General features: G+C 38.9%; 6 protein-coding genes across 14 annotated transcripts; 5 read left to right on the forward strand and 1 right to left on the reverse strand.

The window, feature by feature from the left end:
• Positions 1-4,250: 4,250 nt before the first annotated feature.
• Positions 4,251-7,433, forward strand: cyp3a65 (cytochrome P450, family 3, subfamily A, polypeptide 65). The gene is made up of 13 exons (XM_077732107.1): positions 4,251-4,417; positions 4,700-4,793; positions 4,913-4,965; positions 5,048-5,147; positions 5,230-5,343; positions 5,438-5,526; positions 5,614-5,762; positions 5,843-5,970; positions 6,086-6,164; positions 6,360-6,520; positions 6,618-6,844; positions 6,929-7,091; positions 7,184-7,433. The coding sequence occupies exons 1-13, from the start codon at positions 4,353-4,355 to the stop codon at positions 7,271-7,273; spliced, it is 1,512 nt and encodes a 503-aa protein (XP_077588233.1). The 5' UTR covers positions 4,251-4,352; the 3' UTR covers positions 7,274-7,433.
• Positions 7,434-7,569: 136 nt separating this feature from the next.
• On the forward strand, positions 7,570-18,383 carry cttnbp2nlb (CTTNBP2 N-terminal like b). Its single transcript, XM_077731989.1, has 5 exons — positions 7,570-8,514; positions 10,268-10,375; positions 13,607-13,858; positions 13,986-14,093; positions 15,249-18,383. The coding sequence occupies exons 1-5, from the start codon at positions 8,509-8,511 to the stop codon at positions 16,542-16,544; spliced, it is 1,770 nt and encodes a 589-aa protein (XP_077588115.1). The 5' UTR covers positions 7,570-8,508; the 3' UTR covers positions 16,545-18,383.
• Positions 17,480-21,826, reverse strand: capza1b (capping actin protein of muscle Z-line subunit alpha 1b). The gene is made up of 10 exons (XM_077732171.1): positions 21,562-21,826; positions 20,669-20,732; positions 20,302-20,353; positions 20,112-20,175; positions 19,815-20,021; positions 19,204-19,283; positions 19,008-19,086; positions 18,848-18,919; positions 18,676-18,738; positions 17,480-18,566 (listed from the first exon to the last, which is right to left on the reverse strand). The coding sequence occupies exons 1-10, from the start codon at positions 21,598-21,600 to the stop codon at positions 18,426-18,428; spliced, it is 861 nt and encodes a 286-aa protein (XP_077588297.1). The 5' UTR covers positions 21,601-21,826; the 3' UTR covers positions 17,480-18,425.
• Positions 21,827-22,043: 217 nt separating this feature from the next.
• On the forward strand, positions 22,044-28,108 carry LOC144196395 (acylamino-acid-releasing enzyme-like). The gene is made up of 23 exons (XM_077716529.1): positions 22,044-22,106; positions 22,398-22,527; positions 22,598-22,724; positions 22,807-22,894; positions 23,013-23,088; positions 23,209-23,300; positions 23,494-23,568; positions 23,651-23,788; positions 24,026-24,117; positions 24,226-24,266; positions 24,399-24,520; positions 24,657-24,717; positions 24,801-24,898; positions 24,973-25,024; positions 25,109-25,197; positions 25,410-25,548; positions 26,121-26,204; positions 26,445-26,525; positions 26,850-26,938; positions 27,087-27,277; positions 27,402-27,504; positions 27,593-27,699; positions 27,786-28,108. The coding sequence occupies exons 1-23, from the start codon at positions 22,095-22,097 to the stop codon at positions 27,889-27,891; spliced, it is 2,193 nt and encodes a 730-aa protein (XP_077572655.1). The 5' UTR covers positions 22,044-22,094; the 3' UTR covers positions 27,892-28,108.
• Positions 28,109-28,682: 574 nt separating this feature from the next.
• LOC144201440 (ERC protein 2-like) lies at positions 28,683-116,731 on the forward strand. 8 transcript variants are annotated; one of them, XR_013327343.1, is made up of 17 exons: positions 28,683-29,172; positions 30,713-31,788; positions 32,005-32,727; positions 40,909-41,076; positions 46,774-46,941; positions 55,981-56,118; positions 57,611-57,799; positions 60,031-60,072; positions 60,178-60,371; positions 63,800-63,893; positions 66,235-66,387; positions 70,396-70,556; positions 87,559-87,706; positions 90,895-91,056; positions 93,689-93,738; positions 110,421-110,658; positions 115,476-116,731. XR_013327343.1 is itself a non-coding variant. In XM_077724094.1 (16 exons), the coding sequence occupies exons 2-15, from the start codon at positions 30,964-30,966 to the stop codon at positions 93,713-93,715; spliced, it is 3,192 nt and encodes a 1,063-aa protein (XP_077580220.1). In that variant the 5' UTR covers positions 28,683-29,172; positions 30,713-30,963; the 3' UTR covers positions 93,716-93,738; positions 115,476-116,731. The 8 variants fall into 8 exon arrangements, 7 of the variants coding, with proteins under 7 accessions (XP_077580220.1, XP_077580200.1, XP_077580244.1 ...); XM_077724094.1 differs by lacking the exon at positions 110,421-110,658; XM_077724074.1 differs by lacking the exons at positions 93,689-93,738; positions 110,421-110,658 and having other exon boundaries at positions 28,683-28,869; positions 29,036-29,172.
• Positions 116,732-118,432: 1,701 nt separating this feature from the next.
• LOC144196461 (protein Wnt-5a-like) lies at positions 118,433-127,511 on the forward strand. 2 transcript variants are annotated; one of them, XM_077716665.1, is made up of 6 exons: positions 118,433-118,759; positions 119,018-119,198; positions 120,865-121,013; positions 122,800-123,047; positions 124,924-125,216; positions 125,669-127,511. In XM_077716665.1, the coding sequence occupies exons 3-6, from the start codon at positions 120,877-120,879 to the stop codon at positions 126,125-126,127; spliced, it is 1,137 nt and encodes a 378-aa protein (XP_077572791.1). In that variant the 5' UTR covers positions 118,433-118,759; positions 119,018-119,198; positions 120,865-120,876; the 3' UTR covers positions 126,128-127,511. The 2 variants fall into 2 exon arrangements, with proteins under 2 accessions (XP_077572791.1, XP_077572783.1); XM_077716657.1 differs by having other exon boundaries at positions 118,433-119,198.
• Positions 127,512-137,633: the final 10,122 nt, after the last annotated feature.

The raw sequence follows: 137,633 nt of genomic DNA on the forward strand, positions 1-137,633 counted from the left end.
AAAAAAGTCAGGAAAGATGCCTGATAGTTGACTAACAGACGTATAGCAGAGATTGCCTTCACTACGGAAAGAGGACTCTCGAAGCAAAGACAAGGACACTGGTGGCTGGAGGGTGAACAACCGCCTCCCATAAATAATCGAGGTATCTGGCAACAAAATGTAAAAAATAAAATCACTCTTTTGTTTTGGCATGGGTGGTAACAAAAAAAAAATAATAATAATAAAAAAATTGGAGTAACTTCTGTAATTTGTGCCATGCCATAATCCAGTGGCTAACACATCCAACTCACTGTTCTCAGATCAAGGGTTCAATCCCAGTTGGGTTCTTTGACCTTCCTCTCTGGGGTTTTTTCCCGATACTTTGGTTTCCTACCACATCACAAAAACAGAGATGGTAGATTGGTTGAACATTCTAAATTTTTCTTAGGTATGAGTGTGAATGTAAATGGTTGTTTTTCTCAGTTTGCCCTGTGATTGGCTGGGAACCAACTCAGGGTATCCCAAGGCTACTGCCCATAGTGGGCCGGGATAGGCTCGAGCACCCCCTGATCCCTTGTGCTATCAAAAATGAATGAATGTTTCCCATGGTTATTTTAAGTATAGGAGAAAATATTTTATTTAATTACTGAAGTACTTCAATGCTTTTGGGTTCAGTAGTACAGTGGGAAAATGGTAGACCCATTGGCCACACACACACAAACGTCACTTTGGGATTAAACTGTCAAGTTTGTTATGTTGCAATTTACAAAGGTACTAAGCTCCCATTATGTTGCTTTAACGTCGAACAATGGCATAGAAATTTAATCAGCTGTTTGTGGTCATCCATATATGGGTCCCTTATTGTTGACTTAATACCTGGAAAGTGACCTCCTCAAGGGGATGGTTGTAAATGTTTTGCCAAATAGTGATTTTTAGGACATGATGAGTTAAAGTAATGCATTTTAAGTGCGCGCATGTTTGTTTGCTTGTATTAATCCCAGCCCTCTAGTGAGCAGTCAATGTGACATACGTAGTGAACCAGGGCGGTTATCCAAAACAACAGCAAAACCCTTTTAAAATTTTCAAGGATGGATTACAAGATTAAGGATCCCAAGCAGCTTTAACACATTGCAAAATGGTGCCATCATAGAGGAGTAACGTTTGCTTGTATACAACAGCTTCGCCAGTCGTCCAAACACATGCTTTTTTTTTTGTTTGTCAGGCTGTGCCGCTGATTAAATCTGATGTGATCAGCCACAAATATTCCACGTGCTCTTTTGAGATAAGCATGAATCTGGATTCACATGTTAATCTATATATCTTGCCTTGTTTGGGTTTCTAACCATGAGGAATGTCTCTGATGCAAATTTAATCTGCACATACTATACTGTCATTTCCAAAACAGGGGTATATTCGTAAATGACATTATATTGTTTTTTTTTCAGTTTTTAATTCCTTTATTTAAGTTACCTAATCATATCTTTCATATTCTTGAACAGTATGGTCGAATCATGATTATTGATTTAACTTGTATTATTTCATTGTAACTTTCAAGGAAATGGTAGATCTACCCATTCAGATCCCCTAAAGATGAGATCAGAAAACGATTTTGTTCAATCATATTCAACATCATCTTCACAGGAAAGTGAGCTGGGATTTAAAAGGGCCCCCCAAAATAATTTGGAAGGCAAATGAAGCAAGTGGATTTGGTAGATTCAACAATTTAGCACGCACTACCGATGACACTGATGGTCTTCACGGTCTTTAAACTGGAGATCTATGAAGGCTGTGCTGCAGTGTTTCCTTACTCTCTACCCTACAAAATTGCACTGTAATGGATTCCCAAGAAGTGTGTGAAATCAAATGCACGTGAGGGGGGCATGTGACAGGCAATTTAAGTATGATTACAGTTACGTCACTGTGCTTGTATGCATATGTGCACCTTGAGCTATTTTCTTTGAAATACTACTTTTCATCAAAACAGCCTGTTCATTTCCGTTATAATTCTCTCAAAAACTCCCGAGACAGAGAACATGATTTCTTCTCTAACGTAATGAGAAGGATTGGACTACAGACTTGGCATTGAACAAAAAAACCTTATATGTACACACATGTTGACAGAATCCACTTATTTTTATACTATCTATAGATGTATTTCTAGTCCCTCATTTTTGGTCTCTTTTTTGGGATTTTGCTCCTGAACAGAAAAATAACTTTTTGGAAATTATTGAGTTATAGGAAACCTTTTAAAGTGTAGCATCACATTGATTATGAGTTGTGACTTTGCAGTATCACAGTTAGGACAAAGTCACATTACTCAGCTCCCCAGAGTCATGGTTGGTACAAAGGTACATTGCACCAGCCTTACAGCCATTATTTGTCTACTTAACTGCTGTGATGAGTAAATCGATGTTTAAAAAAAGACTATATCAACATTGATATTGAAACAAGTTCAATGAGAAAGATATCGTTTTTGTTTGTCAATTGTATGGACAATTATGAATGTAAAGAATCAGTATTTGCTTGAATCAATACTTGGGTGCTTTTTGTAGGTGTATTTGAGCTTCTGTACTTTTCCTATTTTTATTTTTGACATTTCATTGAAGGGCAGAAGCAGTCCGGCAAATCTCATTGACATATAATACCTTAAGTAGATTTGTTTAAAGTGTAAACTGGTTAGATCTAAAAACACCTGACCATTTTTGGAAAATAGAAAGGACTGCAAAATATACAAGTTGATGCAAAACACACACCACAATTTCATTTGATTCGTTAATTTTTGTTTAATGTGTGACGATTTAGATTATAGATGTGCCGTGAATCTAATTTCACAGTGCAATGGATGACCTTTAAAAAAGGAAAGATTCTCTTGGGAAACCAGTTCAATTTAAGGCTTCTAGCTACAACAACCTGCTGCATTATGTACAACAACACTGCCCCCTATCGGTGTTTAAATACTCACCCATTCCACCGTAGGGAATCATGTTTACTGAAAATGTATTTAATGAAACAAGTGACTATTTTATTAGTTAAGAGCTACGATACCTATTGTAGATAACTTTATTTTCTACAATATCCTCTGGCTGGTAGCCCTGAAAACAACATTTTTTTTAAAAACTATAACTAACTATATGTTTTCTTATTCATTATAATCCCTCAAATTTCCCACCTACCCAGTATAAATGATTTTCTCAGCATAATCTTAAATCTGAAGTTGACATTCTGTTAGATTAGGGGGTAGGAGGGTCAAAACAGGAGCCTGTTTAATTTAAAAAAACAAGTTAAAATATAAATGAATATATTAACAAATGTACAGGGATATATAAACCTCTTTTAGAGGAGCAGATGTGCTCATAGAGTTTACAAGTTGTCTAGCAATAGACAGGTGTCTCTTCTAATCTCATTAAATCCTGTGATGAATGGATTCGGACCAAATCTTCATTAGAACGGTTAATTATTGTTTACCAGCAAACACCTGAAGGACACAGCGGCAATCCAGATGGTGTTTCACATCTTTGTGTCCTCTCGTCTTTACACACCATCAATAACTATATGATGTGTCACTGTAGAAAATTGCACTTATTATGACCAATATTCACCGTCTTGTATTATATGTCTGATTATTTTCAACCCCTATATATTTTTCATTTTTCATATTTACAGATGTTTTGAGTCATTCTTGATCAAGCCCAAGAGAATTCTCCACTCTGCTCTGCCTAGAACAGGGATAATGAAGCAGGTGTATTTTTTCTGCACTGCTGATCCAACAACAGATGGCAAAAGTTACCTTTGAACTCAGGTCAAAATAACAGTGCGGAACAAAAAAAGATTGACAGGGATTACTGTTTGACTTTATCTCCTTTTTACAAGGTAAACAACAATCTTAATCAAAATGACTGCTTGGTCAAAGTTCAGTCAGGCATACAATTCATGTCTTCATACACAGGTACAGTTAATCAACCTCTTAAGTTATACCTTTAAAGTTGAAACTATTCATTTGTTGATTTATTATTTGAGCCATTTATTCTCACATGAGTTGTGGGGGTGCTGGAGCCTATCCCAGCCACCAACAAGCAGGAGGCAAATTACACTTGACTGACTTTGGCAGAGCAATTGCGTGTTCGGCAGTCCAAAATACAAAACTCATACAAAGTAAGAAAAGAAAAACATTTTAAAAACACTTATATGGACGACTTTTACTCCAGAAAAGGGTGTTACGCAAGTTTGGCCTCACCCTTTTTCGGCTCTTGTCCAGCTGATGGTAATGTGTTATATAACACTGTTTTGTAACTCAAATGATAAAAAAAAAACCTGTAGGTGCTTTACTAAACCCTACTTGAACAGACATTGTAGACAGCACGAACTGTGACAAAATGGGATTTTATTTTTCCCTCGAGACATGGACTCTAATAGTCATTTTCATCGCTCTGCTCGCACTGTAAGTAAAGTTTATATGTTTACTTTAGATTTTAAAAGTTTCACATTTGATGCTGAGAGTAGTTTTTGACTTATCTGCAATACTTTCCCGTAACTACACACAAATTTATACAGTATAAGATTGTGAATGCACCATTGAAATGTCATTCTTACTACTGTGAATCATCTGCCGGAGAAAAGAAAATAGAATCGGAAACAGAAAAGAAATGTCTATTACTTCATGGTAGTGTTAATATTATTTTGGTGTTTTTTATTTATTTATTTATGTTTTTTTCATCTCCAGCTATGGAACTGCCCCATACGGCTTTTTCAAGAAACTAGGAATCAAAGGTCCCAAACCATTTCCCTTTATTGGCACATTTCTAGAGTACCGGCAGGTAAGATATATATTTATATATCTATATTCAACCACTCTGCACAAAAGTAATAGTTTAAGATTTGAATATATTTGAAATCTAGTGACTGTTTTTTTGTTTTTGTTTTTTGTTTTTGTCAGGGAGTTCATAATTTTGACCTTGAATGTTTCCGAAAGTATGGAAAAGTCTGGGGGTGAGTGTACTTATTGTATGAAGAGCATTTTTGTGTTTATTTTGTTAATACTTGGTTATTTAACTTTTTTTTTTGCTGTAAGGTTATATGATGGCAGGCAGCCTGTTTTGGCCATTGTGGACACAGCTATGATCAAAACAATTTTGGTTAAGGAGTGTTACTCTGTCTTCACCAACAGACGGGTAAAAAGAGTACAATCACGTCAGATATGAATTGTGATTAAATAATTACAAAAACAACTCATTCATTCACTGTATTTTATAGGACTTTGGCATAAATGGGCCTTTGAAAGATGCCGTCTCACTAGTAGAAGATGAAGATTGGAAGAGGATTCGCAGTGTCCTCTCTCCCTCATTCACAAGTGGAAGACTTAAAGAGGTAAAAAAAAACAGAATGGGGACTTTAATTTGAATGGGAACTGTTTATTTTTCTACCAAAGTAATTGTTTATCGAATGTCGTATGTCTCTACAGATGTATTCAATAATGCTGCACCATTCTAATAATCTACTCAAATGTCTTCAACGGAAAGTTGATGCTGATGAGGTCATTCATCTCAAAGAGTGAGTAGGAATCTATGTATGTGCAGTGTAATGGATTCAGAATGGATTTCTTCGGACAGTGACATACAAAGCCATGCTATTTTACAGTGTATTTGGACCTTATAGTATGGATGTTGTGGCCAGCACTGCTTTCAGTGTAGATATCGACTCCATTAACCGGCCCGCTGATCCATTTGTGGCAAACATTAAGAAAATGACCATGTTCAACTTCATGAGTCCTTTGATTGTGCTTGTTGGTAAGTTTCATAGTCTGTAAAGTGTTTGGTGACTTTGCAAAGCCCCTTTTTAACGGTAAATATATTCTTTCTAATCTCAGTTCTCTTTCCATTTCTGCGGCCACTGATTGAGAAGATGGAAATATCCCTCTTCCCCGCTGATGTGTTGACTTTCTTCTTTAACTTCCTAAAGAACATCAAATCTGATCGCGACAAAAACAATTACAAAGTAAATGAGTCAAGAGACAATATCGATGAAGCTGGCTGGTGGTTGTACATTTGTGTCATGGTCAAGGATTTCTATTATTTTCAGTGAAACTAAAATGATTTTCCTTGTTTTGCAGAGCCGAGTAGATTTCATGCAGTTAATGGTGGACGCTCAGATGTCCAAATCCAGCAAAGAAGATATAAACAACCAGAAAGGTCGTTTCAAAGAAAAAAAAATCATAAACACAAGAAATTATACCATATAACATATTACAACTTACTAGTATACTACTGTAATTTGTGTTCATTTCGCTTGATATTTACTGTAATACATTGAGGTAACCTGAGATCTGAAGTCAATAACAAAATCAAATTGTATACTGGCTTACTGAGAAAATATTTGTGTTACAGGTCTGACTGATCACGAAATCCTTTCTCAAGCTATGATATTCATATTTGCTGGGTATGAAACAAGCAGCAGCTCTATGTGCTTCTTTGGCTACAACCTAGCAACACACCCTTCCATTCAGGAGACCCTACAAAAGGAGATTGATGAAACATTTCCAAATAAGGTCCCTTTTTTTTTTGACAGTCTCATTATCAACAAGTTATTATCAGTCTTATTATCAACATGTTAAGTGCCCTGGAACATCATTTTTGGTGAATTAGGTTCGGCCAAACTATGACGACCTGATGCAGATGGAATACCTTGATATGGTAATGAATGAGTCGGCGAGGCTTTACCCTATCGTAAACCGACTTGAAAGAGTTGGAAAGGCATCGGTTGAAGTCTGTGGTCTTACTATTCCTAAGAATAGTGTTGTTATGATACCAATTTACACACTTCACCGGGATCCTTCTTTGTGGCCTGAACCAGAGTCCTTCAAACCCGAAAGGTATGATGACATTGAATGGCAGTTTTGTTGCTGCCTGATGGTTGACAGTTGACTAGAATGGGTGTTTCTTGTGTCCTATTTTAGGTTCAGTAAAGAAAATAAAGACAACATAGATCCTTATGCCTTCTTGCCATTTGGAGCAGGGCCAAGGAACTGCATTGGCATGCGATTTGCTGTCTTAATGATGAAATTGGCCTTGGTGGAGATATTGCAGCACTACAGCTTTGTCACCTGCAAAGAAACAGAGGTGTGTCAACAGTTTTAGTCATTTTGAAGCTATGATGAATTTCTGATATGTAGTAGTCACCTTTTATAAAAACAATATTATTATTCTCCTAGATCCCATTGGTGCTGTCAGCTGACGGATTTACTTCACCCAAGAATCCAATAAAAATTAAACTAATGCCAAGAACAATCACATCCAATTGAACTTCCAGATTAATATGATTATTTGGCCATTATTTCACCCATTTAAATGCCTATCAACTTCTCCTATATTGAGAAATTTGTAAACATTGTACAGTTTGGACAATAACTCTGTTTCTATGTAAAAACAAATCTCCACCTGAATAAAGATCAAATACAAGAATTCGATTTTCTACATTAATATGTAATGTAAATAAGGTCTGAAAACAAATAAGTAAAAATGCACTCAATTTGGTAGAAAAACACAAAAAGACTTGCTTGCCCCGAGGTGCAGTTTGTCCTTTTAAATCAGCCTCCATTTACCGCTAGAGGGAGCTGTCATACCTTACCTACAAATTCACTCAATATATTAAAGCTGTGCAAGTGTATTTCCTGGAGATGTATTTCAAATGCCCAGCATTTATAAAATGTTGGTCATCATAATATTTCAGAATATTTTTTCTTAATTTACTTTAAATTAGCCAATGTCATCCAAATATATACAAAATAATATGGAGCCTGTAAAACACAGGTGTCCATTTATGGGTTCCAAATAATAGATAGTCGACTTTAGACTATCGGAGATGATGATTGAAAAATTGTGTTAATACGATGACTGATTTTGGTCATGTTATAACCGATCGTAAATGTTATTCGCAGACTTAGCAGGTGCACATGTCCAGTATGATTTAATTAATTAAATTGTGCCGTTTTTTGTTGTTGTTGGTTTTCTTTTTAATCACTAAGATGCGTTAAGGACGACCTGCTATAATGGCTAGGCATTAGAACTGTTATAATGATGATTGTGATGATTTATTTAAAAGTTTAGCGTTGTCTGAGCAAATGTTGTTGTCGAAAATGCGTCACAGTTGTCGTCAGGCATACGACACAAAAGGTAATACAGACGGGAATATTCACGTCTACCAACTTGCATTATTTTACATTTTGTTATGTGAAAAATCATCATAAGAGATTAACACCGGCTGCGAGGGAGAATCTCCAGAAGCCCGAAACAAAGAACTTCAATTCAACCAAACAGGGCGCGTTTGTCCCGCCCTCGTCACAAGTAACTTGGCTGCCATTGGTCGGAGTACAAAGAAGCTTGTCGACTATTGGCTGAAGGTGGTTTTACCGTTGAGCGTCTGTTGTTCTGGTGGAAGAGGGGGCGCGTCTTTGACAGCGAACTGCTTCCAGCGGACCCTTTCGGAAGCAACAAATTTTGCATTTGGATGTAATTGACGCGTGGAGACTTTAAGTGTATGAAGGTATGTTCAGCTTATATTGAAATTAATATTTTCCATGTTCTTTGCCAGGGATCTTAAACGAGAATGGAATAAAATATGTGACCCGTTAATTCTCATTGCATTTCATTTAGGATTTGCACTATAAGGTATTAGATGTCTGCAAAAAAATGCTGTAATTTCATGTAAAACTGTTTATTTACCGGTTATTGGCCGCAAAATTGAAGCACTGTGGTTTTTGCTGTCATCGTTCACTCTAATTTGATGTTACTGATGTTTTTTCCACCTTTCTACCTGAATGTTGCTTTCATGAAAAATAATTGCAGGTGTCTGTGTTACACAAGTGCTAAAACTAAATCATTTGCTGTTCCTGAGCAACCATGCTAATCCTTTTATTGTATTGAACCCATCATGGAAAAATATGCAACAAGCACATGTGCTGTAAAACAATTTGAGGCTGTATTTTGCCGATTTAACAGGGTCGCTTAAAGGTAAATCCCTCCAAGCTTTTGGGTGGGATTCATATTTGCTCTTGAGTGTTGAATCCCATAGTTTGAGCATCCTTGGAATGTTGGAATGGTTCTTCATAAAAACCCAACTCCAAGTATCAAGTGACCTGGCAAAGTTGGTCCACTCTGACCAGAGCCACCTCAAACAGCAATATTTGGTGCTTCAGTGAAAAAGTAACAGTTGAGTAAGACTTTTTCAGGGATTAGGTCGCGTTTTATATAATGTTATCCGTTTTAGAGTAATCTCAAAATAAAGACCTGTAGTTTTTCTCCAAATAATTTCAGTACTTCTGACATTCCACTTAGAGGAGCCGAGGAATTTGACAGTTCGCAGGGCATCTACAGTCCAAGAAACAATAATATTCACACCAATATTTAATTAAAGTATTGAATCCTTTTCACAGCATGTTTTTAAAATGTGAGAGGAAGTCAGATGTTGAAAAGGATCCAGCGTATGAAGAGAACCTGCAATCTCTGCAAAGAATGGAAACAAACAAAATCAATGTTGCCCAATTTCTTGTTTTTATATTCTTCCGTTTGATGGTTTTGCCTTCATCTGCCTGTTTTGCAATGTTGAAATATAACCTACTCATACTTGTGTGTTTCTACGTAATTGGAATACATGGTGGAAGCAAGAATAAAACAGTTTATCGTGTGGTAGTTAAAAAGGCAAACGAGACACCAGAGCTTTTCTTGATGTCAGGGCAACGATGATTTAAACTATGCATGCCAAAACTCACACTGTGCCCTTAAATTCTTGGAATGTTTGATGCAGTGGAAATGAGCTTCTTTGCATCTTATCTAGGTAACATGTCCATTACTACAGCAAATAATAGCATTACCACTGCTATGCAGGAAGACAGAAAACAGTTACGTACTACTCTTTCATACAAGACTTTCAAATATGCAAACTTTTTTAATGGGATGATTTGGGCTCAAGAGTATATTTAGCTGGGTTGAACCTTGCAGGTCCTGACCTCACAGCTTTCCTGCCTTTTAACTGCTAGACACAAATCATTCCTAATTGTGTGTCTTAATTAGGAACTGAACATATCTTAAATCAAAGTACTTAAGAAGTTATTTACTCTTAATTTGGACTTCTGACAATTATACACTGATCGCAGGTAATACAACTAAAACAAAAAAAATGTTATAAAAGAATGTAATGCTACAAATCGGTTAAGCTGTCTTTATGTGCAAACAACCGCAATCTCGAGTTTAGGTGCAATATTTTACACCCACTATGTCCCCTACCTCCCTTTCTTTAGGAGGAGAAAATGAATGTGGAGGCTCTAAGCAGAGCAGAGCTACTAACACTCCTCAGTATCTTGGAGGGAGAACTTGAGGCCCAGGAGGTGGTCATTCATGCCTTTCGAGTAAGTACAATCAGCACTAAAGCTTTCTCTAGACACTGGCAGTGAAGATTGGAATTAACCTGTTTCAGCATTACACTTTCGAAAAGAATGCGACTCAACCAAGAGGGGATACGTGAACAGGAAACTAAGGAAACAGCAGGAGTAATAGACAATAGGGCAGGATTTTGGCTCCACCAATGTCAACATTATTGCTGTTTGCTCAGTGAAGTGATTTTTTTTTCTCTCTCACACTGTGAATTGGAAGAATGACATCTTTGAATTTGGAAATTGTACTTTAAACCAAAACTGTAGTTGAAGAGAACACTGTTTGATTGCAGACTGCAATCATTTCCCTCTTATCAATCAACCAATAAAATCCTATCTGAATAGCTGTTTTCATATACTGATTCATATGTCACTATTATAGAGCAAACACATAGATTGAAAACATCTTACGAGACATAATAAAAATTACAAAACATCTGTACAAATATTGTATGAGTGAGCTTGAATAAAGAAAAACATAGGTAAAAAATCAGTTAAACATCAGATTTATTGTCCTAATATGTAATATAACAGAGCAGACTGCAAATGCAGAATCACAAGTTCTAGTAGGATTGTGAAAATACACTATACATCATCAGACCGCCTTTTTAAAAAGAAAATACTTTTTTTACATAAATTGAGGATAGCAGGGCAGTTTGTGGAACATGCCAAAATAACAAAGAGCCAATGAAAAGCCACCAAAGGCACTTAATTACATTAACTCAAGGGGGTCAGGTTTATTCCCCTCCCAAGCCAACCTTGTCAGTCCTAGTTGTACTCGTCATTCATCCATGCCAGAGCAAGAAAGCACAGTTGGCCCACAGCTACATTGCTTTGCATTGTTTGAGGGTACTCTTAGCCCATTATGCTCTCTCAAACTCAGAAGACAGCAGCTGCTCCTTGCTAGGATGGAGCCACTAAATGCTGCTGAGTGCCTTGATAGATGGGACTGGGGTTACAATGAAAAAAGCTACTGCAATTATTTATCTTGAGGCATTTTGATCTTGGCTATTTTTGTTTCAAAGGCCAGCACTCCAAAGTGAATGCATGTATGGCAGAAAGCAAAACTGTAAATAAGCACCCAGTAGTCATCTGTATTGGGGGAACAATCTGTCACCTCATTGTTCATCCTCTCTTTGTATTGCGAGCTTTGGTGCCTTCCTTTCAGCATCTCCCTGCAATCGTGTTTCACACCGATATTACAAGGCAGCTTTGATAATTAACCATGACTCTTGTCCCATCTGCCCAATCACACACAACCATTCGCACGTACACCCGTGCACACACATGCTAGTGGTCCCTTGTGAGCTGTTAAGAGGTTGGGTGTTGGTTCTTTGGCGGATGTACAATCACTGACTTCCGTCCTTTCCTCTGTGGCACAGTGTTCTAATAAAAAAACAGGTCTGTATATGTATATATGTATTATATTGTTTAAAAAAACTACTAGAAAAGCTTTTTAAGACATAACTATACAACAAGTACTTTGGACAATAAGTATTGATGAGTTGTGACTTGTTTCTCATGATTAATCACTGTATTTCCACATTGCAAAATGGCTTACTTGTAACAATAGAGGAGTTATAAGTAGAGGGAAATGACACCGCAAAAAGGTCATATTCCAGTGGGAGCAGCCTGTCTTTTGACTTGTCTTTATCTAAAGGGGAAAGCAAATATATCTGTCTGTCAGGCATTAATGGAACATAAGGTTGGGTGCCTCAAAGGAATGCCAGTTTAAGACATGCAAGTGGGAGCGGAGTCTCTTTTTTGTCAGCTATAAGAACACTGTTACAAAATATTTTTCAGATTGGAGTTGCAGGTTTTTGTGGATATCAGCCAATGGAATTAACAGTGTTCAGCATTGCTAAGAACTTAGATATGTTTGATTTGAATCTTAAGTGATTTTTGAAAGTAAAACTTCAGGTTTTCAAATGTCCTTTTTGATTACACAACAATCAGTTTCAGTCAACAGATGAAACAAATCAAATAAATAAAATTAATGGAAGCTTTTTAAAGTAGGGAACTAGAAATATGACTATACTTTTACTTATTTAAAAAACAACTTGCTCACAGGTAGACTAAAAATCCATGGAGTGTACACACCCACAAGAATGTTAAAGACAGACTTTGTGCACTCGCCCTGTCATTGAAGCCTAGTGGGTCGGACATGGAAACAAAGGTGGGGACTGAAGCCATTGAAACTGTGTCCCTATGCAGTTGTCTAATCTCTTTTGAGGGGCACATTCTTTGTTCAGAGAAAGACAGAGACTCGCATTTAGCGTCAGTACTCATGATGCCTGCAGGGTTTGTGAGCGTGTGTTTACATACTAGTTGTAGCTTATGAGTACGAAGAGGAAAAAGTGACATTTTTGAGTGATGAAGAATTATTTGCTATACATTGTATACAGGCGGATAAAGTGGTCCTGTTCGTGGGTTTTCTTCGGTTAATCCGGTTTCCTTCCACATCCCAAAAGCATGCTTGTTTGGTTGACTCGAAATTGTCCTTAGGTATGATTGTGAGTGTGAATGGTTGTTCTTCTCATTGTACCATGTGATTGGCTGGCAACGTATTCAGGGTGTCCCTCAACTACTACCATAATTTGTTGGGATAGAATCCGGCACCCCCACGGTTCTTTATGATAAGTAAAAAGAAAAATAAATGAATGAATTTTAAGTACAATAAATATCCGATTAATTTCATGGTCTAGTCATTCACTTATGTGTCTTTGGGGAGGTATTATCACCTGGTTTTGGAAAGGGGGCGCAATGTCTCGCCCCTTTTTGTTTTGCTTCTATGACCATTTGCCTTTGCACACTGACAATAACATCCCCGCATTGATTTCTTACACTTATGTACGTGTAAGGACATGCAGACAGGCACTCTAAACCCTTGGTTGCTGAAGTGTATGTCTATCCTCTGACATCGTATCATAAAGGTTCTTTGTGTGACCATGGCGCCACTAAAGTATAGTGTTATTTAATGTTCAACACAGTAGATGGAAGTGGCTTTCCTATTGTAATAGTGTCTGCCTATTACACAATACACAATTCTATACACAAATGATATATGTATAGTGGTGGTGGAAAGTTGGGATGATGTAAACATGTTTTCTCTTTCTGGGGGAAGTCCAGGACATAAATTAAATGTGGCACTGTGTTAGTGTTTTGGTGTAACAAATTTCACAGGATTCTATTTTTCTTTTCTTTTAGGCTCAACACAAAGATGCTTTTATCCAAGAGCGTTATGGCCAGTACAACCTCAGCGATCCGTTTCTGGCTTTGCAGCGAGACAGCAAAGTAGCAGAGAATCAACAAAGATTTACTCCAAGTCATGCAGGCTTACAGGAGCAAGGAGTGGGTCCTAACCCTCTGGCTGTACTAAAACTGGTCATGGCCCACTGCAAGAGGATGCAGGAAAGGATGATGAGACAGTTGGCAGCAACTGAGAGCAGACACAGAAGGGTAATTGAAAGCTGATTTTTCCCCCCTTACGTAGAATCAAAACACTTTCGTATTGTTGTGATTTATTTTTTGCTGTAATGAAACAGGTGTTCTTCCACTGTGATTCTTTTTTGTGTGTGTGTGGCAGATGATAGCTGATCTCGCGGAAGACAAACTACGGCACGCCCATGAATCTGCACAGAGTGACAACTTTGCTTTGATTCTGCAAACAGAAAGAGATGAACTCTTGCAACAGGTGCTGACCCATATAAAACTCCAGATGTGTGACAAAGTAATCAACTTGGTCAGGAATGATCTAAAAGAGTGGAGGAGATTGTATTGCTTTTATTTTTTCCCCCCTTCGCTTTTTTGTGGTTTCCTTTTTACACTGAATGCTGTGATTTACTGGAAAAAGCAGGGAGATCACAGGAAAGCATCAGTGGGGCTCCATTGTCTGACACGAGAGGGTGGGCAGGGCTTTTATAGTTCAAGAACATACAGTACACAGGCTCCATTATGTGGACACACATGGCTCTTATAGAGGAAACAGATGAGGAAGAGACGATTGTTTAGTTGTCCTGCCCAGGGGTTTATGGTCTCCGGAAACTTGAGCTCATAGTTCTACATGTCTGGTCAGCTCATGCACACGTGCTTGAGGGAAGAATCTGACTCTACTTCATGGTCTAAGATAGCATAAAATAATTCTCTTTATCCCTGGGTCAATGTTATAGCTTGGATTTTACAATGTGATTAAGGTTTTGAAACAGCGCAGTTAGCCTTTAAATATCTATTAACTGAGGTATTTATATTTAAAAAAAAAAAAACTACAATATATGCATTGGAAAGTTTTTCCTTTAAGATTTGTTTATATCGGAAATCTTTTGTATTTCCTATAAAATATTCCCACAAGTGTGGATAATAGAATGAGATTCTTGAATGCATACATACAAAAAGGACATTACCCACATCAATTTCAGCTTGTAAAAATTGAAATCTAAATTGTATGTATCTGATACTTGGATGCATTTAAGTGGACACAACATCTAGAGAAACATCGAGTTCAGTATCTTGCTCAAAGATAGTTTTACATGGCCACCGGGGTGGGGAATCAACCTGGTTGAGAGACTTCTGACTGCAGAAGGGGAGGAACTACTATCATGATTTCCATAAAGCTTGTGCCAGTTAAATGACAAGCATTTATTAAAACATGTACAAACAGATTGGGCTTTGTATACAAAAGGCGTCTGGTTTTCTGATATGAATCTGCTAATTGTAGACGTCTGCATCAGATTAACCAATGCAATGCCGCAATTCAACCATGTGAGGTTATTGTGTGCCCCCTTGTGGTAACGATAATAATAGGCGTCTTGATTTACTCACCGACTATGTTTATATGCCCTTGTCTATCCAGCTTGAAATTGAGCGAGCAGCAGTGCGGCGACTGGAGATAGCGCAGGATGAGGCCGTGATCCAGGCAGAGGACTCACTGACACAGCACCAGCAGCTTTCTTCTACTCTCAGCCTGGAGCTTCAAAAAGCCACCAGCCGAGCAGAGGAGGAGGCTCACAAGGTCTTAGAGCTCCGTAATATGTTGCAAGAGGAGACGGGAGCAATGGAAAAGCTCCAGAAGCTCCTTGAGGAGGAAAAAAAGCGGTCAGCAGAGTACCAAGCTCAAAGTAAGAGGAAGCTTGCTGAATTTACCACTGAGCATGAGGAATTGAAAGCTAGGCTCATCAGTGAAGAATTAAAGAGTGTGGAACTGAAGAGACAAGTTGAGCATCTGAAAAAGAGATTGTCTGAAACTAGTGAGCCCAAAGAGTGCCCAAAGGAGGTATCAACAGTGATAAAAGAGTCGCCTTCCAAAGTGGAGGTTGCATCCACCGTCATTCAGACAGAGCCTGATGGGAAAGTCGTTGTCCCTCCAAAAATATCATCATTGACAAAAGTCAATGGCCATCACACTGTCAAAGAGACAGAGCTAACTCAGGATGGAAGACAAACAGAAAATATAGGGACACAGGAAAGTGGCACGGGAGCAAACTTCCCTTCTCCTCTCGCTCCCCATCCTCAAAACATACCTCAATCTCCTTCAAGCACCGCCTCCTCTTCTCTCTCCTCCTCTCCTATTTCCTCGCCAGTTTTGGTCAAACATCTTAACAGCCCAGGATTTCATCAGTCCTCCTACCAGGCTGGAATCAATCAACGCTTCCAAGCTGCCCGACACAAGTTTCAAACCCAGGCGGAGCTGGAGCAGCAACAGCATGGTGGCCCTCTTTCCCCCAGGGACCTCTCACCCACCACCTCCTCCATCTCTCCGCCACCAGAACACACTGCAGCCAAGCAGCTGGCCCGCAACACGGTCACGCAGGTGCTGTCCCGGTTCACTAGCCAGCAGGCCGGTGTCAAACTGGTGCCAATGAGCAACTCTCCATTTGGTACGGACTACCGTAATGTAACTGCATCACCTCCTGGCGGGAGGTCACCTTCTGGGCATCTATCTCCAGGTGTTCGATCTCCTCTAACTCCGCGATCAGAGAGGACTCATCCTCCTCCAATTCCTCCTAAGAAACCAGCTATTAGTCAGACTCCAGGCTCCCCAAGTCATTCCACCCGAAGCAACCTGTTCCCAGAGCTTTCGGGCAACTGTGGACCAAACAGCTGCGGACAAGATGGAACATCAGAGGCAGTCTTATCTCCTACCAGTTAATTTTTCCATTACACGGACAAACCTTTTAAAGAGCACACAATTTTCCGTGTGTCACATTAAACACTTTTTTTGCAGTTGCCCCTCTGGTGGTCTAGTCACAAAATATAAGATACCCTTGGCATGTTTAGACTACTACAGTACAATGAACGGCACTGTAATATAAATAAGATGCAACATTTAAAACTGGTCAGAGATGATTAGTGATGATGTCCCTCACTCTGTGCATTCCTGAGATTATAATATAGTAAATCTATAAATTTGACAGCATTAGACACACTGACAGCATCTCTCACATTAATACCAAGAAATGATGAAACTACCAGCACTGTAAGTTAATGCAGAACTGTTTAAAAGTATAGATGGTTTTTTTTAAAGCCCTAGATCTTAGAATGCATGTCGTAGTTGCCACTCATCCACAACTAGTAAACTTTATTTAGAAGGCTGTTAAAAGACTATTGCACTGTAAATCAGATACGGTCAAGTAAATAACTGCACTTTCTCTATTACAGAGACTGCACTGAACTACTGATGTCTGTTGATCAAAGACCTCTACTTTAACCAAATCTAATCAAATATTTCATATTTGTTCCTAAGAAAATTGCAACCATTTGTAGGCTGTCAAATTCATCGTTTTAATAAATTTTTCAAATGCTTTGGAAAATGTTTGCACATATAGTACCTTTTACTTAGATTTACTACTAAGAACCAAACACCTCCATTGGCCTCTATTGATTCACTATCATCCCCGGACATTTGTCACAAAATAGGATTAGAAAGTCAAGAAAGAACTTCTGAAATAGAACAGTTTAACATGTAGAGAAAGGAGGAATCCAAGGAGAAACTACCATGTTGTGCTCACTGTTTATAAAATCTACCTTTTTACATTCCTTGTTGCCAACCATGTTTCTTGTGAATGTGCAATCATAGCAACCCAGCAAGTTATTCTCTCCTTTAATTCACAAAACAGAATGAGGCAGTACAGGCAACACATAACTGTTCAGCACAAAGTTGGTAACAGAGGGTTGAACATAGCATCCATCCAAAAGTGTCTACATTTTAATATTGGGATACAGTAAGTTTGAAGTTAACAGCTTGCGTGTGTGCATGGGCACATGGCATTGACCAACACAATGTTTTATAGTACAATATGTCATTCGTCCAAAAGAAAACAGTATATTAAAATAGAAATGTGCATTTGTGAGTGGGAGAATGGAGTTCTTTACCATAGGAAAGAGATTTTGGCAAATGAATTAAGTGCTGCCAACGCAAAACCACATTATAGCTTTGAGAAGAATGCATGTCATATTTCAGTCACAATGGCTTGCATGGGTAAAGACACACATGGAGGACACTTAACAACGTTCCCTTACTTGTCAGATAAACAGTACGTGAAGGTTTACATTGCAGGAGCAGAGCTATGCCAAGGTTTCTGTTACTTTCAACTGCCAAATTTGCCAAACTTCCCTTCATCATGTCTCATTAAATACATAAATGCCGATCATCTAACTTATTCCCCAAATTGAGCCAACCTAAATGAAATACTTATACATGATGTGCTTTGTTTCACATAATAATTTAGTGCAGACTGTGAGTCTTTGATAATATGCTGTTCTGAAAGAATTGAACAAACTCTTTCTGGGATAACTGACCTAACAAGTCTTGCACATCACACAACCAAATGTAACCACTTACTGCCAACTGGTTTCCCTTATTTCTCACTAGATCAGACATGCATATGTATTGCAGTCTACAAATCCTCTAATTTGATGAGTTGTTTCAATTTATTCTTTGCCCCAAACTGAAATCATTTTGCTTTGGTAAGTCCATGGGTACGATTGGGTCGGACCAGTGGATTATCCCTGGCCTGCACCTGATCTCCCACTAGACATTCTGCATCTCTTTTCCAATTTTGTAACTGAGTATTTTATTCCAATCGATCTTGGTACGCGTGACAGGAAGCTGACGACGGAGAGCCTTGAATGTTGTATCAGACATGGCCTGGTAGTTCTCACTGATTGCACTCTGGTGGCAAAGGTAAAGGAACAAGTTACCTTCATACATTATATTTTAAATTCTCATTAAAAATATTGGCTACCCTAAGATAGTATATATGCATGAAAGAGAAACATACCTGGTAGTCATTTTCAGCCTCTTCAATAATGTCAACAAAATTCTTAGCTGTCTCAATTTCACTCTGTTGAAAATACAACATTCCATTTTATATATATAACCACCCACCCCCCAAATAAAGAAATGGATAAAGCAATTACAATTCTGAACGAAGCAAGGAATGTATTACTTACAGTCACTGGTATTGATTGCTCTATCTCCTTATGACTAACTAGCTGCACATTCCCATCTTCATAGTAGTGTACCTGGAGATGAATGAATCAAGATGCAGCTTTATCTTTTAATACACTCTTCCCAATTTCTTAACAAATATGAAAACCTAGTTCAACCCACCTGGATCTTCAAGACTCCCACAACCTGTGCAGAGGACTGGCCAAGTGTAAGTTTCCACTCGGACCTGCAGCGACCATTCCTGTTTTACAATCAAAGACAATTATAGTTTTGAAACAAGAATGTAACCTATATATCCATTAATTTCTTAGCATATGCTAAGCTATTAGATCTCATATTGTATAAAAGGGTACCATACCAGAAGTTTTTGGGTTGAAACTGATGTCCCTCAATGCAGGCTATGATAGTTTGTTGACCATCTACAGTTTTCTCATATACCTGTGATACACAATAAGGAGAGAAACTTGATTTTTGAAATAGTATGTATAAATACTACAATGATGCTTTGCCTCACAAGTTTTATATATTGGACGGCCACTCAATGACTAAAAAACCTTTTAACATCTTGTTAATTCTAATTCTCTGGTCCATTTCAACATTTGGGGTGCGCCCTTTGGCTAACAGACGACAGTATGAAAGACCTCCAGACAAAATAAGTTTAAGCAACTGTTGCCACACTCATTCTTCAAAGTCTCAGGTATTATTTGGTATCTTCAAACAGTCAGTTGGGTTATTTTCATTGTTTGTACAATTCAGCCAAATGTTAACTTTGACGATAAATGTCAACTGGTATGATCTACTAAAATACTTTCTGTTATGAAATGAATTGAGTTTAATACCACCATCTTGAAATATTTTTGTTTTCATGCTGGTCAAAGCAACAAAAATAGTTGTATCACAAAATACCCAAGTCAGGTCACTCACAAATAAGGACCACTGTTTGTTTTGGAATGCTTGTGTGAGACTCACTGTGCAGACTCCAGTAGGGTAATGCTCTTTGACATAGGCACTAAGGGCATTGTCGCAGCAATCTCTCCAAGTTTTGAGAGATGGGTCTCCTTCGTATGTCTGTACATCGCTCACTTCTTTCCTCAGGTGGTCAAAGCGGAACGACAAGTTGTTGCGAGGGTCCAGGAAGCGTCCTTGACCTAGGTCACCATGCTCTGTAATCAGTACCTATGAGTTGTTTAAAAAAACAGGAAGGTTAAAAATGATTCCAAGACTGTCTTTGCGGAATAAGGAAGGAGCAATTATGGTGATCCATACCGGGTCTTCAGAGCCTTCAAGTCGAGCAGGTATGAACTGATCCATGTTGTACTGTGCAAAGGAGCTGGAAAAAATTGTATACGCAAAACAGTTAAGGATTTATCACGTTATGAGGTTAGGCTTGTTTAATATTAACATAGAGGTTTAATACATCCCTGCTGAAATTAATATTGAACTAAACAGTACTTACTGTGATGCTCCTTCCCTGAGAAGGGTATCATTGTTGAGAAGAAGTCGTACATCTGTAATAGAAAAAATAAATTATGGTTTAATAATCTCACCCTTCTAACTGCAGTTATAGACGTCCAATGACAGATTGAATGCTTAGGATAATATTATGTTCAATGAGTTTAAAAAATGTTTTCTTGTATCTGTATCTTGATTCCACAAACAAAATCTAATAATTTCTTTGAGGTTTGCTGTAGCTTAATTGCATTTGACTATTAGAGTGGTTCTATTAAGAAGGGCATTTCTGTTTAATGTACCCTAAACAATAGTGATCTAAATGTTTCCAAACTTCCCAATAATCCCCCAAAACCTTCTGAGAGACCGCTTACCATTGAAGACCTCGTTGAACTCGCCTGGGGGTGCGCGGGTCACAAAGTTAGCTGCAATGCGAACCTTTGAGACCAAAAATAGATGGACAGCATGAACATTAAATTGAGCTGTCAGGCCAATAAAGACAAGACTCATATTATTTGGGACTGTTACCGGTCACGATATCCGGAATAATACTTGGGTACATGCACATTTAATTTCTTATTTTTTTGTAGTTTTACAACTTTTGAAAATAAGTAGATCTGGCCAAAATTTGACGCCTTGTCTCTCTATTCAGTAAAAAATAAGTATATATAGGAGTGCCAAATGGGATTCATGAGTTCAGATTCACATAAAAGGTATTCGGATCAAGGAGAATCAGTTTGCAACACAATAACGTTAATGACAACAGCATCAGCAAAAGATAAATACAAATAAAACATCAGGTGGCTCTTTTTAGATGATTGGGGGTCCTGACTGTCGCCTTGATTTTATGTTCCGTCCGGGCTTCAGCTAAACTAAACGGCTTGGAATGTCATGTGAGGCGAGCAAATACTTGAACTGCAACTGTATCACTCTGACCCAAGCACAACCATTCCATTAACGGATATGAATACGGATCTCAAATTCAACACATTTTCCCATTAGCAATTGTGCATTTTATTCCGATGCACGTCGTTCGAAAATTAAAGCACATATCACACTATTTCAATTACTTGGCAAAATTCAGCTAGCCTCTGGCATATCGAAGCCTTTACAGGCACAGGCTAATTGCTAAGCTAAAGCTACTTAGGGAAATACAGCTTTTCTGACATTACAACATCACGCTCAACCCTCCAATTTCTTTCGGTTGTGTGAAATGTACTAACAAATACTATATCAAATGAATCAAAGAAGTTTACAAGACTCAAACCTTATCCTCGTCTGATAACGGTTCCTCAAAGTCAGCCATCTTGGCTCTTGTGACCCCACCTACCCAGACTCAAGGAAGGGACAAATATTGTTATTGTTATTACAAGTTATAGTTTCGTTTTTACCTAAAAACTAAAATAATAACTAGTCACGTGCCACAGTGACACATATACACATTGAGAAAGATCAAGCACCAAAATTTAACAGGCAATTAAAACACAAAAGTGGGTTTCATGGGCTAACCCTTTCTCACTTTAATACCATTATTTTTCCGTTGTTACACGAAGTACACGACTCTACAAAATAAAAGTGTAAGCATAACGCGCTTAACATATTTTTAACCATCAACACACGTTAAAATGTTTAATAATGCAATTGTATTAGATTTCAACCACTTTAAAACTCTTCTATACCGATAATTTATGATTTTTTTGTGCATTACGGTTAAAATGTCTTTTATTGTGAATGACAGCAAAGGAGACAGTTTAACTCATTTCAATGGTAATTCCGGTCTCAGCCACCTAAAATCCAAACATGGAGTCACAGGTACTTAAGTTATTTTATTTTCACCTACAAATGTCACGTTAGTTTATGTAGACGTATATCGGCATATGTAGTTACACATTCTGCTATAAAACTTGCTTCACTCTTAATGAGTATTCAAGTCAAAATAGATCGCGAATCGTAATGGCTTGGTTTTTATTTCGACTTCCAGCTGCTAAAATACAAAAAGTTCTATGTTGGGAAAAATACGAGAAAATAAAGAAGGCATTGTCCTCCTGGCGACAGTCAATGCCAAAAGTGAGTAGTTTTAGCAGTTCTGTTGCGTGTTGTCAGGTGGTGACCAACCCAGAAGAAATCGCCAGACTGTACAGACAGCTCAGCCTCTTCCCCTCACTAAACAGGGCAGACGTGGGACCTGTTATCACCTCTCAGTATGGAGGCAAATACAGCAACATATACACAGGTTTGTGTCCATTTTAAGGATTTCAGATCCCACTGTGGTCAATGACATTGATTTTTATTATTGTTTGCAGAATGGAGCCAGCGTGATCTGGAGAGGAATGAGAATGTCAAGTATTGTAAGCAGTACATTGTCTTCCATGATGACAAGTCAGTGGTATTTTCTGCTCCATCGGGGAACTGCACAGAAGTCCAAGGAGTGTAAGGAGAAATTTTGCACCTGCAGTTGTGTGTGAGGGAATGTGAATCGGTTCTAATAGACAATGCCTACCACCCATGACAGGTTGCAAAGTAAAGATGCCCCTTCCGGAGAAATGAAGGCTGTTATTAGAAAAAGCACTGTAAAGGGAGAGGAAAACCAGTTTTTGGAGGTTTGAGAATTTATTTATTTACTTAGACCATGCAGGACGCTGAACTCCATATTGCTCCTGATGCCCGATCACCAGTTGAGGAATATTGAGACTGTGTCAAAATTGCTTTGTTTTACAGATCTGGAGTAAAAACATTAAAATAAAATGCGTGAATCTCACAGCTCTAAAGAAGCATGGAAACGTTTATGAAGATGGTGAGTTACCCCAACATTTCTCTAGAATTTGGAGCTCCTAATGACTTCCTTATTTAGAAAAAATACAGAATTATAATGCAGATGTGCTCAATGTTTTGTTTGTTTTGTTTTTATCCTCAGAACATTTTGGTTGCTTGGTCTGGTCCCATTCTGAGACCCACCTACTATACGTAGCTGAGAAAAAGCGACCCAAGTCAGAGTCTTTCTTTCAGGTGGGTTAGCAAGTCGTAAATTATCATCATTATCTGGTCATTAGGTATATGAAAATTCATGTCTATGAATTTTATGCAGCGAGCATGTATAAAACAACAAATGATGGCCATTTTATATTCTATGAAATCAGCATTAAAATGGTGAAAATAGGTATTAGACAGCATCCTGTAATTCTAACATTTCTTATTGTAGACAGACTCTTTAACATTACCTTCTTCTGTGGATGAAGATGAGACTTTGAGATCTGAGAAAAAAGAAGTTGTTAAGGTAATGTCAAATAGGTGTTTTTTGTTTTTGTGTTTGTGGCTAATGTTGTATTTTGTGTTTCACCCCTGCGGTTGACCTGAAGGGAGAGCAGTTTGTCTTCCATGAAGACTGGGGAGAGACGCTGGTCCAAAAAAGCAGCCCAGTGCTTTGTGTTTTGGACATTGAGGGTGACAATGTTTCTGTTTTGGAAGGAGTGCCTGAGAACATCTCACCAGGACAGGTTGATACACATGCGCCATGACATGCATATTTATATTACTTTTAACTACTCTAAAAGAGAAATTCCAGTTTTAATAGACGTTCTAATATGTTAGATGTGTTTAAAATGTCATTATCTCAAAGGAACTTGACAAATTTAATGTCAAAAGAAGAAAATATATACAATTTGTGTATGAAGCGTTCAATCTGATTCCCTTAATTCAAACACTGAGAAATTGACCTTTCTTGGTTTTTGCAGGCCTTTTGGGCTCCAGGTGACACAGGAGTGGTGTTTGTTGGTTGGACTCATGAGCCTTTTAGACTCGGAATCAAGTTCTCCCCCAACAGGCGGTGATTGTTCTACCATTCTCCAGAGTGCATTGTTTAAGTTTGTTTACTATGTTTGAAATAATATAATTTAGTATGTTGACAACATTTTGTCTCTCCTATCTTTCTTAGGTCATCTTTATACTATGTGGATCTGACTGGGGGGAAATGTGGTGAGTAGCTAGTTCAGCCCAAATGTTTTGTACGCAAGATAAACTGGAATCAGCAGATAGATATTTTATTATTGGTATTTTGGCGTTCTCGTTTTTACTGACGTATTTCATTTCTCAATTTGTGGCTCTCAGAACAGTTGTCATCTGGAGCGAATGCAGTCTCTTCTCCTAGGCTGAGCCCAGACCAATGCCGGATTATATACCAAGAAAATAGTCTCTATGGGCCACACATGCAGTGTAGCCAACTTTGTATGGTAAGCCTGTTCCACATTATTGATCTCTTTTCTTCTGTCAGACGTCGACTGCATGATGTTTTTTACAGGTTGTTTTAAAATATTGTGAATAAACTTTATCCTAAAAAGATGATGACTTTCTGGATGCTCTTTCTAGTATGATTGGTATACTAAGAAGACGTCAGTCGTGGTAGATGTAGTGAAGAGACCAGGAGAGGGTAAGTGTCATTTACTTAGTTGTTTATTTATTGCTTTAAATAATATGAATATTTAATATTTGCATTTATTTGTTGTTATACAGATGGCTTCACTGGCATCTATTGCACTCAGCTCCCTCCTAAATGTTGGTCAGCTGATAGTCAGCGAATTATTGTTGATTGTCCTCAGCGCAGCCGCAAGGTGTTTCTCATTTTTTTGTTAGTTTTTTACTCACTTTACATGTTTCTGATTAGTTTGTATTAATATTTTTGAAGGAGCTGTTGATGGTGGATATAAACACAGGGAGTGTTACCTCTCTCACATCCAGTAAGTCACTTGATAACTAAGGCTCATTAATGCATCAGTCATCAAACTAGTATTTATATTTGAATGTATTCATGCGTGCTGAAGAATCTGGCATGGGCGCTTGGTGTCTGCTGACTGTCGAAAGAGATCTGATAGTGGCTAGCTGCTCCTCACCAAACTGTCCACCAAGTCTGGTAAGATCATCACCTGTTTACTTAATATTTGTTTTTTTCGCCTAACAAAAGGGAAAAATGCATATTGTATCAGGATAGATTAAGGGTTCTTGTTGAGAATATAGAAATCTAAATTTGCAACCGTAAAATTGTATAGATCAGAGCTCTAATGCACAAAGGGTGCTACATTTAATTGTAACTAAACTCGACATTTTTTTTTCTTAACTGTCCAGAGAGTGGGTTTTCTTCCAAGCAGGGATTCTGAAGAGGAGGTGGTTTGGATCACACTGGAGGAATCTCAGACATTGCCAGCAATTGACTGGCAAATCTTGACATTCACCCCTCCCACAGAACAAGACAACAGTCAATACCGTAAGATTAAAATGCTGATTTTAGTTATTTTCCTTTCCTTGACTTTGATTTAGTTAGTGTTTGGTTTTCTGGTGTTTACAAGAAAGAAAGGGACATTTCCAATAGTCGTCAAAAAACTGATTTGAGTATTTTTTGTGATCTCAGAAATCTATAGTCAAATACTCACTTGGATGTTTAAATTACATTAACATTATTATAAGGTTAAATAATGTAATATTACAGAAATAAAATGACTTCTACTATAATTTACCGTTATTTTACTATATGTCACAGTGAATTATAAGCCATAGCATTAAATATCAAGTTTATCTTTATTCTTATAGTACAATGTACCACTTTTTCAGTTCTATATCTTTTAACATTTTAATTATTATTTCATTTGTTCATTGTCTACGATATTGATTCATGTGTTTTAAACTGTAAGGTGCATTGTCAATTTGGTGGAAAGATAAAGGATTTTAAATGTGCCATATAGTCTGAAAAACATAGGACTCATTTTTAGAATAATAGTCAAAAGTTAAAATTTGATTCAATGTATTCAGTGAGCCTAACTGTGTTGACTTTTTTTTCAGCTGGCCTTGACTTTGAATCTTTACTGATTAAACCAAAGGAAGTAAAGGATGGAGTGAAGCTGCCTCTTATTGTGTTTCCTCATGGTTGGTACTTAACTTAATTATTTTTTGGGGGTTCTTAAGATTAATTGCAGCGTTCATCCTTCACATTTGCATTGCCAAATTTCATGCAGCCACATATAGATCACTCCAACGGTGCCTCAAGTGTATTAATAACATTAATTTATAGTGAAACGATAATCCATGAAATGAAAATGCTTCACTAGGTACACCAATCAGCTATAACCTTTCACAGCTATTATTTGCCTTTTTTTGTTTTCATAGGGGGTCCACATTCTGTGATTGTTGCTAACTGGCTTCTGTCTCCTGCTGTGCTATGCAGGGTGGGTTTTGCCGTGTTATTAGGTAAGTTTAAAAGCAAAGGTAAAGCGATACGATGTTGCACCTTGTGTGTAGCAAACAATTTTGAAAGAGCCCACACTTTGAGCAAATGTATATATACTCATGTAGTGTTTTACTCAATTGATAGGCTGTTAGCGAGATTAGGACTTTTTGAGTGGAGATGCCCCATATGATACTTTTGTTTTTGCTGAGTGATTTTGTTTCCTCTACTAAGAGCCTCTCGTGCTGTACATGATATAGACTGTGCTGAAACAATTCTAATTTTACATTGTTTATGAAGGTATGATGTGGATATCTACTCTAATTCTTCATTTTGCTTAATTTCAGTGAACTATCGTGGATCACTTGGCTTTGGACAGGACAATATCCTCTCATTGCCTGGCAATGTTGGCACACAGGACGTCAAAGATGTTCAAGTAATATTAATACTTTATATGTTTTTCATTAAATCAATATTGGAAATGCATGTTTCATTTTGTTCCTGTGGTAGAATAATACTTATGTTACTGTTGCTACAGTAGATTTTGCATTAATACAAGTATTTATGTGGATGCTTTTTGGCAGTTTGCTGTTGAAAGTGTTCTCAAAGGGGATGAGTTTGACAAGCAGAAGTTGGCAGTCTATGGAGGTTCTCATGGTGGTTTCTTAGCCTGCCACCTCATTGGTCAATATCCCAGTTACTACAAGGCTTGTGTGGCCGTCAACCCAGTTGTCAATCTGGCATCTATGGTTTGCAGCACGGATATCCCCGATTGGTAATATCTCTGTCTTACTGTCCTTGTTGTGTAACAAAGCATCGCTACAGTTTTCAGAAATATAAATGCTCTCGGCAAGGGAAATTGCAGTTATTCCACTCATTATTCCCTCTGATTTTTACAGGTGCATGTATGAGGCTGGCCGGGACTATCTTACCGATAGTCTTTATGAACCCGCTATTTGGGAACAAATGTTGAACAAGTCTCCAATCAAATTTACGACACATGTAAAATCAGTATTTATATATTAATGAGTTGAGTGTGAACGTTTGCTGGTGATAATTCTTCTGTGAACTTGTCTCAACTCTGATCTAGGTAAAGACTCCGGTCTTACTCATACTCGGAGAAGAGGATAAGCGTGTGCCACATAAGCAAGGAATTGAATATTATAGGGCTTTAAAATCGAAACAAGTGCCTGTCCGGTAAGCCAACTTTTATAACAAGTCTTTTTTTACTGCATTTTTCATCGAGCTTGACAGTCACTGATGTGCTGAAATTTGCTATGTAGTCTGCTGATGTATCCAGGGAACAACCACTCCTTGTCCAAAGTGGATGCTGAGTCTGATGCCTTCATGAACACTGTCTTATGGATAATAGAGCACTTGGGCGAATGATGGTACTGTATTGAAGACTTTTGCTCTAGGATCTAAATATATTAAAATACTAACACTTTTCTTGCTTTTGGGATCATGTGAATACAAAGCTAATAAGTGCTCTCTGTACTGAAAATACCTTTTGATTCTGTCAATGGTGATCAAGTCTACAAAATGTATGGTTAATTTTAGTGTCTTAATCCCAAGTAAAACTTGAATAAAGCTTGTTTTAAATAATTATCATTGTCATGTCCTGCTGTCAAATCATATCTCTAGTATTGTCATGGTTTTTGAGATTCAGTTGTTTTTTTTTCAAGAAAACACAGAATTTTAAAATATTTTTTTAATCATTGTTACCCCATTTATCATGTTTTTTCATATCTGCCTTTTTCGTAAAAAGCGTGAACTGTGAGGTGGACTCGCTAGCCACTGCCGTCTAAGATTTTTTTGATTCAACAAATGTGGTGGTAATGAGGTCCGAATGTGGCAAGTGAAACTGAATTAAACTTTGCCAAATATGTAGTTACTAACAGTCATTTTGCAATTTAATAGGAAGAGGAGGACCATTGAGCAATGGGTAAGTAAATTATTTGGACATTGCATTCATTTCATGTTTCTTTTGATTATCTCTGTCTGATTTTAAAATGTGTTTAATGATTAATATGCAAAAACAACAACACATAAATCAAGAAGTGATAAAAGCACATAGCAATGTACCTGCAATTGGAATGTTAACAATCTGGAAGAGTTATTTATGACAAGTTGCGATGACGATGATAATATGAAGCGCTCCAATTCTTGTATGTGGTTGGAGCAGCCGTCCTGCCGCGCACGCGCCAACAGTTGGGAGCGCGCCCACGCGATCTGTACGAGTGATGGCCGTAGAGGTCAAACACTCACTCAAGAGTGCTGATCTGATGATACCCGTGATGGAGGAGTACATTGTGAGGAGATCCACTCCCTGCACAGGTGGAGGAGTCACCGCTTCGTGGGAGACAGGTGCGTGCTCTCCACAATAGTTTGACACTTGATAACTACGCGGTTTGAGATTATTTATTATATAAGGCATCTGACTCGTGTAGCATGTAGCCATTCGCATATGAGCAGGAAACTAATCCCCTCATGCAGTTGTAGTAGGTTTGTGCAGCAGCATTTTTGTGTTCAGACCCAAGCGCCCTTTTACGCTTGCACGCAATTAACATGGTTGATGGCAAGGTGTCCAGACGTCTTTTTGGGACTTCACTCAGCAAGGAGTTTTCCTTCTGGCAACAGCTGGTCATCACGAGATTTGGACAACCAAAGGCAAGTATAATTGCAAAGTGCTGTTTTATGTGTTTACTTTTTTTTATTTTTTTCTGATTCAGTTGCTAAATTTGATTTTGCATGTTTTTTTTTAAAAATAATTTTTAGTTGTTTTCACATTGTGTGTGGTAGTATTGTGCATTTAATTTCTTTGCATTTTAGCAATTAACCAGGCACTGTCAACTAAAAGGTCATCATTTGGATGGAGCTGATGATTTTACGCAAAGGAGGCAGAATATCATTTTTATAATGTGCAACAATGACGACTGAGGGATTGACATCTGTAATATGAGTGACGAGCAGGTTTAACCAATCACTCGGTAGTATGTGATGCAGGGACTACCAACATCCAATCCTTTTGGATTAGAGGAGGGATTATGGTTTGGATTTGACATATTAAGGCTATTTCAATATTTTCCTGTCAAAGACAGTTTTTGTGGTTTTGGGATTCTTCATGGGTGGAACACAATGAACACTTGTTTTAACAGTAGTCCATCATATTTTTCATATTGGCAGTGACTCCGTTGGCCTACCATGGACAGGTCGGGCATGGTGGTCTAAAGCAGGGGTTGGGTGATTGCCCACTGCACACTGGGGTATTCGAGCACCCCGCTCAGTAGCAGTGCAGTCTCACTCACTTCAGTCCAAGGTTGGGCAAACTATTCCAAAAAGGGCCACAGTGGGTGCAGGTTTTCATTCCAACCCATAAAGAGGACACCTTTTTTTACCAGTCTGGTGTCCTACAAGTGCAATCAGTGGATTGCAGTCAGATGCATGTTGTTTTCTGCAGAAACCTCATTGGTAAAAGTGCCTTTGCTGAATCAGTTACAACAAAAACCTACACCCACAGCAGCCATCGGTTTGCTCACCCCTGCTTTAGACTATCCTTATAGGTGGAACAACAGGTGTTTCTGTTGGCTGATGAAGATAAAGTCCCAAGATATTTTAGTCCTGACTTGGAAGCTGCGATGGTCATAGAAACAGCCGTCCTATTACCTAATTAAAAGCAGTACCGTCAGATCGTTGGAAGCTAGTTCGTGATATGAGGATAACAGCAACAAGGAAGACGTTGAAGATTAACAGAGCTAGAAGCCAAGCCATGGCAGCCCGAGCATACATTCCAGTGTGGAAATTAATGAAATGATCTGTTATCTGGGGATAATTTAATTAGGCTCTATTAAAGCGTATTCTTAGTGTTCATCTGAAAAACGGCTATAGACCGTTCCTGGAGCAATATTTTCCAATTTGGTGAATATGTAGTTTTATTATAGTACATGTGTTTCTTTGTCAAGATTACCTTCTTTTCTTGTGCGCTGTTACACTACAAATGGATGTGATGTCAAGCTGTTGTTTGGGCTTCCCTTGAAACCATTTGCTCTCATGTAGTACCCTGGTTCCTATTTATTGTCATATTAAATTAATCATCACCCTCTTTCTCTACCCCAGTAGCATGAATGATTTATTTCCCATTAATTGTGACTCTAATTTAATTTATTGCTTCTATCCATTTATTTTTATTCCTTCTTTGTTTGATGGCCAGGATCCAAGATGTCTGGCCCTGTACCTGAAACCAAGTCATGTTGGGTTGCTGAATTGTCGGAGCCCTGCTGCCAACAGCAAGCTTTTTCTGTTGTAAGGACTAAGTACTCAAAATCACAGCCTCAAGCCGTATCAAATCAACAATGGCCAGGTGGAAACTAAGAGGCCAGAAATTGTCCATTTAAATCTTCTTATCCACAGTATATCCATAAAGGAGTACAAAAATAATCGACCTTAAGAGAATCATCTCAAATGCAAATAAAAATGCCTATAAATGTTAGAGGCAAGCCAATGCAGACTAAGCTGTCTGCTGTCTCAAAGAGCAGCACCCACGCAGATGGCAATGCATCTCATTCACGCGTTTCAAGGTCTGCAAAACAGGGCAAAGGTAAACAAACCAAGACCAGTTCAATACCAGGCTGCCGCTCAGGACTCGAACCTGGCTCAGTGTCTTCACCTGTTTCAAAAGTATCTGGAGGTCAAGCATCACTGTCAAGGCTCGATCTGAAGAAACCCACTATAGTAAATACTAAACAGACCTGTGGTTCGGCGACAGCTCCGGGCGGTAAAACCTTATCAATGGAAAACCTGCAGTCTTTAAATGCAGCTTATGGCACTTCAGGAATGTATTCATGTGAGCGGGATACTTTTGAACCCTCTGGCAGTTACCCCAAAGGCACCATGACTCTTGGAAGGAACACCAGTCGCTCCTCGTACAGTGGTCGTGGTATTGGTGTGGCAAGCAACCCAAATATCAACAATGCTGACCTGAACCACCATTATGGGACTTCCAGTCTAAAGGGCCAGTCTGGGAGATATTCACACGCACTGGATTCCACTGGCCACGAAGAACCTCCTTCATCGGATGTCCAAGCTCAGCTGAGAGATCTTCTGAGGGAAAACGACAGCTTAAGAAGAGAACTTAATGGAGGGAAGGATGGAAGGAAAGGCTACAGTTTTAAGGATGTCAACTTCTGGAGTTCAGATATCAAGAGAGACAAAGGCATCAGGCGAGAGGATGGAACTCGAACCTCTGCCCTTAAGCACTATCACAGGGCAGACCAAGACAATATTCAGGTAAGTTAGTCAGTGTTTTTTATGTGGTGGAAATTCATCTTTTGACTCACACAATTGCCAACTTCTGTACTGTGTAAATCTCAAACACTTGTATTGAAAATCCCCTGGTGTTTTTAATGTGCAATGTCGCCCCCCACGAGGACAAACATACCCAGTTAAACACTAACACAGAGGAGACCCAAGTCTATTTTGTTGACTGTTTTCATTTTTTACAAGGTTCCATTGACGGTGCAGGAGCTCCAGGAGGAACTGAGGGCTCACAGGGAGATGAACAGCCACCTACAGAAATCCCATCAATCAGGGACACCTAGTTCCTGTCGTGACATCTATATTGGCCATGACCAAAGAGGAGGGCTCAGTCCTACTCACATTATCCGAGAAAGTCCCAGCAATCTCCATAGTCCTGGACCCAAGAACAGCCTAAAAGCAAGCCCCTCCAACACATACAATCCTAGGCATCAGGAAGCTGATGTCATTGTTCACAGCTCTGGATATGGTGTTACCAGTCCAATAGCCACACAGCGACTAAGTCCAGTCGGGACTCTTCATCCTGGGCCAAAGCACAGCCCAAATCAAGCCACTGTCCCCATCCCTACTTTGGTCCGGCGTTGCAGTCCTTGCCAGGTGCCCGGGTGTGATGGCATCTCTTCACCACCACCACAGCCACCACATGACAATTTCATCCACCTGCAGTCAGAGCATGAACGGCAGGCTAAGGAACTCTTTCACCTGAAGAAGACATTGGAAGAAATGGAGCTAAGAATTGACTCTCAGAAACAGACACTGGGTGCCAGAGATGAGAGCATCCAGAGACTCATGGAGATGCTTCAGGGCAAAGGTCCATTTCACGGACAGTGGGCCCATGGGCAGAGAACAGGCATTTTAGCCATGGCTGCACAGGAGGCTGAAGCACAACTCGAAAGCATGCACATAAGAGAGGTAAGACTCTGAATTTTGAATTTGTACAAAAACGTATTTACTACTGTTATGTCTTACTGAATTCTGGTAGCATATTTATAAGGTTATAACTAAAGATACAATGTTTGGGGTCGCTTCTAAAGCATCAACATTCTACTTTCTACATTTAATTAGCGCTATTGTTTCACGGTTGTGCCATGATTACATTTCATTTTAAATATCTAAAGGATGCAAAAAGTGTATACACCCATGTCTAGATGCAAGTTTAAGCAAAAAATAAGACAAATATATTTCTCCACCCTTATTAAAAACTAATCTCCAAACATCCATTTGAAAAAAATATGTTTATTGGAAATAAAATTAAAGCACATGACAAAAAAATCTCCTCAAGTATATGTGCTGTTACATTGGTTAATTAATTAAAAGTAAGTGCTCTTGTGAATATATACTCAAAGTAAATACCGGTTGTAGCGCATCTAAAACGTCCTTAAAGAAATAAATAATTAGTTTTATGTGTGCCAGTAAAATATCACCAAGAATCACGTACTTATAGTAAACTGTGTGTGTGTGTGTTTGGTGGGGTTGACTTTGTCTTTTGCACTTTTCTATTAGAGGTCATTATTCACAAGACTGCTCTTTTAATTAGTGCTTTATGTAGTTTCATGTGCGCAACAGATGATTTATAATCTTTTTTAATAATCAAGGGTGCCCAAACCTTTTCATACCACTGTATGTGAGTTACATAATCTCCTTTTTAAAGAGCACCAACAATTGATTTATAAATGGCAATGCATTGTTGCACAGGTGTGTGTATATATAGTAATCCAAGGTGGCCAGGTGGATTGACTGCATGGCGCCTTGGCTTCCTGGCTCCTGCTTTGGTTATTTTTAACTTTTAAATCTTCTTAGCTCTTAATTTCACTACCTGTAAGTGAGTATGTGTGTCCGCATGCTCCATGTTGTGCCTCTCTCTCTGAATCAGCTGCACCGAGTGACTGTGTGCGTGAGTGAACATTAGTGCACATCTGGAGCTTGTCGATTTAGCGTTTATACCAAGAGCCCACCCACTCAGGATTTGGGGAAGCAATATTCACTCTTTTTGGGTGTCTCTGGCTACTGCTGGTCTTTAATTGCAATGTTTTCTTTGCATGTGTGTGGAATAGGTGAGTACTTGTTTGTGCATACACAGAATATACAGTAGTATTCAATTTTTTAATGTTTGGCATCTTGTTATTCATGTGCTTTTAGATGGATGGCTTGTGCACAGATTGTATCAATAAGGGAAAGTAAAAATTATTGTGTATAGGGATTTCTTTTTCAAAGATAAGGTGAAGTAGTTTGTGTGTGTGTGTCTGTTCGAACATTACACACACACACGTGGTCAAGAAATGACTTGCCTGCTTAATACATATTTTTACAGTTTATGCCACTTGTCACTGCAAAATGTTATTGTCATTTTAACTGTATTCATCGCAATAGTTCACTGATCACATTCTTTGGCACTTTTAATAATATATGATGTGACATTGTGTCCTAAAAGTCTTGTTTTTTCTGTAAATAATAATAATAATTGTATTTGGAATTGAAAAAATATCCATACTTCAAAACATAATCACAAACTACAGCACACGTTGAAAATAAGGATTGGCGTAAAAGATGTTATTGACCAAAACATCCGTTTTCAAATCAGTTTTACACAAAGCATAATGGTGCAAAATCAGTTAGGTTGTCTGATTCTTCAGTTAGCTAACACTTTAATCAGTTTGTGGTCTACAAAGAATTCACAAAGTCAAATGCCTGGGTTAACCGCTAATTAATCAAATGATTTCTTTTCACGCATTTAACTATGCGGTAACCTTTTTCCTGTCAAGACCTCCTGCTTATGTTGACTTGTCAGAGTGGTAATTTGGCCTCACACTTTGAAGAGACTTTGAAGGCTGCTTTGGTAGTGCTGCAAAACTCAAGCATATTTTGATTAGCTCCAGAGGAAGTCAGCAAAACCACCTTCCATTACCATGTTCATTATGCTCTTTGGAAATGACCCTGCTCCTCTAACTTTAGCTAGGATAAAAACATATGTTTTGCTCTAGTTTTTGTTACTGTCATTGTTGGAACAAAGATCAATTCTTATTTTATTGAGCTTGGACTAATCCCAATTTCCATGTTTTTTTACGGCTTGTTGATGGGCACAAACTGATCATTTTAAAGGAAGGGCAATTTTTTGGGGAATTTATTTGAAAATGAACCCACTAGGTAATGGTTTAAACAAACTAGTAATCTCTTATAATACCATTCCAGTTGGTAGTCTGAAGGTTTTGGGAATCTTCACCAGATGTAAATTCACTTGAACCATCAGTCTGTGTTTATGTCTGGATGGTATGCTCATGAGGAGTTTGTGTGGATAGAGTGCATGCCATCATTCACCTGCCTGTGCCTGCTCTCAGGGGACGTGCTGTGTAATAATGCACTTTTTCTCCTACTTTGTGTTCACATTGCCCAGCTGTCAGACTTTCTGAAATCTGGAAATAGGTTGTATTTGCTTTGTAAAATTGAGGAGCTATATATTACGGACAGATAAATCTGGTCAGCTGACTCCACAAATACATTAATTAGGTATGTATAGAGATACAGATTATATACACACTGCACTACTTAACGAGAATATCACAAAAAGTAGGAGCACTGAAATAACGAAATAACAGAATAATGTCTAGGGCCACCCAATGTTCTTGTGGTTCCATGGGCTGACTTCGGTGCTGGGTGCGCGGGATCGATTTCTACTCTACCGATGTGATTGTGAGTGTAAATGCTCGTCTATTTGAATGTGTGCCCTATGACTAACTGACGACCAGTCTTGGCTGTATTTCACCTTTAGCCCGAAGACAGCTGGGATAGGTTCTAGCACCCAGCGACCTTAATGGGGTCAAGCGATGTTGAAAATAAATTAAAGAATCTGTTGTATGTCTGTTGGAATACTCTCAGTAGCCACAAAGAGGCAGTGTTCTATTAGGATTTGATACAACCTTGTTTGCAGTAAACCCTGATAGACTACTCTGTAGTGTGCATGCTCTACCTTCAGAGTGTTCTTTTCTCCTTTCTCTCACACCCATAATTAACTCTCCAAGTCGCTTGTCCTACTAGACATAATAAAAACAGCAACACCATTGCTCTTTTCCAGAATAGCCCTGACCTGTTGCTAAGGGCTTGCTTGGTCTCATGCACATACTCACATTTTTTACTTGAAGATCTATTCTGTTGTGATCTGTAGGACAGTTCTAGTTCACGATGCATTGATTATTGCCTTGAACAGTAACTAAAACTCCCATGACCACTTTTTGATGTCTACCTGGAGTCCATGTTTAAAAAAAAAAACATCTATTTTGATACTATTTTCAATTTTTTTGTCTGTTTTAATTTTTGCGATGCTTAGTCTTGGTAAAAAAAAGTTTTGTTTCGATGGTAATCAGCATCATATGCTTTCTTTGGCTTTTTACGACTCCCGGTCTTTGAGCTCAATGTGAACACAATTGTAGCCAATAGTTCGAAAAAGCCCCAAATTCCCCTTGAATAAATTTCCATGTACCATCAAAAGTGAAACTTCAGCAATCCCCGAAACCCACCACAACCTGGGGAACCACATGGTTGCTATGCTCTGTTGATATCCCAGAATGTTTCAGCAGGACAAAATTACACCCCTGACAATCTCACAAACAAACCCACTGCCTCACTCAGCAAGCTTGAGACTTTACCGCTCTTTTGTTTATTTTATTTTTTAAAATTTTAAAATCCTCTAATTTGTCTATGACACTAATTCTATCAGGCTCGAATTGAACTTTTTTTTTTGCATATTTCTCTCAGTATGGCAGCATTCAATGCTATTCTGTTTCCTTTTTTAATTTCATATGTTCGCTGTTTTGGAACTGAGGGGATCGGACAATGTTGACGATGAACTCAAATCCTTCAATAGGGAATGCTGTCAATGAGAAGTTCACTTGGAAATCGTGTAAGGCCACAGTAATTCGAAAATGTGAGTCAAGACACAGTCACAATAATGCACACATGGTCAGTGGGCACCAACAGACCTTCTCTGAAAGGGGTAATCCCTACTTATCCCTTATCCACAAGTGAATTGACAAGAGGATAAGGCTCACCTCATCTAATTTCATTGAAGAACTTTATAAGATTTTCGTTTTACTCAGTTGCTCTCCACATAGGGGTTTCCATTTACAGTTTGACTTGATTTTTTTTCTAACAGTGAATGAGTCTCTGTTTAGAAAAGAAGTATTGTGCCTTTCATTGCCTTTTGACTTTGAATGACATCATGTCAATATGACTGTCAAAGTCAAAGGTCTGAATTTGCATATTCCCAATCTGCCACAATTTAAAGTTTGGCATCAAATTTCGTATGGAGTCCTGGGGGATTATTTTCTGATATCATTTTAGATTAAACATCCATCAGATATTCTCTCCTTAGTCAGAATCTTTCATTGACTTTCATATCAAACCCAGATTCCTGTTGGCTTGGAAAATATTCAATCCCAGATGCTCGAAGTAATTAGAGTGAAACATAATACGAGTTAATGTTTTGTGTCTGAAATCTGTCAAATGTAATTTTCAGACTATCCCTATAGTATTGCTTGCACAAACTACATATAGTCTTCTCAGGGTTGAATATCTTTTGCAAAATTGATAGTGTTGGAATACCGTGTGACGAGGGTGAAGGGTGTAATTTAATGTGCAGTAATGCTTCACACTTTTGAACTGTGCTGCGTTGGATGTATACTACAAATGTGCTCTTAAGGAAGAAAAAGGGGAAAGAGGCATTGCGTGGCGTTATACTCGGATTTCCCACGATCTTGATCAAGATAAGGTGAATTTGGAGATGAATAACCTATGAATGCATTGACTCACATTAACCAGTTTTGTATTTTAAAAAATTAACAAGGCTTTTTCTGTTGTACTTTAAGTAGGTATTGTTTACCCAAAAAAGTAGGTTGATGTATTCAATACTGTTTTACAAGGAATTCCATTCCGTCTGGACCTCAGAAATGGTTTAACTAATTCCTCTTCATCATTATCACAAGTAGTAATTAAATGAATGGATGTACAAATGTAGTTATGAGTAAAATTCATCATTAATTATTGATAGGAGAAGGTAAGCGCATGCGTTGACAGACTGTCGCTCCCACAGTGTTAACATTCAAGAGTGGGAACAACTGAGAAGAGACTGAGGTAAAAGAAAAAAAAAGAGTAGGAATATCATACAGTGCTTTGGTTGTACGAACATCTGACGAATTTTTGGAAGGATTGCGTTGGTGAGATCATTGTGGAGAGGTAAGACTACCTGCTCTTAGAAACACAATATATATTAAGGGGGTCACCAAAACAGGAAGTTGCTTAAATATAAAAACAACACTCCCTTTCATGGTCAGAAGTTGAATAGCTTCATAATAATTACCTGTCGCTATAGACATTCAAGAAGACTAAAGATGATGAGCCGCCAAGCATATTTCTATCGGGTTCCCCCTCAAGAGCTCCATCGGCGGAGTCAGCAAGTAGACCCAGCAAAGTCAAGGGCTCTGCAGACTGTAATTGATATGAAGGTACGACTTTACAGAATATGATACTTGAAGTGAAGACTTGCAATATTTCTTCATGTGATCATTTCAGTTCATACATAAACTAACTTATATAATATGGAAACGTTTATTTCAGCAACATTTAATCACCTAATTTAGATATCATTTGTAACAGTAATATAATTTATTGATGAGCCCTGCTGTAATGTGAGCTGAATTAGCCACTGTCATCGGACAACTAGTAATTATAGTTTGAATTTATAATTCACACATGGAGAGTAATGTACTTGATGAATTAGTTTTGAATGCCACATATGGAAGCTTTCATTCGCACCTCACGCTTTTGAAGTCATTAGCGTGGAAATAAAATTGCAGTCACCTTTCCATATGTGCAGGTGTGCACAACCATTAGTTCATTTAACATATGGCATATATTGTAGGCAAGACTGGCATCCTAATAATATACATTTTAAAAGGTAAAACAAACAGTTAAAATTACCAGGTAATAGGTATACTGAGTTTCTGAAAACATTCATTGCATTTGTAATGCGTACTGGGAATTTCCCTTTTGTCCTTCCAGAACACCACACCACCTTTCTGTTTTGATCCTGACATTATCTGGCAGGTATGGTGATGAGTGCTAGTTTCTTTCTGTTTCCATCTTCAGCTTAAGTCTTCAAAGAATTTCTTGCATTCTTTATTTCGGGTGTCTTGTGTTCTTTCCTTTAAGCTGCTTTACAGAAATACAGATCACATTTAAAATATTTTAATACAACATTGTTGTATCTGTTTTTATTGCTTTTTTCAACAGCAGCAACAGAAAATCCATTATTAATAAACAAAATGTACAGGAAAAGTGCTATCCTTGTCCTTCAGGGTACAGAGATTTTCATTGTCTCAATGTCTTTTTAAAAAGAATTTGCAGGACCATGTTCTGGACAGCATTGACGTCAGAGATAGTAATGGAGGTCAGATGCTTCCATGTTACTTCTGGCATGTGCTGATGGCATCATGCAATCTGCTTCCATTTATTCAATTCTCATTCTTTTGTCGTCCAAGGTTTAGCATTCAATGTATGTATGAACACATTCACAGGACCTGTCCACAGCGTCAAGTACACTGGCTTGCCAGCCTTAACTTGCTCAGTACCTTACTCAAATAACAGGATTTGGAGAGAAATTTGGCATTTCTTTTACAATATTTTGTATTAAATCTCAAATCTTCCGTGCCTGTTTTGGTCATTGTGACACAGGTTAGATTTTCCGAATGTTCGATTGGTAGCCGTTGGGTTTCTATTAGTTTCTTGAGAGGACGACCCTTCTCTGTTCAATAGTCTTCAGTTTGCTTGCAGCAAGTAGCATTACATCAAGATCAATACAATAGCACGTAACAGTAACTTCGTTTTGTGTTCGAGTGAATAATGAATTGATGGCTTAAAAGAAATATAGTAGCTTAAGTGCAAACGTGGGGCAGAAAATCTCTTATAAAAATGAAATCTGCCTGCCGTTGCTGGTGCAGGACACCAAGATCTCTTCATTGGAGAGGAACATACGAGACCTAGAAGATGAGGTCCAGATGTTAAAGACCAATGGTTTGCTACATCCTGATGACAGGCACGATGAGTTCAAACAGGTGGAGGTTTATCAAAGCCATTCGAAATTCCTGAAGAACAAGGTACAATATTTTAGAAAGACACCTGCATGTTGAGAGTGATGCATGCTACAACCATGATGTTATTAACTTTCTTAAAAATTGAGCACGACTCCAGTGTATCCTAATGTGTTTGGCATAATAACACTCCCACTCCTTTTCCTAGTGGCTTTTTATTCAGGCCTGGCCTTTGGAAGCATGCCCAAATAGCCTCACAAACTCTTCACTTCTCATTATGACAATTTGAACCTTTAGGTACATCCATTTTCATTTAGGGTTTTCAGGGGGCTGGAATGGGAATGGACAGTCCATGCCAATGTCCTGTAGAGATATCATTTCATTCTCTTGCCCCAATCTCTGTCTCCTCTGTCACATGGTTGCTTAGTCTCCAGCGGTGGCCTGCTGGCTGCCTCTGGTAGAGAGGATTAGGGCTGTCATTTTCCTCTAGTGGGGCGCCATTCTTGTGCTCGGCCATGGGGTCCCCTCTGCACTCCCGATTGGGTGGGTGGGGGAGTTCTTGGGTACCCTGTACGTTGTGTGGACTTGTTGTTGATGGTGGGTTTGTGGGTCAGGGTCGATCGTGCGCTCCCCCGTCCTAATACCAAATGTGAGTTGTTGGCCACTCGGGTGGGCCCGGGTGACCTTCCTGGGTCTGGGGACATGGATGGTCCTCCATCGATATGTCCTACAGCTGAAGTGCGGCAATTAGGTTTGGTGCCAGAATTAGTGATCATATAAAAAGTAGGATGTTGATTCATTAATATTGAGTTCCCCACTAGCAAAAAAAATACTTTTTAAAAATGAACATTTCAGCATCTTTGCATAAGACTCTGTATTGAATCTTGCATTCAGTTGCTTGTGCAAAAAATGCATGCACAATTCACTTACGCTTATAAGAATGTGCTTGCTTTTTGCATTTTGCACCAGTCCTCTTAAGAATGACTAACAAATGTGTTTTGTATGCCATTGCCAGATAGAGCAGCAGAAGCAAGAGCTGAACAGGAAAGAGTCTGAGATGCAGGCTCTGCAGACCAAACTGGAAACACTGACCAATCAAAATTCAGACTGCAAACAACACATTGAGGTGCTTAAGGAATCTCTCAACGCCAAGGAGCAACGTTCCAATACTCTACAGACAGAGGTTAGTGCACATATAAGCACAGGTGCAAATAATGATGGAAAAAAAACCCTTCTAAAGACACATTCTCACAATGTGACACTGATTAAGTTTCCAAATCGCTACAATAGGCCACCTTTGAAGTTTGTAAACTTTATGGCCGTAATGATTTTATCTGTGCTATGAGCGATGGAGTCCTGTTGTATGTTTAGCAATGGTGTGTATGTGTCTGCATGGAGCATTTAACATTTTTCTCCATCACTCTTTCTCCATCAAGACTTGGAACTGATACCTTAGATCTCTCTGTGTTCCCAAGTTGAGAGTGGCCTGCTAACTTTGTCCACTCATCATTACAGGAAGCAATTTGGCTCAAAATGAGGCGTAATTGTCCATACATGCGAAAGGAATTTTGGCTCTTGCCGTGAATACATCATACTTATGGGGACTGGTTTCAGTGGGTGGTTTTGATTTCAGTGGGTGGTTTTGTGAGAGCATTTATTAACCTCCACCACCCCATCGCCACCCGCTAACAGTGGGGCGGAGGGGGCAGTGACGGTCTCAAAAATTGAAATTCTCACTCGAATTTGTTACTAATTCATGCAGTACGACCATATTTTAAGAAATTTCGATCAATTCTCACTTCCGATGCAAGTGTTGGGCTACTTTAAGTTTATGTTGGGAGTACTATGCGTGTTTGTTGGGTTATACATCAAGTTGCATTGGTCAATAACGTTGCCCAAAAACACTCGTGTGAGGACAGAATAGAGCCATTCTCAAACGGTTCTTCCAAAGTAAGAGCATTTCTACTTGTTTTAATGACTGATGGAGAAGGAATAACAAATTAAATCCCTTGTGCATACTACCAGTTATTTAAATAAGGTCTGCTAATCGGAATAAGTAGCTTTTTTCTAATCACCATACGAGTCATTATATTCAATGTTGATGTGTGAATGTTGTTAATGATATTGTAGGTTCATACTGAGGTAGTGAAATTAAATCCATGATGGTTGATGCTTAGACTCGTGACATGTAATTGGATCTGATAGTATTACCAAACATGCATACTATTAAGCACAAACATACAAAACACACCCACTCTTAGGGCTGATTGCATGCCTCTCATCTCTACCCGGTCTCAGGAGGTCACTAGTGAAGTAGCAGTTTCCCTGCTTGAGAAGGTCTTTGGTTTTTTGGGAAAACCTCTGGATGAGTAAAGCTTTTTGGGATTTTTTCAGGCCAAGCAAGTGCTGCCCTGCATTTATCTGTTACCTGTCGATCACTCAACCTTTGCAGAGAGCCATTCTCACAGGACTTCCCTTTTAACTCCATCTGATCATTTTATCATATTTATTCATCTCTGCTTTTTCACATTTCTTTTTTGTCCCAGTCGATATTCCTGCCAAAGCTATCAGATCCACACCAGTGCACTGCTTATGCGTTAGTAACTTTGCCAATTGTGGTTCATTTGACTGACAGTAATTGGCAGACAATTTCTCATGGGAGCAACACTTAAAGAGGCAATCCAAGAAGTAACACTGTCTCTAAAAGCAGTGGATGTATTTGTCAGTCAATGTTGAGGACAGCTTCCACATGGCCCTGTTTGAATTTGAATTCATCTGCAGATAAGTGTTATTGCCTGTCTGTCTTGAAAACCAAAGCATAATGCAGGTGTGCATGTCCTTCCTGCACACATTATGGCCATGCATGGGTGAAACTATAATCCCGCAGATCAGGTGACCTGACAGAAAGCCTTTTCCTTATTTAAATAACACAAAAAAAGTTGTGACTGTAAAAAAAATGTGTTTCCACATGTTAAAATGATGATCATGCGTTAAAAACAAAAGAGCCCTTAGATGTTTTCACACACTATGACTCTTATGAACTTTTCCCATTATCTATTAATTTCCCAATTTATAGGATTCTGTATCACAAAACAATGTCATATATGCATGCAGTCATTCTAAGTGTACTATATTGGCAACAGGCAATATTTCAGCTCACAAGTAGATACGACTATGACTTAATATAACCTCATATGAACATAACCAACCATGGTTACTATTCTCAGCCCCTGGTTCTGTTAGTTTGTGAGGTTTGGGATTTAGTATATAAGATGCAATGCTTTTGTGCTCCCCAGAACAAACATGGTTATGTCCAAAATAAACCCCCTGTAGAGGCCACGTGGAAAAAACATATAAACCGGAGTTATAGAGGTCATGATTTGGAAGAGATGTTTAATTTGATTAAATACTGATTATATTTAAGGGAGTGTTAATATACATGTACATATCCACAAAATCTGTTTAGCGCAAATGGAATGCCGTTTCAGCTTTACACTGTCCCCTTTCCGATGATGTATCGCACATGTGTCCTTTTGTGGAACATTTTCAGTGTTTAAACACACTGAAGATCAATAAAAAACACATGCACACTGGCTGGGTCTGCTATCAAATTGAGGCTGCCGATCCAGCCGGAAAAAAAAAAAACACATGGTGTTCTTTTCTCTCAAAATTTCTCATTTCAGGCTCACAATGTTGTACTTTTATTTGCAGATTTTAATGCATATCCAAACCCTACAACAGTACAGCACCTCAAATTAGTAATTTTGAATTGTTTTCTTCTTAGCAGTGAAAACACACACGGTCTGACATAAAACAGTTATTTGGAAGAATGGCTGACTTGCTTTTTAGTGTTTTTGGGGTGTTCACATGAATATGCTGGCTATGGAGTATGTTTTTAGCCATTCTTAGGCTTGTTTCAATCCATGTGCTGACCTTATTGTACATTGAATCACGTCTACTTGGATAAACCTGCATTTAACTACATTGGGTACTGATTAGGATGAATGTTGAAAATGAGGACTCCATAGGAACTACCAATTGATTTTCCGAAACTGTGATGATCAAGATTAGTATTGAAAGAAGGAACACAGTTTGTAAATGAATGCAAAATTGTATGCTTATGTTCCATTGAGTCAGTGGAGTATGTTTTATATGATAATAGATTGAGAGTGCATATACGGTGACAGCATGGTACCACTTGTTTCCTCTACTTTATGCAATAATTTCATCTACTTTTATAATACATCAAGCCTTAAAAAAAGAAATCTAAGTTACTGTATTTTCAAATTATCACATTTCTCTTGGTGGGTGTGCTTGTGTGTGCGGGATGTCGTTCCATCTGTGTTTTTTTGTTGTTACTTCTGTAGCCTGTGGGCAAACAGCTGCGTTGCCATGATTTTAAATGACACAACAAACTTTAGGGTGGCCTAGGATCCCCCTTACTCCACCCTGTCTGACTGAACATGTGGCCCTTGCAGGCAATCTGTTTTGGTTTACTGGCTTACTAAAGTATGGTATAAATGCAGTGTGCAACAGCATTTGTGAAGTTTTGTGGGAATAAAAAAGGAGGATACTATTTAGTCATATGTTTTAATAGATGGAGACAAATTCCAGCACTGGATTATCTGAATCAAAAAGAATTTACGTGCCATAAATAAGATTAAAATTGAGGAATCATCCTGCTATAGTTTATATAATTCAAAACGGTTCAGTGAGTCAGATATTGCAGTTTAACCGATATATTTTTTAGCTCCTTAATTCATAGATTTAATGTCGCACTGCAATTAAAAAGAAGAAAAAAAGATTTATACAGAGATACTTTTCTTCTTCCTCAATTTTCTCCCCTAAAGGATTCCAGTTTATTTGAATAGGCCTGTTTTCACAATGATGTGGAAAAAGTAATGAAACATTTTATCTTGAGGCCATTTTTTTGGATATTAATACATGAAAATTTACAGAGGGTATTGCCATTTCATATCCAGTGTAGATATTATGTTGTATCAATTTACACTGATTTTTAAGGTCGCAGACAATTAAAATATTACATCAGGATATTTGTGGTCCATGAGGAATGTTTTTCATCTCAGTGGCCTAACTAAATTCCCACAGTGAGTTCGTATCCTCAAGGGAATGCAACAGTTACTATGTAAACTTGTCTAAGTGTCCACGGGACTCAGTCTGCCGTGATATTCTCATCGTCTCTGATTCTGCCGTCCTAACTGTGGTCGACTAATATTGTCCCTGGGTTGTTTATTGCGGTCCAGAGCTCGCTTTGGGCCTGATACCTTTGCCGATTTTGCTGCCAAAAAAACTTTTATGATGAAATGTGAGGCAGGAAAAAGGGAGGTGAGGACAAACAGAGAAGATGTTTTCCTGAAGCCTCTGTTTCACTTTGCTAACCAGCGTCCAGAATACACATTTGGCGATTTTGAAAGAAATAGGAAGTCAGCTCAAATGGATGTGTTTTTATTTAGTGTGCTTGTGTGTGTGGGGATTTTGTTTTCATTGAGAAAGTTACCTAGAATTGTTCACTACAGATAGCGAAGATTACAATTTGAATGAATATTCAAAAATGAATCTTTTAACTATCTGAATGCATTTCATGGTTTTTCCAGTCAGTGCTGTTTAGGTGTGTAAATAAAGTCAATGAAAAGAACATCTTTCTCCTGGAAACGGTCTAATGGAGTGAGTGATTGATACAGCTGATGTTTCACATATTTTTCTTGAACTTTCCTTCAGTTTCTATGGGATCCTTAAAGCTCCTTCCTCGTCCCCCCGTTTTCTGTCTGGCCGCACTCGGTGCTTTTAGAGGGTATTAGCTGGGTGTCCTTATTGTACTATCCCAGCTTAGTGGGCCTGTGCAGGTGAGAGTAGGGATTTCCTGCTCAGCCTCTCCAGGACATTCTTGCTAAATTGCTCCTTTCCAGGTGGAATTGGAGGGTAGCTGTGCTCTTTGTACTCACGTTGCAGAACCCGAACTTCATCTTGTGTTGATGTGAACACACTAACATACCAAAGGTGCAAGGATTAGTTGGTGTCACCTGGTTTATGTGAGTGGTTTGTGTGTGTGTGAGAGTATTGCAGGGGCAGGACAGAACTTGGCTCAGTTGTCTGACTCTGGTTGTCTGCCAGCAGAGCAATATAAAACAAGTTGCGCCATCTTACACCGGGGGGTCTTAGCCTGCTTATAATGCAACTCCTTGAGAGGAAACCTTTGTGTGCTTTTGACATGTTTGCTGCCTTCTGCACATCCAGAAACTCAAATGCAAAAGAGATATATTAATAAAAAAAATCTGGCATTATCATTCCTGTCAAAATACTGAAAAAAACCAAGTGTGTTTATAAGAATATACCGTATATATGTATGTCTATATAGGTTCTAGGGAGAGTGAGTAATGTATATTTGATTAATGGACAAGGGTGTAGTTTTATCCCAGGGAGATGCATATAATACCATGACAGCCAGATACATTTTATGTGTGTTTGTGTGGGATCCTCTCAGCAGGCAGTCAAGCAGAACATTGATATATGTCTAAGGGAGACTTTAATGTGTGTTTCTCGACTGGAAGATATTTGGCAGCTGTGGCCACGATCATATTTTGCATACTTAGACACACTTTTACTTTACTAGCGCAAAGCTGAACGTGTCCGACTTCCAAAAGCCAAAAATTAGATCTAAGTGAAACATTAGTTTCACCACAAATTCCACGTGAGCAACGTGGGGTTAAAAATATCGCACTCCCATTTTATACTGCAAGTCTATTTTTTTTTGTCTTTTCAATATTTAACGTGGTTACTTATTTGTTACTATTAGCATACTACCTGTGAAATGTTTGATCTTCCACAATCTACTTAGTTTTTGTGATTTTGACTACTTTAGGTAGATGCCCTAAGGGTGCGTTTGGAAGAAAAAGAGCAGTTCCTGACGAAGAAAAACAAGCAGCTTCAGGATCTGACTGATGAAAAAAGCACTCTAACAGGAGAAATCAGAGACATGAAGGATATGTTGGATGTCAAAGAAAGAAAGGTCAATGTCCTCCAGAAGAAGGTATGTGTATTTACTGTATTTAAATTATCAAAGAATCACTTAGCAACTAGTCTTCTGTCACATGTTCACCTTTTAATTCAGGCAGGTTTTAGTAGTCTAGCTCCATAATTATGTTAAACACCAATTAGTGGCATTCAGTGTCCTCAATTCAAATGCGTATGAACGGTTTGGTTTGCTCGTTCATCCCGGGCTTGCGTGGGTTTTCTCTGGGTACTCCAGCTTCCTCCCACATCCCCAAATCATGCAGGGTAGGCTGGTTCAATACTCTAAATTGCCCCTAGGTATGAGTGTGAGTGTGAATGTTTGTCCTACTCCTTGTGCTCTGCGATTGGCTGGCCACCAACTCGGGGTGTCCCCCGCTTGGTGCCCAAAGTCAGCTGGTGTAGGCTCCAGCACCCCTGCAACCCTTGCGAGAAAACGCGGTACAGAAAATGAATGAATGTTCAACTCTAACTCAACTCCCGTCTCCAGAAGTTTGATGTGAAGACAGATCAAGAGATGATAATTTGTGTGTATAGTAGTTATTTTAATTGCCGTTTCTGTGTGCCCCCTTACTCTTTCAAGCATTTGTGGATATTTCTCTCGTCCTCTTTTAAAAATCTCATTGCTATATTTGGGGTGCGTTGCTTTGTGCTCTTGGTTCTCTTTCATTTTGTGTCTGTGACAGACAATTACAGTTTGTATGATGGTTGATATAAGAGGAGAACTAACAAAATGTCAACCAGCAATAGTAATTAGTAGAGTTTGTCTTTAATTATTTGTCATATTTAAGTTGCAGCATTTGATTTGTATACTACCAGTGTAGGATTTTTCTATTCATTAAGCTGATCTAGACTGTACTCTTTAATTTTCAAAGACCCAATTTTACTCAGTAAGTAAGCATTCATTGACAGTGAGTGTGCTGTTATGTACTTTATAAGAACGATATGGGTGCTTCTGGGTAAGATATAGTCAAATATAAATTTTAAACGACCCCAAAATTATTAGAGCGTCAAGGATAACGGGAGGTTTATCTTGGTCAGTCACCCCACAGCAATAACAGTCCTATTTCAAAAGAAAATGTTCTTTTAATCTAAAACACCAACAACAATATTGAACAAAAGTTACCCACAAGAGATTATTCATTCAATTTATTTTGCTTTGATTCAAACAGTCACTTCAGCCGTGTTTTTTTTTTTTCTACTTCCATTTTTTTTTTTTGGACCTGATATAGTCGTCTTGAGCCAGCTTAAAACCCACACCAAATCAAATATGCAACCTGTAGCTATTCTTGTTTGTTGACCAAACCAACAAAAAAGCATGCTGCAACTTCTAAAGAAAACATTTTAACCAAAAGCAGTATGCGGATAGACATCTGTAGAAATAAAAGCAGTTGGAACATTTATATAGCTATAAAAGTCATGGGCGAATGGATATAGATCTAAAAAGAAAAAAAAGTTTAAAAAAGTTTGTTTTGCCCTCTTTTTTTTCCCCAGGCAGTTTACCATTATATGTTAGCATTGATCGATGGCGCTCCAAAAATTGCTATGTGACAATGTGTAACTTTATTTACGTGTCTCGCTTTACAGTTTACCTTAGATAATGTAATAATTCATCTTTCAATGAATGTTTAACATAAGGCTAGTTGTCTTTAATTTCCATCTCCATGTGTTGTTGATAAATTTGACATGCTTGATCACTGATTTGAAAGTGTTTTTATGTTCTTGATATAGAACAGGGGCAGGCCAACCGTGGGTACAGATTTTTATTCTGACCGATCTAGCACAGACAGTTCAACCAATGAGGTTCCTACTGAAACAAGAAGCACTGATTGCACCAGATTGGCGAAAAGGTGTTCTTTTGTTGGGTTGGGATAAAAAACCCGCAGCCACTGTGGCCATTTGTGGAAAAGTTTGCCCACCGCTGATCTAGAAGTTGTCTAGCCCAGCAGATAAACATAGGCAACTCAAAGTATACTAATTACTGATTTTCTGGGACAGTGGTTCATGTTAAAAAAAAATGGCAGTGTTGTTTGTTTGGTACTAAATCATACTTGCTGCTTTTTGGCTACCTCTTCTAACTATAGTTGACCAGCATTTTGAGTACCTCACTTCATCTGTTAAAACTTGAGTTCTAAAGATCTTTGACATGTGGAACATTAGAGTGGTAAGGACCTCTACTTTAACCCCTCATTTGTGCTGTACCAGTTCTTTAATTGAGAAAACGATACTTGACTTACTTGTATGTATTTCTTGTCTCAGATGATGATTACCAATGTTTCTCCCAGGCCTCTCCAGGGCCAGTCTGACTTATAGCGTGGCACCATGTTGTCACTGATGTATTATCCTGAGGTCGATTCTAATAGTTATAGGCAAAATGTAATGAAGAGTAATGAGCAACTGCTATTTAGTGAACAAACCAATGCGACTGCAAGCTTTTTACATTTTTCCTTTTTCTTTTTTTTGGCTTCCCATATTGCAGTGTGGAACAGTTGGCGCTCTGTTTAAAATTTGCTTCGTCCTTGCGACCATGACCAATGCATAAAGATGAATTTATTTATTTATTTACTTTCATTTTTTTTCTTTCCCTTTCCACTCTTTTTCACTAGGAGTGGGTTTGTGGAAGTCACAGAGGCAGAAACGTTTGTGGTGCAGTTTTGGCATGCATGTGTTATTCATGATCAAACATTGTGGTCATCCCAATCCATATTCATGCTTTTAAAAAAGCCAAGCTTTGTGTATGGAAGTATAGTATCCACTATCATGTTCTCTCTTTATGGAAACCACAGACGAGCAGTTTTAGTTACCTCTGCCTGAGCTCCACAAACAACAATGTACTGCCTACACATCCCCAAATGTGTATGTGTATATATGTATATAGCTCAGGGTAAAAAAAATACAAGCATTAGGTATTTTAAAAAATTAAATAAAGAATAAACTGAAAAAAAGTTCCATTTTGCAAATGGCCAAGTATTGAATCTCATTGAAATGCTGTGGCATGACCTTAAAAAAGCTAGTTATGCACAAAAGTTTTACAGTATCGCTGAATTAAAACAATCTTGAAAAGAAAACTGGGTCAAAATCTCCCAAGTGAGATGTGAACTATTCAATGCAAATATTAGAAAGCACTTGATTTCTGTTGTTGCCGCTGCGGGTGGTCCAACCAGCTACTCGGTTTTGGGAGTAATCAGTTTAGTACTTGTTCACAGAGCCAAAGGTAGCTTTGAATTCTATGGAATTCACCCTCTACATCATAATTCACTAAAATAACACTTTAATAGCTGCATTTTATATTTGATAAGGTCATAATGACTGGTTATTTAGACGTACCAGCAAGGCTGTCTCTTATCATACTATTCCACACTCTTTCAGACTCTTATGGCACGGCTTAAGCTTGTGTAACACACAAAAAGAAATGCTTTCTTTTTCACACTTTTCTTTGCTCTATTTAAAACTACACATTGTCTTTTGGCCAATTCTCTTAACCTATGAGTTGTTGCACTAAAAGGTTTTTTTGTCGCTTGTTGAATATATGGATGCAGTGTCATAGGTCATAGGCATTTTTTTTTACAAATTTGTGGGATGTACTGTACCCTTACTTTCCTGAAGCAACTCACTTTGACCCTCTACCCCCATTTCTTCTGCTTGTTTTACACACTGGGTTGAAACAACAGTGACCCTGTTGAATGAGATGCGTATGGATATTGAGTGAAGGTGCTGCATTTTGATCAAAATGAAAATATTAGTCCAACATTGGCACTGTGTTTATTAAGAGTTGAATATACATACACTGAGACTGAGTCAATGCATCTCTTGCTGTGATGTGATGCTTTGTTTGAGTGGAGACGGGAATCTTAGCTAAATGGGTTTATTTTGCGTATTTTCTGAAACAAATAGGCATTGAGGAGTAACGCTTGATTCTGACTAGCTACACCATTTTTCTTGGTCTTTTCCCGACAATAGCAGTGTTATACTACGGCGTTTGGTAATGTTGTCACAGAGTTTGTTGGAACAGACAAGTTGTCACACTACAAAAAAAGCCTGCCCGGTGTCCTGCCTGTCAGAAGGTGGGACAAGCAGACTTCAATCTGTAGTAGCGATGGAGGCAAGTATACATTGTTTGTGATATGTATTGAGCTTTTGCAAAGGACATGCACAGAAAGGGGGGCTATCCACAGAGCTAGATATATGGTGGGCTGCCCTGGAGGTATTCCAGCTTACTGATTGAATGTGTATATCAGCTGTACTTCTTAGATCATCTTAGATAATTCTGAAATATACGCATACATTCCTGCTGCTGTGAAGTCCACCAATGTCTTTCATCTTAATAGATTCCATCTGACCAATCAGAGCATGAACACATGGCTGGAGATAAGCTCATTGGAGTTGGATGTTCGGGTAAAAAAGCCAGTGTTAGATCACTGCTTTCTTGTAACCCTCCACTGCTCCTATCAGCAATCAAACAGGGTTAATGTTAAGAGCTTGACTGATTGGAGACATGCTGGCTACACATCAATCAGGACAAACCTATTGTTAGAACATGCTTTTCAAACCCATCTTCGGTTTGAGCACAACACCTGCACTTCAGTCCAGTCACATTCATTTGAAGACTTCTTCTGGTGACCTCAACATACACGTTAATGAACTTATCCTGATAATGACAAACCTCATATCAAGCTTAGCAGCCACGTCCCAACTGGCCACACATTTTGAACTTCATATCAGACTCAGACAGTTTCTTGGGAGGAGACCCTTTGACCTGGATTATCCCAGATCTAGCAAAACATGAAGTTGAGAAGCTAAAACTGTCGTGGCCCATTGGTGGGTAAATTTTTCTGGTTTCCATCCTCTCACAAACTAAACGAAAAAAATACTAATGGACTGGGAGCAGTAGAATCAAGCAACAAGGTAATTACACAGCAATTACCATAGCATTCTGCAGCTGAAGGGGTGGGGGGCGCTCGAGATATGGTCTTGAGCCTAAAGAGCAGAGACGTGACTCAACTTAGCCAAAACACACGGACACACGCGGTCAGGTAGAGCTTGTCTCGCACAAGTACAATCTGTCTTTATTCAAAAGCTGAAGCTTTACCTCCCTGATCGTTTTTCTCAACAGAAGAAATTCCCTCCATGTCTAACTGTTATTCTGTGTGTGTATGTGTGTGTGTGTGTTACTCAACATGTGTCTCAGTTGGTAATTAGTATGTATGGATACAGCAGCGTGCCTGAAGAGGAGGAGCATGACATTCACTATGTACAGTAGTTGTGCTGGGTATATCACATCTTTTTGACCAAAAGACAAACATTAATCACAGCTTCACTTGTTTTCACCAAGGACTATATACATCCCTCCCTATCCGTCAGACTGGATGTACAGTAGTTATATGGTAGGAGTATATTATAGTCTAAAGTTTTTGACATAATGTAGTTGAGGCTGTCAGTGGTTCTTTTATTCTTGAAAGTCAAATTATATGATTTTAATGTCTGTTTTACATTTAACCACATCTAAACAAACTTTGAGAAGTTTTGAGGTTGTCAAGAAATAAAAAATATATATTTTGGTGCAGTCACCTGACTTCAAAACAAATAGCACTTCATTCCTTATTAAGTGATGGTGTAAATGTGAGTGAGATTGGTTGGCTCAATCAATATTTACTCTGTGATTGACTGGTGACCAGTCCAGGGTGTACCCTCTATTAGGTTACTTTTTAACTCGGGTAGGCACCACTGAAACTTGTGATGCAGTTTTTTTTTGTGTGGACAGCATTCCTCAAACATTACAAAGCATCTATAAAAGAAGAAAACTAAATGTATTATTTTGTGCAAGGTAATGAATGTTCAATACGAGAGTTTTTTTTTATCAGATATTGGCCACAAGGGGGCATCCATTTACATAATATCACAGGCTCAATAATCGGCCATTCCTTGGTTAAATATTCCAGACACACTAGCAGTTAAATGAGATGGAGGGACATCGCTGAATTAAGTCTATCCTGAAAAGATTTTCTCTGAGTGTCATGAGTCCACTCTTAATCCCTTAAACTCACACTTTTTTTTTCCTGCATTTCTTGCCGGAAGACATTTGTCATCAGTGATTTATTAAAGTAAGTGAGAATTAAGAAGAAATGTGGACATTTTGCCTCTCAAAAATTAATGTGTCTATTGTTTGCTTTAATTTTATCACAACATGTCGGATTATTTTTCACTGTGTTGTCTCCAAATTAACATGCTTGATTCTGATCTATATTTTTTTTTATCCCCATAAACTACAGAATATTTAATTTTTTAGTCATTTATTTGTATGTGATAGTTTGTGTAACTGTGTTCATGACAATAAATGCAGCCTTCGACGTTTTTACAAAAGGAAAATATATTGATACACAATTAAAACTGAAGAAAAAGCAAAATAAAAAAGGAAGGTTGACTTTTACTCAGACAAAGTGAGAAATTTGAGCATTTTAATAGTTCAAAAGTCTTTCAAAAATACTGCACAAACAATTGTAATGCTGTAGTCGTCACAATCCATGCAGGGCTCTTCAATGTTCTACAGAAAGTATTCTTGCGAGGCCACTGAGTTCTTGTTTCTTTGAATGGAAGACATATGGGTCAACCGAGTTTGTGGTTCTTCTCTGGAGTATTTTGCTTTTTACTGTGTTTTAGCCAGAAACATATTTTCGACAGCTTTTCACTCATCACATCAAACTGAGCTCTAATATAATTATAACTAACAAACTGTAACCACATTGCAATAGCAAACCAACTGGTGATCAGATTTGTAGATTACCTTTTGGTTAATGTTAATTTTGTATTAAGAGATAAGTAAATACTATTTATTTTTTAAGGCTCCGCCTATGCATAGCATTTTTTGCATTCCATATTTTTCTAGTTAACCTGACCTTTATTTTTTTTAAACCAATCTATAGAACTCTTGGAATCTGTGTCGTACTGATGTTACACCAACACTCCATATTTCAAGTGTAGTCTAGCCTGGTCCTATCCTCTTGTAGATAAAGTTATCAGTAACACCATAAACATTTGAGGGTTGTAAGTTTTGGGGAGTGAGGAAGATGTCAAGCTTTCTGAAAATAAAGTGTAAGACACATACAGGGAGTTATACACAATTGTCTTGTCTGAAAGACCATGACAGCAACACAATTTAGGCATTCTGTTTCACAAGCATATGTGCATGGTTTAAGGAAGGGGCCATCCACAGCCATTTGATAATAACATTCTGTGACTTGACTCAGTAATGGCTTGGCTGCTGTGCTCATCTTCAACACGCAGACACATAAAGGAAGGCTCTACATCCCAGAAAGGCATAAAGCCAAATCCATTTTAGCCATAGCCACAAAAGCTTCTCTCCTCAACAATTCCGGGCATCTGACATTTTGGGCAAAATGTCACATTTTCCTTTTGACAAATGTGACTCCAGTGACACGTTCTTTAGAGCCGAGACCTCAGTTGGGTTTTACGAGAACGTTCCACAGTAGGCTGAATGTCAAGGTCAATATTTCTCTGACTAGTGGTTATTTTATGTTAAGAGGCCAAAGCAAACATCAGCCTCATGAAGAGCCTAATGATTTATCTAAGGGCAGGGGTGATATGCTCAATTTGAAATGAAATAGTGCTCTGTGCTGTCTATAGGAGCCAAGAGCAATGCTATGCATGGTTATGCATGACAGTGTTTTGGACACAGTATTTTGAAGGGTGGTGGTGGGGGGTGGGGGGGGTTACATTATAATGTTTTCTTGATATTCCAAATTATTTCTGGAAGCATTTTTTTTTTTATTTATGGAAACAAATAGCAGCTATCTTTTGACATCTGTAAGCCTTTTTGATTTCCCGCATCTTAAAGTCCCTTCAAATGTGGGAATTCTATCAGTGGTAGTGTGAAATGTTCTCATCATTTACTGAAGGGTTTACTGCCCCCACTACTTCTGTGCTGGCCAATCTACATACTTAACTTGAAGTGCCATTACCGATCAAGATTTTACTGTAAGTACAAGCCTGTTTGTTTTCCCTATTTCCTCTTGCTACTTTCCGAACGTCGATTTGCTAAACTCAAAATGACCCCATAAAAGCTTGCTACTTATCCTGTAGACTAAAGAGAAAAGAAACTTAAAAGCCTTGCAGTGTTGTTGGATTCAATTCTGCAAGAACTGTGGAGATTTCAACATAATCTAAATACTATTGAGCACAATGTGGCTTCCTATTTGATTTCTGTGTGGTTCTCTCCCTGGCAGTTTTTTATTATTATCATTTTTTGGAGTGTTTTCTTTATATGTACATAGTAAAAAAAATATGGACAAATTAAAAATAACATTTCTAAAGAAAAAAAAATCAAACTAGGTTTTCATAAGAACCTAAGTAATACTTTGTATTACTGAGGATAACCAGCGAAAGAGCCAGAGATGGAAAAAGAAACCCACATTCAACTTGGATTGATATTATTATTCTTATTTTTTGTCTCAGAGAAGCAGTCAGGATAAGTAAGTAAGATTTGGTTTCAATCTGCCAAGTTTCTAGTCTTTTTATTATTATTTTTTTCCCTCCAGCGCTTTGTTAGTTGACTACAAACGTTAAGAGCTTGCTGATGATTTTTTTTGTCATATCTGGGTCAATTAACGGGAACATTCCTTTTTGCATATATGTTGTTGTTCAAAATGAACAAAATATATTAAACTCATCCTCACAGGGACACATTTCAGTCTTAATTAAAATTTATTATTGTTTTGCATGCTGTCAACTGTAAAAAATAAAAAATAAAAGCCAAAACACAATGTACACATGATTCAATCTTTCATTAAGGAAAGTAAAACTGGCTTTTGTTAGTTGAACATTTTTTAAGCAAAGCTCTCTCAAATAATAATTTTGGGATTGTTTAAAATAAAAAAGTATTTTTTTATGTACTAAAAAACTTATTTTAATCACAAAAAATAGTTTTTCCCGTCCTTGTTGTCGTTAAACTTATATAAAATTAGTCGTGCGGAAATATAGCAAAGCCTCTGCTGGATCTTTAGCAGTCTCAGTTTACTTTTTCTGATCTTTTTTTCTCCCCCAGATTGAGAACCTCTTGGATCAGTTAAAGGACAAGGACAAACAGCTGACTGGCTTGAGGGATCGGGTCCAAGGTCTTCAGACAGATTCTGGCAACACAGAGACAGCCCTAGCCACACTGGAGGAAGCACTGTCTGACAAGGTATAAGGATTCAGTGTATACATATTAGTAATTGGAAAACTCTCAATGCAGACATTTGTGACAATTTGTGAATATAAAAAAACTTTTTCCACATCATCCAATCTCAATTGTATTTTTCTATCCAGGTCTACAATAAAATAAAATAAAAAAATCAAATGATAAACTATAAGAAAAAAAATCTTCCAAATGCAAGAATGTGAACGAAAAAGTGGCTCACAAATAGCGACATTTTTCAAGTTGTGCTATAAATGTAATTTTAATTACTAGTTTTCAGTGTTTTTCAGCACTTTAAATGTTCAATGTTATGTTAAAAAGATAGTACAACAAGGGGACAGACCATTTGTACAAATAAGGGAAAATAACCATCAATTGTACCATATTTGGACCAAAAGGTTTTGTGATGAAATGTGCCATTAGCCCATCTGTTTCATCAAACCGTCTTCGAAATTCACCTGTGTTGACTAGAGCATTGGCATTTTGCTCTTTGTGGCTAACAACATGTGTGGAATGTGTTTACAAGAGTGAACATGTGTATTGCTAATCACAAACTTGCTTACCGCAGTACTGTAGCTCTAATTTACATGCTGACTTTTGTAGCCCTACCAAAACTCTTGACCCTGTGCCTGACTCTGTCGTGCATTTAATGTAGCAATTGAGTGCCTCACATTCTATCTCATTTTTTTCCTTTTCCCACATCCTTGTCTCCATCCCAAAATACTCAATATCCTTGAGATAGGTCAATATATATAGGAAAACACCCAGGACTCATTAACTATTTTCAGGCATCTTTTCCCCTCTTGTGCCTCTAAAAGCTACTCTGCATGCATTTCTGTGCCAGGTGTAGTGAGAGGATGTATTTGTCCAATTTACCCGTGGGTTTAAAGCTGCCAATCAAGCGGCAGTGCCACATCGTAAAGCTCCAATTTTCAGCTGCACTGTGTGCCTAAATAAACACCTGAATAAACACCTTGATAATCGCTTCAATCCACACACCTACTATACACACCTTGTATGCACTCCCACCCATGCCCTGGACATGCTTTTGGGCCAATGCCCAAAGCCTTTCTGGTGTGATTAGAGAACAGGAAGAATTATGATATAAACATTCCTACTTGGTTTATCGAGAGTCAGTGTGGAGTTGTAAGGAAGTGATCTCCAGTACTGTATTATCCATTTTCAATAAATCTGTCTCTATACTCCATCTAACTCTGATCTCCCTGTTTCCACGCTAATATTTATGGTGGTCTTATTTAAGACTTGTATTTATGAGTTTGGCTGCCCTTTGCAAAACAGGCTGCTGGGTCCATTCACTAAGACGCTATGATTCAATAATGATAGATAGTATAAAGATAATTAGACACCCAAGACGTTTGGTCAACCATTTGGAAGTGGCTCCATTTGCAACTTTAATGGGAATGAGTACAACTAGATAATAGTTTTGAAGTCTTTACCACATTTAGTTTCATGCCTCTCAATTTTCCCCACTTCTCAGGAGCGAGTTATTGAGAACCTACGAGAGCAAAAGGAGCAGGCGGACAGGGTTCACCTGGAGGAGTTGGAGCGATTAAGGAAGGACAACCAGGAATTGAAGGACAAGCTCTATGTCCTCCAACCACAGAAACAGTCCCCCAGCCAACCTGCTATCGTGGGCCCAATCCAAGTCCAGAGACCCGATGGAGAGGTTTGTACAGAGTGAGCACTGGGAGGAGGGAGGTTCAAAAGTGGAAACGTGAGCATGCATGTGTTTAACAAATTTCTATCCTCAACAGCACCCGAGAGGAGCAATTGAAACAAATAATTTGGGGAAAGATCACACTATAAAGTGTCAATCTCAGGGCTGTTTAACTTTTTGTTGTTTTTCTATTCATTTCTTACCAAGATACAAATATCCAAATAATTCCACACTAACAAAACAAATTGTCCAACGACTTGCTAGTTTATTCAAGCACTGTTCCCCCCCTGTGAATTGTTTGTGATTATTTATGCACATTGCAGACACTGTGGCATCAAGTTTCAGTGTACAAATGTTGAGTCTCATATCTTGTACAATAGCAAAAATACCCCCGCGCACCCACTCCCGCAAAAAAATCCCACTTTGGCACTACATCAGAAATGACATTTTATGTTTAGTTAAATTGAAATTTAAATGTGTTGTAAATTTATTCCATTGAAATTATTTGCATTATTCAAAAGAAATTATATTCTGAAAAATTTCACATTTGTTTAAATTTTGCACTGACTTGTAATAAATAAAATCTAGAATGTTCAGATGAGTAGCTTTACATGGAGATCCTTCATGTTGAAACTCTGCCAACAATCCAAACGTAACTTAAGTCAGCTTATCACCAAATATGTGTTTGATGTTTAATCACCACAATGGCTTAAAAGACCACACAGTTTACCACTCTGAAGGAACCGGTAAATCCAAATATTCCTTGCTTCTGACTTCATCCAAAAATGCATCATTAATTCTTCTGTGCTACCTCCCTGTGAGCATCGGCAATAATTTTAATAACTCTCTATTAAGGAGACAGCCTGTATCAGATATAAAAAGAGTATGCGGCAGTGATGTCAAAATGATATAGTTTTATAGATAAATTAAAATCCTTTCTCTCCCATATGGGGCGCCAAATTTGCACACCAGCATGTCTAGTATGTATCCTCTGGCCGGGATCTACATGACACCTTTTTTCAATAGTCATAAAAAGTATAAAGAAGTCTCGTCTCCTCTAAAATGGTATCATATTGAGTCTTGGGTCACACAAAAAATGACAGCAGCTTCATGACTGTTGGAGCCAGCAAAATTACAATCTCACAGAAGTGTTGCCAATTATCCATTATTTAGTATCATTGGCAGCAGACAAAGTTGTTGTGCAAACTTGCAAATTCTTCACAGCGTCTTATGATGTCTGTTTTTTTTTTTTTTTTGAGCGGGCATGTGTTCCTCGATATGTTGATGAGCTTGTGTGATGAACACAAAACATTTTTACACAGGCTCCACCGTAAGCGTTTACACTTACAATCCATGTTTTTTGAGTAGAATGATGCCCAATCTGACAAGCTAGGATTATTTATTACACCTTAAATGCAAGGAAAACCACACTTTTGTGCTTTTGTAAATGAACATTCACTCTTTTATGTGCATAGTTACCACGTGATCATGTCATATCAATACAAACAGTGCAACGTGAAATGATGTCTACAAAGATCGAAACATGACGTGACTCTATATTCAAGACACTTCATTGAAGTGCTTCATTTGTCAGTAATAATTAAAATTTAAAAAGTCTATTATAATATTTGTTTTGAGCTATTGTAAGACTAATTCTCCTTCAATCTCTTGCAGTTACTGTCCACATTCAAATGCTGTAGACACATTCACCGCAGATGTTAGGTATCCCTTTTAGTGTAGATGTTAGATGAGCCTTTTCATCTCTAAGTTGTTTAAAACACCACATCCGACTCCCATGAAGCCGTATTTACTCATTCGAGGAAGTAAATGCTTGGTTTTTATAGAGCTAAATATTGAAAGAAGCTCTTGGAAGAAAGGCTGATCTTCTTATAAATGGCTGACTGCTTAGCATGACACCTCATACTTCTGAGATCAAAGGTTCAATTGTGGGTTCCGGCCTTCCTGTCTGGGTCTGAATGTCTTCCACATCCCAGTGTCGCTTTTCTTTGGTAGGTGGGTTAAATACTCTAAATTTCCCATAGGTCAGCCTGGGAATTCTTTGACTATGGGTTGGCTGACGAGGAGTTCAAGGTGCACTCCTCCAGTTAAACCTTAGGTTTGGTGGGATAAGCGTTTATGGAAAGTGAGACTCAGATGTGACAACTATGCTGCATTGTGTATTATAGTACTACCTTCCTGTCGTAGACTGACACAGTAATCTTCTCCTACTCATCTTCTAGATGCCAGCCAAAATAAGTGCACAATCAGCTGTAAACTCCACGGTATGCTCCTTTATTTTTTTTCCTTATCTTAAATATTATAGAAAAAATCTCAATAAGATTATTTTCAAAAACTAATCTCTGAATTTTTTTTTTTCCACCCACAAGGCACAAAACCCAGAGGACATAAAACGTAATTATCCAGACATTGGAGATCGTCTGAAGCTTCTAGAACAGGAAGTGGCTCGCTACAGAGAGGAATCTGGAAAGTCACAAGCGGAGGTCACAAGGTTAATGGTGGCACTGAGAGACGCTGAGGTGGACAAATCTGGCAGAGAGAAAAAAATAAATGATCTTGAGAGGTGAGCGAGTGTTGTAAAAATAAAAGCATGATTTTTTGCTGTGTTTTATGCAAATCCAATATGCATGTACATATACATATATACAAGAACTGTATTTTTGCTATAGTGTGAGTTTGAATATGCATTTCTAGGTGTGAAGTTGCAGTGAAAATTACATCTATTCATAGACTCTTTGCCAAAAGCTGGCCATCACAGCTGGGCATTAGAGTTCATATATATAGATATCTTATTTTTTTGCTTTTGGGGAATAATATATTGAAGTGCACTGCAATGTGAGCTTTTCTATTCCCAGTTTCACCAGTTGTACTGTACACGACAAGGCAGCGGTCTTGTATTTTTTTTTTTTTTTACTACGATAGGATGCGTTAGCATCATAAAGAATCTATAAATAATAAACACTCTTGTCCTGTTTGGATCTTTCAGCTCTGCAGAAAGACTAATGTCTAAGATAAAACTTCAGTGTTGACCTAACTGACTAACTCTAAACTCTCTGAGGTCCTATTTCCTCCCCCTTCTCCTCACTGGTTGTGTAGTTTTTTATTTCTTCCCTTCAGAATTAAAACTGTACATAATTTAAATGTCATCTTTCTCTTTTTCCTCAAACTTCATAAACTTAAGGTTAAGTGAACACTGCAGGTCAATTCCTATTTCATTGCCAAACACATTTTTTTTCAAATCTATCCTGAAATCATTTGTATAGGAATGTGGATAATGATTTGGCATTCTTTCGACAAATGTACACTATGAACGCATATCCACACGAATACAACACGTGCATCATTAAAATGAGAAACACTTTGGACCTGTTTTCTATGGGTGACCCTTTTGCGGTCACAAAGCCCAGACAGCATAACTTCTGGGGTCACCGGGATACACAAATTCCTCTACCATGATAAGGCAACAGCATAAAGAGGGCCCTTCAATTATATCATTATTATGTACTTTTTGCACTACCATGTTTTGCGAGGAAAAAGTTTTTTATTTTATTTTTCAACTTCTATAATTAGTTTCGGACTTCCAAATTGTAGACTTTCAGGAAACAAAATTACTTTGAACGTCTTTTCTGGTATCCCAAATCTGTTGCCACATAATGGAACTCATAAAACTTTTGGAACTCAAAAGCTTAGTCATTTTATTAGTTGGTAATGATTTCAAGATTTGTATTTTTTTATTTTTCTCTTTGTATTTGACAACTAAAAAGAAGTTCAGATCAACCAAACAAAAACTGTAATAGATAATATTGATGGGATAATATGCCTAAAGGAAGTTAAAAAGACAGCTGCTATCCAGGCCAGGAATAAATTGGAGCTGCTTATGTTGGAGCATGGATATTTCGAGGGTTCCAGGTGGAAGAAGCATAGGGACATGTGAAAAATGACTTACAAATATATCATGTTTCATAAACACTACTTTCTTTCAATCTCCTATCATTTTATTCCAGTCTTAGAAATCTTGCTGCACTAAATTATTATTCTCAATGATAATGCAGTTCTAATACTGCCATACACCCTTTTATACGCCATCAACTATACCGAGATAGTTAAATGGAACTATGTTAGCTAAATCATGGCCAAGCCAGGATGTCTGCTAGTTTACACACCTGTGCGGGTAGCAGTATGAGAGCCCTCATGGCCTGTTAGTTTTCAGTGGACATGCTTCTGAGCTTATACAAACACACAAAGGGACACAGCAGTTTAAACAGATTCTGTCCCTCATGCACTGCAAATGTGTATAAGGGTTTAAAAACACAGAATTAAAAGAGATACAGTGGAAAGATAAACGAGTGACCCCACTCTAAAGTTTTCCGTAATGTGAGCTACCGTTTGGTCTTTTTCTGCCTTGACTACCGTGCAAAATATGTCGAGATACCAAAGCTGTATGGAACCAATAAACTCAAGCCATTTCAAAGTTCCTTGGTGAACAATTTCCACATAGTAATTTTCATGATGCATATTAGGACTTCCAATTGAGCTTTACTGTAAAATAATTTCAAACGGGGGAATAAATGGTCTGTTTAATTAAAGATAATATGGAGGGGGCATAGTTTAAGTTTTATAATCATAAAATCATATAAGTTTCAAATCATATAAGTTTAAGTTTTATAATCATATAATCAAGAATTATAATCAAATTCATTTCTCATATTTTATATTTTCTTAAACATTTTTTTAGTTTATGAAAAGTGGGAGGGGCTGCAAAAGATTAAGATTTAATGGTAACATATGTTTTTCCATTTAATGTTTTGAGTTATGAGCACGGCTTCATTAAACACCTGGCACACCAGTGCATATTCTGTATAAGGAGAGACAATAGATATCAGGGAAATCTTAAGACATTGTATCTGTTCTTTAAGCTGTTGCTGTATGTTAGTGTTTTTCTTTTCTGCATCCAACAAAATGTTGCGTTCAGAGGCCATGACTTGAGGTCGCTTTTCTTGTTTATCCAAAGGTGTTTGATGGGAATGAGGTCAGAGCTCTCAAGTTCTTGCATGTGAAACTCATTCAACTATTGCGTGGCTAATGATAGACCTGCAATGAATTAGAAAAGGGACTTCCCAACAAACCACCAAGCTCCAACCACCAGAATTTATCATTCCACCGGTCAATCATATAAATATGCTTTGGGTCCACGTGCAATGAATTTGTGTAGTTTTTGTGTCTGTGCCTGGTGAATCTGTGTATAATATGTCTATCTTTTTTTTTTTTTTTTAAACCTGTTTAAATGGTATTGCTCACCAACATAACTTACATGTCCGGCACACACAAACAACATTTTGAGAGAAATGTGACAGCAAATATTTGCCCACATGTGAGTGCAGCTTGTAGCACTGACCCAAAATAAACACACCGCCATGGAGGTGGAATAATAATGTGGCACGTTTTACCAGCTGCTTGCACACAGGTTGTTTACAGTACCAGAAAGTTCTCTTTTGCTAATTTGTCACTGTCAGCTTACTTGCATTTTCACATTTTATGCTTTAAAATTGTGCGACGACCAAAATTGTTATACGACATCAGTTTGGCATGTGTACTTTTTGTCTGGCTGTATTATATCAGTAGATTTACAAGGGCACCTTAACACAAATTGATTACTTTTAAGTAACATGGCACATTGTTCATGTCATTACACATCTAACAGTAGTTTTATATATAAATATATTGTGCTTCAGCTGAAACATGTTAAGGAATACACTAGCAACTCTTGATAAGTAATGAGCTAATGAGCTATTAGTAACTCCTTGGCAGCCAGTTATGGCGATAGATTTCAAGTACATTGTGAGGTCCCAGTCTGAATAGATTGGACATCTGTTACTGTCATAGACACTGTAGCATGGTTGTCCAATGACAGTTAATATGTATGTGATGTCACTTGCTCCCAATTGCACTAAATCAGTTAATCTTATGTACTGTTGTTGTTTTTCCTCCAAGGGAAGTCAAGTCCCCTCATATTCAAAAACAGATGGTGCCTAATGAAATAAGGAAAGATGCCCAGCCTGATGGACATGCACACTCTTTATCGCAGGTTTGTAATAATTTTAATTTTAATTATGAACCAGGGTGGTTAGCGCGTCGGTCTCACAGTGGGGTGCCTGGGATCAAATCCAGGTCAGTCCACCTGTGTGGAGTATCCATCTTCTCCCATTTTATATCTTAAAATTGGGCCTGCGTGGGTTTTCTCCGGAAATTCCGGTTTCCTCCCACATCCCAAAGACATGCATGGTAAGATGATTGGTCACTCTAAATTTCCCCTAGGTATGAGTGAGTGTGAATTGGTTGTCTGTCTCCTTGTATCCTCCAATCTGATGGCCATCAATTCAGGGTGTCCCCCGCCTCTGGCCCTAAATTAGCTGGGATTGGTCTCCAGCACCCCTTGCAACCCTAGTGAGTATAAAGTGATTCAGAAAATGAGATTAGAGGTGAGATGAGATTGAGCCCTAGCCTAGACTAAAAACTTACATCCACTGTGGCCCTATGTGGGCTCCTTGCTCATTCCTGCTTTACACTATTGCATTTTATTTTGCTATTCTTTTTTACTTTCTCTTCCTTTTTTGCATTAAATTGTGTGTACTGGGTAGTGTTTTATTTTTTTTTATTTTTTATTTTTACAAACCCGTCTCGCTCTCTATTCACTCCTGCCCGTCTACATTTATCTCTGCATTCATGGGGAACAAAACATGCCCCAGGGATAAACACAAACAAAAAAGACTGCACTTCCACATTCCCATACTCCATCCTTGGAAGAAAGTTTATGTGGGATCAAGAGATAGCATCTCTTCACTTCATCATCTCCATCGCACCGTGTTGCACAGTTCAGTAACATAAAGGGAACACACTTTCGGAAATGTCCACATTATGTTCTCAAAGTGGCTTATTAATATTATTATTTCTTTACCGTAACAGATAACACACATCAACCACCCCCTCCTTACAGTTGTGAATCCGGCTATGTTTTTGTGAATCCTTGCTTGCATTTCAGATAGTTTTCTTACAAAAATGCACCAATAAGTGAACATAAATAACTATTTGATGTGTTTGAGTGTGTCTGTGTGTGTGCGGGGGAGTGTTATCATGGTACACAGCTGCTCTAACTTTGCTTTTCTCTTTCCCTGTTAGTTATAATCCCTCCACCCTACCAGGAAGGGTCAGACTGCAGAATGACCTTTCCTTGGGGAGAAGGGTGATGACTGTTTCTATAGAGCCAATTATCCCTCCATATACTCTGACTTAGTTTCTTGGTCTCATTCACACACTTTTATGTGATTTGGCATTTCTGTGAAATGTCCATAAAAGTCACGCAATACACATAGGATGTATGTACATAGTACGTATGTTCACATTGCTATCCGATCAATTTTCAGTTAGAATCCCAACAGCAGCAACATCGTAGGGGGTGAGCAGGTAGGGTCATTTCATATGTGTAAATGCGTGTGCACATGCATATATCTCTGTTGGGCGGGGTCACAGCAGTACTTGTTGATTCTGGTGCATCGAATTACTGGCCGTCTGTCACATCCAATTACAGCGCTGGAAAGCTGATGCACACAGCCTTCCTCTGTGAGTGTGCACGGGGGTTTGCAGCTCACCTCCAGCTGTGTGGTGCTGACGTGACGAGCAACAAGTTTCCGCTTGTGATTTGCACCGCTTGGCACTGTTCTCATCACCCGCGGGGAGAATCTCATTGCTGCTGTCAGTATCACTGTATGACTTATTTGCTTCATGTCCTACCATTTGAATCTTAAGAATCTCAATATTGCAAAGGAGTGTCTTCAAGTCGATATATTGACTGTGACCTCTTACTACATCAGTCAAATTCTGCTATTGGGTTGCGATCGCACACATTTTGCAGCAAGCTTTAAAGCTGAAGTTCGGCACAGCAGTGTCTTCATGCGCCGTTTGACCCAAAAATGACTACGCAGCTAATCTGCAGTGTGAACGTGTGAACTTGAGTCTGAGTCCCCCACCAACCCCAGAATGAAAGAGGCCAAGAGAAGCGGTGGGTTTATTATTTCTGCTCAGTGTTTTCTTTCACAGTTCCATCAGCCAATGTGGAGAGTGATCCCTTTCCGACTCAACACGGGTGCTGTAGAGGCCACACGCATGAACAACATACACACCTGCGCTGCTTTTGAATACGCACATTTACATTTTCACCCAAACCCACCACACAGAAAAACATTTTCTACTCTTTTAACCTAATTCTTTTTTAAGATATGGCTTGAAGTCGCCAGTCTAGCCCTGCATGAACTCAATCCTTTAAACTTCATTTCTTTCATCCATCTGTCCACTAACTAAAATAGTGTGAAATGTTTAAAAGTAAAACTCTCTCCCTAAACCCTTGAAATTAAAATGCTATTGCTCCTCAGCTTCCTCTCACAGCTTCCCAGGATGCCATGCAGGAGACAGCTGAACGGATAGGGGTGATGGAGAAGGCCTTGAGGGAGAGCTTGAATACTTCTGCACGTAGGGAGGTGCTCTGGGCTCAAGACGAGATGACCCGTGCTCAGGCCCAGAAACAGGTGTAAATAGCACCTTGTGCACACACATTCAAATGTTCAAGACTGTGTAAATAGTAGGGCAACTCCTTTCTAGGAAGCCCAAGGAGTATGGGATACACCCTCGTGTGGCTAAAGTGCTAAACTGCAGACTGGTTGGAGTTAAACCTAATCACGAGTCCAATAATACTAAGATGCAAACTCAGAAATCAGTAAATAATTATAATAACTAAAAAAGTTGGATGCATACACCTTTTCAAAAGAGCTTGGGATGAAGAAACGATCTCAAACTCAGTAAATCATTTCTTTAACACAAATGTCCGAAGACTTTTGCCTTTGTGACAAAGTTTCGATTTTAAGATCCTGTGTTCTTTAGTCTTTGTGATTGATGGTTGGTTGCTTGGTAAGTGCCTAAAGTGTGTTTTGCAGATGTGTCTGCATTGCTGCGTCTGCTGGGAAGTTAAAAAATTGGTTGAATGAGTGTTTCCCCTTAGTGTGTGTTTGGGTGTGTGCGCGTATGGGTTTGTGTGAGTGCATTTGAATGAGAATGACCTCCCATTAGTTATAAGTGCCATGAGAAGATGGGAGCCACCAGTGGTTTTAACTACTAACATTTCTGTGGTAGAGTAGAATACCATTTCACTCACACACAAAGAAAGACAAACATTGACAAGAGGAATCTAAAAGTCTGGGTGGTTTGAAAAGAAGAAAAGAGGATCAAATTTGGTTTACTAAACCCCAAAGTAATTGATACTCCTTTCATGCTTCATTTTTACTCAGTATTTGTGACACCAGTCCAATAAGTACACTAATAATATAAGACAATATAAGCTTATTCACATGTCAACAAGCAGTGTAATTGTACACAAATCAGCACCAGAGCATACCAAAGTATCTATACCCCAACAAATGGGGAAAATAGGCTGAAACCGTAAAAATAGAAAATGAATGTCTTCTCAGTTTGCCACCACGTGAAAGACTGTTAATAACAGCCCTGGAAATTTTGCATGATCAGAAATTTAGCGGAAGAAAAAAAGGGTAATTAAAAATCAAGACTACTGCTTTGTGTATCCACTGAATTACAAATGCCCCTTATTTGAATTTGTAGTACCTACAGTATGATGATAGTGATGGAATTTATATGTCAACTTAATATGTAAGGTCTTGGAAAGTTGCAAATCTAATATTAGAAATAAACTAACATGTAATAACAATATACCATTCTGTCATAATATAAAAATAAACATATTTTCCATCTGGATGAAACAAGGACTTGATCAACCGCAAGCAAACTTAGTTTTGGCAGTCGTTGTCAAAGAGAAAATGCAGATTGATTAATCACAGTGCATGCCCAAGCATGGAAACAGATATCAAACTTCTAAAAAACGTCATTGATTTGGCAATATCACCGATTTTAATGTGGTGTAATTCGGAACCTTTCCTCATGTTTATTCCTGTAAAGCAATTAGTAGCAAACATTCGTAATATATGAATTCAGGCTAAACTGGGTCTTGAAAAGCTTCCAGATCAAAAATAAATCGGACATTAATCTAGGTCAATAGTCTGAATTACTTGTTGCCATGTGTATTTGTTACAATACATAAACTTGTATATAATGTCGCGAACAAAACCCAGAACTATACTAGTAACTTCAAAGCTTTTTCAACTTGAGTTGAGCTTAGTGTTTGGGATTTTTTTTATTGTTTACTGTACAGTCTTGCTGATAAATATTGAGGTTGTATCTTTCTGTTAGCATTTCCCAACTTTAATTAATAAAAGTGTGGCTGTGAAGCTTTTTACACGCAAAAAAAAAGCATGAACTGAAGAACGCCTCCAAAACAGTCGGGCCCCCACGTGCATTGAAAGTACTGAGCCATTGTGCTGTCATGCTAATGAATGGACATGGTGCATACTGTGCCAGAATCTAGTAGTCATGCTGTCTCCCCAACAAAAGATAACCATTTGGCTCTGTGTGCTCATGATGCTCACCGCTTGCTCCTGTCAACGCATTGAACTGTGAGCCAACATGACATCATACATGCACGATGGAAGCTACATGTGAGGCATGCCGTTTCACCGTTGTCAACTTGCCTGCCACCCATGGCCTAGGCTTTGGAAGGAAAAAAAGTCAAAGAAACATCACCTGATCTTGGCACCATTCCCAGCATTCTTACATATGCCCTCCTCCTCTTAAAAAAAGCTTTTTCTTCTCCCCCTGTCTCAAAGTAATCAGTCTCATGATGTATAATGCGCTGAAACTCTTCCATCAGCTTGACTGGCTGAAATGGTCTTCCATCAACTTGACTGTCTGAAATGGAGCATGGGTAATGTTCCTGGTCACTTTTCTTCACACCCACTGTGTTGGTTCCTCTCTGTGTCTTGAGCTCCCTTGTGAACCATCTGTCTTCTTAACTTATTTTGTCCAATGATTTCCACAGGTTTTCTACCTTTGTCCCACTATCTGTCCAAATCTCTTGCACCCCACCACCCCCTTGGCATTTGAACTAGGCCTTTGAACCAGCAACACCGACGCAAATGGACAAGGGGGATTTGGCCCTTACCTCTGAGCCCGCAATCAGCTTAGCCAGTCTTAATAAGCCTTAGGCAGGCTGTGAGGCTTTCCCTTGAAGTTGAGCTAAATTAGCACGCACAGGCTCGTTGCTAAGATGATTAGTCCCCTAATTTCACTAAAATGCATTGTATTCCTTATTAATGATGTGATTGTGACACAAGGGCTAGTCTGGGTGGTGGACCAATATTTGGCTGACAGATCCATATGTGATGTAGGTGACCCCTGACTTTCTAAATGGAGGGATTAGCTTTTCAAACAAAACATCAAACATTGAAAAATAATTCCAAGCCATCCATTTATCAGCACGCCTAAGTATCACGTGCAGGGAGACTTTGATGTGATTTGAGACGTTCTCATGTATTGTTTCTGGGTGAATTAGCAATGGGATTGATCGTGGTTGCCAGGGATGTTGGAGCCGTTCAGTTTTATAGCGATGTTTCCCCCTCCTTTTCCTGGTATCCATGAATCAAAATGGCATTTCAAAGTTTTGTACGCTGCATTGATAACCCCACTGCCTCTCACTTGTGTGAGCGGAATCTGTAAGAACAGCGAGCAGACTGTCTGACATCTGTGAAACACACCTTCTAAAAAGGCGGAGATTGAGAGCGTCCTGAAAATGTGCGAACGATTTGGCCCCATCATAAAAGAGGCCAGCTCCTTCTTTTATGTCGTACCCCATGGAGTGCTTTCCACTTTGTCTTCCATTTCAATTTCCCCTTTACGTTAGATCCAACAATAATTTGTCCATTTTAATCTTATCTCTAAAATCAAACATTTTTAAATTTGACCAGAGCTGAATTGTTTGTTGCAGTTTTCCAGTTACGTCACCGTAACGAGCCACTACAATGCTGCATCCTTTTGTAAAGTGCTTGCTGTTAGACAATTACATACTTCCTGTGTTCGAATAATGATCCCCTAAGGTCACATCCTGTCTGTCAGACGCTCAGGTGGAACAAGCGGGCTGAATGGTTGGAGGGCATGTGTTTTCATTGATCTCACCTGTTCTCAAGTAGACAAACACTCCAGCGTGTAAAAAGAATTAGCAAGCCAAAGGAAGAGGAGGAGAAAAGAGACTTTCTTCTACCACAGCAGACTGGTCATTTGACCTGACCCTAGCTTTCAAGCAGCCGTACATTCCATTCATTCATTTAGCCTAATTTCAACCATTTCATACATATTATACTGATTATTTATACCCTCACAAAGTAACAAAAACTGCCCTTTATTCGAAAAGTAAGATTTCGTTTTTTACATTTTTTTGGATACAATCACCATTAGCGAATCACATGGGAAAAATTATGGTGGCAAACCTAGCTACACTGTGTCATTCAAAGAGGTTAATAAATGTACTTATAAATGTGTGCAAGCATACACTACAAATAATCTGAAACAATCATTGTCTTTTATGATGTATGATTTATTTTCTGTTTATATTAAAAGTTGTGTCTCCCCTATACTAGCTGGAAGAGCTGATGGTGGCCCTAGAGAAGACACGCCATGAACTGGATACGACAAAGATGCATTTATCCTCCACTCAGCAGACTTTACATGAACGAGATGGACATCTCAGCAACCTGCGTCAGGAAAAATGTAAACAGCTGGAAGAGATTCTGGAAATGAAGTTAGTTTCCCTCTACCTACAAATTCCTTCCGTAACTACCTTTTTTTTCTTCATTCCTCTACTTACCTACCGTAAGTGTTCCTTCAGATGCAATTTTTACTCAACTGCTATACATTTAAACAACTACATATATTAAGCTGCATTAAAACAAGAGTTATTTAATTAATTATTATGATCGGTATTCTGGAAATGTTGTAAGGTCACACTAGGTGAAAAGCCCAGCAGCTGTTCGTAACACAATGGTGGACTCCAATTCGGTATCACAAATGAATAGATGTTTCTTGCAATGCATGGTACTTTTTGGAGGAAATTTGTTTGAACGACGTTACGAAAGATATTGTGGAGGAGCAGCGAGAGGAATGTGTTTGTCAGCCCCCAGTGTTAAACAAAAGTATCACAGAAGAGAATTGGAACCATCTAATTCCATGATGTCTTCTAAAGAGAATGTGTGGATGTACGCATGTGGATCTGTTTGATGCACTATGTTTATAAACAACTCGGAAAAAGAGTTCTCGGCCTGTGACAAACATGGCAAAAACTATCATACTTTGTGTTCTGTTTTCCCCATCTAAGCAGTGGTTTCCAGCAATACAAATGTGTTACACATCAGACAGTCACAAACCATGTCTCTTTTTAAGATGCAAAATTGCAAACACTCACAGAACATTTGCTTGGCACAGTGAATTATTCTTGTAAAGTCTGCTAATGCTAGTCTTAAATCATTATTATATTACCATTACAGTGACATTTGGGAAGAATGTCAGTGTGATGGTTGGCTGGCATAAACATCAAAATTACACTACATGTGTTGTATGTGTGCAATTCCTTGAAATGCATGCAGCTCTATAGTGACACCACCGAATGACAGGAGGGGGGCTCACAATGTGGTGTGTGTGGTCTGCTGTGTATCCAATGCATGAGGTCACAAGCATGGGTTTGGGGTCACAGACGATGAGGATTAAAGGACTGTTGAACTGAGTGGGGCGAAGCTCTGTGAGAAATCACTTGCATCTTTACAAGCCTTGGAGATGTATCCAAATGTGCACACACTTTCATGTGATCGCTCTCTTCTGGAGATACTGTATACACACAAGCACAGACCATATTCCCAAAGCTCAGCTCTGGTTCAACTTAGATCAGACACAAGCAAATAGGACAGGTAGGTTAGAGAATGTGAAGTAATGGGAGAATGTGAGAGGCAAGGAGCAGAGTAGGCTGCATTCAGATTTGGTCTGCACACATTGAACCATTTAAATCCTAGAAATCAGCAGAGAACTTTGGGTGTGTGCCAAGTTTCTTTTTCATTCAACGGGTTTTTGGCATTTGTAAGCCCCCCACCCCAAGAAAAAGAAAGAAAAAAGGGGCGGCTGCTCTACAAAACTATGTAAAAATGCCTCTAAATGTGCAAGTCAGTGCCAGAAAAACAGACTTCTGGTAATTCTGTGTTGTCAGTGAAAGCTAATAACAGCATAGCATTCATCTTTGTCGCGGCGGACAGAAAAAAATACTTATACAACAATTAGACAAGGGTATACTTGTATTGCGCTCAAGATAGGATCAACACTTACTAAAAACCAGAAATACGAAACCGGGTTGATGTTAAAGCTATTGGGAGTCAGGTCTGCAAAGAACACCATGTGTTTCGAAAGTCGATTCTGAGACCCATCCAAGATCCAAAATTTGACTGGTCTAGAATTTAGAACACAAACATAGTAGTTGAATATGTCGAGAGTCTGAGTATTTGAGAACATGAAGATAAAAAAGAAATGATTTAATTTATAGTCATCACATCTGCAGACTATTTTATTTTAAGAAGCTGACCACCTCCTTCCATTGTCTTTCTGCACCCACTTGTTTCTTTAAAGAGGAGCAGGAGAGGTTTGAAGCGTGATACAATGTACTGCACATGAAAGTAAACCATTTTTCAGAAGTAGAGCTGTTGTTTGAATCTTTGAAAGATGAGCCATCAATCACACTTACATTAGTCAACAGACAGAGTAATTACAAGAGAGGCAAAAGCAGATTTCGGGAGAGAATTGGAAATGATGGAAGAAAGATGACAGATGACAGAGTGTTGGATGACGATGGTGGTTGATGAGGAATATGAGTAAGGGAATGATGGAAGGAGTGAAACAAGAAAGACCAAAGAAAGGAGTAGAGCTGCAAATATACATGTCGGAAAATAGCTTTTGGTGCGTCTGTAAGCCCTCTGTGTACCACAATGTCAACAAAGATTCACTACATCAATGTTTTGGAACATCACTTCTATGGTATGTTACAAACTCATTCATAGCTAAAACGCTTTGTGTGACAAGTCACTTTGGGAAGGTATAACAGCTCTTAAGACACCTGTGGAAATATTTGTACAATGAAAAAAATATGCTTTTGTAATTTCCATCCAACTTTGTGGCAGAGTTTCCCAAAAATGTGTGCCACTAAAGATACCTTGCCTTCATTTTCAGTCTCATTCATTCTAGCTTGATGAGATTTAAATCTGAAAATGATTCCAAATTATATATTGTTGTTGTTTTTAGTTTTACCTTAGCCTTTCTTGTTTGGTGGTGTTATTTACTGAAACCTAAATTTAGACTACCAGTTGACTTGAGGGTGATGTTGTTTATTTTAACAATAGTGTATTCATACATTCATTCATTCATTCATTCCTCTTAATGTCTGAATTACATTTCATTCGGCTATTTCAGTAAATACAATTTTTATGCCTTAGGTTTTAGATTTGCTTGAATTCCCATATCACATATAGTATAGTAATTTCAAGTTGGAGCTTTTTGTGGCATAACTCAGAGCGACATCATAAGTTTCAAATCCCTGATGGAGACATCCTCTCTCTGTAGAGCCTTTACCGTGGTTAATCTGCCAAAACACTAAAGAGTCCAGCCGTAGAGGCAAGGTTTTGTCCCGCACATATCTGTCTGTCTAGCAAGCTGAGACACACTCAAGAACATAATTAATGAATGGAAAGTACACGTACTTGACAATGGTCACGCAGACCATTGGTGTTTTGCTGTTGTTCTTATACTGCTAGTGTAGACAAGTTATTGTAAAATTGGTCACTTCTGCAAAACCTTATGTACAGTACACAGACAAGAACATGCACAGTCGATGCTTTGTGTGAGCGGATTGACACACATTTCAATTCAAGCGGGCACAAGTGCGGTGTTCAAGTGCGATCGTTGTGTTAAGGCAACGATGAGACATTGATGGTGGCTGAAAGGGATTCTCTGTGTTGCAGTGATGAGGTGGAGCTGACCACACATCACCTTCCTCTTCCTGAGCAGGTTTGTGTGTGTGCCGCCTCGTGGGAACTCGTGGCCATTCATCATGTCTGTCTGTGCTCCTGTGCCCTCTGACACCCGTGTTTACCTTCAGCATGTGTGTCGGCTGTCAGCTTGGTCGGTGTGTTATTATGTCAGGGCGCAGATCCGCCCTACTTCACTACCTCCTCCATTTGGTCAGTGGGAGGCCACATCACTAAAGGAATTTTAGAGATAAATGGAAGGTCAAAACAGTCTTGGACTGAAATAAGAACACCTCTGTTTTGGAAACAATAAAGTATACGTATATGAGTGTGTAACAAATTTTACCTGCGTGATACCCAACGTATACGCTTTGGTCGCTTGACCCCAAAGCAGTTGTACAACATGCAGTAGCTTTGACAGTTTTTATTTGAAAACTCTGAAATGACAATAATAAATCAAACTAAATGAGAGAAGATGAAAAAGGGGAACTAAAGGAGCTAGGGAACAGTCAAGAAAGGGCCTACAAACGGGTGTACTTTGACAACATTATCCACCAGTAATGGAGACATAATGCATTGTAGCAGAGCAAAAAGAATGGACCAAGAAGAACTGAAAATAGGAGGTCTTTCTATAACAGACTGTGAATTTTAGACCTTAGAAATGTTCATCTTGCTTGAGTTAGATTTTATGACCAAGCCGTTTTTTACAGGAGATATTTGTGAGTTGTTATTACTTTAGTACTGTAATAGCTCTACAGTGCCAGAACCACTTGGCTTCTTTAATGACCAATGTATTTAAAACTCCAAAACTGCATGTTTTGTAATAATATACCCCATGAGTTATGCTTTCTGATTGTATAAATACAGGTTATGCGATATTCCAACAGAGATAAACAAAGGAAGCCTTCTAATATAAATATATATTTATTTTTGAAATCATTCCAAAGTATGCACATCCAGTAAATATGAACTATGTTGGAAAAAGCATTTATTGCTATTTTGAGTCCAGCATGGCGGCTGAGGTAAAGAAAGAGTGTAACACAAAAAAACCCTGAGTAACAAACAAATCGAATGATGGAAAGGGCCACAATAAATATAGTGTTAGATACTGCATTGCAAACAAAAAACTAACTCTAATTAAGTACTGTCCATTGTTTCGACACTCTTTTACTTCCTATTCTCAGGAATTCAGCTTTGATCATGTATGTATTAAATCCTTGGCTATTTATACCCCACTCTCTCACTCTCCTGCTCTAGCTATCTCTTGAAGAGGGAGAGAAGGCCTGGAATTTATCACATGTACCTAATAATTACTATCCCAGGAAATGGTCTTGAGGAAGTAGGGAAGTATGTGCACTAGCCCTGCTAATTAGTATTCCTCACAAATGCGCAGACACACACAAACACACACCCTTACCCTCACACAAAAAGCTAATTAGTGTCATTTGGCATGAGTACAAGTCTAGGTTTAATCTGATTGGCTTTCGGGAGACTAACACCCCCAAGTTTGCATGCTTGTATAAATCTCAGGGCTAATTACCTGAAAGCCTTGTGTTTGTGTGTGCACATAAGTACGCGATTGATTAGGCAAATCCCCCGCAGCCATAAAGATCCAGCGTAGGACACGGCACCAAAAGGTGACCAGTGATCGCCTCCTAAACTACAGACCAGCCCTCGGGGTCAGTGATAGAATGAGGAGAAGGGAGTTGAGAGTAATTTTAGAAGTTGGTGTAGTCAAAGGGGGTTGATCTGATCTGTCACTTGGTTTCTGTAATGCTTTCAAAACTTTTTAAAGGCTACATAGTAGTGCCAATGCCTTTGTAAGACTTACACAGCTGGGTGTGTAATCTTGTAGAATGTGCTGAGTTGTAAAACAGCACTTTAAAATGGTGGGTTACTGAAATGCCCTCTTGGTTTACCATAATGGAAGGATAAAATGTTTCTATGCCAATCCAAAGGGAGCCAGTAGAGCTTACTGGCACATATTCACACACTGTAAACACCTCTTGGGCTCTGTGGTTTGTACGTACACTTGCACACGCACACGCCTGTGCGCAAACCACACATACACATACACCTGATTTCCAACTTAGTTTTCTCTAAGATTTGACTAACTTCATGTCTGCTTTTATCATCTAGTCTCTGACCCATTCTATCTGTGTTTTTCTTACCATATATTTGTCTTCACCCCCTAAACAAGTATCTAATTAACTCCTCATCAGCTTTGCTATTATATGTTCTCACCCTGCTGTTGAGGTTTTTTCCAATGTCTCTACTGTGAATCTCACTTTCAAGTTGTGTTTGTTTATAAAGTGGGTGATTTTATCTTAATCAATCGATTCCTCTGATCCTAAAGTAACAATGTCGAAGTACATTTACTATGAGATGAGTTAGTGGCATGGTATTCAGAACCCTTTTTTTAACCTCTATCTCATGAGTGCTGGCAAATTATTTGGTTAATTTATGGACGCTGTTCCAAACTGTAATTTTCATTATTCGCTTCTCGGCAAAGGTAGGACAAGGCCCAAGCAAGTTCAGATGAGTGTAGATATTCTTTGATGTACATTAAATGTTTATTTCCGCATGAAACAAGTGCGGACATGTGGTTATTTTTCTGTGTAGACATGTCAGGGTGAAGGAACACAAAAGCACAATGTGAAGAGTTTGATAATATTTGCAATAGTGAGATGTGTGTCACCATTCGTAATATCATTCTTTTACCTTATTGTGTTTCTGTTAAAAAAAGTAATTTAAAAAAAATTGAACCATGTTCACGATATATTTAATGTGCGGGTGGCCTGGCGGACGACTGGTTATCGTGTCGGCCTCACAACTTTGTCTTTTCATCTTAAAACTATAATTGGAATGCACTTTTTTTTCTTAGTAGATACACATACACAAATTCAAATTCACTGAATTTGACGATATGTATTAGATTACAACACAACGCTCCCTGGCACTCATTGCCCCATTCTATACACAGACACAGGTCCCTGAGTTCAGCATTGACAAAAGTCAAATGTGTGTATTTGGCTTTGGGTTACACATGATTAAATTAGAAGAAATGGTACACACATGTCCATGGACATGCACACACACTCACAGCAGCTCTCACAAAATACAACCTCAAAAAGCACACTGATTTCTATTAAGTTAAAAAAAAAGTTGAGTGTCTTCTTCCATTGCAAGGGCTTTTATGTGATAAGATCGGGTCAGAGTACTCTCCTATGCTGGATTCCTGAGCACATCAAACAACAGTAAACCACATCACAGGGGCAGGACGAGCATAACTCCATTAGCTAGCCCATAAAGAACACGTGTGTATGTGCATGCTTGTACGTGTGTGTAGTGCGAGAGCTACAAAAGGTTTATAGATACTACAAACATATTGAGGTATGCAGACCTGACATATTTACAAATTGCAAGTTCCTATAATTGAATGTGCAACAAGGCTGTTGTCTGTAATTTGATGCAATTGGTTACCGTACACTTGCTGTCAGCACTACCATCTGGGTCCATTCTATAATCCATTTCAGCTTTGATTGTAGTTTAGCACAATGGTCTGGTCTCAGAAGTATCATGACAGAATAACTAAGTACCACAAAAAAAAAAAACAAGAAAGAAATAAGAAATCTGTTTGTTGGCCAGATGGCTATTGTTAACGTTAATCGTATACAAGTGATACAGGCCTACACTCAGACAACAGACTTTCCAACTCCATATCCAAAAGTGGCCTTTAAGTCTCAGTCATGTCTTTAATGTCTTGCACACCTCCAAAATGGCGCTGTCATAGGTGTTGGGGAACATTCTAAATTAATCGAGAGATATGGAGGGAACAAGAGTGAACGGAGTTAAATGTGGGACTCAGTTTGGTTTTACAAGTTTTAATTTTTTAAAAATTTTTTCTGTGTCTGATTTAGAGGCCAAGCAACATGTACTGAAATACTGTCTCGTCATTTGGCCTTGGGATGTAGCATATATAAACTAGATTTCCATCCATGTAGACAGGAGACATAAGAAAAACATCCACTGATTTTAAGCAACTAAAAAACTTAAGCCAATTACTGAACAAGGAGGCTAATGAAAGAAATGTGGATGCAGACAAATTTATTTGTAGCTCTATACTATTTTTTTCCAATTAATTTGTATTCAATAGTGTAGAATACCTAGGTAAGATTTCAACGTTTTTGGCGTGTTTTCGTGTTATGCAAATGATGCATGCAAAGAAAAACCAACAGCGACCCCCTTAAATGGTCAAAACTGTGGAAGAGAGGGACGCAAACTTGATGTTGATACAGTCATAAACGATGGTAGACCTTAATTACTACTTGCTTTTCCTGGCTTTGTTTGAGCATGTCCAATCTAACCAGTCACAAGGGAGCCTCTGCCAGAGCAAACACACATTCAGTGTTGGTAAAGTCTTTTATGACGCTGTCGTCTCCAGTAACTTGACACCTAGGGGAAACACTATGTAATAAAGTAAATTAAGGACATTGTTTAGGTCATCCTCCTGGCACGGTTTGTTTTTAAGACTCTCGGGGCCTTAGTATCCCAATATCTGTCTCGACAAGTAAGTCACTGAGCCAGATTAGTACACATTAAACACAAACTGAGAGGCATGCAAACAGACAATTAGCTGAAATGTAAATACAAACACAAATACGTAATATTTTGATAACATCCAACGGATGTCTTACCTAAAAACTATTTATTAAAGTGTGCTTTAATTTTGAGTGGCTTAACTTTGTAAAAAAAGTATAACGAAAACCTAAGTAGGAGTCATTGTTATAATAACTATTACATAACCCACCCAGGGAGATAGCTTGACTGTGCATGAGTGTGTTATCTAGTTGAAAATCAACGGTTCTGTCAGTAGCGTGTTACTGCAAACTACCTGTCTCTCTACTAAAAACCAGACATGGGCCGCAACAACTGTTTGGGTGTCTGAGGACTTAATAGTTGAGTCACCCCTGTATTTTAGCCGTTTATGGCTACCAAAGGTCTATCGTGGACATTGTGGTATCATGAAATGAAGGTTCAAACAGTCAAATAGCTTAAGTCATTTTAACTCCAGTGATTGGAAGGCCTATCATCTTGCTCTTGAATGCTGTAGTGCACAAATACACATTGCTTTAGATGTAAATTTTTATTTGCTGGTATAATATATTAAGAAAAATACTACACCATCATCCAGCAACTAAAGATTTAAGTCTTGAATGAATAAATCATACTTATTATAACTGTACTTAAAACTACCATTATGTCTCTCTTGGGAATTCATACCAAATCAGTAAAATGCAATTACAAGACCGAGTGCACCAGAGGCAAGATCTTTCTGCACTACCTACAATTACCCAGATTATAGAGCAGTGTGTGCTGTATGTTTCCGTAAATTAGATTTTGTTGTTGTTGTTCATATTCTTTATGTAGTTATGCCGATACTAGCGCTTTCAGTTGTCCCTCTCCAAGTGTGATTCAGATAGCTGTAATGTTGAAATCAGTCATTTTCGTTACAAGACCAAGCGCTAGTCATGTTACTCTTTTATCCTCTCTGATCTGTTTAGATATACAACAGAGCTGTCCAAACCTGGTTAGCTCCTTTAATCATCACACTGATCTCATCCTCTGTCTATCTGTAAGCGTGTGTGGGCATGTGTGAGACCTTCCTTCGAACTTTTCACATCTGTATATTTATTGCAACATTTTTTTTTTGGAGGGGCGGTTTAAATGTTCATGCTGTGAAGCTGATTTAATTAAGTCTATCCAAGTCAGTATGTGGTCAGAGTTTTTTTTTTTTATCTCACTCTATAAAGCTGTTGAGTTGTTCTTACTGTCTGATCTGAAAGCAGAACAGGTGAAGATATTTTTCCATTGTAAACATTTAACTCCATATCGTTAAATTTAGTAAACAATTCCATTTGTGTAATGAGAAATACCATCTATGTAATTAAATACTGAACACAATTTATTTTAAGCACATAATAAGCACATTTTTTTGTGGGCTCAAGAATGTGTTTTATGTTCAGAAAAGCATAGTTTTAGATGTAAATTCGCAATTATCTTATCGCTAAACCATATTTTTTTTTCTGTAACTTCATTCAAGCGCTTGTTACTAGAACAAAAATAGGTAGTTATAATAGGAGTTTTCAATTATCGCAGCCCTGTCTGGTCTGCACTAACCGCGATACACGCGGGATTACTGTATTCTCTTTTTCTAGTTAGATACATTTCTTTAAGGGCACTTTTGCAATGCATAAAATGTATTTATACTATATTATCATACTATTTTTTTTCCTTGAAATCATTCTTTATAGGCTATTGAACACCACTTGTGTATTTATTTTAGTATGCATGTTGAATTGAGAAAACTTTATTTAACATTAGAGATAACCAATAATACAGGCCAAATTTGACTTGTAGGTTCTCCGGGGTTAAACTCTTAAAATATGTCTGACCTCGAAAGAAAATAATTATTGTTTGTATTAAAGGGATTTCTGCTGGTCAGTTGTGAGGAGTAACTGTAAGGAGAAAAAACGCCAAATGGCCGTGACTGCGATTGACAGACTGTGGGTTGAACATTAGTGCAAATTTGGTTATCCTTTACTCTCTGACGGGAAAGTTGCTATTCCCACCTCCAAGGAAAACACTCAGACTGAGGTTTATTTGGGCCAAAAGACTGTGCACAGATGTTGTCTCAAGCAAGCATCTATTCCATTTAGACTGAGCAAAGAACTAGCCTGTGTTCTGGTGACCACAGTTGTAGGTTACATAATTGTCTGAGATGTTTGTCATACTGTGGGACACAGATACTGATCTGTCCTTGTTTCTCAAACCACATTTTCAACTAAACAAGCATCACATCCAAAGGACAGTGTTATGTAGGAAATTGGTGAACATGCGGCTATAACTTAGAACCCATGTTATTTTCTGTGTCACTAAGGCTGCTGGAAATAAGTGTGGTGGCCTCTCATTCCATCACATGTCGGTTGTGGCTGTACTGTGGTCCACTGCCAGGTCCTACAATTGGACCTCAGACAACACACTGAATCAGTCTTTCATCATCTTTGTGCAAATGAGGTTTTTTTAGTCTACGAAGGTCTGCATTCTTCTACATTAGCACCACAGCAGCTTGTACTCTTTCTGCATGATATTTTTGGGCTTTCTGGACCCATGTCAAGATTTTTCTGCATACTTCTCAGTTGCAGTTAAATGAACAATATGAGCCTTACAGTTAAGCGGACAGGAAAGGCTAGAGGAATGAGGAGAGAGAAAAGCAAGGAGGGTAATTGAAGGGTTCAGGGTAATACTTAGACCAAGGGTTTCTGTTTCAACGTGTTTGCATAACCTCTGTGAACGTAATATTTTACCCCACTCAAATATATGTACTATGGATCTGTGTGGGAGAAGAGGGGGTGAAGCAAAGCCCGAAAGACAGATGACGCTATTCCTTTGTTTGTTGGTTCTTTCCATCAATACCATAGTTGTGTACAGAGATTTGATTGGATGGTGATTGAGACTGATCTGAATAGTCTCATAGCACTGGGTGTACTTTTTTTTCTTATCATTTGAATCAGGAATGGGGGTGATCTAGTATCGGGTGCTACTCCTAATTTAACTCGCAGATTATATTGATCCAACCAGTAAAAATTTCTGAGCCATCCATCAATGCTTGGTAGGCTGATTGAAAATTCTAAATTGTCCAATAGTATGAGTGTGACCATCAAAGCTTTTTCTCAGTTTGTTGTAGTCTTCTTAATTCCCTGTATTGTGATTTTCAATATCTTAAATTCAAATGGGGTTTTCCCCTCATCTACCTATAAAATAATGACAAAAATGTCTTGCTTCTTTCTTGTGTGTTTTCACAATAGTCTGCTATCCATGTTATTCATTTTGTGTGTCTGGTTGGAGGCTCCCCACTACATGTGTGGTTCTTTGGGAAGAAAACCTGGGAGACACTAAAGATGGAAAAGAAACCCCTCTTTAAGAAATTACAAACTGCTGTTTTTCCAAGCCTTTGGGTCCGATTTCATCTTTGAACTTGTGTTAGGGGCCTGTACCAGTACATGTCAGACACTTTCACAAACCTATTTTGGCATGTGTTATGATTGAGTTGATGTGCAGTGTTTCCACAGGAAGTTTTGGGAGGGAGTGGAACTGCCAATCACATCACAAGTTTCACTTTCCAAGTACTTTATCAAGGTATCTTTATTTTTTGTAGGCTTACAGCACAGATCCACCCGAGCCTTTGGTGATCCCATAAGGGTGATACAATGGACATGGAAGCGATAATGCTCGTATTTTAAAAGCACCAGAGGTTTTATGCTTATTTACTTTTCAAGATTTGCTGTTTCAGTCTTGGTGCTGCAGGATGTGTTCAACATAAAAACAAGAAACCATATTGCTTTGTGCTCAATGTAAAAGTAAACGTACCAACACATTTGCACTTTAATACTTGACAACTTAATTTTCATTACCCGTTAGAAACGAGATTCCTTACTTTCCTTCCTTTTTCAAAATTCTTACTTGGATGGGAAGTTTTTTTTTTTTTTGTCTCATTTTCATTTTACTTTTCTTCAGCTTCAATAATTCGAACAAAAATAATTATATATTGTGGAATTTGGGTGTGAAGGCTTTTAGCCAATTAATCACATGCAAGGGTTAAAATGCTTCTTTTAGTACATCTGTATATCTTGTTGTGCATGATAAATATTGTCAATACTTGAACCCAATAGTTTAATTTAGTACAAATGTTAGACCGCTGAGCCTGCCTCGTTAATCTACATTGATACACACAAAGCCACCTGGTCCTGCTCTGTGTTTGTGCCTCTCTATCTTGCTTCCTGTCCGGAATGCACCAGTGGCCCGTCTGGTCTTGCTCATCTCTGAGAGTAGTCAGCCACCTCTCTTCGTCCCTGCTCCCACTCTAAACATTTGGCTACTTTTGGCAGATTTGTTGTTTTTTTGTCCCCTCATGTTTTCCCTCTTGTTGCTGTAAAACTGATACATACCCTTTCAATTAGACTAGTCGGCTGGGGCACCGGTGAGGGAGTGGGAGTGAGCAGAGTAAGTGGGTTGTATATTTTTTTTACTGAAGTGAAAACACACACAAACTGGCCTAGTTCTGGGAGAAACAGCTGTTCAATTCTTGGGATCTAACGCTCGTGCAATTTTGCCTGAGACGAATGATTACAATATATTGATGTAATAATTTATCCTGCACAATATTTACTGTATAATTGGAAGACACCCGTCCAGATTGAATCATGCCTTGCGACCTTAGCCAATAGGATAGGCTTTGGGAGGACTACAACCTGCTGGGATGAGCGGTATCAATAATGTATGCATGGCTGTACTTGTATTTTTATTTGTTTGGATTTGTATCACTGTTTAGTGTTTTTATTTTATTATATTTGTATGACATTAATATTATCGTGATTATTTGGTTTTAATTGTAATTATTATAGTGGAATATAGGAACAGGAATATCATAAAAACCCTTAACATATTTCAATATATACATTTATCTTCATTTTAAATTCCACAAGGGGTGCTGGAGCTTTTCCCAGCCAACTTTACTCCGAGTTGGTTGCCAGCCAATTAGAGAGCACAATGAGCTTGCCCCTGGCTGCTTGAATGAATTCCAGAAGGCGTTCTTAGTTCTTTCTTTCTTCAATTTGATTAAATTTGGGTTATGTTGTTTTCTAGACTTATTTCTATATCTATGTGTAGTAATTATACATTTTCACTACCTCCTTTGACTTTCTCGTGTCCTCTACTTGCTCTCAAAACAGGAAAACTGACTAGTTAGCCCCCCCCCTACGCAATCGGAACATTATACCACCAGCAGCCCTTTGTGCAGCGTCACACTTGTAATCAAGGAATGGCTATAAAATCTCCATAGAATGTCTCTGCAGATCTGGACTTTTAAACAGAGAGGTCTTGATCACAAACTAACGGAACTTGTAATAAATGTCCTGGGAACCGGTATTAACAGGCTCCCCCTTATATAGCTCCAGAAGTACTATATCAGGCTTTCATTGAAGACATGAAAGTGCAAACGTGCACACATTCAGGCAAAAGTGTGCTGTTCTACGGTTCAGTATTGATGGTTCCCTGGGGCATCCTCATGTACGCATCTGTTTCTGTCCGGCTGACTTTCCACTCTCATAATTTCAAGTAAGTCATAACACAAATTATAAACACATCTTGCTCAATGGTGACACCAAGGAATAACAATGTTAAGTGTGCTGAACTGATTTAAGAGTCAGACTCTTAAATCTTTATTTTTTTCTTTTCCTCCTCTAATTTTCCCCCTTTAATTTCTCTGGTGTAGTTCAGCTATTTTTCTTTTCATTACCTTTCCTTTTTTTGCATGTGTTTATGTCCAATTAGCTATGTCTTGACTCTCTCAATATCCTATTCTGTCAACTTTAGTTCCATTGCTAGGGTGTCTTCAGCCTGTCTTTGTCCTATCTCCTCATTTGTCATCCTTTTCTTCTTAATACCACCCCGATGAACATCCCCCCCTGACCCTTTTGTGTCGTCTTTTTTTTCTCCCCCATTTCTGACCAATCTGACTGCTTTTACTTTCACCTCCTATCACACGGTCATGTACTCTAACCATCAATCTCCCAGCTATGTAAAGGCAAGGGTCTCAATATGTCCTGGGTCCATGAAGGTTCAATTGGAATCACATGTTGTACTTGAGCTAATATATCCAACCCTCTATAAATAAGATGTCAGTCCAGGCTACAGTATATACTCACCCTTTTTGAGGCTTAACAATCTTAAAGCCAATTGTTATATGTCCATGGAGAGTAAGCTATTTCTTATGTATACTGCAGTATAATGTTAAGCTGTTATCTAGTAGATGAAAAGCGTTCTGTAGTTCTGGAAACAATAGGATTTATCTACTCACTTATTACAAAGCCTTTTGACTTTTAAGTGCACAGGGTCTGACTTTTATGAAGATCAATCACACATTTGTCATGAAATCAATATTTCATTGTCACCCTCACGACCGGACAGGAAATGAAGATAATACTTTGGTCAACAATACGCCAAGTATAAGATAAGCGATGTGTGAGACCAGAGGGTAGGAAAGCAAAATTCTTCACTTTTATGAAAAAAAAATGCATATTTTTCTTGTCTCTGCCGGTCCCGAGATGAATAATTGTTTTACATTAAAAGCCAAACAATCATTCAAATTAGTCTGATTACCGAGAACAAATCATCACATGCAGACACATACTATGCAACTATTGGCACAATGTCTTTGAGAATGTGACAGGGATTATTGGCTGTCTAAACATCACAACAATTATTTTAATTGTTTTAGGAAGACATCTGTACAAATTGCAGTACAGCATGACTGCAAATGTACCCCATAGGAAGAAAGTACTGTAATCTGTTGAGTTCATTCACAAACTGAATGGGGACATGGCAGTTGTGGCTTCTGGCTTTCGTCTGAGCTGGTGTTAAGTGTCAATCAATAACAGAAATGCTGAGATATAAGAGTTATGTATGTTAAAATATAAGGGGTAGGAACTTGTCACGATAAATCTCCACAGGCTCCAGATGTGTGACATCAAAGCTTTAACACACCAAGTATGACATCATGATTATTTTATTTTTTGAATGAATCAATCTTCTACAGGTGCCAAAGAAATATTTCATTTTAGTTTTTACAAGAGATAGAAAACACATCTTGAGTTATGGGTGTGTAGCAGCATTTGATAAAGTGACTGTGGAGGTCAAGAAGATGGAGCTCTGTTTTCCAGATGAGTTTTTAGATAAACTTTTCTTTCAAAAATGCTACCTTGACCTCACTTTTTTTCTCCCGCCGTACATGACATGAATCTCTTCACAGGATTGCTGATTGGGTCTGGAAAGATGTCCTCCCAATTGTTAAGTTTTTTTTTATATATATTCACAGATAAGCCTTTTAAATTATATATTTGAATGTAGATAATACAGACAGCAACAAGTTGTATGGAAATACTTGGGTGGGAATTTATGCTTGGAAAATCTGATGGGTTGCTGTAAATTTGGCTTTGTTGAAGCTGGATTCAAATGAAGTTGGGACTTTAACTTAGAAACAGTATACAAAGATTTTCAAATCATGTTCTACTTATGTTTCAGTATATCCACAACAAGGACAAGATATTCAAATTTTGCCAAAGACAATCCTATTGTGAGCGCATATAAAACTAGTTTTACACATTGCACTTCAGCATTACATCTAGTGTCTACTTTCTTCACTATTGGATTGTTAGTTGTATATTTTTAGAGATTTTCAGAATGTAAAAAGTTTAATGACACCACACTGAAATGTGGGCTGGTGCTGTCTAGATTCATTTTAAAGCACATACTCTGGGTCTGTGTGGTTCTGGTTGTGCATGTGTTTGTATGCGTTCCCATTACAGTGAGCATTAAAATAAATAACAGCGGAGGTGTGTGGAGACGAAAAGTGTCATGTCAGACCCACTGCGTGATTAATGGTGTGATTAGCTGCTTCGATCCACTTGTCAGAACACACACCCAAGCACACACAAATACCGACACGAATGGGAGTTACCATGTGAGCGCACAAACACACAGCGGCCTATTAATGGTCTTGAATGGGAGAATCCAGATGCGGTGCAAGGATAATTGTACTAAAAACACTAAATGTAAAGTCCCAGGCCAGCGAGACTTTAGTCGGGCCTCAGTGTGTTTATTTTTGCAATTGAGTTATTACTGCAGGGACTTGAATCATGGAATAAAAACACTCCAATGCAGGTCAATTTTTAATTGAGCCCAAAGTGCAATTTCACTGTGCCCTCTCTCTTCCTTTTCCACTAAACTCAACCAACACATTACCTTGCACTGACATGCTCCTGATGACTTCCGCCAACGAGGTTATGGCTTCATCATCAACAGATGCTGTTTTTTTCTCTTTTAGCATATATAATTTAGAACTATTACATGAGTGTTGGATTGCAGGAAAAGCCACAATTTACCTCCTTGAAATGCAAGTGAAATAAAAAAAAACAATTGACACACACTTGCAGCAGCAATAACATGGATCAGTCCGATGCCCTTGTCAGCTCCCGCAATAACATTTTTACAATGATAGCATTTGTTTCTAACACTTAATTAAACTAGGCAGAGTCCCTCCTGAATTTTAAAAGATTGTCTTAGTTTAATAATTTAGTGTAACATTATCATATTATACGATCATTGTTTTCTTAAGTCATCCGTTCCCACTAGTACACTAATCTATTCAATTCAGTCCTCATCGTTATGCAGTCATGCATTTCCATTAGTGTACATTACTGATGTGTTTGTTACTCCTGCATTTACTACATTCTGTTTAGTCATCACCGATTTGATAAGGATATTGTTTAGCCTGGCTAGTGGGGGCCAATTCGGATGTCTGAGTGTGTGTATGACTAAGTTTGTTACCTCTGCACCTGTAGCCACTTACAGTATTTTTACAAAGTTAGCGGTGACCAGCAGTGACACAGGAAAGATGTCATTGCCCCCTTAGGCTACTCTATTACACTTCATTACATTATTACGTGACCATGAGTCACTCTGTGGTATTAGACCACTTAGCACACCACTTGAATAACATGTCTGGAATGGAAAAGTGGAAAAATGCCTGTGACATCGGTGGATGTTCATCATGTTATTTCAACCGTGAAAATAAATTCTGAGGCCATTTATTTTTTATTTTTTACTAATTCTGAATGTCTTCCTCAGACAGCAAGCTTTACTAGCAGCTATCAGTGAGAAGGATGCAAACATAGCCCTTCTGGAGTTGTCTCCTTCAAAGCGAAGAAACCCCCAAGCGGAGGTTATGGCTTTAAAGCGGGAGAAGGACCGGCTTATGCACCAACTCAAACAACAGGTACATCCAGCCCACTAAGCCCACCGGGCTCTAAAGAATGTATTGGACATACAATGATTTGGAGTTTTGCCTTGTGGTCACAATTCACGACATTGTGACTTTGTGAATCAAAGCAAGATGACAAATTCAAACCTGCTGCAGATTGCCAGCCCTTGCCGGCAACACAGCCCCATGGGAAAAGGTTGTACTTTAAAACTAAGTAAAGGCAGAAGGTAATAATTTCTTGTAAATAGAATTGGCTTCCTTGCCTCAGACTGCATTTTGTGCTCAGTTTTCATCCAGCAAACCCATTAAGCATGGCCTGTGGTTCACAAAAAAAATAAAATAAAATCTATTAAGTTGATATTTGTGTAAGTGTCTCTCCCACTAGTTCTTTGTAAGGCAGATGTACATTTGACTCATGGGTGAGTCAATAGGAGGCTGTCCTGTCTCATATCTTCTGTTCTTACAGTTCTCAAAAGTCATCAACTATTTCCCAAATTTTAGTTTTTTGTTTGATGTAACCAAATACCAACTAAGGTATGCCATTTATTAGGTACTCTTCAGACCATATAACTGACAGAACCAAAATGAAACCTTACGATAATGATTCAACAGCAGGGAGTCTGCCTGTATTTTGAATCAGAGCAGGTTCTGGGAAACTTGCATTTTAAAGTCAAAGATGCAGCGGTAAATGTCCACCTACCTGCATGCTTGTATCTGCCTCATAAACATTTCCCAGGCGCTGTAGTTGTTTTAAAAGGATTTCAGGGAAAACTTATTATCTGTCTCCAATGAATTCATAATGTTTTCCAGTTGGACAACCAATGTTTACTGTAATAACTGACTATTTCATGGATGCTAATTGTGACAATGCCAATATGAGAAAACGTGACATAAGGGATACATATGCATCCTTTGAAAAATCACATTTAAGGACTTAATATTACCAAGCAATGCTTTAAGCGCCTATCAACAAGGCCCTAAAACCATAAGACATTGCTAAATAAAGTTTTAGAAGTACAGTGGGTGACTCCTGAAAGTACAGCTTACAATGCTTTTTGCCTTCCTGATCTCTCATCATTTCTCCCAACATGACCCACATTTTCATCTACTGTCTTCAGACCCACTGAGATCTTTAAAGGATTGCTCACCTCATATTGTCAACAGTCACCAGTAGAAAAAAAATCACCAGGAAATGCCAAAGAATTATGGGAGTTGCGGACTCTGAGGAGAAAATGATCTGGCGAAGCAGATAGATTTACAGATAGCAGCGCCCTGTCTGACCTCTCCATTAACCACTTTCAGTGTGTCTTTGTGTGTGCGAGAGTCTGTGTGAGTAAGGTTCAAAGATCAACCATGCTTTCTTACACTTCCAGATAGCCTTTGATGTTCAAAGACATTAACACACTCCAAAAAGTTTCATTTCTAGGCTTTGTCAGGAAATTCAAAACAAATATACCCATCCGAATGGTTTCTCACCTATGTCCAAACCTACAACTAGATGATACGGCTGCGTTCTAGATGCTTCTCTGATGAGGTGTTTCAGCCATGTTCCACTGGGAGGTGGACCCGGGGACAGCGCAGGAAATGCTCTTGACTGGCCTGGGAACACCACAGGGTTTCCGCAGAAGAGCTGAACAAAACAGCTTGTGGAAAGGGAAGTTCACACTTCTTTACTGAAGCTGATGCCCCCATGACCCAACCTCAGAGAAATGAATGAAGCTGGCTGGATGGATGGGTTTCAGCATGGTGAAAGATGGCCAAGCATCAGGAAATCACATGATAAATGTAGTTCCCATTTTGGGTTCAAGAGACTTAAGACTCATTCCCAAGAAATGCCCCTCTTGACTGTGAGAGATACATTTTGTGTTTTCAGAGGTGTGCAATATGCACGGATCCATGTAATACAATCAGTTTGCTGGGTCACTACATCTTACTCATTCATACCAGAAAGTAAATGTGTAATGCTGGACAAGAATGCATGCTCACACAGACTGCTGAATCAAGCAGTGGCAGACTGCATTCAACTGATTACATTTAGCTGATCGGTAAAAAAAAAAAAAAGATGTAAAATGTAGGATTGTTCAGCCTTTGCAAAGTTACATTCCCATCTTAACAAGGATAGACACTGCATGATCTTCAATGTTTTTGGAGGTGCAGGGGTGCTTTAGAACGGTAAAGTGCCTGGTATGGAATTGTCCCCATCTCAATGACAGGTGTCTTCTATGTAACAGTTGCTCCACCTAGACACACCTGGGAGTGTCAGTGCCTGAGGTTATGAAATTGGGCAATTTCAATGTACTCTTTAACTGCTCTGGTGTCTGTCTGAGCACTCCTACCTCTAACCATAGTGTCAAGGTTGTTACCTTATCTAAGTAGCCCTTTCCAGTTGAATACCTCAGCTCTTTAATATGAACCACATCCTCTCTTGTTATCCTTCCCTCTTATTTCCTCAATCATTAGGCCGTTGCTGCTTATTTCAGTGGCTGTTTCCCCGGGCTGTATCTATCTTGTCTCTATTGATGCTGACCATAACATAGTGTGGTCTCGTCATGCCAAGCTGAGTAAACAAATGTCACATGGTAATGGATGAATCAAATCATACCCAAATATCAAACCTTTGGTGTTTGAAATGCACAGCATATTAGGGTATGGTACAGAAATGTTATACCATCTTATGCAAACCATACCAGTCCACGCAGTGGAAACGTGGTTTACGTCTATCTTCTAGACAGCTGGCCTCACACAAGTCAGCCTAATGTCCATTTTTGTGGGCTGTTATCGCTATTCTATGAAAAAAAATGTTAGCAGTATGACAGCCTATTTTACATACACACTCTTACGCAAACACACAAGGAATGCCATTTTTGGGCATCTTGGACGACCGATATTTGAGCATAACTTTAGTCTAGGGAATTAAAATGCAAGTGTGAGAACGTCTGAAGCCTCAGGCATCACGCAACACTTACTAACCTTTCTTACTGCCATTTGTCTTATTCTTTTAAGTGGAGCTCCGTGAATTGGATAATATTTGACAGACTTATGGCGTTTCCATCAGACACTCTGACTTACCCAATTTATCACCTGTCAAATGGTGTCAGCACTGCTGCTTTGAACATCGCTGATGGCTTTCAACATGTTTTACCCCGTGAGAAAGGCCATCGGCTCTCTAATAAACCTTTGTTTTGTTGTTGGTTTTTTTTCAGACTCAGAGCAGAATGAAAATGATGTCTGATAACTATGAAGAAGATTGCATTTACCCTCAAAACAATCCCCACCATTCCCACCACTTGCCCTCAGCAAATGTACATCACCGAAGCCTCCCTAGAGGACACATCCATGCCAACCACAGACGCCCTATGGACCAGGTCGGTTTGAATATTTACTCAAACACATATTAGTGGCTGGCTCAGGTTTATATCCTATACGGAAATATGATGGGCTTTTACATCTTTAAAGATGCATTTTTTTTAGTTATGCTGTTTATCCGGGCTGCACAATACCTGCTAATGGTAGCTTACACGACAAAATGATCCAGTCTGTTGCTTTTCTTAGCGAGACTGTTATGAACTTGGCTTGATTTCAATCACTCATGCCGTAAAGGCCTCTTATTAGTGGTTTTGTTGGTCGTCCTGCCAATCTTAGTAATTTAAATAATTACAAGAGTGTATGAACGTGTCATTTTGTGGGTTTTTTTTAAACCCAGGTTAATGGGTGTTACATATATATGTAATACATAACCCTGTTTCAATTCTTGACGATATCTTGGCAATAGATCTTAAAAATTGGTTATGCCCTATTGAAAACTTGTTTATATCCTGTATCTTTTGAAAAAGTACAAGTCACTTGGAATCAGCTCTGTGTCTTGTCATCAGGTTTTAATGTTCATTGGCTGTTGGTTACCACTTATTCTTATTCCTAGCAGAATTTAAAAAGTGTTTAAAAAAAACGAATAACTAATTATACACCATTGAACAATTTTTCTACCATAATAATCCTGTGGAATTAGGAGTGTATTGATTGATATTTCTACTTTAGTCATAAAGGATCTTAATTTATTCAACCTCACTTAATGTAGGCAATTTGTAATATTCAAAATAGATGGAAGCAAAGTGTCCTGACATTTGGTACTGTATATTTCTTTGATAATGTCATCGTGTTTGTAGTCATTGTCCTCTACTCCTAACTCGGGGTCACACAGCTTGTCATTTAGGCAAGTTGTTATCATTGAGCACTTCCTATTTTCTAAAGCACACATGTTAAAAACAAAAGCATGTTTTGACAGAGGTCAGCCTATCACTACATGACTTTTACTTATAACTGCTCTCTGAACACCCCCCAAGGTTACAACAAAGCCCCCAAGGAGTAACAGTTGTGTGTGTGTTTGTGTGTGTGTCTATGTGTGTGTGCGTGTGTCTGTGTGTGTTATGTAGTTAGTGTGGATGTCAATATAGACAGTGCTGATGGGGTATGTCAGGTCACACAGTCTGAATGTCACAGAAATCCCCTCACTGGGACTGTTTTCCCTTCAAACAAACGACTCCACACCTCTTTCTATTTTTCTCTTTCATCTAACGATGATTAATCACTCTGTTTTTCTTTCATATGATCTCCTCTCTCTCTTCCTATGATTCATTCCTGTTCCCAGCATCAGTTTATTTTGTGACGTAAACACATTTATTGATGTGTTCATTAAGGAATTATATGTCTACTGTATATCTAGGCCTGTTGTTTACACATTTGCTATAAACTAAATCATGGTGAAAACTGCCTCCCCCATTTGTTGTGAGTAATAAATGTCTCTGCAAAAGGTTGTCTCCAAAGGTCCTGTCAGTAGTCAGTATACTGCAATCATACCCTGAATTTTTTTAAAGATATAAGTTAAATATAATTGAATGAGACAGGTACTGGAAGTTCTTTTATCCTCCTGAGATGTACCCCAACTTTGTGGCTCAGCATGAAGTATGTGCAATTTGACAGTCGTATTTGTATCCATGTTGTTCTCATTTAGCAATGCCAGCTACAGTACAAGACATTTGGCAGAATGCCCAAATGAAGTGGAAAACATCCATATTGTGTTTATCAAAATTGGACAACCTTTTATTTTAGATATGTGCTGTTTTTGTAGGTCCTAACAGATTGGTTTCCTTAGATCTGTGAGAAATTGCACTTGACACTCGTGATTGTTTTTCTATGCGTATGTGTCTGGCTGTGTGTATTACCTGGCAAAATGAGGATTTATGGGTCTGTTTCTGTTTAAAGGATATGTCACAGCCAGTTGCTGCATGCAAACGCTTAGTATCATGACTAGCTAGCATGTCGCATACAAAAGAGTATTTTAGTCAATGCCAAGTTGCGGTCCAATGAGATTACCAAGGTCAAGGTCACAAACAATGTCACGAACAAGGGCGTAGTCTTAAATTTGAGATTGGTGGGATAATTTAAGTGACCCATAGCAACAACTTGCACACATTCAGGGAAAAATATTGAGGACAGAGGTGTGAGGTATGTGCAGAGAACCACGTTTGGTTTACAGTTTTATGACTAAAGACAACAGTTATACAGGCAAAGACTATATATACATTAGTAGCCAAATATTGGAAGGGGTGTTTAATCTGCATTCTTCACCTGTTGTCAAAATTTGGACAAGGGACTTTTTAAAATGTCTGTATTTTTCTTTACCCTTTTTGCTTTGAACATTCATTCATTCATTTTCTGTAATGCTTATCCTGACACGGGCCGTTGAGGGGTGCTGGAGACTATCCCTGCTAACTACAGCCACCAGGCGGGGGACATCTTGAATCGGTGGTTAGCCAATCTCAGGGCACAAGGAGATGGACAACCATTCACCATCACACTCATACCCAGGAGCAATTTAGAGTGTTCAACCAGCCTACTCTGCACGTTTTTGGGATCTGCCCGCTAGACAGCATTACATTGAACATACGCTTTCAAAATGCTAAAGTGACAGAGGTCTTTCTTTCTTGTTTTGTGTCTTAGGAAGATGAAGAAGGGATTTGGGCATGATTCGACATCATCATTGGAACGTTGTGAGTACCTGTGCTTGAGTGTAATCACTTTCCAGAAAAACCGAGCACCATTACCCAACTCTGACAAAAGCAATATAACAGCGCCTTTCCCATTGCTTATGAATTTCCGGTGACTAAATGGCATCCAGTGCTTTATTGCTACCTTTATGGTTAAAATACATGTGCTGGTTCTTTAAAGTGCTTTCCATTCACTGTCTGCATGGGTGTATATAGTCGACTTTGCACTATTAGATCTAAACGCACCGAGCAGTCTAATGTGGGTCTACCAGGGTCGAATGGCGATAAAAACGACACATTGACACAAACCAGAGATGGACAAGTCAGTCTCCCCAAGCCTTTTATTTAAATTACGTATATAGTAAAATTTTACCATAGTCCCCTACCCTGTTATGTTTCTTGTGTGGGGTAATTATAATACAAGACTGAATAGTCAAGATGTTTTTTAAGACTGCAAGCTGAAAAAGCATAAAATGAAGAATGTAGTCATAAAGTGTAATTCCTGTTGTGGGAGTTTTATATTAAAGCAACCCCCCCATAGACTCAACAACATGACTTCCAACACAGACGTGATGAAAGAGGCCTGTGCTATGATTTGCTTGGCGTTAATACATGTGTGTTTAAAATAAAAAGTCAGGCGCAAAGGAAACATGGATGAAGAGATACAGGGCTGAGTGGCCCTAAAAAGAAGGGTGCCTGTGTTTTTATGTGGCAAGTAAAGTGAATAGCAGGCGGCATTGTATGCTCATACTTTCCAATGAATCTCATTAATTCCCCCCAATAATCCACAGGTGGACCATCACAAGCGGATTGTATTTCTAGCCTCAGTGACTTAGTCATTATGCACTTTGCCATGACTGTGCTTTAAGGATTACAGTTATGTTGGTGTATTGGAGCAAATGGTTTGTCTTTCCACTGTGGAGCCATGATAAGTTTAGTTTTGTGTCTGTGAGTGCACATGAGCATTACCATGCACGGTGTACAATATTGGAGCAGTGTGCATAGTCTGTAATGTAGTCCATGTGTGCTGTGAAGACAGCAGTGTCAAGATTCACCGTCATGAACAACCACACTACTCCAATTCTACTGTTCCATCTTTGTTTTTCCATCATGTTCTTTCCACCTCAATTCTTTATTCATATATATTCATATATATTCATATATATATATATATATATATATATATATATATATATATATATATATATATATATATATATATATATATATATATATATATATATATATATATATATATATATATATATATATATATATATATATATATATATATATATATATATATATATATATATATATATATATATATATATATATATATATATATATATATATATGTACATACATACATACATACATTCATATATTTATATTTTTCCTTCTTCAAGGTAAAAACCCAAGACTCAGAGTCTTGACTGCTCCTACGCTATTTTCAATCAGATATGCCCATGGTGTGTCTATGCGTGCATTAACGTATGTGTATTGGTTCTTCTTATCCCAATCTAATACAATAAGCCAGCCACATTAGCCTTTAGCGCAGAGTGGTGTTGTGGCTACCAATATCAGTGGAGTTCATCTATCCACTGCAGTTGTTCTGGCAGTGTGCAATGCGAGCACAGCTAACGTGAGTTAACCACCCTTTATGGAAGAACAGATGGGAGCTATTTAGTGGTGTGTAGCTACAGCGCAATAAGGCCAGATCTAATCCCCATATCCTGTCCCTGAGTGAGCGCTCCCTAATATGAACAAACAGAGATGACAGCACAGATAGCCAAATAGACAGAAGAATAGCCGGAGATCTGTGAACATCAAAGTGTTTACTGCAAGCAAAAATGCTTTTTTTGACTGATGCTTGCTTGACTCCCAATGTGACTCCACGCTTTATACTCTTTGTTGAAAATCAAGGTCTGACCTGAGCGTCATAATCCCAAATGTGGCCCCAGGAACTCATGTTAATTTTACCCTCTTAAAATTAACTTTATTTCCTCTGATTGGAAGATAAAAATGCAGTGATGAAGACCTCATTCACAGATTGCAATTTCTCCCGATTATATTCGTTTGGAGAGTTATTGAAAAAGCACAAAACAGGTTTGGACTGATATGGGCTGGATCAGTATTGTTTCTAAGCCAAATGAAAATGTATAAACTTCATTGGCGTGACATTTCAAATGTCAATTATCAAACGCAAAGATTCATCTTACGCGGTGTCGTAATGACCCATTCAGCCATTTTTCGATGTCCATATCAGGCTGTCACGTTCCTTCGTCGGTTCCAGTTGACATGATGATCAACTAACTAAGCTTTTGTTACTGCTGACAATTGATGTTTGCAAAAACAACACATTTTTGCATTCTTCTCCGTTCAGATATGTTCTCCTACGCATTGGCCCAAGGACCCCTCTGACTGTCTGAAATCTTCTTGTTGTATGATCCTGTTGGTAATATGCAAGGACACATTTTGTAGACTGTCTTACATGTGCTGAATGAACGGTTATGCTGAAGTTATTCTTAATGCTTTCGCCAGAAATATGCACTTCATTAATTTTTTTAGTATTCCACTCAATTCATAACCAAGAAATGAACTTTTTTTTTCTTCATAATTGAGTTTGGAAATTGTATTTGGCAAAGTTGGTTTGAGCAATTCAGGTATAGACGTGAACGTTTGTTAGAACGCTGGATGTTGATTGGCTTGTCCGTTGCATATATCTTGCTTAGTGATTGCAGAGGTTTTGTTTACCTTTTTGGCCTCTAAGACACCCCCAACTTTAATGAAATAAGAATGCCCTTTTCGGCAGAGAGCACACTAAAGGAGGGGGTTGGAGGAGAACTTGGGGCCACAAAATGAAGCAGTATGGGGGGAAGACGTTCTTTGGAAAATTGTGTCTTTTATTACACCGTGAAGTTGTTTGTACTGAATGGGGAGAAAAGAAGCTCTGGGGCATTCCTCACGTTGTTCCAGCCAAAACAAGTCAAAAAGATAATGCATGTTTGTCCATGCTGTTCGTTTTTGTTGATGTTGGTTTTTTTTTAATTTTTATTCCCCAACTGAATGCTCTATTTGTGTCCACATTATGTACATCTGTAAGTATTTCACTCGGGTGAATGTGTGTGTGTGTTTAAGGAGGCCAGGAAGCACATTCATTACAAAAGTGACTGTCAGTGCTGTTTAATATTCTGGAATGCACTCACTGTAAATTGATGTCAAGGAAATAGTTTTGCCTGTCTCAAGCCTGAATCCGATTGGCTCGACCCAAGGCCAAGCGTTCTTATTTATCAAAACTGGTGTGAAGGGGTGCTAAACTAGTCAACACATCCTGAAAGATGTTCATAATCAAGCTCATCATTGTCTCTTATTACAATTGTAAAATGACTTGACAAATGAATGACACTGCTTATTCTACCACTGACTCTTAATTTGGATTTGGAAACAGATGTCTTTGATTCTATTGTTTAAGCTTATGAGGTAATTGGGTGTTTTAAAGCATTGAAGACAGAAAATACATTTAGCAGGATTGGTAAGATGCTAGAATAAACAAAAAAGTTAGTCAGTTCTTCACATTACTGCATTACTGGTCTCTGAAGATGTCATGTGGCCTTGTATTCAGAAATGTAGTCCTTAAAAAAGGGTTGGATCTTTTTTGTTCATTGTGTGGGGGGTGAGTTTGCGTGTGTGTATGTAAGAAATCTCAAGGAAGAGAGGAAGATAGAGAAATCCTGACTGGATTACAAATGTATTTTGTAAGCTTATGGAGATGGCAGCACACAAAAGCTCTCCCCTGAGGAGATCCTCACACCTGTGGAGGCACTACAAGGAAGCCAGTGTTGGTGTGCGTATGTGTGTGTGCGCGTGTAAATGGTGGGATGAGGTAGGGAGGGAAATATTTTTTTAAATTTCCAAAGAAGAATATAATTCTGGGCGGTCTCATGGGCTTACTTATTAAATTGTTTTATTCTTTCATCTTCTGAGTAGCTTAAAAACACAATGGTCGCAAGGATGTTGGAGCCTCTCCTTTAAGTTTGAAAGAGAAACTATATTGACTTAAGGACGACTGATTAATTGAGGATTTAGGGTAATTTAGGGGAATTTTCTTTCTCTTTTCCCACAAAAGTCAGTGATGCTATTCAATTGTCGTTGTAGTATTAAAATGCAAAGTCATCAGGATCACCTATAGTCATCTTAGTCCAAAGTATAGTTAGAGGTGCTCACAGATTAGGCTACTGTACTCTAATAAAAAGAGCAACCTGGACTTCCATTCATTTTTGTCTGATTTCACTTGCTACAAAGTATGAAGTTGCAGTCTAGTCACAATACTACAATATCCCCCAAAAGCTATGTACAAAAGTTAAAGAGCATAAATATGACAAATGGCGATATGTGATACCTTCCAATCTTGCCCTATATCTATATCTCAGGTGGACAGAGGTGGGTATGGCTGATTCAAATCTTAAAGCACTTATCAATAGGTACCATTGTGCCCCATTTTCTACTTCAATGTTCTAACAGGCTGAGGTCTTGCCTGTCAGAGTGCATCCGCTGCAAAGCTTCATCCCTGCAGCAAAACTGAATTCACTGCTGGGTGGTCTTCCACCTCCTCCTCACAAAACTCACTTTAGAACAGCATCATTCATTGTGGGTATCAGGCTTTGGGATGGTGTCTAATGGCCCTAGTCAGTTGGAGCTTAGAACCAGGATTTATTAATATTTCATTAATCGTAAGAAAGAGATTTTTTCAACGCTGACTTTTTTACAAAACAGGTGGAGTGTCAAGCAGGATGCAGGACAATTTCAAAATAAAATAACGTATACAGGAAAAGTGTTTACATTTTGGGGGATGTCGTAACTTGGACCTCGCTTTCGTATATCGAAGCGGTCATTTGCAAAGGAAAGTGTTTTGTAAACTGAAAATCTTGTCTATAGAGGCACTCACGAGTAGATGTACTAATCTATATATCATTATATCATACAGCACTAACAACTTTATTTACCACATAAGACAAGGTAGTATATAAATCAATATATAATAATGTTTTCTACTTAGTCCCATCTTATTTTTACTGCAAAGCATATTGTTTGAAAAAAAATGCGAAATACATTTCAAAAGAAATGACACAACAAACTTAATACTATTTTTTTGTCACAGCAATCAGTGATTGCCTAGTAGTTTTTATTATATTTATTTTTTCCAAATTGTAGTAGAAGCTGTCAGAGGCCCGGTGTGCTCCCGTTCTGATGGGATGGGAATGGAAGACAATGTAAACATTCTGTCACACATATAAACAAGGCCCCACTCAAGTTTCACTGCACAGTTAGGGAATGCTTAGCTACTCTTTTACAGAGAAAGTATTTTTGTAATTTGTTTATGTGAGATTCCAGAGACCTAATGTAGGGAATGGCTTTGTCGGCATTTCACTACACCTGAGTCTAATTTTAAGAGGTTTCTCATAGACAGATTGTCAAAATGCCTTAACAAAAGTGTGTGTGTATATATTGTGTATATGTGTATGTATGTGTATATATATACATAAATGTATTCACTGAAATCTCTCCTCTTTTAGGAAATTAAAACTAAAATGTCATTGTAAACAAATATGTCACTTTAATGATTAATCCACAAATTGTTAGTTTATCAAACATTTCAAATAAATGAGCTAATAATCTATGGCATTCCCAAAAATGTGTTTGAGTAGTAAAAACAATGACTTGGAGAACTAACTGTCTGCTCAAAGTGCAAATGAAGTGAGGAGCTAAACATGTGTTTAACCTTCTAATGATTGTTTTTTTACGTGATTATTTATGTCTCACAGCCTTTGTGAGTTTGTATATTCCATTTTTTTCAACCCTTTTTTCCCCTCCTCTTGTCGTAATGCAAAGCTTGTGTCTGGAACTAGTTTGTTTCACAGCAGGCATTCCTTTCGGACTACTCTGTTTGCTTAGGTAATAACTGGCTTAGCTATAATTTGTTTGTGTTCATGTGTGCATGGCCCTACATTTTACACATGTACACAGCTGAGCATGTTTCTTTGAACTAGGAAACAAACCGTGCCCAGGTGATTGCGAGTATGTCTGCTTCAATGTTTACTTTTTTCTCACGTCATTTCAGACTAACCTCTGCATTGTTGTCCTACTAATAACGGTTTAATTATAATCTAAAGGGTAACAGTAGCATGAAGATGGTCAGAAGGAAAATATCAAACAGAGTAGCAAACCTTTGTTGTCGCCAAGAAGAAACTGTATTAAACACTTCTAAAAGATGTTTTGTGGATAGTGCTTGCATTCCCTTTGAATGACGGTTGAGAGGGACAGGTTTAGAAAAATAACGTCAGGCATCAACATGATAATGAATAGCTAAATATTTTTCCTTGCCTTTTAATATATATGGCGTATGTGTGTGCGAGTGTCTGTGTTTGTGTGTGTGTCGGTGTGTTTGTATGTGTGTGTGTCTGTGTGTGTGTGTCAATAGAGAGAGTGAACTAGTGGTAAACCAAGTTCTTTGGCTGAAACGTGCTACAAAGGCCTAGATTGACAGATAGGATTGAGAGTGTCATCCTAAGGATTAAGTGTAACAAACTCGATTGACAGATAGAACAACAAAGGGAATTTACACACACGCATGCACACGAAACATTGGTCCAAAAATGTACACAGGCAATTACAGGGAGGTATATCAAAGTACTGAGGTAAATCCTATATAAATGCGTGTGACGAGCTCCTACCAGAATTACCTACACGTCTCAACAAGGATTATCCCTTCCCTCTCTTTGTTTTTTTTCTTGTGGTCATGTTTGTTGTGGTGCAAACTGAACCATGAGAACGGATAATTAGCTATTGTTCACTTTAGATTACCGCATCCTTTCCTTTCGTCAAATGTTTGATGCTAAAGGGTGACAATCTTTGCTTTTTGAGCTCGGGTTCTACGTATGTTCTCCTGGCATCTGCCTGTATTCTCTTCAGATTATTCAATTCCTTAATTATCCTAAAACCTGTTTTATAATAAATACTTTTTAGAACATAAGGTTTTATGCATTTTTTTTAAATAGTACAAAGGAATTATTCACTGCATATGCATAATATAAAAAAAGCAAAACGTCAATGCTACTGTAGCAACTCAGTGCACTATGTACAGATCACTTTCAAATCCTCACAAGATCATGCAATTGATATACAAGAGCTGAACAAACTTCATCAATCAAAACAAGCTAATGTTATTGTGGATACAATATCTTGGCGGCAGTCACTTGAAAATCTCTATTAAATTTTGCAGACAGATTATTTTTTTGATAGGGACGATCACTTCTAACCTTCTCACTTTGCACTTGTGACATTAAGTGTCAAGTCATTTATATTGGCGCTCTGTTTTTGTGCACATTTACTACCAGCACATTCCAAAAAAAGTTCTTTCAGGTTGTGTTTAATAAAGCTAAGGGTCCCACATCAAAGAGCTCATGCACACACACAGCATACCTTTTCTGTCTGGCTATGAACATTTACAAGATGTGCTCAATTAATTGCAAACATTTGCCATAGTAGCATTAAATGAACCATATAAAGCATGTGGAGCAAAAGTGAAAATTTAAAACATGTTAAACATGACTTTTGAGTTCAATATTGTTTTTGTGGTGGATTGTGTTAGTACTTGTCTCACAAAATTAAATGTAGCATGTCTCGATGACAGACAACATTACGCAGGTAATCTGATAATTGTGGGATATATACTATACAAAGCACATACTTCATTGTGCATAATCCTCCTGTATATGAGTACAATTATGTCATACACTGCGGAAGCAGGCTGTTATCTTAATAGTTAAAGGCCATATTTTCCTACAAAAAGCAATCTAGTACTTTCATTTAGCTTTGTAAAAAAAAAACATAGAAAAACTGAAACTTATGAAAGGGGTTTATCGCCGTCTGGTATATTACCAGGCCTAGAATTGACTTTGACCTTAGTTGGAAATTCTTCAAACTTTATGAGAGTGCATATGGTTCACTGTGGATGTTTTAATATGGTGTATGTTTATGTCTTTGATGTTAGGGTTTGTAGAACGGATTGGTTTTACTGTCAGTGTATGTAGAAGTATGCTGGTATGCTTGTGTCTGTCGGCCAGCTCAGTAAATGTGGTTCACCTTGCGCTGGCCACCTGTAAGCCATCAACAAAAATTAGCGTCTTTTGCCTTGATGGCTCACAGAACAGTAGAGGGCGGTGAGAATGTGGTGGGCAGGCTGCTGGTTTGGCTTTTTGGAAAGCTGTTTGTGTATGTTGTGTGAGGGCATGGCACCTAAAATCTGCGTGGATTTCAAACTTTTAACTGAAAGGTCTGTACACAATTCTGACTCAGTTTAACACACAACATGGAATCATTAAGTTCAATAAACAAATAAGCTATTAATTGTAGCCTAGGGGGGGATATATCGGAAAATAAGCCACAGGTCACAAACCCTTTCTTGGTGTCCAGAACTCTTATTGGCTGTGGGACTTTGGAGTAAAGGGCGAGACTAATGATGTGGTCCTCGTGTTGCTGCTTCCTGTCCTTTGCTGGAAGACTTCCTGTGGCAGAGTCATCTTGTCCTGATTAAAGTGCATACTCTGAACCCCTGAAGCAGGACAGTTTTTTCTATTACACACAAACACAGAAGATATAGGCTATTTCACCAGCCCCTCCTTAGATATGTGATACTATTGACTTGAAGCTGTGGAAATACTGACTCTTTTTTTCTCTCTCTCTTAAAGTATCGGTCTGTTTTTAGTTTTTATGCCTCCCCTTGTTGTGTAGCCAGGAGGCTGTTTGGTGTGATGAAGAGATGACTGGTCCTGTTTAGCGGACTGGTCTGCTGCCCAGCCCTGGCACCAGACCTCACAGCTGGGGTGTTGATCAGTGGGGGTGTGGGTGGGAGTTTTTTGGTGCACAAAGCAATTCAGAGGTTTTTTTTTTTTTTCACATGCACCATCAATACAAATTTGACTTGTATTGTGAGAAAGCAAACGTTTAAATTGTTTTAAGTAAGTAGAGCTCTCAGATCAGAATTGCGCAAATATTGATTTCCTTCTCATAGTAATCACGGATACATTGGAATGACCTTAATTGCTTTTTAGCCAATTGTAATCACAGACTAAGATTTCAGCATCAGTTAGCAAGCAACTGAATATTTATCCAGTATCAAAAGCATATTGGCTTGAAGGCCTGCTGCATACTACGTGACATAGCCAAATGCAACTGAGCTGGGATAGGCTCTAGCACCCCTCATGACCCTAGTGACCATAAATTGGTTCAGAAAAAGAGATGAGATAAGATTGTCTTTTTTGTTTTAGATTAAACAAGTGTTGCATTTAAATGGGTGTTTTTCACAACCACATTTATAGGTGTATAGCCACCCAAAAAGACTATACTGTGGGTTGCAAAAATACTAAACTACAACAAACAAACATACAATCCAGAAATGTTCCTTTACAAAATGCATACTTACAACATGCACATTTCAATGGAACTTGTGGGAGATAGATGCTGCGGGGGATTTTAATCACAGTATTCTAAACATAATCAAATGGCAATTCTTCAGTTTGTCTGAGCATTTGTTTTTTACATTTGCCAAACACTCCCAACCCATTTTTTTGTTGTGAAACTCTTGCCTTTAATATGTTGTCAATTTTGTCCTCTGAGGTTTGGAAATATTGTGCACGTGTGTGTTTTATGTGGATTTGCATGTGTGTGTGTGTTCAGCGAGGCACTCTTCAAGGGTACATTGTCAGAAAATGGAGTCCAAATGCTGGCCCTTTAGCTTTGCAAACACAACCCGAAGGCCTTTCCCCGTGTCTCCCTCTCTCGTTCTCTCTCTTTCAACTCGATCCCACCCCAAGTTTAAACCGCCCTCCTACCCACTACAATTCACCTGCCCAACAACCCCAAGGCTCTTCAGCACCCAATCCTCCACAGCCCAATTCCCTCCCTCTGTCTCCTTCATCACACACGGAGAGTCATTCCTGAGTGGGTAAATAGAGTAAATTGGGGCTGACCCGCAGGGTTAGAAGAGGCCGAGCTCTCTTTTCATGTCAAAGCCATCTGAAGGCTGATTGGTTGATTGCAGTGCAGTGCTATGCTCTCAGCTTCCAAAAGGCTCCCTTGTGCTGTTATAATTTCCCCATCATGCACATGTGCACACATCCTCAGACTCGCGCACACATATGAGTATGTGCGTGGATATAGGCACACACACACACACACACACACATGCATTCTTACGGCCAAATGACTTAATTGGTGTTAATTGCATAATGACAGTAGCGAATTGGCACTGGGTCAGAGGTGAGGCTGTTTGGAGTGGTAGTGGAAAAAAAGGATGTCAGGAAGATGAGGAAGAGAAAGGCTAAAATTTGTAGTTCATCTGCAACTGTTTCAAAGTTTCAACATAAAGCAATCCTTGACATGATGGCGTACTGAGAAGATGCACACACACGTGCACAGACACAAATGGCCCTTTGTGGGTGGATGGATGTTCAATGCGTTTACCACAAGGATTCAATTTGACTCAGTCAGCTTCTGTGGCTCAGTGCAAGTGTGCCTGTCTGCGTGCGTGTGTTTTTGTGTGGGTGTGCGTACGGTCATGTGCGTGTGTGTGTGTGTTTCCGTTAGTCTGCAAGCCAAGTATGTTTATGTGCGTGTAAGATGGCTGGGACAGCTGAATTGGTGAAAACGTTTAAGCCATCATCATTACGGAGCTGTTGGTGCTTCAGGCGTGTTTTAGTGAAGAGCATAATTGGCTCACTATGCTGCTGTGTAATCTTTTCATATTCTGTGAAAACAACGAAAGCTATTGGTACTAATGGCTATGTTTTTTGGTGGGACTGATTAATTTATATTGCTCTAAAATTTAAAACCATACAGATTTATTATGTATTGGAATGGTACACAACGTTGAATCTTTTTATGGTCAAATATTCAAAGTGGCAAAATCGACTCCACAGGGATTTTTTCTCTTGGTATTTTGGCTCAAAAACCAAGATTTGACACCGACATACGGAAAACAACAAACAGAGAAATGGGCAAAAAGTTCTCCCCTTGAGCTCAAGCCGAATGCTCGCCACGACCGCGGCACGGTGTGGTAATTTTTGTGGTTAAAATGAAGCAAGCCACTGCTAGTAGGCATGTGGAAAAACCACTACGATGCCAGTCTTATGTGACGTTGAGTGATAACATCACTCTGAAGGTAGAGTTGGGTTCAAGGCCAATTCTGTGCTCATCGACTGCCTCCCTTCGATTGGCGTCACACAAACTCACTGCCTCTCCATCATGACATTTCTTGATTTTTAAATGCATCGTGCATAGCAAATATGCTTTTCTTACACTGTATTTTCAACTTGTATAATTTTTTACATGACCCTGTTGCTGTCTCATGTATTGTATATTGTTCCAGGCTTATGGCACCGCTGCTAGTTTGCTACACAGCCCAATGATTTAATGTATATGTTTAGCTGTCCTCTGGTTTCTGTTATGTACTGAATCACTCTGAACAGCACCTTGTTTGCACTAGATATCTGGTCTTCTGTTCATAACAATATTTGTTCCCATGTCTGCTGTTACCCAAGTTCCGCAGCACACAATTATTGAGTAACCTTAATCATCCTGGATTGTTCTTTGACCACATGTGTCTTTTTATGTAGTAGAAACAGTATCTCTACCCTGCTAGAGGAAGTGATGCAACGCTTACGATGAGATTTACGTTCACACTTTCTGTACGTGGCCCTCTCTAAATTAGATCTATACATCATAGGTCTCCTCTCTTCGCATATTTCCTTGGCATATATATGTATCGGCTGTTCGTGTTTAATTTCATCTATGTTCACCTCACACAGTCCCTGTCGTGCTTAAACTTGTTACGTCTGAATGCACTTTGTCATACCCACTGCATATTTGGTGTGTGGTATGTGCGCATCCTGTATTGACTCTTTTTAAGTGGTTCCTCAAGCCCAGATGATAGATGTACGGTTTTATGAGAGTTCCTCCAAAAGGCATCCCCCACAGGCTCTTTGGGACACAAAAGAAGCTGTCACTCTAAGCTTTTCTGATCTCAGCGTGTGTTCATCCAGATGTGTGTGGTGTTGCAATGGTGTGTTGGGGTGTGCAAGTCTGTGTGAATGCCTCCATATGTGGAAGAGCTGTCACCTGTTCCTCGTGCTGTCTAATACCCTGTCTATGGGCCAGTCTTTGATCTGTGCGGCAGGAGATTCCTACACTGTGAAATAGCCTGGTCCGATTTACCCAATGAAAGAGCAAGACTTAACCACTGTTATTACACCGCCTCTTTTTTTAAACATCACTTCTTGTTTCTGTCTCTGACTCTCTTATTCCTTGAGTCATGCTTGGGCCTTTGTCATTTGCTGCTTCTTCACTCGAATGTGCTGGAACTGTATGTTACACACTGAACTCAGTACACAGAACAGGGAGTATCCTGGTCAAGAGGCCCTCTGACATTTTTTGGCCCATGTTTATCTGCTGTAGATGATCGACAAGACCCCATCATATCTCTACCTGTTCATTAAAAGTGTTCACTCTGTTCTTGGTCGGCTTTATTTATATATATCCTGCCAAGAATGACTGGAAGTCTGCAACACGTTAATAAAATGTACCTTATTCAACCAGCTTTATAGAGCCATACTGTATATCTTCACTGCACCTGTCTTTTGTAAACCATGTATTTACTTTTATTTTTGACAGGTTCTATGCATTCAACTCATTAAATTAAAGGAAAATATGTTCTCATTCATTTAGCCCAGAAAGATTGAACGTATTTACATACACATTGCAATGAAAACAGTTTAGGAAAATGTGTTTTCTAAATTTTGGTGGAGGCATTCCTTTTTAGTATGGAGCATAACTGATGCCAAGCCAAATTCCAGGTACTCTTGGTCAATGCACTTCAGGGGACTAGTCTCTGTTTACTTAACCACTGCTGTGTACATTTACCACTTAGTTGCCCCAACTGTGGCATCGTGCTCAAATGTTGCATTTTTTAACCCATCTTTGTCAAGTGTAAGTCGCTGCACATATTTAGCCTTGAGCATGTGTTACTGATTATATCTAGTCTAGCAACAAGTTGTTGCAATGCGTATGAATTTGTCCTTTTTATTCCGATTTCTCACATTCTTTGCAGTAATTATTTTCACACAGTGATTAAGTGTATTGCATTGTTGAATCCCTGCAAGCCAGTTCATGTTTGACTTTATAGTATATGTTTTCATTGTGCCTGTGTGAGTTCTGCTTGGTAGGTAGGTCGGACGTCACTGAAATAATCCCATGGGGGTCATTAAGTCTATTATTCCAGTCTAGTCTGAGTATTAATGCAGCCCCGGTCGCACAGTTACATCTATAGTGTGGCAGCTTCTACACTTCTGGGAAGATTTTCCCAAATTTTGTAGTGCCTGTCCAAATTGTTTTCCATTCATCCTGAAGCTAACTTTTGAGGTCAGTCATTGGTGTAGAGCAACAATAACTGGCTCACTATCTCCATTCTGGTTCATGTCAAAATTGTCTGATAGAATTATGGTCAGGTCAGGCAAGATTTAAAATAACACACTCATCTTCAGTCTTTATGAACTGCTCTCACCGTGCAGTCCTCTTTGCCTTAAATTTGTGTCCACAATGTTGAAAATACAGAATGTGTTTTATGTTTTAGTTTATTCTCATTAAAATTCCAAAGGACCCTACCTAAAGTGTGTATATGCAAAGGACATTTGTTTCCTTGCAGCTATTTTGTTTGACTTCTCCTTCAACTAGGTAAGTCGACTGAAACGCCTGTCATCTGTCATTACAGCAAACTGGGGGAGAAATGTGGGTCGTGCCATTTTAACTGGCCTACTCAAGGATGTGGAGTAATGTGAGTGATGGTTGAAAGTCACAATCTGTGACCTGAGAAAGCTCCTACTAAACATCAGCACATGACCTTGCTCGGGAGGCCTGAATTCTTTCAATGTTAAGCCGATACTATTCCCAGTGCTGCCAAGACAAATGGATGGAAGTTTACGCACGCACACATACACACACACCGGCCCACAACCTAACATTTCATACAGAATGAACTGTGTGATTCTTTTCCAGTTACTGGAAGTCTGCAAGCACTTTAGACACTACATTTTCACCACTTATTTTAGTGCAACGATGGGAATCTATTTTGCTGCCTTGATGTTTAGATGTATGGAACAGGACATCATGTGTTTTTATTCAAGGAAGCAGTGATCCTAACCTAGCTGGAACATTTATATTCCACTGCTCAGACTTTCATAAACAGGGTGAAGACATGTTTACATACAATATCATCCCAGCTGGACTGTACATCATTCTTCCCCATCATAACAAAGCGTATTTGCCTAGCTTATAGTAGCAGTGCATCATAATGAGTTGCATGTATCCCACAGCTAAACCAAATGTTGACCACTGTCTCAGAGCCTGTTTATTGTGTTTGCTATTTTTTTGTCCAAGCTATTAGGGGTAGTTAATGTTTTATCGCTAAACTAAGTCCAAGTTGTCACTTTCCATGATTATTTGCAATAGACTCCATTCCCATTTTTAGCGTAACTGCATAGCCTTTCCATGAACCACAAAGCATTCCACAGTTTGTACATATATTCAAAATGCTTTTAGAGGATGTAAGTCAATTCAATCCAGTTACACTGCACAGCAGAAGCAATTGAGCGTTCAGAGCATTCTGTCAAAACTGCCTCAACTCTCTTTTAAAATGTCCTCATGGGATGTGAGGAATCTCTATAGTATGTAAATAGTCTATAGACTGCCCCCCCCCCCCCCCCTCGCACATACAAACACACACCCCAGCACGAAACCCCGAGGCAGGAAAGGTGGGCATTCCCCACCTAACACTTTTCTTTTGATGGTCACTTTTCCTCATTTTTTTTTCATTGCCCCCAGATTCATGCCTGGGGGTGGTGGGATCCCACAGCATGGAAAATTTACCACACATGCACATACGACCCCACTCCCACACACACACACACACACACAAACACACACACAGCACGCACACAAAAACTGTTTGATCTGAGATGCATGTTTCTTTAAGGATAGTGACCAAGTAAGGAATACATGGGGAAAAAACATTGATTAAGTTATCAATGGTACTTTTTTTCTTTTCCATTAGTGTTGGACCCAATTGGCACTTGGATGCATGGCATTAGCAAGAGATCAGTAGCAGACCACCAAGCATTGTGAAAGCTATTTTCCCTAGTGTGTATCCAATGTGTCTAATGTCCTGGGGCTCCTTCTGACCCGGGGGGCAGCAAGTAGACCTAGCCAACAAGATGATTGGTTCTTCCTGAGACCGGACTTACCTAGCATTAAGCATCACGCTGCAGCTGCGCTAGAACAAACACTCTCAGTCCACTTGACAGCGAGCTCTAACAATCCCGTTTATAGCCACTAGTGCATTTGCTTAAATCAAGTGACTTGTGTTTATTAGTGGTGCTTAAAAAGGATATCGGAAAATATGAGAAATCAAAGGGAAAAAAACGGTGTAATGAGAAGTGAAAAAGACTCCGACGTTGTTTGAGATTTGCTTGTACTATTTCAGCACTTTGGAATGAACTTTTATTTGTTTAATTTTTAAATTTGGATTTCACATTTTTACTGACTTTCAAAGGCACTAGGTTTCCCTAGCTGATAGGGGCAAATCATTTGAGAGAGAGACTTGAACTGTGGTCAATAAAGAACAGATGGAGAAATTGTAAGTGTGAAGGGCAGAGAGTGGGGACGCTGCTCGTTGGTTTAGAAGTCAAAAATGTAGAGTCGATGGCTTGGGTGCCATCTTGAGAAAAAGTCAAGCAGAAGATTGAGCCTCAGGGCTATTACCACATCCGGAAAAAGCTAAGGGGTGCCAAAAGAACATTAGCTAGGTCGTCTTTTTGTTGTTGTGATATGCACGCACAAACACGCACACGCATTTGTGAAACAGGTACCATGTCAAACTTTTATGGAGTGTGAATCATATTTGTTTGTGTAAAGTCCTTTGAACACATGCGTCTTTCTTATCTTTGTAAGTCATAATCATTTTCTTTCTGTAGTGAGACGAAATTTAGTCAATGTGATCATGTCTGTGCAGGAAGTTATGCATACAAAACTTCAAAGCTGATACCTCAAACTTTCCTTCAATGCCCTTATGAAAAAGCAACGTTGATAGGCCTGCATCCCCTAAATTTATTTTTTCAGATGGGGGTGAGAGGCTGTTACTATGTCAGTCAGCATGGCCACTTATCAGACCATCAGACTACCCTCAGATTCTCTTTCCAGATGGAGGTGAGATAGGGCTCCAGAAGTACAGAACCCTGCAGACACTGACAGAATGAGAACCTCCCCTAATCTCCTACCTGGTGGAGGTCCTTTAATGTGGGCTCGAGTTTCATTTTGTCCTCTTTGCCCACACCCCCATCACTCTGGCCTGTACTGGTATCTACATTCAGTTATGTTCAAGGTCCTAAAACCTGGGTGCTAAACGACTGTTAACTCCAGTAAGAGGATTAACTCTCGGTCGAGGTGTTGGGTAAAGTCAATCATGGGTAAAAATAAATTAAAAACATAAAAAAAACAGCTGAAGTAAAACAGCAGAGCACAAAGCATCAAGTCCAGCATGTACATCCTCTTTTAATAGCAAGTTCTTGCCCATACAGGAGCCTCAAGACTGTGGCTTACCACTTAACATACCCGCCCGCTTTATTATAGTGAAGTACAAAGACTGCCATTTCGTATGACGTTGCAAAGGGTCCCATTCCCTGACACCGCCACCGCAGAGAACAGCTTCATGCCAACCACAGTGCCAGCTGACCATCTTGTCCAGCCACATAGCATTTCTGCCTAATGCTGCCAGCATACCACAGACAAGGAAAGAAGCATAGCAACCACAGGCTGGTAAGATTTGTAGGAGTTTCCTTCATATGTCAAACTCCACTACTTTGCTTCCTGCATAAAAAGTCTGGGCACTCAAAAGAAGTATGTTTGCCATCCAGCTGTAGCCAAAAGTAGTATAGCTCCCAACTACTTTACCCACATTTTTACCAGATTGTCAGGTCCACGTCACTAAGGAAATTCTATTCAAAGGACCAAAAAAAAAAATTGAGATCGTGGGCCCTATTTTCATAGATATCACCCATGCATTCTCACGCAAATGTGACTCCACTGTAGTGTGACAGACACAATGCACATTTTATATGCATAATAGGTGTTCTGGTGCTACAAGTGTCTTTCCTTAAAGACACTTTCAGTGCAAATGACAATTTTGTGGGGGGGGAAAGGCATACATTTACTATGTACGCCTGTTGAGTTTTTGGACAATGTACAGTAGACTGGTGACCTAGCGTATAGATAACCAGATCCACTGACAAGTGAGGTAGACGTCAACACCTTTCACTTATAAATACTCAAAAAATGGAAGGCCTTTATCGTCACTATACAAGTACAGTGATCAGTGTTAAAAATGGCTGCACGGATCTCCTGAGCCAAATTCATGTAATCTGCTGATTAGGATTAGTAAACCCTATGGACCTCTGGGAATTTACCAATTACCGCTCAACCTCTGTGTCAAATGTAGCGCATTTGAACAGAGTAAGCCACATTTTTAAATTGGGCCATTTCCACTTCTTCTTTTGTGAAAGTGTGAAATCCTGGATCATATACTAAACGGCACTTGAGGCTGATAATGAAATTCGAACACTAAATCTTTTGTTTCCATCACCTTAAGTGTGAGATTGTTTACAATGTTGTGACTATGATAGAGATTCTGTAGACATTGTATGTAGGACACCCCTACGAATAGTTTATGACATTGTCTTTGATTCGGATACAGCTTGCGGCGTTACCGACATTTCTCTGAAAACACAAAGACTGCCTCTTAGAATGCTTTCGGAACAAAAGATAGAGCCAGCAAAGGAATCCTGTGATTAGAGATAGAAGATTATAGGAGTGAATGAGAGCTCAGTCCAAGGTGAACTTTTAAGAGAGAAATCAAGAGACACAGTGGGGGAGGAAAAGAGAGGAATTTAGGAGTGAAGACAGAGAATTCCATGCACCTTTTAGCATGTTTTATTGCTGATGCACAAACCTCTATTTAAGACCTGTATGAACATTATACTTTTTTGTTTTTGGCCTCAGGGTAAATTCAGCAATAAATGAATTTACCCGACCAATAACACTTTTTATCTGTTTTGCAGTCTGGCACCTATATCTTTGTGATTTTTACATGCATGTGTTTACTATTCGCACTTAGTTTGCTGGTATTTTTTCTTCGGACTGCATCATGCAAAAACAAGTTCAGAAAGGTTTGTAGTCGTGCACAAAATATATGAAACAACTCGCTAAGTAAAATCCACCTGTATCATTATTATGATGAATTTCCTCACTATTCCACACAAGCCACTGTCATTTCTCAAAGGATTACAAACAGATACGAATTTGATTTGGTGTAGAAATACTGGACAAGGAAATATTGCCTCCTCTTTCTGAAAACCATGGAGCTTTCACATGAACAGTCAACTTCACCCTATGGTATCCAAATTGAATATTGTCTTTAACTACAATGTAAATGTGTTTTCCTGAATGTCCTAATGGTAGCCATCGTCTATGGGCTCGTCAATATCTCACCATCTGATATATCGAACGCTTACTCACGCTTGCTTTCCCCTTTCATGTTTGGTCTGATAAAGGAAAGTATTATAATTAGCCTGTGAGGGATTGTTTTCTTTCCCATCTTACCCCCCAACTATCCCCAAAAATACTGCTTTCTGCTTTTACCTCTCTATGTCCACCTTCTCCATTCCAGTCCGGGTTTGTGCTTTCTTCCCACTTCTATGTATGACACCAGGAGATGGTTCCAATTTAGTTTGAGCCACATCCTCATTCACATCATCCATTAATAAGAAACATAATTGCAACTAAGTAGAAGAAAATGAGCACTTAAATTCAAGGTGATTTAATCATTTATCAGTCCCATTTCTAAACTTTAAAAGGACAATTTGGGGAGTTTCGAAGGGATCAAAAGCAGCATTTTGATGTCACGGGTGCGTGTCAGCTTGACTTTATTTAGAACAAGTATGCTCGGAGATGAGCGCTGGGGTACATATGGGCAGTATTGGGCCAGGGCTAGACGCAAATCTGGCATTTTGCACTCTAATTTCAGCCAGCCTGAAGGCCTGGAGCGCTAAGAAGGGCCTCACTGTTGCTCTCTGGATCAGCCAGGTATTGCTTACATAAAAAGCAAGTGAAAACAGCTGTAGGGATAATTAGCTTGATTCTCCATTACATGCCATGAGGGCCAATAACTAAAAAAATTTACTTTTGTTTGGGTTAGAGCTGCAGCCCCATCTAGGAGGAAGTTGTAAAAATCAGGAAGTAAGAAAAAGAGAGTAGCAAAAATGAGAAATGAAATAATAGCTATAGTAAAGTCTTGAAGCCTTTGTTCCTGAGATGTATGCTCTTTCCTGGATGACCCACTCTAGGCCTCATTTAGAATGTTATATGAATGCATTGTGACATTGGACTTGTTTTTATTTTGGCGGCTGAATGGTTAGCGCGTCGTGCTCACAGTTCTGTGGTTCTGGGTTCAATCCCAGGTCGGTCCTCCTGTGTGGATTTTGCATGTTCTCCCTGGGCTTGCATGGGTTTTCTCTGGGTACTTCGGTTTCCTCCTATATTACAAAAACATGCAGGGTAAGCTGATTGAACACTCTAAATTGCCCCGAGATATGAGTGTGAGTGTGAATGGTTGTCTGTCTCCTCGTAAATTTGTTGACCTTTATGCCAATGGATGCTCATTAACCGCCGCCTGTGGCAGCCCCTAAATTGTATTGAAGAAGAATGCTCACCCAGTTCCAATCATACCAGCAAAAATCTTGAGTATGGTAATGTTTAGCTTACAGACTGAGTAGACCTAGAATGCATGTTTTAATGATGATTGTATTTTTTACCAGGCCTTGCATGAGAAAGGTATTGAATCCATTGTTGAATTCCAAATTAACTGTCTGTGGCTAATCACATTTGTCGAGAAATCTGTTTCCATTTGCTCTGGTCACAGTCAAGTCGGGTGACCTTCAGATCTGTGTTTTAAAAAAAAAAAAATCAATGTAATAGAACCCATCTGACAAAATGAATGTGGGTGAAAAGATTAGAAAAAGCTGAGGTAACATGCCACAATTCAAAGCAATTTACAAACAAAGGAAGAATAAAGTAGTAATTGACTATCACTGCAGAAAGGGTTAAAAGCCGTTAGGACAGCAGCATACTATGGTCAGATCTATTGTAACCAAATGGAGAGAACTTGGCATATGATATGAATTTAACCTTTGCTTCAGTGAGCTATTTAATGTAATCAAAAAATGCCTCTTAGTTCTCTTAAATTCATTTGTCCGCCACATTAAAAACATCATTTACCATAATGACCATATTGTTAAATAAATGCCAATTGTCAAGATAGGCCATCAAAACATTTTTTTGGAAAGACAATTATATGATACAGCTCTTAAACTCGGTCTCATTAAACAGTTTAGGCTGTGGTCAATGAGCATGTACCCACGGATACGTTAATTATAGTACCAGGCTCATACGTTTGCTTGATAAATCCCTGATTGGCCACATGCTAATTCAGTTTGTATAGCACCAATAAAAAATAAGCAGCAGGCCCACACTGTGACTGGTTTTCTCATTACAATCATGGATGCAGGCATGAGTTTGTGTAGTGAATTCATCCATCGTGTGGTGGTAGAGAGGTGTTGATAGAGAAGAAAGAGGAACAGTATTGCAGCACATCAAAAGGCAGGGTCGTGCTCTCTATTATGGTCTGCTGGGAATCATATTTGTTGATTCTATGTTGCCTCCACCCCCACCCCCAAATCATTAACTTAAGTGTAGACGACAGCAGAGAAACTTGAGTCTGACTCCCAAACTTGAACAAACTAACTCATGATATGGTTTATACACATTTACTGTACATTCACATGCACCCACAGACCTATGAATGATAGAACAAATGATGGTACTTTATTTGCAGTAAGGGTTTATGTATTTCTTATGAATGTTCAATCAGATTATAATCATTGTGTGTGTGGTCCATCTTTGCGAACAATACATTAAGGCTGTTCTCTGGATTGTTTGAATCTTTCTGGTTATCGTCTAGTGTGTTCTCTTCCGCATTCTACCTTATTTGTATTCCTGGTCTGCAATACTAAAATGAGTGTGACTAATAATAATGATTTCAATGTTAATTGGGGCCCTGAGGTAATGAGGCATATTCAACGGGATAAATGCGCATACGGTTTCTTTTAACAGTATTAAGTAGGGGATAGGGGAGTTGTTGAAGTCTGATGTACTGTTTGAATAGTCCAAATTGAGTCCCCCACACTTTTTTTAAAATTAATGAGCACTTGCTATTTGGAATGCTGCCACTCTATTTAGAACGTTCTTAATGAGCTTTGGAGGTGTGCCAGACATTAATGAGCACACCACTAAAAAAAAGTAGAAATGCATAGCCTGATATGAGACATTGAGCTTTTATTTGTCCACTATCAAGCAATGTTTATGTAACGTATGAAAAGAAAAGTATTCAAAACAACTGCTTACTTTAATGAACTGTCATACTACTATCTATTCTGACACTTCATCATCTTTTTGTGTTATTGTTTTTATCTTGGTATTTGAGCTCTCACATTAATACGTTTTCATGCTTTTTCTGTCAACAGCTGCCTGGACAACCAGGTATCAGGAGGTGCAGCAGCTCCAGTGGTGCATTCTGAATACCGTTGCTTCCCCCACCTACGTCACCGTTACCACCACATCAGGCACATTTCAGAGCTCACCACTTCTGAGCACTTCTGATAAGCTCCAAATGTTGTCTTCCTCTTCACTGACCAAATGCCAAGACTCTAATGCGGGGGCGTGTCAGTCATCAACGATGGCCTTGGTGTAATGTGGCCCCCTGCCTTTATATCCAGCTGGTTACAGTCGGTGTGTAACTGTGGATAGAACTCAATATTCAGTTTAAAATTCTGGATTTCAATAAAACGACAATTGACACCCCACGTTCGATAAGAATGTAGCCAAGCCGGACCAATGGGAATCACCTATTTACCTCTGGTGCCACTGGACATATGGACACTAGTAAATGTCTTTACTTCTACCTTAAAATATTAAACTTTCGTGACTATCTTAACATGGACCTCATACATTCGCACTGAGCAAGACTTTTTCACTATAATGTGCCAATGGAGATACCCAATTTTGCAAATGGATGCTTCTGATATTGGACTGGATCAGAATCATTCATGTTCAAAAGGTGGACAACAAACTGACACAGGCTTTCTTGGACTCTCATGTTTGCTTGATTGAAGCTGACAAAAATATGTTTTCTTTGATGATTTTTTTGGTTTTTTTTGCATCGTTTGATTTGAGTGCCATTGTTAATGGTTTTAAAAAGTTGTGTTGCATTCGTTTGTGTGTGTGTTTCTCGTGTGTGGTGCATAATATCAAGGAACAACTTTTAAAATCTTAAAGTCAAAATTCTAAATTGGGTGTTGGAAACCTTCCTTATGCCATCAATTCTCCACTTTTTGAGCTGAATTGAACGGAATAATAAAAGTCAAAATTAAACAATGGGTCACACTGGGATTCAAAGTTATCATTGGCATCTGCAACTGGAAAAGACAGACCAAGGGAAGAAAATTTTGGAAAGAAAAGGTTTCTTGAGTTCATGACAATAACAAAACCTTTCACAGTATTTTTAACTGACTTTACAAATCTTTATTTTCATTGTTCTAAATGCTCTGCTGGAACAAAGTATACTTAAAAAAATATCTGCCTATATTTGTGTGGGTGGTTTAGTGCTACTCTTGCCATGTTTGTGGTGAGGTCACGGTATCAGCCCTTGACTTTTTCCAGAGTGTTTTGCAGTGGTCAGCTGTGTTTCCTGATGTTTTAATAAACATTGCTTTCACAGGAACTATGAGGTGTGTTTCATGTGAAATAATGTCAATAACTTTGACATTGACAGTGTTTAGTGGTCAGATGGAGTGCAACAATAGCTATTTTCACAAGATTAAAGTTTCACCGCCACTAATGGCCATCTCAACAATAGACTCTTGAAGTTTTCCCCAGTTTTTATGCTCTAGTATTTCTCTCGAGCTCTCATAAACTTGGCCAGATGTTGCCCGAATTTACTTCCTCAAAGAACATGGGGGCGAATGTGTACATGATAAAGAGGGGGAGGAACTGAGACAGTATGGGGGCGGACTGAGCGGGATAACAAATTTGGCTGAGCATGTTTGGTAATACCAGCTGGATGTGCCTTGGCACGCAAGCTTGCCAACAGCTGATGTGCAAAATACTCCAATGTTGAAATGTGGGTGTGTCATCACACACTTCCAGTAATGTCGCGGAACTTATACAGTAAATATATTAAACATTGGGTGGCCCGGCAGGTGAGTGGGAGAGCTGGGTTCAAATCCAGGGTGGTCCACCTGTGTGGAGTTTGCACGTTCTCCCCGGGCCTGCGTGGGTTTTCTCCAAGTACTCCAGTTTCCTCCCAAATTCCAAAGATATGCATGGTAGGCTAATTGGACACTTGAAATTGCCCAAAGATATGAGTGTGAGTGTGAATGGTTGTTTGTCTCCTTGTGCTCTGCGATTGGCTGGCCACCGATTCAGGGTGTGTCCCCCACATGTGGCCCGGAGTCAGCTGGGATAGGCTCCAGCACCCCCATGACCCTAGAGGGGATAAAGCGGTTCATAAAATGAGATGAGATATACATTCTAAAATACTTTGAGTAGGTACAACTTCACAATAAAATGAGAGCATCCAAATTTGTATATGTACCACTTTTGTCCGTTGAGCCATCTGATTCTAGGTGAGCAACCGGGAATTGTAGCTACTCAACAATTATTTTAAGGCCACGTGCAAGTAAGCAATTATTTACACTCATATTCACTTACAGTATTTAGTTATACCTTAACTGTATAATAATAGCATGCCAAACCAAACTATCGCTATGTAAAATAAAGTTGCAAGTCAGTCTAGTGTTCAGTATAGTTTGCATTAAGGCATTAAAAACCCTCATTTCCCCTTGACTTTATTAAATAAGATTATTTGCTGCACATGATAAAGCTATCATTATTCATTTTAGGTGCTGTCTATTTTTTACGAAATGTCAATAGTCGCGGTCATCATGAGTTGTCGACATTAACAAAACACAAAATAACCTTTGACACCAGTCGTGAGGTTCACTGGATAATATTTGACGAGTAAGCCGGTGGATTTCTGTTGCATGTTTGTAGATCATGTAGCATAGAAAAATAATTACAGTATATAGGCTCTTGGAAAGGCCCCTGGGTGATGAGAGCAGCCTGTAAAAGCATACGATGCCATTGGACTGAGACGAAACTCGATCTGCAAAAGGGGAAAATCCTAGCTCTGCTCTGGAATGGATAAGGTAATAGCCTCAGGTGCTTTTAAAAGTTTATTTTAGGTAACAGAGAGGTTTGTTTTGTTACAGCCTGTCCCACCCTCGTCTCTCTTCGTTCTCAATTCAAATGAGTTCTTGCTTCTTCCAAGTGGTCGCCTGGGACAGTTTGCGCATGCGCCAATCCAGGGTAGTATTCATTGTGGGAGGAGCTTATGCGAGCAGGTGAGAGAAGAAGAAAAAACTCGAGTGGGAAGGACACATTTTCGAAACGCCGCTGCACTTGAGCACACGCACGCGGTGCAGGAGGACTTAAATCCTGGCTCCTTAAAAAACGATCCACTTTTTTGTTCGTTGAAAACGTTTTTTTAAACTTTTTTCTCCCCCGCCCTCTGGAACATAGTTTATATTTTGTATTTCTGGAAGACTTTTGTTTGGATCCTGTGGCGTAAGGCGGATCATTGCTTGACGCGTCTTTGATTTGAGGACTTGTCAGAGACGCTCTAGTGCAGAATGGGTGCAAAATTGACTATTCGCTCGTGGAATGGATCATTGCGTGGATCTTTTAGAAGGTAAAGATCTCCACGACCCAAGCGTGCGCGCGTGGCTGGAATTATTTTTTTAAATGGATGCCCTTCGATAACAATCTGCTAAAATCCTGTAAATTACTTAGAAGTGATTTAAAACTGAGCCTTCCTCCCGAAGTGACTTTTTTTGCAATAAGACTCTTTTTTTGGGGAGGAAATTGCTCAATTCCAATAATTAATTGGCGTGAAACTTCCATTAAACTGCGCTGCGCTCCATCTGAGTATTTTTTTTTTTTTGCGCAGGGAGCGCGTCAACTTCTATTTTTGTCTTGTGATTATTTTGGGGTTTCCAATCCTGAAGAACTATCAACTTTATCCCTAATTCAAACATCGAAGAAAGGAAACAAATTTTCCTCCAGGGCAACACAGGGATTATTGCTTTGACATCGTCTACGGCGTGTGGATTACATTTTCTAGCTCCCTGGTGAGTACAGCATCTTCAAATTGTTTTACTACAAATTGTGTGTAGAAACCATTTCGATATAATGGATTTTTTTTGCCATTGTGATAAAACTGTCTTTTGATTGTGAAATAACTTCAAATTAGATTCGATTTGTCATTTATTTGAAGGTTATCATTTGTCAATGCTGCCGTATATCAAATCATATTTCAGTACTTGGCTCCCTCTCCTGGTTTGAATATTGATAAGGGAATAGAAAATGATGTAAAATGTATTTCATCATATTACATCTATATCGCGTTTCTCTAAACATTTAATAGATTTTTCCATGTATTAAATGGACTATATAAAACTAAATGCATTTTGGCCCAAATATTCGTACATTTTCTTTGTTTATTTGATTTGTTATCTGTTGCCAAAGTTTGTTTTAATAAGAAAACCGCCTGATTTAGTATAATTGTTTTTGTATTTTTTTTTCCAGTAACTTTGTTACCAATATATGGTAGTTTTTGACGCTGACCCTGTAATTCTTCTCAAACGGAAGTGGGTTTATTTCTATGCCACTTTTAGCTCCACAAATGGGTGTGCGGGTTATCAGTCAACAGGTCAACGAGCAGGGCCACTTTTGTAGGGGTCAAATGTTTTCGAGGTGGGGTCACCGACTGAAGGGGCGCCTCCAATTTTATGCACTCCAGCCCCGGAATTTACCCAGCTTCAAATAGACTACAATAATATAAGATGAAAATGAGCTATTACAGTTTCGACCTCAAATGGAATAGTTTGTTTGGCTGAAAATATAATTGCGTGCACCTGTGGCGTCAGTGCGCCTTGATTTGACCTCGTTGTCTGGCTTCAAAATAAAGTTAAATAATGCACTTATTTTGAAATGTGATATTAAACCTTAACGCTACCCCAATCCCGTGTGTTTGCAGGGGGGCCTGCAATTGCGTTTGCGCGAGTCTAGTTCAGAAAATCATGTGCTCAAGTAGTGCAGTTTAGGGCCCAAAAGTATTGACTTTTAAAGTTGGCTCCATTTTGTGGTCAAAATTGTATTTACATTTTGAATTTTGTAAAAAAAATAAAATAAAAAAAATGTAAATGTGTCTTTATTGAAACTCAACTAATAGCTCGGCATCAGTGGACCTCCGCTGACGTGGCCCCCAAGGCCACTCAGCTTTCACCTTGCCGTTATGGCACATGCCGTCTTTTTTATGTATATTTATTTGTGACTTTAAGGATCTTTAAGTCATATAAATAGCATTTGCGTTTTAGATGTTTCACAATTTTATAAACATGTTTTGTCTCCGATTGAAATTTTAAGTAAGGCGTATAAATACCAGTTTTCTATCAAAACTTGCCCAAAAAAAATAAAACTGCACTTCTATTTATTCATGATGCATTAATCACAACGAGCACTCGTCTTCTGGGCATGCTTCTTTAGAGTAAATGTCAGGAATGCATCAGCTTGGGGTTTCGGGGCCATTGTCCTGCCTGGCTCTACATCCATCATCTGATTCACACTCAGCAGCTGTAAAAAGTCAGCTCACACGCATACTGTCCGACCTCAGCGCAGTATTTTGTGTATGCGTGTTTGCGCGTGCGTGTGTATGTGTTAAAAAAAAATCCTGAAACATGGCCAATTTACAGTGCGCTTGAGGATTGAGTGACAAACTGCTTTGTCATTTCTCAGATCGGCGTGGCGATGAAGCTGGGACTGGATTGTATGTGCCAGCCGGGCTTCTGGCCTCTGGGAAGCTTGTTGGACTCCAGACATTGCGTCTTTGCACTCACACTTCTCACACTCCTCATGCAGGTAGTGGTGGAAGCCAACTCGTGGTGGTACGTATAGTGGCGTATTTGCCCATCTGTGTTGTGTGTGTGTTGTTTGTGGCATTCATAGTTGTGTAGCCACTTCTGTGATATTTTTTTCCATTTGGTGATGGAAACATTTCGAATTGTTTTTATAAATCAACCTGGCTTCAGCCGTACTAACACAATCTACTGAAATTTGCACTTAAATCTTTCTTTAACCTTCCTCGTCACTTTTAATTTTCAACATTAATGAAAAGTGTTTGGAATATAGAAATGTAAAGTTACTCTGGTTACATGGGTCTTACTTCAAATGTCTGTATAGGTATCCCAAAAAATAAATGAATTCTTAAACGATTATCTCAATCATATCACAAAATTATTTACATATGGTAAAACCTGAACTTGTTTAATTGATGAATGGAAACAGGTACAAATCGAGGTTTATTTGTACCTACTGCCATTTTTAAAAAGATGATTTAATTGCTCATTTGTTGCCAGTGGCATAGATAGATATATTTTTATTAATAAGGTTTTCAGACAAATGGCCTCACTTCTCAAAGAACAACAAATGATCTTTTCCAGCAAGGAATCAACTCAATAAACTCCCTCAGAAAGGCAAATTATTTGTTCAGAGAATCCCCTGCTAAAAAAAAATTCAATACCTTTTATTGTGAGCTATTGCCTAATCACCGTTATACTCCAATGGAAATATTTCATCTAAATTTACTTCCATTAATCAAGGCCATCAATGCCGTCATGCATTATTCAACAAAAAAGGAATTAAATAGGTAATTTGTCAGTGCTGTACAGTTGTATATTGGATCACTTTCCAAGCTAAAAAAATTTTGCAGCCTTACCATGCGGTACAAGCTCCCATTGAGTTTCCTCTTTAAGAGAATGTCAGGGGTAAATGATTTAAGGGGGAAGCATGTCTGCGTAGTGTCTATGTAGACTATATTTTCCTGCTGCGTGTGTGTGTGTGTGTGCGCGCGTGTGTGTGTTCCGTTGCAGTTCCCCCAGTCGATCAAGTTACACGAGAGGCTAATTGTCTCTCTCGTGGGGCTCGGGGATGGGCTGCTTAGATTGTCCTGTGGCCTGGAACCAGATGCCCGGAGTAGTGCTGCGATTTCTTAATACCGCTTTTTAAATCATTATTTTGCAAGTTGTCCCGTAAAATGTGGCAAAACCGCTTGTATGAGAAAGTTGAGTGCTGTTTCGACTTAAAAGCTTATATCCCAAAAATATATAGCTGTAACAAAAAACGCGTTAAAATAAAATGGTGTGCTGGATTAGTTAAAACGTATCCAATGCTAGGGAGGTTATCTTCGTGAGGAAAACCTGCAAAAGGCAAATGTAGTTTTTTTTTTCTTCAAGCAAGCAAAACAAAGCTTTCCAAAAGCTGTAAAAGTAAGAAAACACTTAGCCACAGGACATTGGCTCTTAAGTTCAACTGCTCCCAGCCCAACTTCTTCAACATGTGAGAAGTCGAACATTTCTTTAAAACGTTTTCAACCCTCCCCAAAAAAGTATTAACTATTACTTATTGTTTCTTCTCATTTCCTTCTTTCCTACTGTGTGTACTTCTTTTCTGCCGACCACTTGCGTGCTTGGCCCTACGTATCACACAACTTTTCAATGCATGCCATTAAGATTTAATGGTGTTCTGAGTATTACACCACAAACTAAATTATGTTCCAAGTCTGACAAGCAGAAAACCAATCAGCTGTTGATTATTATATTTCTATATTTTTTGGCTAGCGATTACACCCGATTGAAAACACCTGCATTGTATTCCGCCCCGTACTTCATCCAGGTCTTTAGCCATGAACCAGCTGCTGATCCCAGAGGCCTACATCATTGGTGCCCAGCCTCTGTGCAGCCAGTTGGCAGGTCTCTCACAGGGCCAGAAGAAACTGTGCCAGCTTTACCAGGATCACATGCAGTACATCGGGGAAGGTGCGAAGACGGGAATCAGAGAATGCCAGTACCAGTTTAGACATCGGCGTTGGAACTGCAGCACGGTGGACAACTCTTCTGTCTTTGGACGGGTCATGCAAATAGGTACGTGAGATGGAGTATACAGACATTTTTGGAAACATACAGTATATACACATCCAGTGGCTGGCTTGGCTGCCGTTTTTTTTACTTTGTAACAAACCAGAAAATGAGGTTTTCACACTGATGGATGGTAGACTATGTTCAAAATCAAAGCATGTGTGTGTGTGTGTGTGTGTCTGTGTGTGTGTGTGTGTGTTTGACTTAAGCACAGTATGTTCTGATCTCATACAAACTAGCAGAACTTTACGAACCATGCTTGGAGAAAACCACTAAATATTGTCGTTGGACATATGCCTGCTTCTCAGGAAAGCAAAAAGTTGACGTCAAGTTTTATTGATTATAATCTACCAGATGGATCATAATAAATCTAGGCAATATGGTTATGATGTCAGCAGTGTTCCTCAGTTTAGTATTCGTGGTGGGATTTCTTATTAGTTGTTTGTGACAAGTCTTGGACTACAATGATCTGTGAATGAAGGCACTGAAATTGTGCACCGCAAGGACAATAATTAGTGTTATTTGCAACAGTTTATCCTTCCAGGGATACAATGCTTCTTTTATAGCGGATACTACATAGTTTATTTTGCTTGAAAATGCTGTCACAAGTCTGAAAAGTATGGATAATCCAAAGAAACTAGCTGCAGTTTACTGTCATGGAACTATGATGTCACAAATCTTACCCTGTCTTGAGATGAGAGTAACTGGAGTTAGGAAGTTTTCAAGAAAGGAGCCGTCATCGAGAATTTGAATTGTTTTGCTTTGACTTGCCAATGTGAACATGAGATACAATACCTGAGTGAATTCAACTCAGTTACCAGAATTTGAAATATAGAAGCTTAAGGCGTTTTTTTTTTTCTTTTCTGCTCACCCTTGAACAAAGGTATACTATATACTCTCTTATCAATCATCCCCAAGTGGAAATTTTCTGTAAATTGAACTCCAAGTAGCACTCAAGAAGTTTTGTTATACTATGTATGCCTTGCCCATTTTCATTGGGTGGTTCGAAGGCAGGGCAGAAGCAAAATAGAAGACACTTGAGTCTGTCAACAAGTCTGACAAGAGATGAATTTATAAAGTAAGGCATTTGGGTAATAAATCCACGCCTCCCGGATCCACTCCTTCTGGGAAATCTCAGCCGCCCAGATACTTTAGAACTCTCACTTTCGAACAGTTTTATTTCTGAGACCGCTCCTTTGTCGTTGTTGATGCCTTCCTTTTGACATTCAATGCAGGGTGCCTTTTTCCATTCACGTCTTGACAAATCTTTTCAGTTTTTTTTTTCATCCCCCTCCTCTCTTGTCCATCTGCTTTAGTCGTTAGAGAATGTGCTGCTTGGTGCTGAAGTTTACTGAGATGTGCATTTCCACTTTGCATCGGACGCAATGTACGTTTTTGTCAGCTGTTTGTTTAACGGGTTTTGTCCAGGTCGCTCCTCAGTTTTGTTCCTTGGCCACGATGGTGACTGCCAAAGTGCCGAGGTGTATTTTAAGTTGCTTTTTCTATAGGAAATAATGATGTAGGGTGGGGTTTAGTGGGCAAAACCCCCAGAATCTGTCATTCGTGACAATGTGAAAGAGACCTTGTGGTTTTCCATTTGAGGAAACGCTCAGCTCTTTGTGGGGGGAATTCTTTGTCACCGGAGGGCGCTGTGCACGGTCTGGCTCAAGCCCAGCAATAACAAGCCAAATTCCACTTTCAACATGTTTTGATGAAAACCCTGCTCTACTGATCAGGTGTTCTGTAATAAATCCCATTCCAGTGCCACTGAAAACATAGGTTAATGCGGATATAATCTAATCCGTTGGAAAATAATTCCATTACATGGAATCAATTGTTGCCACTGGTTTGCATGCTAAAATTATTATTTGTTTGTGCACAGGCAGTCGTGAGACCGCCTTCACCTATGCCATCAGCGCTGCAGGGGTTGTCAACGCAGTGAGCCGTGCCTGCAGAGAGGGGGAGCTGTCCAGCTGCGGGTGTAGCCGTGCCGCTCGACCCAAAGACCTGCCACGAGACTGGCTTTGGGGCGGTTGCGGAGATAACCTCAACTACGGCTACAGGTTCTCGAAGGAATTTGTGGACGCTCGTGAGAGGGAGAAGAGCTATCCCAAAGGCTCGCAAGACAGCGCACGGCTTATGATGAATCTTCATAATAACGAGGCTGGAAGAAGGGTACGTATGTGCACAGACACACATCCAATGCTTTTTTGCTTCTGAAACATCGCGGGCAATAACTCCACACACACACACCAGCATTTTGAATCCGTCTAAAAGCCCGAGCTGGAATTGAGACAAGCCAGGTCAATCACATTCAACAACTCAGTCTACCCTCCCCTGCGGGTCTTTAGATGTGAAGCGAAGATAGCATCGCTCTGTCAGTTCTGGGGTTTCGTTTTCCTCCGCAAATATCTTGAAACCACCTCAAAGCACACATGGAGCCAAGATATCTGTAGCCAGGCCATTCTTTCTCGACAACTGGACCGTGTTTTATTCTCCTTTTGGGTTATACACATGCTTCAGGGCAGATGTGTGGCTATAGCATATGTCATTCATGTAGTGGATGTCAAGGTTTAGTAACGTTCTCCATGAGTGCATTCACGGTTATTCTCCTTCTTTTCCACCAGACTGTGTCTGACCTTGCCCACGTATCCTGTAAGTGCCATGGGGTTTCTGGCTCATGTAGCCTCAAGACCTGCTGGCTGCAGTTGGCCGACTTCCGCAAGGTGGGTGACGCGCTGAAGGAAAAGTACGACAGCGCCGCAGCCATGAAGCTCAACTCGCGCGGAAAGCTGGTGCAAATGAACAACAAGTTCAATCCCCCGACAAGCCATGACCTGGTGTACATCGAGTCTAGTCCAGACTACTGCCTGGGGAACCAAAGTACCGGTTCCATGGGTACAGTAGGGCGTCTTTGCAACAAGACCTCAGAAGGCATGGATGGGTGCGAGCTGATGTGCTGCGGTCGCGGCTACGACCAGTTCAAGGCTCAGTTAGTGGAGCGCTGCCACTGCAAGTTCCACTGGTGCTGCTACGTCAAGTGCAAGCGCTGCACCAAAATCGTAGACCAATTTGTCTGCAAGTGAGACTAACCAAGAGTTGCAGACGATGGCGCTACATCTGTGTGAGCGAAGGAGTTCAAGACAAAGGAAGAGAGAAACTATATAAATTATATTTATAGAGTTAAACAATTATGCCAGCGCAAAAAGACTTGACCGCCCCACCCACAATAAAAAAAAATGTAAAAAAACTGCATTTTCAGGAAAGGAGAGTATCATGAAATATTTATTTTGAGATTTTTTTTTATTTTGGCCTAGCTAGTTTTTAACTCCCTACAAGTGCCCCTAAAAGGCTGAGAATACCAAACCAAACCCCTTCTCGACAACCCAATCAGTTCCAAAAATTGTTTCTTACGTGAGGTTCGTCTTATGGATAACAAAATTGAACTGCGCTTGCCATATTTCCGAGAAAAAGTAGCGTGTGATACTTGATGCAGAGTTGACTTCAAGGTTCTGCTTTGTTGTATGGCTGCATTGACAGGAGAATGCTTGTGTTGTATGGATGGATGTGTTTTCACGGGCCCGCTCCCAAACTAGCTCTCACGTCCCCGATTCCAACATCTTCACTCTCAACACGTGGAGCGTGAAGGGTCTTTTGGGTTGTATGAAGCTGTGGAGAAAAACGGGTTCAATCAGAGGACGGTTTGGGGGCCGAGCTATTTATTAAGCTCTCCCTGAAGCCTAAATGATCCGCAGGTGCTGCAGAGGCCCTCCACCATTATGCACTTTGATACAGAAGCTAAAACCTATCTATGTGTCTGTTGGGCTGTTTTATTTTTCTTTCTCTGCAGTGCATCAGTTAATATAGCATTATTATAGCCAACACTGTTTTCCATAGTCATTCAGATTATTCATTTACCATAGTCTACAATACATAACTTGGTTTGAATATATATGTGGGCAAATGTTTGATTACAATGGTGAAATAGTCCATGTTCTGTGTATATAGTATGTCTATTCAACTGATCAGTTACTGTATTTATTTTCCTTAATCAGATCCATTCTAGCAGCAAAACATCACTTCTTTTAGTTGGACACTCTATATGTGGATGTCACTTTTAAATATATCACTCGCTCCCACTACTCTTCACGCTTTTTGCAAAGGGAAATGCACCTTATTTGTCCACTCACACTTTTCCTCTCACCTCTGGTCGTATTTTCATATGTTTCACTAACCGGATGCTCCCGTTCCAAAGAGCCACATATTTTCAATACCACTCGTTAGGCCACTTGTGAAGCAAACTTTGTCCACCAGTCCAACTAAATTTATGTATATTTATACGCTTACTACTTCAATTTGAGGTTTGTTAAACTTCATGTGTAATAGCAAATATTTTGTTACTTTTTTTTTCAAATTGGCTCAATGCTCTACTTTGTTTCAATAAATATATAAAACCAGAATATTTACTCATATTATCTTTGGAAAGTTGTCCTTTTTTTGCCTTGGCACACATTATGACTGATTTAAAATGAGGAAACAGGAAATGATTTACAATCCTCATGTGAATTTTTATAGATCTAAAACAATGTTTATTTGAGCGTTTTTTTTTCTTAGTAATGGAAAATGTCTTTTAATCATGTTTTTTAAGCCTTTCCCTGCAAACTCCACACACATTGACTGACCTACCCGGTTTTGAACCAGGACTCCAGAACGGAGAAGCCGACGCGCTAACCACTCAACCGCCAGGCCGCCTTCTATGTATACTTGTGTGCTCAAAATAAACTTAATCAAATATTGACAGTCCAAACTTTATGATAGAATTGCTGTGCAAAGAGGGAAGATTTGATGGAGAAACATTAATGTCTTACTTATGTTTATTTTACAAAACGTTCAATAATCTGCTGACAGTGGGTCAGTAAACGCAACCATTAATCATGGTAATATTATAACACGGGGATTTTGGGGAGCAGGTTTAAAAAGGTTTCCTGGGCCTGGTCAAATTGCAAGAGGTTAAAAGAAAAGGAGAGAAGGCCAGGTAACCAGAAACAAGGGGTTACACTAACTGGCAAAGTGGAGCCACACAAAATGTGGGTAAATGAAAGTGGCTAAAGTAGTACTTGATATTGTATTATTGGTGAAGACATGAGCTTTGTCTCAATTCAGGGGCAGAACACTTCGTAGGCAGCTCCCCATGTTTTAGAAGAAGGGTACTGCACTACGCTGCCAATGGAGCAGGACGCTCATTGGTTACCAAATTAGACACTCTAACCTTCGATGTATTACCTGGGGCAGTGGTGGCAAAGTCCGGACCTCAAGAGCCCATATCCAGTCTGTTTTCTATACCTCCCTCTGCCAACACACTTGAATCAAATAATCGGGATTAGTATGAAGCTTGATCATTTGATTCAGGTGTGGTAGAGGAAGGAAATATGGAAAACAGACTGGATCTCTTGGGGTCTGGACTTGCATAATTTTCCACCTACGCAAGATAGAATCACGACAATAAACAAACGAACAAACTATGGAGAATAATCTTTTACAGTTTATGCTCCAGCTGTTTTATGCGATTCACTGAATTGCATTGGTGCACTGTGCCCAATATAAAGCCTAATAACCTTCACTGTGTCCATACAGGTCAGACCAGACAGGTATCAAATTGAATAGAAGCTTAGGAAAATGCCCAACGAAAAGAAATATCCTTCACGCTTTACAACAGTTTGTCAACATTTCCAATTGTGTGTATCCAGCTCTAACGGCAAACGTTCCTTGCAGTGCTTCAAACCAGCATGTTGCTTGTAATATCACAACAAACTCCAGGTGTGCAGTGAGCTGATGGTGGACGAAACCTGACCCTCGCAGGTGCCCAGGTACCCACTATGTTCAACTTCACGGTTTTTGCTTTCAAAATGTTTCTGTGAAAATGTGCACGGCTGTGAAAATATTTTTGTGGCTACTCTCTGCAGAACAACACTTTCTTTTGCAGATTGTGGTCACGGGGCAAAAGATTTGGCCATTGTACACATAATTTGACTCCACCGCAACTGTACGCACACATTTCACAGAACAAGTTACAAGTTCTAATTTGGAACTTGGCACAGGGCAGTTTATCTAAAGAGGCCTACAATTTGTATATAGTATTGTATTTTTAATTGCGCTTTAAGCTTCAAGTTTCCATTCAAATACGTATACCAAAAGTCAATTCCTTTTAAATATCATCCAATTTTTGTTATTCGATTTAAGGTTGCCATGTCTTAATATCAAACCCATGTCGGTGACCATTTTTACACCTTACTAAAATCTCAAAGCAGAACACCTGGTTAAAACACTTGCAGTTCAAGTTAATCCATGCAAACTCCACATAAAAGGTAAAAAGTGAGACATTGAAATTCAGCTAACGTTTTGAAGACTGAATCCGTGACGAGTTGTGTTTTCTTAAAACCAAGGCTACATGCCTTGGCTGACCACTGCTTTTCAAGATGGCAAAACTCTTTGACCAGTCTTCATGCAAGGGTAAACAGTGAAAGGGGAACAAATTGATGAGGTGCATTCACACCACAATTTTCCTATCTGAAATATGAAACTTTGGAAACTCATGAAACTATTTTTTTTCAAACTGGTCATATAATAGCAGGGTGAATTCCTAGGCCCATATGAGTCTTCTTACTTTCAGCTTATGTTGCCACGTTAAATCACAGCTACATTGTGCACAGCAAAGTGTCATTGGCCAGAGCCACGGCTTGCCATAAAAACACACACATTTCCTATTGATCTGGGCACTTTTTGCTGGAGAAGTGAATCCATGAGCTGTCAGGTTGAACAGCTCTGGCAAAGCTCAGCCTTTCAGGCCAAAGCTGGGTTGCTCCATTCCAAGGTTCTTACTGTAAAAGTTGCATGGCTACAATCGGGCCAAAATGAGTGTGCCCCGCATTGCTCCATTTAGAACTATTTGGGATTGTGGTTGTGTGTTTTAAAGGGCCGCCACACTGTGACGTTGCAAATGGTCTGGATTGGATCAGAAAAACGGCCTGGTGCCACACAGCTGCCAGCTTTTGCTGACCTCGCTGCCAGTTCTATCCCAGTGCCCCCGCCACCCCCCTCTGAAAACCACTTGCACCACAAGTTGTTTCAACAGGGCACAACACCAGACGAAAATAGAAAGGGTAGACAAAGAGGTCGCAGTGTCTCAATGTGCTGTGACTGAGACTTTTGTCGTTTTAGGGTTAGGGTTAGAGTTAGAGTTAGGGTAAGGGTAAGAGTTAGGGTGTGTTTAAATAAAAAATGGTTAGGGTTAGGGTGTGTTTAAATACAAAATGGTTAGGGTTAGGGTGTGTTTAAATACAAAATGGTTAGCGTTACGGTGTGTTTAAATACAAAATGGTTAGCGTTAGGGTGTGTTTAAATACAAAATGGTTAGGTTTAGGGTTAGGGTAAGGGTTAGGGTGTGTTTAAATACAAAATGGTTAGGGTTAGGGGTTAGGGTGTGTTTAAATACAAAAATGGTTAAGGTTAGGGGTTAGGGTTAGGGTGTGTTTAAATACAAAATGGTTAGGGTGTGTTTAAATACAAAATGGTTAGGGTTAGGGTGTTTAAATACAAAATGGTTAGGGTTAGGGTGTTTAAATACAAAATGGTTAGGGTTAGGGTGTTTAAATACAAAATGGTTAGGGTTAGGGTGTTTAAATACAAAATGGTTAGGGTTAGGGTGTTTAAATACAAAATGGTTAGGGTTAGGGTGTTTAAATACAAAATTGTTAGGGTTAGGGTAAGGGATAGGGTTAGGGTTTAGTAATAGTATTTGCTTCAATCACTGTTCTCGTCTTTGCAAATGTTCGCCAGAACTCTGTTAATCCTATTCTATGTCAGAATGTTTATTCCCAGACCCCCATTACTCTCTGATAGACACAAATGTTAGCGTGTGCACATGTCAGTGAAAACTACAAAGCTGAATAAATGATATTGTATGAGGTAATTGCAAAGTGAAAATGGCAATGTGCAGAATAGCCTCTCAGTGTGCGTGGGTGTGTGCGTGGGTGTGTGAGTGCACAATGAAATAGCAGAGTGTTGCAGCTCATCTCACATTATTGCTCACAGATGTGCAAAGTAATCACATTTATAGGGGATGATTCCAATCTGTTATTGCATATTAAATGTCTGGTCGGTCGTTTTGTCAAGTGACATTTTTCTTTGCCATAATTGAATTTACAGAATTTGGATGACCAAGGTAAACATTCACAGTTGCATGTCCTCAACTTTTGGACACATGATCTTTTCTTCTCTTACAGTAGAATAGACACAAGACATTCACTTTTGTAATATGTATTTAACAACGCCACAACTCAGAACAGCTTTGAACATATTTACAATTAAACAGGTTTCCCTTTGATATGGCAGAGTTCCAGTTGCTGACCTCACATGAATTGAATTTGGATTTTACATTAAAATCCTTATTTCAAAATGGTAAAACGATTAATCAACACCTTTTGACAGGTCCTTTTGTACTGTGGAAATTTTAGACATCATCTGGACTTTAATCAATACGGATCTTCATTGTAAAAATCACTTTAACTTGCGAGCAAACCATGACACCAAGAGGCGGCTGTTGCTTTCTATAAAATTTCAAATTACATGAACAGTGTCATTCCACTAATTGTAGGATCTTTTTTTTCTTTACAGAGAGGAAACAGTAGAGGAAGAAAAAGGACAGTGATTGATGATCTTTGGTTTTCTCAGATGAAGTCAGTACTCACATTAATGAAGCATAGCATTGGAGTGTTGAGGTTTGGTGGGAGCTTGGTGAGCTTGGCTTCTGGGACCAGTCAATCAGCAGCAAGTAAGCCGCTACTCACTTTTAACATGTTAGAACCATTAGATGACAACAATGACAAGAACAACTACCTGGATTTCTGTGTAGATCATTTAAACAACCATTGGGATTTGTTGGGCAATTTGAGTGCATTGTTAATCAATACTAAGTCAAGTAAAAGAAAGCAGTACATGAAATTCCATCCAAGACTCTCATAGCCAATGGAATATCAAGCATATATTTTGACATCTGTATCGTAATATTTGATCATTAGATAAAACCCCAAACACAATATATTGGATATGACAAATGTGGGTAAATGTAATGGGTTTTGAACCTTGTATGTTTTTTTTCCAAAGTGGTTAGAACTTTAGAAGAAACATGAGCTATTGATATAAACTAATAATGAAAAAAAATAGCTACATCATGAACCTGAGTAATGATGAACCCCTCCTCTGTTTCTCCACATTAGCTGTGTTGAAAGCAAACAGTCAATTGACATCATAGCGGTGTAGTCATGAAGTTGTGGAACGGAGAGCTATGTCATTGCCAATGTTATTATTAAGGATTTCCGTTCATCCGAAGAGGTCACACAGCAAGCATTTGGACACAGACAAGAAGACACATTTGCTCTTGTTTGAGAAAAAGAAGAAAAAAAGAAAGAAACCACAGGATATTTTCCCATTTCTTTTTCGTAAAAGTCTTTTTCCCACACGAATGACACTGGCAAGTCAACACCACCATTAAAAACGTGAAAAAGGTGTTTAGGCAGGGCTGGGGCATTTGTGGTTAATGAATACAACACTGGGAATGGAAAAAATGATGTGGATTTACACATAATCTCTCACTAGATCGGATTAATGTTTCCTATTTTACTTCCAGGTGGGGATTTACCAGCTTTACTTTGATAACTGACATTTAAAAAAAATCTTTTTTTTAGAATTAAACATAATAATAATAATCTTTGATTTGGAAATGTTATGGTTGATTGGACTTTTAAGTTCTGAGGACAAAAAAAAAAGATGAGGAAAAAGTTGTTCAGACAAACAAAGAACAAAGTCCTATTCTGGTGATCTACTTTCCTTCCCAAACAATATCAAGTCCAGGAAATGGTGAGCCAAAAAGTATGTTTCCGATTAAATACACCCTTCATATGTCCACTCACATTAAAACATGACCAACAACAGTCAATCAACACAGGTTTGTTGGATGTTGCTATTAGTTAACCACAATTGTTTGCGGTGCGGTGGACATTGCACAATCTAAAGTTCAAATCAGTGCTACGGCGTTCAGGGAACAATTTTCAGCACACCACTGCCTGCAGCTACATGATGTGAGTGGGACTTTTTCCCCTTACAGCTGGCACAGAATTCAAAACAAGACATAATTCAGCACTCCGTTGCCATGTTTTGCTTTTCTCCAATGTAATCAAATTGCAGGTGCTGTAAAATGCAATAATTCACTCTTCAACATGAGGAATACTTAAAAAAATTACAGCTTACTACGTGGAACAATAAAAATGAGTATTTACTGCTTTGCTAATTAGGGATACAACTGTAAAGGCTCGTAATGAAACAATTAAGCAACTCCAATCAATCACAAGTTATTTTCATTTCGCTAGTAATACAGATATATAGAGATTTGAAATGGGCTTCTAAGACCACACTTGTTGATGTTTATATTGTGCATCTTTGTGTTTGTGTGTGTGTGTGTGTGACCGGCTCAAAGTGGCTGAATGATTGTTCGCGGATCTGCTTATTGTACTGCTGCACTGAGGAGCCGGCCAACCTTCCGCTGCCATTTTGGTATCTAATTCACATGAAAGCTGATGGACGTTTGTTGGAAGATGGCCCAGCATCTTGACAGACTGGTGGAGAGCCTGATGCTCCATGTCTCTGGCTCCAGGCCTACAGGCTTACAGGCCCGAGGCAAGAGCTTGACAGGACCCAGCTATAAAGACCTGATGAATGTGTTCTGGCACAAACGCGTTTGCGTGTGTGGGTGTATGTGTAAGTGTGTACGTACCCATGAACTACTTTGAGAGCCTGTAAAGATTTAATATATTGTAACGTCAGAGAAAAATTGTCATGGACCACGTCTTAACTTATCTTTGAATTATAGAGAACAATAACATTGATGATAAGAATAATAATACTCCTTCTACTAACATAATGATTATGATGGCAAGTGAATGAAAATAGCAGATATCTTGATTTAAAAAAAAATAGTACAAAATAAGTAAAGATAGTCTGTTGATGCTACGATTCTTAAAAATGCATCATGGCCTTAGGTAGCTTTGGTCTTGTGTTTGTCGCAGATTTCGCATCTTGTTCAAAGGAAAGCAATTTGACAGGTAAGAGCCATTATTTCTTTAAAAATATTCATCTTTTACATTATTTGATCTTGATTTTTACATTATCCTATTTATGATGTTCAATGGCTTTGGCTCCTCTTTTACTCCTCAGAAGCAGACCAGTAAAACCATTCACCCATCCTTGCAACAGCTTCAGCACAAGCGTCAAACATGAAGCAGAATGGCACAAATAGCTCACTGTCTGCAGCGCACTCTCCCCAATGTCTGCAAACGACCTTAGAGGAAGTTTTTAGAGAGTGTAGAGCATTTTTGGGTCTAAGCCATCTACCTAACATCGGATTGTATTTCATTGCGCTGTACCTACTGAGGGAAACGATTCTAAAAATGTGAGCGATGGGACAAAGTGCTGAGTAGTCCTGGAAAATGTGACATGAACAAAAAACTGAAGCACTTGTATGCGTGTGAGCTTGAATTTAATAGACGTTCTTGTTATAGATGCATGAGTGGTTGAACCACACATGGATTTATGTGAAAGCACATTGAAGAGTTTGTTGGATTAAGATATTGAAGCTCGCAAGAGTCTAAAGATGCAGGTGTTTTCAGTCAGACCGTGGTTTCCTAGTCCTTACCCAAAGGGTTTCATGAGACTGATGGTCCTTTTACACTTTTTACCTCAGCAGCGCAGCTCCAGAGAGATTAAACTACAGCAAGTCACAGAGGCCTTTTAACCATTCAAATACAGGCTTTTTCATTTCTGCAAAAAGTTACGTTAATGCTGTAGTATTTACAGTATCCCCATGGATGCCATAAAGTCACAGCGCCATCAAATGCTTCCTGCCTTGCTGTAAAGTTCAGAAAACATAACACACTTGTAGCAATAATTCAACCACAGTGCATGCCTTCAACCATAGATAATTTTGAGCAAAGAGAAGAAAACATTGTTACAGACATGGGAGGAGGACGTGGTTATCCTGTACACTTGTAATGTATGGCTTTTCAGCATAGCAGTTGGCTTTGAGACAACACAAATGGCTCTGCTACATGGACAGGCATTTACACCCACAACCACAAGTGTGCAGCATGTAGGCGGGAACGCCTCACATGGACAGAGACCGATGTGAGACGATGGGTCTGTCAAGCAAGAAGTACCCCTTTTTTTATTCCAGAAAGGGCCACAGTGGGTGTGGGTTTTCATTCCAACCTGTAAGAGGAAACCTTTCAACCTATCTGGTGTCCTAGACGTGCAATCAAACAAAAACTTGCACCCACAAAGGCCCCCTAGGACCTCTGATCTACATGGATAAAAGATAGCTTTCCTTCAGAAAGAAACCAACAGTGGTGTGCCGTCAGGGCCTTCAAGGCCTTCTCTGCTGGCCTAAGAAATATCTGAATCATACATTATATTGTGTCCAACAATACTTATGAAATAATTCCAAATTGTCTGTTAGCTTTCTTGCTGGTTGCACTGCTTCCTGATGTGTGTTTTCATATTGAAGCATTTCACCAATCACAGTTCAGCCATTATTTGTTGCCAGGGTCAGAAATCTGCCTCAAGGCCTTCATAATCAGTTCTGCAGGTTCTGCTGCATTAAACAAGTGTCGATAAGACTTGCTTTAACCAATCAGAATTTGATTTTGTGACATCAAGCCCTTCTCGCAGGCGTAGGGATACGTCATTGCCTTTTTGCAGGCGTATATATTTGTAGTCAAGACTTTTCCAATAATGACAAAGTTACTAGCCTGCCATGTGGGTTCAAATCTCAGTTGGTAATCATTTTTCCCTTAAATTCAAGTAACCGTGTGTAGTCAAGACTTTCCAATAATAATAAAGTCAAATGTGGCCAATTTGTGGCGTAAAGGTTAGTTTACCTGACTGCCATGTAGGAGGCTGGGGTTCGAATCCTAATTGGGAAACATTTTCCCTTAGTTGTTCCTATATATTTGTAGTCAAGACCTTCCGATAATGACAAAGCTACGTGTGGCCAATTTGTGGTATAGTGGTTCAGGCATGGAAAACATGTTTGTGGTGTGGGGGACTGGATTTGGATACCCCTGGTGTAAAGAATGTAACACTGTATTAAACCAATTAATGTCATACAAATACCCCAAAATGAACATGACTATATCATGAATGTGTTTTTGTCTGCAGAGGTTGAGGTGAAATGGGTCTTCAACAGTTTTCTATATTCTTAGTCTTCTCTTTGTGGGTGGGTGATGCACATTTATAACCATGGGTGTTTAACTTCAAAAGGAATTTAAATTGGATTTCCTTTATTTCCTATGGACTAGCCCTAACCACTAATTGCCCGAGGTAAACCTAAATCCTAATTAAACCCTTCAAAAAGGCTCTGTGTCAAGATTTATAGTTGACAAATGATCATTTTGTCAGATTCATACGTGAACGGTGTGGTGAATATCTATTATATACTATGCTTGCGTTTGCAATCTCCGTCTCCATTTCTGGCTCCCCATTGTGGGCTTTCTTACCTTCTTATTATGTTTTTCTATTCGTAAAAAACAGTGGTATTTTCCTCAGCCAGCATTGACAAATTCAACCTTTAGATCACACACCTCATTAATAATAACTTCTCCAATACGCATATATGAATCTCAATTTCTCTTCAGGGACCCACAGACATCCAACCACAGGCTGAGGACGGAAACTAAAAAAAATATGCTATGACTTTCAACCTTGGCAAACTCACGTCTAATAGACTACGTTATAATTTTAATTATAACCTAACCTTCAAGTGGCGAGCTACAAGTGCTATACAGATGAGAACCCCAATTAACTGGCTCCACCAGCCTCACGCCAGACTATGGATTTCCAAAAATCAAATGGCATCATACCTTCGCTGCAAAGCATATACGTCAGTGGCCAACGTAAGCCTGCTGTGATGTCATGTCCCTTAATCGCTGCCGCCAGTTATGCTGAAAGAGTACAGGGAAGAATCACATGTCCGTCCACTGTACATATGAAGGTGTAACGTACTAATGAGCACGTACAGCACACAGGAGCGTATTGTCTTCAAACGAATGTGTATGTGCCGCTCGCGCAGGCAGACTAACGTGAGGGAGAGCAGGACAGTGCACAGGCCTTTGGTCGACCTCAACAGAGAGCCTTTGGAACACCCAGCAATCGAAAAAGTAAAGACCGCTGTAAGAGTGGAAAGATAGGGGAATAAAGGGGACAACTCAGTGTAGAAACGTTACACTGTATAAATTATTTTGAAGTCTGGTTTTGTGGTCTCACTCTTAGCCTGCAAGCCCAATAAGATGAACAAGCATCAACCCTTACACCAATATGTGGAGACAATTCAGTGTTCAACCAGTCTAACATGCATGTTTTGGAATGTGAGAGGAAACCAGAGTACCCAAATAAAACCCATGGTGGCACGGAAAGAACATGCAAACTCGACACAGGAAGGTCGGAACTCACTAGGGATTGAACCCTTGATCTAATATATATTAGTAT

This window comes from Stigmatopora nigra, chromosome 1 (genome assembly GCF_051989575.1).
Source record: "Stigmatopora nigra isolate UIUO_SnigA chromosome 1, RoL_Snig_1.1, whole genome shotgun sequence".
In the NCBI taxonomy this organism is placed as follows: Eukaryota; Metazoa; Chordata; class Actinopteri; order Syngnathiformes; family Syngnathidae; genus Stigmatopora; species Stigmatopora nigra.

Coding starts and splice junctions, on each gene's coding strand:
- cyp3a65 (XM_077732107.1), top strand. CDS start 4,353: ATGGGATTTTATTTTTCCCTCGAGACATGGACTCTAATAGTCATTTTC. Junction 4,966..5,047: donor AAGTATGGAAAAGTCTGGGG/GTGAGTGTACTT, acceptor TTTTGCTGTAAG/GTTATATGATGGCAGGCAGC. Junction 5,971..6,085: donor GCGACAAAAACAATTACAAA/GTAAATGAGTCA, acceptor CTTGTTTTGCAG/AGCCGAGTAGATTTCATGCA.
- cttnbp2nlb (XM_077731989.1), top strand. Junction 13,859..13,985: donor CTGAGAGCAGACACAGAAGG/GTAATTGAAAGC, acceptor TGTGTGTGGCAG/ATGATAGCTGATCTCGCGGA. Junction 14,094..15,248: donor GAGATGAACTCTTGCAACAG/GTGCTGACCCAT, acceptor TTGTCTATCCAG/CTTGAAATTGAGCGAGCAGC.
- capza1b (XM_077732171.1), bottom strand. CDS start 21,600: ATGGCTGACTTTGAGGAACCGTTATCAGACGAGGATAAG. Junction 20,022..20,111: donor TTGAAGGCTCTGAAGACCCG/GTATGGATCACC, acceptor AACAACTCATAG/GTACTGATTACAGAGCATGG. Junction 19,284..19,814: donor ACCCTACTGGAGTCTGCACA/GTGAGTCTCACA, acceptor TGTGTATCACAG/GTATATGAGAAAACTGTAGA.
- LOC144196395 (XM_077716529.1), top strand. Junction 22,895..23,012: donor AGGAAAACCAGTTTTTGGAG/GTTTGAGAATTT, acceptor TTTGTTTTACAG/ATCTGGAGTAAAAACATTAA. Junction 27,505..27,592: donor CAATCAAATTTACGACACAT/GTAAAATCAGTA, acceptor ACTCTGATCTAG/GTAAAGACTCCGGTCTTACT.
- LOC144201440 (XM_077724066.1), top strand. CDS start 30,964: ATGCAAATAAAAATGCCTATAAATGTTAGAGGCAAGCCAATGCAGACT. Junction 56,119..57,610: donor AGGAAGCACTGTCTGACAAG/GTATAAGGATTC, acceptor CCCACTTCTCAG/GAGCGAGTTATTGAGAACCT. Junction 70,557..87,558: donor GAAGAGATTCTGGAAATGAA/GTTAGTTTCCCT, acceptor TGTCTTCCTCAG/ACAGCAAGCTTTACTAGCAG.
- LOC144196461 (XM_077716657.1), top strand. CDS start 120,877: ATGAAGCTGGGACTGGATTGTATGTGCCAGCCGGGCTTCTGGCCTCTG. Junction 121,014..122,799: donor GTGGAAGCCAACTCGTGGTG/GTACGTATAGTG, acceptor TACTTCATCCAG/GTCTTTAGCCATGAACCAGC. Junction 123,048..124,923: donor TGGACGGGTCATGCAAATAG/GTACGTGAGATG, acceptor GTTTGTGCACAG/GCAGTCGTGAGACCGCCTTC.